This window comes from Aulonocara stuartgranti (genome assembly GCF_965226115.1).
Source record: "Aulonocara stuartgranti genome assembly, chromosome: 11".
NCBI lineage: Eukaryota > Metazoa > Chordata > Actinopteri > Cichliformes > Cichlidae > Aulonocara > Aulonocara stuartgranti.
In genome coordinates this window covers 7,307,239-7,451,417 of record NC_138947.1, presented here as the reverse complement: position 1 = coordinate 7,451,417, position 144,179 = coordinate 7,307,239, and the positions used below count along the sequence as shown (strand labels likewise).

The window sequence follows — 144,179 nt, the reverse complement described above, 5'->3', positions numbered from 1 at the left end:
AGCTGACATTCAAAGTAAATACCAGCTGTCAGCTCCGGGTCAAAGCATTATTTGAATTTCCCAGAAAGATTTTTTTTCTTAGGTTGTTTGTTGGGTAAATAAAGGATCCTAGAAACAAGGCCATAATTTAGCGTGTATTGGTTTTGGTGAATTAAATTTTCACAAATCAACAGAAATAAACCACCTTGAGTTTGCTTATACATATTCAAAAACAACACAAGCATAATGAGAGGGTGACTATTTATACTTACACATGCCGTTGGGGGCTCCGGGGTGGCGTGGGGGCATCATGGGAGGCATGCCACCGGGAGGAGGCCCAGCAGAAGGAGGGCCAGACATCATACGTCCAGGCATTGGCTGACCTGGTCCCATTGGTCCTGCAGCATGAAAAGTACAAATAAGAGAAATCAGACACATGGAGATCAGATGGACATAAGGAAGAAAACCTACATGAGGTGCTTCAAACCAGAAACAAACACTCAACCAACAACTAACATGATTTTGTAGAGAAAAAAAGCCATTTAATCCATTCTGTCCTTATTCTCTGAGAACACTTGATATGTTATTTTGCTGAAGTTTAATGTAATGAGCCAATTATGTCCACATTTTCCTGCAGTTCCCAAAAGCAAATAATCACCAAGGGTTAGTCCAAATGACCAAAATACCAGTCCAAATTAGTGGGACTTTAATAAAGTAATTCATGTAGCTGTTCTTTTAGGTAGATTAAGGCATCATTTATAAAAAATAAATTAAAAAAAATAGAAAAAGAAAAAAGATTAAAATTGTTAAGCAAGTTAGCAGTTACTACCAAGCTGGCTAACAAGTGGCCAAGATCTAAGACTACAAAACATAGCTGCTAGTATAACTTTGGGTATATATGAAAGACAACCCACTAAAGGCAGCAGAGAGTAGCTACTGAGCTATCAATATCTGATATGGCAAATGTGTAAAACAAACAAAGTCATAACCTGGTAAAGCTGCTGACATTCTTTCCATATGAAAATGCTAATATTTCACAATATCTAAAAGCACACATCTGCTCCCCCTGTTTCAAAGCTCCTTAATCTCTGTATCACTTTGAGCACCAGTGTAGTTTTCCTTTCCCTTCACCTGTCTGTCCTGGGTGGTGAGGGGCCATTGGGTGGTGACCCATTGGGGGGTAGCCAGGGTGCATTGCAGCGCCGGGTGGGGGCCCTCCATGGTGTGGTGGAGGTGCTCCGTGGTGGGGAGGAGGTCCTCCGTGGTGTGGTGTAGGTCCTCCTGGGTGCATGCCTGGTGGAGGGGGCCCAGAGTGTGGTCCAGCCCCAGGCCCCTGTCCCTGTCCTTGGGCCTGGGCAGCTGCAGCAGCAGCAGCCGCAGCTGCCGCTTGCTGCTCCATCTGCTGCCTCGCCTTCATTTCGGCGTATTTGAGTTGCTCCATGTGGAACGCCTGACGCTCAGTTAGCAGCTGCTGCCTCTGAAGCTCCAACTGCACAGAAATGCAGGAACCATGAGGAAAGATTATTTTAAGACAGTTATAATACCAAATACCACCAACAACTGGCAGGTATTGCAGTACATAAAGTTACATTTTCATTGCTTTATATCCTGATAAAGTCTGCTTTACGCCAAAAAGGTGCACACTGACAAAATGCAGGCCTGCATATTTTACAGGGCAGAAGCCTAACTTATGAATACCATGGCCATGAAATCGAAACACAGTTTTTACACATAGAGGTTTTCTTGTTACAGGCCACAAAGGTATATTTTACAACTACTTTTAAAAACGTTTTTTTTTTTTTAAATCTTTAAAAACTGTGCATGCATTTAAGAACTGAAGAGCTCGTGCTCATTTCCATTTTGTCCAACTAAACAGGTCGCTGTTTTGGCCATTCCTGATGTCAATCAGCGGCCTTTCCTGAACTTCTCTAGTCTGGCAGCAATAATTCTTCCTCCAGACTGAACTTGCAGCAGATGTACAGCTAGTGTGTGTGCAGCTATGCTGAGATGAATGAGCGAAGTCCTACAATAACTACATAGGCCACTGCACTCACCACACATTCCTTATACTGATGAGACTGGACCCACAGTATCATCAGGTGGGTATTTCAAAACATGGATATAAAAATAAAGAACTACAGCCAAAGTCAAAAAGAACGTTTATGAAGCTAAAAAGAAATAAACTAGCTTCATGACAAAAATCAGAAAAAGAAAGGGGGAGGTCTGTTCAGTTCCTTCTGCATAGCACATACAGCTCTAAATAAAGCCTTGTGTTTCTTTGTTTTAGAGTCTCAGTGTTTTACAGTTTATGTTAGGAACAGCAGCAGGAGTGGGTTGGTTTCATTCCAGCGTTCAGAAAGCCTCTTTAACCAGACTCCTTTTCATGCACTGTTTACAGCTGTGAAACTGGGCTACACTGCCAATGCCGCTACCGTGAAAACACAGTTTTACACTCTCACTAGCGTCTCCAGGGATTGTGCAGGGACAGAACACACACAAACAAGAGCTGAGAGTCATTCATTTGCTCTGTCGGGGCAGGTAACACTTTCACTTGCCTCACTGAACAACAGCTTTGCTTTGGAAAAAATGTTCTCCTCACAGAGAATTAATGCTGCGTCTCTTTTTCAATCTCTATGGAAGACTTGGGCCAAGTGGGGACAAACCTGTTGACTGGCCAATATCTGTTGATGAATTAAATCTTTATTAGTTACTTGTGCCAATATAGCAACAGAAGAAGCGAAACTTTGTAACGCAGTCTTTTCTGGACAACTCCAAAGGATGTGCTAATCCAAATAGTTATATTTCTTTTTCATTTTAAAGTGTTTTACAATTATTTTACATTTTTTTAAACAGTCTAATAAAGACTTCTAACAAGTAAGGATATTTGTGTATTTACCTATTAATTATATGGTAGTGGTGTAATGTGTGCACTCATGTTCCACCTTTAAACCTCCTAAAATATTGACATTTGTCCCAACTTAAAATGTCTGTTCTTAAATTTAGGAGTTTAAATCAAACATTCAACTTTATCTCAATATTTTGTTACACGTGTTGTTCTTTTTATAAAAAAATATTTCACAGGCTAAGATGGGGTATCTGTAAGTATGAACAAGTTAAATGTAAGACCTTTATAACACAATCTTAAGAGAATATGCTGTGAAAGTCGCATAAAAGTGAAATATACCCTTCCCAAGGAAACCTGTTGATGGCAAGTTAAAATGGTGTTTAAGGAAACGTACAAATATTTGGTTAATTTTAAAACACCATCCCAATATTTATCTTTTCAGACTGCTACAGTAAACCATTTGCACATATGCAAAACCTATTAGGTGAAACCTTAACGATGCAGTCATGCTGTATGAGCTAATTGAGTAGCATTATGTGCCGGAGATTTTCACGGTGGTGAGAATGAAAACGTTCTTGACTCTGTGGTGTAGTGGTTGAAACATTTGGCGCACACAAAAGATCCCCGGCTCAAGGCTGAGAGGAGACACAAACAAGGCTTTAAGCCTTGATTATTGTGTGTATCTGTGACGTCCATGTGGCTGCCTGTTTTTTGCCACTGCTCGGACTTGTCTGCAGAGAATTTACATTACAATGCATGAGCCTTGAGTAGCAGACTTCAAAATGAGTACTCTGCTGTTGGGTCACCAAAAACATCCAAAACAAGCAGTTCTGGATCTCCCCACAATGTACAGGGAGTGCAGAATTATTAGGCAAATGAGTATTTTGTCCACATCATACTCTTCATGCATGTTGTCTTACTCCAAGCTGTATAGGCTCGAAAGCCTACTACCAATTAAGCATATTAGGTGATGTGTATCTCTGTAATGAGAAGGGGTGTGGTCTAATGACATCAACACCCTATATTAGGTGTGCATAATTATTAGGCAACGTCCTTTCCTTTGGCAAAATGGGTCAAAAGAAGGACTTGACAGGCTCAGAAAAGTCAAAAATAGCGAGATATCTTGCAGAGGGATGCAGCAGTCACAAAATTGCAAAGCTTCTGAAGCGTGATCATCGAACAATCAAGCGTTTCATTCAAAATAGTCAACAGGGTCGCAAGAAGCGTGTGGAAAAACCAAGGCGCAAAATAACTGCCCATGAACTGAGAAAAGTCAAGCGTGCAGCTGCCAAGATGCCACTTGCCACCAGTTTGGCCATATTTCAGAGCTGCAACATCACTGGAGTGCCCAAAAGCACAAGGTGTGCAATACTCAGAGACATGGCCAAGGTAAGAAAGGCTGAAAGACGACCACCACTGAACAAGACACACAAGCTGAAACGTCAAGACTGGGCCAAGAAATATCTCAAGACTGGTTTTTCTAAGGTTTTATGGACTGATGAAATGAGAGTGAGTCTTGATGGGCCAGATGGATGGGCCCGTGGCTGGATTGGTAAAGGGCAGAGAGCTCCAGTCCGACTCAGACGCCAGCAAGGTGGAGGTGGAGTACTGGTTTGGGCTGGTATCATCAAAGATGAGCTTGTGGGGCCTTTTTGGGTTGAGGATGGAGTCAAGCTCAACTCCCAGTCCTACTGCCAGTTTCTGGAAGACACCTTCTTCAAGCAGTGGTACAGGAAGAAGTCTGCATCCTTCAAGAAAAACATGATTTTCATGCAGGACAATGCTCCATCACACGCGTCCAAGTACTCCACAGCGTGGCTGGCAAGAAAGGGTATAAAAGAAGAAAAACTAATGACATGGCCACCTTGTTCACCTGATCTGAACCCCATTCTGAACCTGTGGTCCATCATCAAATGTGAGATTTACAAGGAGGGAAAACAGTACACCTCTCTGAACAGTGTCTGGGAGGCTGTGGTTGCTGCTGCACGCAATGTTGATGGTGAACAGATCAAAACACTGACAGAATCCATGGATGGCAGGCTTTTGAGTGTCCTTGCAAAGAAAGGTGGCTATGTTGGTCGCTGATTTGTTTTTGTTTTGTTTTTGAATGTCAGAAATGTATATTTGTGAATGTGGAGATGTTATATTGGTTTCACTGGTAAAAATAAATAATTGAAATGTTTGTTTTTTGTTAAGTTGCCTAATAATTATGCACAGTAATAGTCACCTGCACACACAGATATCCCCCTAAAATAGCTAAAACTAAAAACAAACTAAAAACTACTTCCAAAAACATTCAGCTTTGATATTAATGAGTTTTTTGGGTTCATTGAGAACATGGTTGTTGTTCAATAATAAAATGATTCCTCAAAAATACAACTTGCCTAATAATTCTGCACTCCCTATAGTATAATAACCACACGAGGTTAATCCCAGATTAATGGGATGGCTGTGTCAGGAAGGGCATCTGGCATGAAATCTGTGCCAAACCAAGCATGCAGAGCCATCCGCTGTGGTGACCTCTTGGGAAATACGGAAGCAGCTAAAAGTAACCTGTGACTAAAAACATTCTCCTTTGACTTCAAGTCTTTTTAAAAAACGTATTAGTTGCATTAATAATTTTATAGACCTTTTAAAGATCTGTAGACACTTTGAGAGGTGGGTACTTTATAAATCTGTCTTTGCTTCAAACAGCTAATTTTCCACTTTAGAGACTAGGCGTAGTTTTAAAGTGCCGGATGAACTTCTGTTAACAGCTCACCTTCATTTTTGATAACCACAGTTATAAGCCTTTACTGAGCATTAGAGGATTTGAGTGCCTGCATTAACTGAAAGTGAAGAGTCCAGCTGCCCAACAGAATACAACATTGTATTGAAGTATTTCTGACTTACAGCCTCTTTCTCACGGTCCATGATGGTCTCAAGTTCCTCAAAGTGTCTCAACTTGATCTCCAGTTTCTTCATCTGGGTCTCGACCAGCAGAGCCACCAAGGACTTGATCTTCCGCTCCTCCACTGCTGCCAAATGCTAAAAGGAAGGCAATGGGCTGATGGTCAATATCTAATCAATGCTAAATAACCATTTCCAGCATTTTACTATTTTAACACAAAAAAAAAAAAAAGTACAGGATTCCATCAGAACAACAGGTACACAAAATTATAGCAGCAACACAGTGTCATTTGAGAAAAGCTGAAGTTGTTCCATGCAATTGCTGTTGCAGAGTCAGCAGTCCTGCAGTCTTACCTTGGCTTTTGTGGCAGCAGATGCCAAGGCAGCAGCAGCCGCAGTGGCAATGTTTCCTTCTCCGATATCATGTTCCAGCTTCTTGCCCTTGTCCTCTCCCTCCTCTGTAGGGGTTTTCTCCTCCTTCTCCTTCTCCTTCTCCTGGTCTGAAGATGATGTCTCCATAGACTCCTCTTTGTCTTTGTCTGATAAGGAAAAGAAAAAATAGAAAAGATCAAGCACTTTATGTAGACTTTTCAAAGAATGTGTGTGGAAAAACATTATCAGATTTTACAGACTAATTAAACAATAAAACATTAAATAAATTAGCAAATCATCAGGATAATCAACCAGAAGTAGACCCTTTAAATTGCAATTTAAAAACAAAGTTGCATGCCTGTGAAATGGAGCTTTAGTTTCACTTTGGCATAAACTGTTACCTGCTTGAGCGGTCTTAGCCTCCCCTCCCTCTTCATTCTCTTCTTCACGCTCCGATGCCTCCGCTCCCTCTTTTTTCACCTTTTCTGTTGCTTCTGTCTTGTCGCTCTTCTCGGCAGACTCGCTCGGCTTCTCAGCTTCATCCTTCAACTCACCCTGAAGGTTGAGGAAAATCAAAAATGGTAGGCGTGCCACCACAGAAGGAAAAAAAACCCCCAACAACAACAACTGTACTGCGAGTCTGAATTTAAGATTTGCTCTGAGATTTGAGAAATAAGTGTGGTTCAGAGTAGCTAGCTGCTTAAAAGTGTTGAATAAAGGACATTCATTCAAGGTTTTTCACCTACAAAATGCTGCGAGTACACTCAATAGTTGATCAAATCTCGCCCCTGTTAACTTTCTTCCCCCAATCACTAATGTAAGAGAATAATTAAGTCAACAGCCACTAGTGTCATTACATTCACTCGCTTTTTAAAGCACGAGACGAAGGCTAAAAGTAAATGAACTGGAAAGTTCTAAATTGTGCAAAAAATAAGTGAAGTGGCTATCAATGTAATAAGTGACAGGTCATCTGTCTGTACAGGAACACTCATGAACCTGTTACAGCATGCCAGACTATCTGAAGCTGTAACCTTGTAATAACATCAGAATAATGTAGTTAGTCTTTGTTTTGTTTCATTTTTTACTCTTGAGCAAAACATGATTAACTGATCTGGCTGGTAGTAAGACACTTCGCAATATTTTGCAATTAATACACTCTTAATAAAACCTGAGGTATAATTCAAACCATAGTTTTGATCAAAATAATCTACCTCACCATTGAATGGGATTATGTTGCATCTCCATTACCAATGCTTGTCACCCCAAGTCTGGTTATATTGTGTACTTTCAATGAAAAACCTAAACCATGAATGAATTCAGGTATGCACATGGCCCGAGTTGGATGTTTTAATCTGATTTATTAATCAGTTTGACCTTTTAATTAGTAGGGGATTTATTATAATATCCATTTATAAATAGATGTTTTCCTATGAGACAGTGAACATCTGAAGATGCATGAAAGGTGGTCTCACCTTGTCAACCTGCTGGGAGTCGGAGTCTGTTTCCATCTTTTCCGGCTCTGTGGTTTCTATAATTGACAGCAAGACTGAAAAATCAGCATCTGTCAGACAGATAAAACTAACAAAGAGGGTCAGAGCTTATTTTAAATACATTCTAAATTTACATAGATATTACCAACATTTGTGATATGACTGTAGCTGAATATATCATCCTGTCTGGAGTGAAATTAACTTATTGATTTACTGAGATAAACAACATCAAAAAGCATCGTTTGACATGCAGGTACTAAGGTTGAAAGCACTTTAAATGAATAGGCCCACAGGAAATGATAAGTGTTGTGTGTACACTCACACGTGACCGGGTGAATACATGCGTGTGGCTGAGTGTTAAACCATGTCACGGGTGCACTTGAGCGTATGTTAAGAGTTTGAATATTGATTTCGTGCCAGTTGAGTGCTTTAGGCTAAAGGAGGCATGGAACACATTTAAACTTATTGATTACAACTGTAGCTCAAGAGAGCATTAATCTTTAACAAGTGATAAGTATTGTGTGTGTGTGTGTTTGTTTGTGTGCAGGGGCGATGTGGGTAATTTTCAAGACAACACAGAGAGAGAGAACGCGATGAGAACATCCATGAGTGTGGTGACCCAGTTTTCTCCTTCACCTCCTCCCACTGCGCTGCCCCATCTGCAACCGCAGCTTTAATCCACTGGTTACCACAGCAGTGTACACAGAAACACCACAACATTTCACAATATGTCTTTACTCCTCAGTAGCCTGCTGGTAAAAGGACTGATGTGTAGCAAAAGTCAAATACGAGCCTAAATATGATGAGAAACATCGGTTAGCCTGGACATATGCACAGAGCAGCAATTTACATTAGAGTGGACATCCCTCATTGCTGAATAACATCGTGATGTTGGAGGTGGTCACAAAACTACCAAACCTCAGCAAAGACAGACGATTATTTTAGATGATACCTGCCTTCCCCCAATCAGGAAATGCTTGAGGTATTACACCTTCTAACATGTTTAGAAATACGTTAAAGACTTTCGAGGTTGGCTTGGAGGCATCAGCCTGTCTTTCTTTACTATCTGTACAAACAACACTCACCAGTCTTTTCTGGCTCCTCGGGGGCAGTTCCAGCGATGCCGCTGCTCTCCAAACCAAAGGCGGGATCCACCTTCCCAGTAGTTCTGGCTGCCTCCTGCACCTTCTTCACGTGAGCCTCCACCAACTCAGCTGGCACCTCTTCACGTACACGAGAGAACTCCTCTGCAAACAAAGAGTGGATGTTTTTTACTTTCAGACTCTCATTGATAGTAATATGACATTTCATTAGTTCATGGTGTGCTCAGACATGAAGCTAGTATTATATTCCCAAGCATGCCAGCTGGACTGTGCAGCTCGTGTTTATTCACTTTATAATGACAAAGTAGTCACATATGCACAGACCGTTTTTGGAGCTGCTTTCAGTATTGTGTGTTCACTTGGTGTTCTCTTTTTATTTAGTTTCAAAAAGCAGTAGTAACAGTGTTAATTACTCACAGAGCTAAACCATTTTTTTTTACCTGTACATAGCTACTTTCCCCCTGTTATTCTTCCCACTTAAAAAGAAAAATAAAAGCCACACATCAGTATCGGCTCATATTCTAACTTAGCTGACAACAATCAAATCATTTGATATTTATTAATTACAGTGGCCAGTGTTTGTCTGTTGTCTCAACTAAATCTCATGTTACGTTATCTGAGCAATTCAGTAGTTACATTTATCTTCTACTGGTCTTTTTGTTTTTAGTGTAACTGGCACAAGACCAGGAAAAATATTACTAACTTGTGTAACAGGTCACTTTTAGTTACACAAAAGTAACACGTGTAACCAAAAGGCAGACATCTCCTCTTTAACGTTCAAAAATCAGAACCATTCAAAACCCAACCCATGTATATTTGTGGCTGCATGATGTTGTTTAAGATAATGAAACTGAATATACAGATAAATCTCTAGTATCTCCTCTGAAGTCAAGAAACTGCTGCACTGATATTTGTTGTAAATGTTTCTGTTTCTAGCTATTTAGCAATTAAAATACAGAAGCTCATTAAAATATCATATAGATTTAAACCCTGCAGTTTATGGCTCTTTCCCACCAGTTCTCACCTAGTGCTGCCTTGGCTGCAGCAGATGCCACTCTGGGATCCACAACAGATGCCAGGAAGGCTACTGTGCTCATGACTGGGTTCCCAGACTGGCTGAAAGGTATGGGCTGATAGGAAAGAGGCCCAAGTGTGGCCTCCGTACTCTCCAGGTATGGATCTTCAATGGGCAACCGCAGGAAGTGCAGGATGCACTCATCTTGGGTGCGTGAACCAACATGCTCCGAAACCTTGTTCCAGTCATCTTTATACATCTCCAGGGCCTAGCCATAGGTGACAGGAGTGACGATACAAGTCTTATTATAAAAAGAAAGCCAGAGAACATTTAATAAAGCAATATTTATAATTCCATGAGGCATAAAGAGTTTATCGCCATCTTTTTTTGTTAAAGACAAAAAAACATAGAAAGAAAATGACAGAAAAAAAGTGTTGTTGTTTTTTTTATCAGGTCATAAGAACAGGCTGAGCTTATGATCAGCAGCCAAACATTGGAAGTTTTTCTTATTTAAAACAGGACACTCCTATCTTCTGTACTTGAAGACTCACCTCGAGCAGCAGCAGAGTCTCCTGCTCAGTCCAATCTCTGGTAGTGCTGCCTGCTTTACCCTGAGGAATCAAAGTCCACAATAGACATTTCTTTGTTTTTAAATTCTAACACACCAGCTCAGAGAGACTGTTAGAACTTTAAACATGAAAAACACATTAGGAAGTTAAACAAGTTCCAACCTTGATGCTTTTCCTGTTGTAGAGGTCAGAACGAAGGCTAAAGTTCTGCAGGTCAATGGGCTTGTCTTTGCTTTTGTCTGCAAAATTGGGCATTGGCTGTGGAGGAGGAATCTGGAAGGAATAAAATGGCCACACATTAGCAAACCATCTTTATGAAGATGTATTTTTTTGCAATAGGACCATCTGATGCAGCAGTTTTACAAATGAAGCTCATCAATGAAATGGTACAAGGGTATAATGGAGGGAACCCAGAGAAAACAACACAGCTGTGATTTTTATTATTATAATTTCAGTGATAATTGGTTTGCAACTATTTCAGTTTGTTTTTCTTTTGACATCTTAATCAAAGTTAAACATCTTTTGGTGTTGGTGTGTTGGTCAGAAAAACAAAACAAACAATCAAATCACAGATTCCATGCTTGCCTTTTAAAGTGAATTGCTAGCAAAAAGGACAAAATTCTTCAGGATTTGATCTATATTTGGTGTAAAAACAAAAAACAAAACAAAAACCCCCACAAAACTATTTTAGGTGTTTAGCGATAACGTTCAGGGATGTTATTAAAAGCCACTCTGGAGTGAGAGTCATTGCTCAAAAATTTCTTTATTTGGAACCAATCTATTTATCCTCAAAAAATATGGTCCTTGGCTGCACAAGTGGATTCAAACCTACTTCTTCCTTCCCTCTTTAAGTTGTCCTTACCGGTTGGGGTCTGTGGTTAAGAGGCATGAGGCCAGAGGGTGTGTCAGCCAGCACAGTAAAATGAGGAGTGGGTGGAGGGCCCATTGGCAATGGACGAGACTCTGCATCGACCTGGTAGTTCACCAAACCCCACTGCTCCAAGAATGCATGTACCCTGGAGGGGGAGGGGGAATAATTACATTAAAAAAATAATTAAAACAATGAAAAGCTACTTATCATCTTCTCTTTAAAGCATGTGTGGCACCTACAAAGGTACCAGTCAAATGCATGGCATTTCTTCAGGACTGTGTTTGGCTGAAGGCCTCCCAGTAGGTGTTAACTTGCATAATACAACAATTCAATTCATTTAGGGTAAGTTTTTAATATTCATAAATATTTTTTATTGAGTTAGCCACTGCCCATTAATCCAACCAAATTAATATGTAAAAACAAAAAAACCCCCAGAAAAGTTAACAACATGTGGATCTGTCGAACCTCATGATGGCGCAAACATCTCCAGTCAGGTTCCTGCGGCAGGAGGTGGAGGTGAGGTACTCCTGAGGATTCAGCCGATACGTGTCGATCATGAAGTTTCGATAGGCCAGGTATCTGTGTTGAGATGTCGCAGTATGTCCCGTTAGAATGATAGGAGACTTATTATATGAAAGCTGCATTTTTATATATGTGGGACTGGTGTGTGTGTGTGTGTGTGTGTGTGTGTGTGTGTGTGTGTGTGTGTGTGTGTGTGTGTGTGTGTAAACTCACATTTCTGGAGTTTTGGACTTGTTCTTTCCGTTGAAGAACTCTGGCAAGGCTCGTCTCTCGATCTCATGGATGCTAACAAGAAAGGAAAGGAAAAAATATTGATAGATATCAAAGTAGGAAGAAACAATGTTATTCCTAAAATAAAATTGTATTTTTAAATGGCAATGAGATTAAGAATGGCCTGCAGATGTCATCAAGTGCACCTCTAACTGCATGTAAACTGCAGCTGGTGGTTTTTTTTGTGTTTTTTTAAAATGCATCAGTAATCCATCTTCTTCCAAACAGCAACATCTCACTATCTCTCCAAAATAAAAAGCCTCCTATCATCTCCACTCCACATAAGCTTTTGAAAAGTTAGTTATAACTTATTAACCAAGTTATTTGTGTAATGTAGCTTAAGTTTCAGATTCACAACACTTACCTGTTGTAGTCAAACCAAGCAGCATAGCTGGGGATAACGATGTGATGCGTCTGTTCAGTCACATTGTCCTCATTGGCATCCAGTCGGTTTATTTCACTTTTGCCTTGTTCCTCATCATCCTGCAGAAGGATAAGCAGACAGGTCAAGTAACAGCAGTCTGAAAAAAGTCATCGTGCTGTGTAATTACAATTCATGAGACAGCCCTACTTTGGAATTAAAGTGGCTTTGCTCACAAACATTTATTTAAAAAAAAAACAAAAACAAAGCCTGTATAAAGAATGAAGAAAAACAGCAGGTGCACGCTAGTTTTTAGTTCTTTGAATAATAACTATAGGGATATTTTAATCGTACCATTTCCTCATATTTCAATTAGATTTAGTTTAACTGAATCAAAATACACTGTTTATATTACATATCACTCCCAGGAGTGACTGGGAGTGATATGTATATGTGATATTCCTAACTACACTGGAGAGATAAAGACAGGAATCAGTGGTCTTACCTTTCCACCAGACATCACAGATTCATCTTCCATGTCATCTGGAAAAAATAAAAATAAATGTCTCGAGTCAGGTTTGCTTTTAAACTGCGGAGCAGCTTATGCTCACATACAAAAGATGCTAATCTCACTCATATAACTCCTACACAAGGATACAAGTTCATTTATAAATACATACCCAAGTCGGCCACATGCCCTCCTTTGACCGGTGTATTCTCGCTGTCTTTCTTTGAATTTGCTGTGCATGGAATAAAAGAAAAAAAATGTACAAAGTGAAGTACAGAAGAGGGGAAAAATTAAAATATTTAAGAAAAATTATTCAAAGACTGTCTAATTCAGCCATGGGCATGAAGACAATAACGAGCTTTCTGGTTTGCAAAAGGGGAGACTACAATAGACTGAGTGCGTGTCTGTGTGCTGGAGGAAGACAAGGAGATTTCTTTGGGACAAAAGTGGGACATAACGAATGGGACTTGGTCTAAAAAGAGTATTATAGACAGAATTGTGTGTGTTGGTTTTAAAGGGAATCTTTAAGCAGAATACAGATCATGAAAAAGAAGCACCCAAAGGCTGTTTTTCTACTTTCTGACTTAAACTGTGAGCGTCAATGGGTATGTTTTTTTCCCTTGCTGCTGAGGGGATTTTCTTGTCATCATAACATAATGATTCAGTACACAGCAGCCACATAGAGAAAAATCACAAAAAAATGAATTTAAAATTGAATGAAATAAAATGTATCTCTGTTTAGAAAAGGACAAACCTTACAAAGAGAGAAACAGGACAAAGATCACAGTGCAGGTTTCTTACTGCTTATAAAGCTCTAGCTGAACATTGCAACACATAACAACAAGACTGAAGAGGGCACTTATGACAGGAATCATTTAAATATCCTAATTTCTGTCTCTGATCTTACTGGCAACTGCAGACAAATACCATTTAAAACTGTTTATATATATTATATATATAATATATATATTATGTTACAATTATAGATAAAATCTAAATACGACTCAATTGATGATCAATTAAATGTAAAGACAGTAAAGTCATTTTAGTTATGCGTACTTTGCTATACATGCTATAGAGCAAAACTTTACATTTGTAACTGAATATTAAATACCCTTTTTATCTGCTTATGTAAAATTTCTTTAATATGACTATTCTGTGATGTTTAACTACATTTAACAAATATCAAAGTATTGATGGCCAAGTTAGGATGCCTATTGTGGTAAAAAATTATTTGGTCTATGCAAGCAGTTTTTGTGTCCATGTAACCACCTAAATTTAAATTCAATTAGTTAGGCGTTTCATAATAACTGTCTGACGTTTTCTATGACAGCTAAGACAGAATAATTACATTCATTTTAGAAGGCTAAAACATTTAATGAACAAGTGTATTTAATTAATCTAATGATAATCCAAATTAATGCTTTAATACACAGGAAAAGTATCTCATGTACAGATGGTAGTTTGCAACACAAACACAAATAGAGCCAAGCTTAGCCCCTATACTCAGCACATACCATTCTTGGAGATGCTGCCCTCCTCCATGCTAGCACCAGCTGAGGAATCGTCCATGTCTTTTGTCATGTCCTCTTCAGTGTCCTCCTCTTCTCCTCTGTGGCCCCGTCGTTTCCAGTGAGGTCCCGGGTTCCTGAGAGAAAGAAATGATTTATTTGCTTTTCTCTAACTGTTAAAACGTGACAATAAAAAAAAATCAAACACCAGGATAAATAACTGATATCTTATTATACTGCACCACAGGGCTTCATTGTCGTCCTAATTCTACTCACATCAGTCTCACTGCTGTACAAAGTGACATGTTCATTCATTAAATATAGTCTACATTGATTCAATCACACATACACAGTCCTGCTACCATAAATGCTCCCTAGCACAATCACTGTGGATTAATATCCAAATACAACTAGTCCCCAAGCCTTGGAAAATTAATTTTTGCAGCATATTTTATTAAAATCTGCTTAAACAAAATGAATGATACATCTCCTGTTCCTGAGTCACATTTAGGCCTGTTGTCTTTTGAAAAAAATGTATTGGATCACCAAGTTTTATCCTTTAGAGACAAATCTGAAGTTTTAGGAGACCACTTGCACAAATCTGCGTTTACTCAGTACTCACTACATTTTATACTACCAATAAAAATAAAAACGAAGAGAAGCATCCTTACCCCTTCTTGCCTCCCTTCTTACGGGACTCGGCTGGAGTGCTGGGTGGAGAGGGTGAGCGCCTCCTCTTCTTTCCCGCAGAGTTGGCCTTGCGCTCCTTGCGATCGGGTGTACGGGAAGACTGATCAGACAAACCCCGAGCAGCGCAGGGAGCGAGGGATGGAGGATGAGAGAAAGAGCGGCAGAATGAGAGGATGGAACGGTTGCACACACAAGGAGGGGAAGCAGTGGGAGAACGACCGTAGGAGGGGTGGGGTGGGGATGCCGTGGAGGTGGAGGAGACGATCAGGGTTCCTGTTTGTCCTCTTCAAACAGACACTCTTTCACACTGACCCTCATTTCAGGATCAGAGGAATTTCTCTTCAGCAGCAGACAAACTTTTTTTGTCCAGTTGTCACTATTTGATTCTTTTTTTTCCCCCTTTTCAAATTTAATAAAAAGTAACAAAAAAAAGGCTCCAGATTAGATAAAATGATAAGCTTTTAATGTGTTTGCTGTGGCTCTATAGATGATGTTAACTTCGCACTCTATGACTGCATTCTGGAGATTTATCCAAGTCCTACAAAACAATTCATCCATTGTCAATAAATTTGGAGCTTTCATAAATATTTCTATCCTGCAGATGGTGCTTCATCCACCAAATTATAAGAACTAGTAGAAAAGCCTAAGCCTGACCAGTCAGCTTTTCATAAATCAATGTGATGTGAGTGCCCGCCTATTCAGCCCAAACTCACACTTAAGCGAAAGCTTCATCTACAGCTTCACACATGTAAACAAGGATGAATATGCCAGCCAGCATAGCAGTTCCTGATGATTAGGTCAGCTGGCAGGCTGTCCTGACTGCACTTACTACAATGGCCATTCCTGGCAGTCTTTTTTCTGTTTACTTCCAGGCATACTCTGGGGCTGAGGATTAATAAAAAGTTAATTCATATAAAAACTATTTTTTTGAAAGGCTTAGTGAAGCATGTGCTTACAAACTCATAGATGCAGTTCACTCAATGTTTTGTGTGAGTCCGTGTATGACAGAGGTCAAGAGTACAACGTAAGGGTAACCCAAAGAGCTACACTTAATGGGAAACTGGAGCACTTAAACATCTGTGTGGCCAGTTTGCTTAATGCTCACATGAGTGATCATGAGTGATCAGTGAAAAGGCCAAAACAATGTAAAAGAAAACTTAATGTCTCTGGCATCATAACTTTTGGAGTTCATTTACTCAACATGAACAGGAACCCTGAAACTCATTAGAAATAGACAAAGTGTGAGGAAAGGCTTGGAAAGGATGGGCAGCATGCAGACTGAAGCCAGTTGTGAACGAAGAAGAGTGAGGTGCACAATCCATACAGCAAAGCAACATGCAATGGGACAGACTAACAGCAAAAACATTCAAATTCACACCAGCATTCACACCTAGTCTCAGTCAAATAATTTCCATTTCCAGGCTTACATACAGTACAGATTTGAAGACCAATTTTAGATTAATACCTCTACAAAAGAGCCAATTTCAACACAAGTCACTTGTAACAACGATCAGGTTGGCACCCTTTAACAACAATGGTAGGAGCGGTGCTGTCACACTGTACTGATATAACGTGGCTGGAAAACCTGCTTTCTCTTGGATTTGAAGTTTGGATCACTGACACACACCCACACAGCAAAAACACATACCTCTTCCTCTTTGGGGAAAATCTTCTGGCGGAAGCTGACTGGCTTCTTGTTCTCATCCACTTCGTAGTCTTCCTCATTCATCCACTCATTGAAGGCATCTGTGTCTAAAACCCACTTGGCATGGACCTTATCAGAGTAAGGAAGGAGATAACAGAGTAGAATCAACTCATCAATTTACTCTGCTGACCTAATTTCCCATTATTTTTCAGTGGAAGACACTAAAGAACAAGTAGAAGAGACAGAAATACATAAATGCAAAAACAAGGAAATTGGTTAGCTGATGTGGAAAAGCCGCTTCACTTTACATTTTAAAATAAATAAATACAATAAAACTGCTTGGTATGCAGGTAGAAACACATGTCAGATGCATACAATAGTGACCATTTATATTCTCAGGACAATTTATAAACACATAGGTAACAAAAGCCAAAACTGGAAACTCTAAGGGACACAAAAAGTCTTCCAGTATCAAAAGAAAACCTATTGGTTACAGACATCTCACCTTCCAAGGTCTGTCAGTGCTGGGTGGGTCCTCTGGGTCACCGTCTAACTCACTGGCTGACACCCAGGTGTCGTAGCTAACAAAATAAAAACAGTTATCAGTAACTTCATGAAGTCATGAACAGAAATATCTCTCTCAGGATGATTCGAGTGATTATTTATTTTTCTTTTCTTTAATAAAATGCCAACATTTTCCTAAAATGCCCAAATATTAGAAGGAAATAATTTACATCCACCAGCTGAAGCACAGATCTTTTTGTGAGCTGCTTAATGCCTCACTCTGCTCACCTGTCTGGGTAGAGACCCCAGTGGACAAGCACCTGCTTGTCTTTTCTCATGACAGGACGCAGCCACTCCTCTGCAAAACATAAATACCAATATTCAGGAGTTTTCACAATTATTTACACTTTTATAAGCAAAAACAAAACTAAAAAAAAACAAAGTGGTAAGATTACCAAGCAGTATTTGATCACTTTACTATATTTTAAGTCACTTTTAAAATCTTTCATTATTTAACTGTAGTAATAAGTTGGTTTTAGGTCAGAAGGATAATGAAGTGAGAATGAAAGAAAGTAGATATGTGGTTCACATTACTTGACTAAGAATTAAGTCCGTAAATCACAGAGATAACTAACAAACCTTCTTCTTGCTGGGATAGTGATGGGTAAATGATATGGGTGGCCTTCGACTTGTCATCAGTAATGGAGCCCTGAAGAGAACAGAGAAAAACAAAATGAACAACTTAAAAGGCTGCTACACCAGAGCGTCCCACGAGAATTTTACTACTCTGGAAATCATTTCATTTCTGTGCTCACCTGGTGTCTTTTGATGATGTCTTTGAGCTTACTAGCCTGTTTCTGCTCGATGTCTGGCGACAGGTAAACAGTGGGTCGAGTCAAGCAGTTATTCTACACATGAAGAAGGTTTAAGTTAGAGTCACGCAAAAAGTTGCTTTATAACAAAGCAAAAGTACAAAAACAAAAGTACACTCACTTATCTCTCAATGCAGTGATTACAGTTGAAGTTTTAAGGGACACTTGACAACATAAAAACACACCTTTACCTCATTTCCATACAACTGCATACAGTCAAAATCTGATACCTGCACACTGGCTAAATGGAATCTGAGCTTATTCATTTAAAATGTTAAAAGACTTTGAGTTACTGAAACTTACAATAATTTTAACAATAAAAACCCTGTATGCATTTTGAAAGTGTGAATGCCAGTTAAACACAACTGCAATATCTGAACTTCATAACTAGAATACACGAAGCCTAATTGAATTTTATTAAAGACTGCACTTTGATTAACAAATGTACTTAGAATAAACATAAGGAGAAGCTCGAGCATTAGGACTTTGTCCTGTACCTGGACCAGGTTCTTTTCAACATTTAAGAACATTTCCACGTTCCTGTCCATCCGGGAGGGATTCTGTAGGTCAAATCTTCGCCTGAGAATGACACAAAGCCACATGAATATTCAAATAATAACTCTGCATTTATTATGACTTTATGTGCAACTTCTATGCCCTACGCCATCCATGGACTGCTGAGATATTCAACTTGGGGGACAAATAAAGTCATTCAAGGTAGTACAATCACTGGGAACTGACACAAATGGTTATTTTTTTAACTCCATAAACCAACATCCTAAAATACAAGACCATTAAGATTTTTGCTTATCTTCAAAATGCACAACTGAGATAGTTTAAATTATATTTCTAAGACCAATGACTTCAAAAGGAGGGTTTAAGTTAATGATCAATGTCAGACCCATCTGCTCATACTAAGTTACACAAGTTAACTTACCAGCCTTGCTCGCTCTTAAACTTGTAGACAGATCCCAAAATGTGACAGAGAGCACCTCCTGCCTTGAAATCCAGGAAACACTTGGCCTGAAGATATGAGAAGAACCATAAGAACAGAACACTTTACCATTTGGGATTCAACTGTGATGGCGATTTTTGTAGAATGCAATGTTTGTATGCTTACAGGTAGCTTTGTAAGAGCAGGATTGTTGACTCTTCGCCCAAATGCGTCTTCCTGGAAATGCAGCAGTTGGACCACGAGACCTGCCAGGGATTTACTGGAGGGGGAGTCATTCTGGACGTACTGGAAGTAGGCACAAAAAAAAGTTATCAGTAACATGATAGCAATGGCACAGATTCCCATCTCATCTAGCAGTCTTTTTTTTTTTTAGCAAGTCAAGGTGGTCAAAAGACAGAAAAATACAACCTACAAGAGTTTAGATTTTTTTTTTGTACATGAATTAATTCCAAAGAAATGCTCAAAAGTCTGAGAATGGGCTTCTTCATTTGATAATAAGATAACTCTTTATTGTCATTGCACAGTCATTCATAGTACAATAGTACAATGAAATTGGAAAACTGTCCCACAACGACATTGCATACAACACAACATGACATAACACATCACAGTATCAAAACTTAAGTAATAAAAGGAAATAATAAAAAGAAGTCTGTTACCATGATATGAGCAGCCACAAGAGTCGTTTACTAGAGCTCTATTTCTGTTTTGTTTTGCTATACTAGTATTAAGCAGTGGGGTATAGATAAGTTAGTCCTGTAAAGAGGCTCATGCACCTCTCAGATGGCTTAAGTTATGACGGAGAGCATCATTAGCATGGTTATCAGCAGCTGGGAACATCATCACAAAGATAAGAGCAAGCCTCGCTCCAGAACATCCAATCATGAATTCATGAACCAAATAATATACAAACTATTGAGTAATGTTAAAAATACATTTGATTATTTTGAAATTCAAATGTTTCTTGGATCATTATGTTAAGTTGGTGGGGGACAAAACAACAGGGTGATATTCACAGGTGGGCAGACTTCAGCAGATGAGGTACTACAGGGTAGAACAGGAGGTTTGGCTACAGGAAGCAGAGATAAGAGTTACTGAAATAATTAGGCAGATTAGTCGAATATCAAAATAATTGTTAGTTGCAGCTCTAGAGAGTCAACAGACTAATGATTTTTGTTTAAACTTGTTATATCTTTTGCCTTGCATGGCGACAGGTTTCTGCTTAGACTGCCGTCCCTGATATCCAGGTCCTGTTACCAGCAGGACAAGAGGGATACCGTATTTTCACGACCATAAGGCGCACTTAAAAGTCTTAGAAAAGTGCGGCGCGCCCTATAGCGCGGTGCGCCCTATGTGTTGTAAGGAGGACGTAGTAGAGAACACCATGAGAACGTTAAAGGGTGAAGTGTGGGCGTTGATCGTATATACCGGGACAATCGCACATACCTGTATAAAAGAACAGGTATGTGCATTATGCAGGACATCGTTGTTTTAACAACCCTGAAAATGGCAAAGAGACACGCTTACGAAGCACAGTTTAAACTGAAGGCCATCAGCTATGCGGAGGAACATGGAAATCGAGCAGCGGCGAGAGAATTTAAGATTAACGAATCGATGGTTCGCAAATGGAGGAAGCTGGAAAACAAGCTCCGGCAGGTCAAGAAAACGCAGCTGAGTTTCCGCGGACATAAGGCGAGGTGGCTCGAGTTGGAGGAAAGACTCGAGCGGTGGATCATCGAGCAAAGAGCGAGCGGGAGAAGCGTTTCGACGGTCACCATTCGGCTAAAAGCAGTTTCACTAGCTGAAGAGATGAACATTGAACATTTCCAAGGAGGTCCGTCTTGGTGCTTTCGTTTTATGAAACGGTGCCATTTTTCCATCCGGACCAGGACTACGGTAGCGCAGCAACTTCCAGCGGATTATAAGGAAAAGCTGGCCATCTTCCACTCCTACTGCAGCAAACACATCGGCGACAAAAACATCCAGCCCAGCCACATCACAAACATGGACGAGGTCCCGCTCACTTTTGACATCCCGGTGAGTCACACTGTGGAGAAGAAGGGGACCAGCACGGTAGCGATACGCACAACGGGGCACGAAAAGTCTTCTTTTACTGTTGTGCTTAGCTGCCATGCTAATGGACAGAAACTGCCGCCTATGGTGATTTTTAAGCGAAAGACTTTGCCTAAAGAGAAGTTTCCAGCAGAAATCATCATTAAGGCAAATGAAAAGGGCTGGATGGATGAGGAAATGATGAAAGACTGGCTGAGGGAGGTGTATGTAAGGAGACCAGGTGGTTTTTTCCACGCATCACCATCGCTGTTGATCTGTGACTCTATGCGTGCCCATCTCACAGCCGATGTGAAAAAACTTGTGAAGCAAATGAACTGTGAGCTTGCTGTCATTCCGGGAGGCCTGACAAAGGAACTCCAACCGCTGGACATCGGTGTGAACCGCCCGTTCAAAGTAAGGCTGCGAGCGGCCTGGGAGCGATGGATGACCGGTGGAGACCACAGTTTCACTAAGAGTGGAAGGCAGCGCTGGGCGAGTTACGCCACAATTTGCCAATGGATTGTAGATGCTTGGGCTAACATGTCTGCTGGCACTGTTGTTCGAGCTTTCGCAAAAGCCGGCATCGTTTCCGAGGAGCCGCACGGCACGGAAAGTGACTCTGACGGTGAAGACAGTGAACCTGGCATGTTTGATGGAGATTTAGCGCAGCTGTTCAATTCAGACACAGAGGATGAGGACTTCGATGGGTTTGATTGATGATAAAAATGTGAGTACCAAACTCAGTTTTGCTCTTGCTTTATTTTTAAATATGCACACTTGTATGCTTGTGTGTTGTTGATGATGACGATTATTGGTAATAAAAATGTGAGTACCAAACTCAGTTTTGCTCCTGCTTTATTTTTAAATATGCACACTTGTATGCTTGTGTGTTGTTGATGATGACGATTACCGGCAATAGAAATGTGAGTAAGGTACCGAATTCAGGTTTGCTCCCGCTTTATTTTTAAAATACGCATACGGTACTTGTATGCGCCCTATGGTCCAGTGCGCCTTATGTGTGTGTTAAATACAGTAAGGGCACACATAACTGAGACTGCGCCTTTTAGCACAGTGTGCCTTATGGTCGTGAAAATACGGTAGTTGGATGCTATTTATTTCCTGATCTTTTTGCTCTAGAGAATCAATCTTGACCAAAAAAATTTAAAAATCAAGTCATGACTTTATCCTTTAAGGTTTAGCCAGTGCAAAATCAATGTAATCCAACGACAATGTTAGTGAATCCCATTTATATACTGTTGCATCACCAAATAATGACATAAGGTTTTAGTTGCTTATTTTAGATTTAGTCTATGCTAAGTTCATGCAACACAACAACTAAACACTGGCCAGAAAGATCACAGTCAACAGCAACAAAGTACATTTAAAGCTGGAAGACCTTCCACTGCTATATGGCCGCAAATAACTCACATAAATATCTTTGCAAAAAAAAAACAAAAAAACAACAACAACAACAACAAAACGGATGTATTTATTATTCTTAAAGGCAACTTTATTGAACAGTGGATATACTTAAAAAAAAGCCAAGTTTATATATGAAATATTGTAATATAAATCTGCGAGTAAACGCTGTATTCACAAGCCCTTATCTATGCCATTTCATTTGAATAATGTTTCTGCTATAACTTGAGCAGGCACAACGTGTTAGTGGTTTTGAATGAGAGCCTGACGTGACAAGAGGAGCACTCTTTGTTTGGCTAACTCAGTAGGCAAGTGCAACCTGCACGGTGTGCTATGCTGCTGTGTTGACAAAACTCAACACATTGACAGCATGGAACAGGACTGGGCCTGCAAACAGCACGCAGTGAAGTAGATAATGACCTTCTAAGTAAAGTACTTTTTAAGATGGCATAAAAAGAAAGCTGGGGTTTATTAAGCTAATATTATAATTTCTGCAGGGTATGTCCCGTGACTTACATACAGGTTAGCATCACGGGCCTTTTGAAAAACTAATAAGAAAGTCTGGTTTATCGTTATTTCTTTTTAATGAGAAACGTATTAAATACAAGTTAAAAAATTATACGCGGCTATGTGTCGCTCGTTTGTAAACATTTCCCCCCTGAGCGTCATATTAGTAGCAACATTGAATGGGCAGTTAGCGAGCTAACAATAGCTATTTGATAAACAAGAACTGATAACTCTTAACTGTTCAAGACAATGGGCAGTATACTGACGGTGAACTCCCAAACAAAATTATATATGAGCACTCTTAAAACTTAACTCTACTTAGCTCTGGGTGGCTGCAGCTAACTAAAATATGAGCGCCCCTTTGTGCTAGCGGGACGCGGGCCTTCATAGAAATCAATAGAGGAGCGGGCAGCTAGCTTACCTTCTTGTAGTGCTTTCCGATCCAGAGTCGCACCGTCTCCAGCTGGGATATCGTGTCTGAACTTTCCCAAAATTTCGCAGACGGACCACCATCTTTCTTTCGTCCCACTGCGGTTAAACCACCGACGGGGCCAGTGGTCGGTCCACCCGAGCCCGTTCCGCCTGCCGTTGTCGCCGCCGTCGCCATTGTGTGTTTTGTTCGCTGCGTTGTCTTTCTCCTCCACGGCGTCCCTCAGCGTGCAAGTTTTCGAATGACATTGCGCAGCCGCAAACGTGTTGAGTAATTTGAAGTCTCGCGAGCCTGAATATCAGATGGTCCATGGGAAATGTAGGCACCTGAGAAGGTTCCTCCTTTTTTTTTTTTTTTTGAAGTTAGTTTATGTTAAAAGTAAGATGGCGTATTGGGGCCATGGTATGTAAAATTAAAAAAATTTAAAAACGGGACCGGGTTGATATAATAACTTAATAATAGCCATTACAAGTAATTTGAGTACAAAACTATCAATTTCCAAAATTCAAGTCAAAAATGTCAAAAAACTTAAATTAAAATATTACATTTTTAAAGAAAAATCTTGCACTCTTTATGGTTATAAATTCACAAAACTAAGAGGGGAAAAAAGTTTGTTTTTTTAATCTAAGATTAATGTCTAAAATGTATTCATTCATTTGATTATCATCATTATTATTATATTACTCTTGTCTGTTGTTCTCATGTGGTTTGATACTTTTTCCTGCAACATACAGATTTGAATCTTCGTATGAACTTTTATAATCCAGTGAATGTGTTTTTGCCAACAAGATCCAAGTAGCCACATTATAGTAACAAAACACAATTTAAATTTTTTTTGGTGTTGCTTACAGATTTTTTTTTTCTGCTTTAACTACTCAAACATAATATGAGACTTATATGAGAGTTCAGTCTTACTTTTTTGGAGGGGGGGGTTTATATGTACTAAATTAGCACTTTTACTTTTCAAAGCTATTGTATGGTGCAATATAAATTAACTATTGTCATGTAATTTGATAGACAAAGTTGACTATTTGTGAGCAGCAGTCAGGATGGCGCCATCTTGTGGTGACACTTTTTTTTTTGCCTACCAGCTTTGGCCAGATTTAACCTCAAGAGAGATTATTTTTTGTCAGGTAATACAAGACTCTTTTCAGCTTAGTTTGTGCCTGTGTCTGTACAGAGCCAGGAGGTGGAGCAAGTTTACATGACTACACCGTGATGTAAATAAAACCTCAATAACATGTAGATTTCAGTATCTATCTATGTCTGTTCAAGAATAAGAGAATAAAGCTGTCTTCACATAGGTTTACTTCTTGTAAATAAAGTACATTAACATATAATCTAAAAGTTAAGAAAGTGTTTCCAAAAAGTGGTGAAATGATTATTTTATTTGATTTTATTTTTTATTGATTTACTTTATTTGTTTTTGGTTGAACACTACACTCTACACTACATTCTACTTTTCTCTAATTCTCTAATCTCTAGTCTAATTAAATCCACTAGTTAAAAAAAGTAGCTTGTTAAAACCCTTCACAAGTTTAATCGAGCACAAGAGATAAAAAATGTGTCACGTGCCCAGTAAAAGGGGTGTACTGTTTAAATCCCAGCTGAGCTGATAACGGCACTTTATGATACCGGTACTGGGAATTTCAAACCCCAGCTGATAAATATCTGGTAGATTAGTGAGCAAAATCCTTTATATTCAACAGAAAAACCTGTACACGAATCACAGGGAGTGGAACAGGAGCTCTTTTTTTGCTCCAAGCACATTAGCACGGCCCTATAAATGAGAAGAAATTACAATAGTGTGGTATTTTCAGCATAACGTTTCAGATTTTGCTTATATTTGTTGAAAACTGAATAAACCAGAAGCGAGTCAGTTCATTACTAAGGTTGGGGTCGGATTTACTTTTGGATTTAACCCACTTGAGATTGACTTGAGTATATGAAACCCATTTAACTTTTTTGAGAAATGTTTTTCCTCTTGTTTTTATTATTCTTGCCAGTTTTTCTATTTTTCACTTTTTCTTTTTAAGTTTTAATACGCATGGTACCATAAACCTTAGAGCTAGCCTGCATTTACCAATGCTTTTTTACAAAAACATCAGAAGCTCCCAATGCCCTATTTTGTTTGGTAACTGAAATGAGCCTTATCTCTACAAGTAAAAGGACAAAGTCCTCGGTGGGTTATTGATAAACAAAGCTCATGTGCCCTGGTTGGATGTGAATATAAGTAACAATCCTTAACAGCAGCTCCTCATCTGATTATAAGGTATGTAGTTTTTATTTAAAGACGTAAAATATTCTCTAAGGGGGTTAAGAGGGCCACTGTTTGTTTTTACTTCACATAAATGTGTTTTATTTTTGTTTAAATTTAGTTTAGAGTTTAAAAAATATGCAAGTTGGGGTGAATTCAAGCACATTTCCCAAATGTATTTTATTTTCTCAGTGTGAACAGTAGCAACAATGAAACACATTCCATCACTGGTTTTGCTCCTTCTCCTGGGAATGTCCTCAGCACGCACCTATCGTAAGTATGATCTGGGTATATATGGACTCTTTTTTTAAGGAAAAGTAGTTATATGTAGGGCTGCTCGATTATGGCAAAAATGATAATCACGATTATTTTCACTGAAATTGAGATCTCGATTATTTGACGATTATTATTTAACAATAACAATGTATTGAATAATGACTTTAAAGATTGTCAAAAATAATATAAAATAGCAGAGGTGTGGACTCGAGTCACATGACTTGGACTCGAGTCAGACTCGAGTCATTAATTTTATAACTTTAGACTTGACTTGAAAAAATGTTCTAAGACTTGTGACTTGACTTGGACTTTTACACCAATGACTTGGGACTTGAATTGGACTTGAACCGGTTTACTTGAAAAGACTTGATATTTTACCCCAAATATAAAATTTAACATGCATATTATATAGAGATTGAAAATGTGACGTCATTCACGGGTAGAACCGCAAAGGATTCTGGGAACTCGTGGCAAGCGGTACTACCGCACGCAGGCTTTCAATTAAAATCAGTTATACAGCGATAAAAAGAAACACAAAAATGTCAAGAAGCTGTTGTATTATTAACTGCAATAGCCGGTCGCATGACAGCCACGGGAAGCCGACGGGTAAAGAGATCGGTTGTTATCGGATTACGTCGTTGAAGAGAAATTGTTCGAGCCATGTTTCCGAAGTAACAAAGACGCGACGGGTGGCCTGGATTGCAGCCATTCAAAGATCAAATATAACGTCCCAGAACACTCCAGCTCACAGGTTAGTCTGCTCCAAGCATTTACACAAAGGTCAGTGTTTTTTAGTAGTTAATACGTCATTTTTCTTAACATAATTGGTGATATAGGTTACAAGCAAGTCTGGCGCTGAACAGAAATTGTCGCGCTATGCTCCTGTGTTTATTGTGCATAAATAGTGAATTGTCCTGACACAATATTGCGTTTCGCTTCTGTTATTATGGTACATTGACAAAAACATATACTTTTATTCACAGGATAAAACAGGTTTTTTGTATCACTAATTGCCCAGTACGATTACAGCATACAGTATTATTGTCACTGCTACATTTCTGTGATGGGTACCAGAAATTATTTCCACTACTAATTAATTACTGTTGAGCTCAAAGGTCCTATTAATAAACTGTTAAGGAATGTCTATTTATGACGACAATTTGTGAGACTGGTAAACTTATGATACGTACGATGGTCTTTACTTTCTACACGGTGCATTTCAAGGTCCTGCACCCATCCGTCGGTAAACTGTACCTGGGCTTGTTGCAGTGACCTGAAGTTACTAAACTTCATGAGTGTATACACTCACTCCAAGAACCGTATGATTATCATACGGTGCATATAAATATGCTAAGATGAGATAGCTGACTTCATCTAACTAGCAAATGTTGTCCAGGCTACGTTGGTGATGCAGTTTTTTTTAATATGTATGATATTTTTGTCATGCGATTTTAAAGCTGGTCCTACAACCGCATCCAAGAATAACATGCAGCTTATCTCAGAACTGTCGGTGAAAATTATTCTTGGAGCTAGGTTTAATTGAGCTGCATTTTAAAGAGGTGCAATTTCACAATTTGTGTATATTTTCTAAGTTCACTATTTTGTCATGTGTTGAGAAAAACACAGATTTAAAAATTACATGGTCTAATATTTACATTTAGCATATAACTGCAACATTATTTTTTCGTTGTTTTTTTTTTTTTAAAGACTCGAAAGGACTTGAAATTCAAAGTTTCAGACTTGTGACTTGACTCGGACTTTTACACCAGTGATTTGAGACTCGACTCTGACTTGCCTGACATTACTTGAGACTTGACTTGAGACTTGAGGATAAAGACTTGAGACTTACTTGAGACTTGCAAAACAATGACTTGGTCCCACCTCTGTAAAATAGTGCAAATACTGATAACAGTGCAAATGTTTGCAATATAAAAAAATAAATGAAAAATGTAAACATCTATTTTGAGTGAACTTTGCAGTGTTGCTCTGTGGTGCAGCTACGACACTGTAGCAAAGTTTACACACTGTGTCTACTTGATCCACGTCTGACTCCGCGAACCCATAATGTTTCCACACCACTGAAGTTTTTTTTACCTCTCTTTTCAACCAACAGCAGTCACTCTCCTCTCCAAATAACTTCTGCTTAGCTTTCCGAGCTTCCCTCGGGTCCTCTTAATCAGCGGTCCCAAACCCCCGGGCCTCGGACCGGTACCGGTCCGTGAGTCGTTTGGTACCGGGCCGCGAGAGTTGAGGCTCAGGTGTGAAATGTATAGTTTTCAGGGTTTTTATCGGTTTTTAGCGTTATTTTGTTATCATTTTTTATCATTTACTCGGTTTTCCTGGGTCTTTTCACGTGTGTTATGAATAAATTTTCTTTTTTTTCGGTACCGGTACTAGTTTTATTTTGTTGTATTTATCCGCGACACCTTAAAGGGCCGGTCCATGAAAATATTGTCGGGCATAAACCGGTCCGTGGCGCAAAAAAGGTTGGAGACCGCTGCTCTGACACGTGTTCGAAATGCGGAGAGGTGCGCTCGATTTGTCACACGGAGCAGCGCGAGAGTAAAGCACGAGGGAGGGGCTAATAATCGGCTCAGTCATTTTTAATGATCGTTGAAAGCCCAGATCGTAATTTAGATTAAAATTCGATTAATTGAGCAGCCCTAGTTATATGTAAAAGATAGTGATGTGAAAATGACAATGATAAACTCATTGCCTCTTATAAGAGGCAATGAGTTTATCATCAGGTAGAGATAGAGAGTGAAGAAGTATAACAGAAACTTAACAGAGTATAATGTGTTAAGTTATTTGCAGTTACTGCAGTTTTTGTTTAGAGCTGGATGCATTATGTAAGTAATGCATCCAGCAACATCAGTGTCTTACATAACATGTAAGACAATAATACTTCCAAAAAACACATGAAGGAGTCAGTTTTTTAGTTTCTACAGTAAGAACTTTCTTTTGAACCATTCTTTTGGCTCACCAAGTTCAGCATCCTATGTAATCATTTTAAATCATGGGTAGACTTTGCTGACTAAGCAAACTAACCAGCAGTTGTGTTTGCTGATAATTGTGCATCTCTACCAAATATGCCTATCCAAATATGTTCATATACTACAGTCACTGTATTACTGTAAACAGAGTTATCAAGCTACGTGAGGAAGTAACTAAATGAGGTACATTTGGATGGGTGCTCATTTTCAGCTGCTTGCTTGAATGCATGTCCTTTCATGATATCTTTCATTTGCATTATGCTATTGCCAGAAAATGTGGCCCTGCGTGGCAAAGCAACCCAGTCAACCTGTATGAGTACGGTATTGTCGGCTGCCTACGCTGCAATTGATGGAAACCGTGATTCTGACCTTCGCCATGGATCATGCTCGCACACCGATCAACAGACTGACCCCTGGTGGAGAGTGGACTTGCTTGAGTCCTACATTGTCACTTCCCTCACCATCACCAACAGAGGAGACTGCTGTCATGAAGAGCTCAACGGGCTGGAGATCTACATAGGCAACTCTTTGAATAATGATGGCTTAAATAACCCAAAGTTAGTAAATATAGAGCAATAAGGAATTACCAACAACACTGTGATTCTTTGTCTTTTGTTCTGGTTATCCTGTTTTGGCATTTTACTCATTTTTACCTTTGCAGTGTTTGTTTATTGCTGTTTTCCTGAACGGCAACAGGAGAGGTTGCTGTAGGACTGACATTGTTAGATGCCCATATTCTTTTTATTGGCACTCCCTACAATAGATTCCTATATTAAATCATTCCATTATATATTGAAATAGAGAATATTAAGTTACAGTTTTTGTCAATTTTGTCAGCACAACACAAGAAGAATAAAGTGAAAGAAGTGCCAATGACTCTGTGAGTATTGTGCTATAGTTATGGAGTGCTTACAGTTTAAAAAAAAAGAAAAAAAAGAAATACCAGTATGAAAACTGAGAGTACAGCAGGCACCTGTCTTAAAGGCCTATTCACTCACTCCAATCTCCTCTCTGTGCCATGTCTGTGGCTCTGGAGCTACCAGCAAATTTAACTAATTAAAAATGATCACGCTGACTATCATATGTTCTGATATTTGCTGCCATGGTAAATTGTATTTTCTCACACATTTCTTGTTAGGGTTGGAAAAATTTCTGAAGTTGGTGCAGGCAAATCCTACACTGTGAATTTCGCTGGTCGTGTGGAGGGGCGTTATGTAACTTTGACTCTTCCTGGTTCAGAAAGGATCCTCGCACTCTGTGAAGTGGAAGTCTACGGATATCACGCTCCAACTGGTGAGAATTTGAACTACTACATGAGTAAATGTGCACGGTATGCAGCTATATTGCCAAACTCCGGTATCCAGAGTTTCAAGCTGATATTAAAGCAGTTTAACAATAGATATATGAAGTGCAATAAAGTTTAAACAATTTCAAATAGAAACGTGAAAAAAAAACACCCAGTACTTTATTTCCTAAAAAAAGCTGCAAAGCCAGCACGTCATTAGTGTTCATCACTGTAACCATGACGACAAAGAGTTTGCTTCATGAATTTTCTTTTATTTAAAAGAAATTAAAAGAAATGTTTTTTCTTTTATTTATGTAACTGCTGATATTTATTTAGACTGCTTGCTTCCTATTGATTTCTCTGAACTAACTTCAGTAACGCCTTTATCCACACTATCAATATATCTACTAGTCCACATTCCTACAAAGAACTCTTATCATTAATCAGTGCTTTGATTTTAAATATGATCAGTTAATCTGTATTAAGAGGCTAAAGGCTTTTAAGGTGGAAGTAATTAAATCATTAATTCAGAAGCTTTTACTTATTCCAGCTTTCTTGTCCAGCCTAAAAAGGAAAAAGAAAAGGTTCATAATTCAGCAAAGCATAGAAAGGACTAGCAAAGGTTACCAATGATCTCTTTATTGTCTCTGGGATTGGGTTCATCTCTGTACTTGTGTATTGCTAGACGTCACTGCAGCATTTGATAACTCTGAATAAAACATTTTACAAAAGTAACTTCATATTTCCTAGAATACAATATATGTACAATATGTAAATACAATGTGTTGAAATTTTAAACAGGAAGAAAAGGAGAAGTCTATTGATTACTAGGTAGGGGGAAGGGGGGAGGGATTAAATAAGTTTAGGCTTACTTCTTTTTGAACATGAAAGTTTTTTGTAGTTGTAGTTGGTTTGTTTTCCTTTTGTAATGCTTTGTTTGTCTCTTTTTATTTCTCTGTTGTTACACCTTTTTTTAAACATGTTCATAATAAAGATTCAATTCAATAGTTATCCTAAACTGTTCATATAAACAAGTAAACAGTTTTTCGCTCACAGAAAAGTTCAATTAGGGATTGTTATCAGAAGTCAGAGCATATATATTTTCACTGCTGTGCAGTTATATTTATGTTTGGAACCAGATGATACAAATTGGTTTCTTAAACTACAGGTATGTTTTCAAGACTGGATGAAAGGTCCTCCATTACAACCATTTGCAGCACTGAGCCTTGTTCTGCCAGTGGTTTCTTCCTGTTAAAAGGGTGTTTTTTTTTCCTTCCCACGTTCACCAAGGCTTGCTCAAAGGGGCTTGTATGACTGCTGTGATTCTCTCTCTGATACTGTAGGGGGTTTACTCTACAATATAAAGCACACTGAGATATTGTGATTACTATTATTATGAATTGTGGCTATGTAATTAAAGCTGATTTGAATTAAAATCATCCTGGGAAAAGTGTTAGGCAGGTTAGAGGGGAAGCTGTGTGTGCACTCCAGACCCAAACTGGACAAGTGGCGTGGCTCTAGCAATAAAGTGAAAGCTGCAATCTTCGATTCTAATGAAAACATAGATGAGCTTGAAAGGAAGGCTCTAGATTTACTGGTAAATATATGCCCAAACCCTCACCCATGGCCACGAGCTTTGGGTAGTGATCAGAACAATCAAACTGCAGATACGAAGAGCTTCCTCTGTGGGGTACCTGGGGTCAGCCTTAGTTATACAGTGTGGAGCTCATTTGAGAGGGGCTAAACGTAAAGTCGCTACTCCTCCACATGAAAAGGAGTCAGTTAAGGTGGTTTGGCATCTGACTTGGATGCCTCCTTGGTGGCTGGTAGGTGTAATCAGTGAAGGCAGATGGAATGACCTCCCTGAGCCTGGTTCTGTGCAGAGTCTCTTTGTATGAAGAGAGAGTTCTTCTTTCCCACCGTTGACAAGTGTTTTCTTATGTTGGATCACCTGATTGTTGGGGTTTTATCTCGGGTATTTTAGACTTTTTACCTTATAATAAAAATAATTTTAAAGTAAATGTTTCTCTATAGATAAAACTGAATTGAAAAATGTAATTGAATCTAATGCATTTCTTGACGCCGAAACATGATTATTGACAAGACATCAATGTTTAATTTTTTTTTCATGAATTTGTTCTTTTGCAGGAGAAAATCTTGCACTTCAAGGAAAAGCCTCACAGTCCTCACTCTATACAATTGGTATTGCCTATAATGCCATAGATGGAAATTATAACGGCATATGGGGTGGGGCATCATGCACTCATACCAAACCTGACTTCAGTCCCTGGTGGCGACTCGATCTGCGCAAAACCCATAAAGTTTTTTCTGTTAAGGTACTGAATGTAATAGATTCTCTCCCAGAACGACTAAATGGCGCCGAGATCCGCATCGGAGATTCTCTTGAAAACAATGGCAACTATAATCCCAGGTACAATGCACACTAAAAACTGCAACTTTAATAGAAATTAAATTAATTACAAACTGGAACTATAGGGACATTTGCATCTTCCAAAACTGATGAGAGCAAATTTATTGTACAGCAGTGTGTTGATAAAATACAAATCATAAATGTGAACCATATTCAGGTTAATGTGGGAGTCCAAATAAATGAGGTAAAGAATATTAGTCCTCTTAAAGGAAAATACCAAAATCCAAACAGAAAATGAGTATGAACAAAAATTTCTGTGATTCCACTCATAGAAAGCAAGAACCTTATCTGACTTAATTTGCCCAATATCACCTTCAGGGTTGTCAAATTTTGCAGCTCCACACTGCCAAGTGAAGAATCCAATGTGAAACGCCCTGGTAAACGTCTTGGGTTAACCAAATAATCTCTGCTTCTTCTGCCAGGTGTGCTGTGATCTCAAGCATCCCAGGAGGTTCCATTCAAGAGTTCCACTGTAACGCAAGTGACGGGATGGGGATGGATGGCCGCTATGTTAACATAGTCATCCCTGGAAGACATGAATACCTGACTCTGTGTGAGGTGGAAGTGTATGGCTCTGTCCTCGATTAGCTGTAAAGCTTGTGAAGAATAACTGTGCAAGGTTTCTCTTACAGTTTTAGATACACAGTAACTCGAAAATGTTTTCCCAAATTCATAGGGTACGGAAGCATAGACCTGCCACCCAAAAGAAAAATAGAGCTATATTACGTTATAACGTGAAAACTTTATTGTTCTAAAAATATACTTTTCACGTTTGAACAACATAATATCACGTTATTACAATATACATAATTATCACGTTCGTACAATATAATATTTATATTGTAAGAACGTAAAAGTTTTTTTGTTTGAAGTTTTCTCTTTATCATGGTTTTTACCTTACAATCTAAAGCACCGTAATATGGAACGCCAGGACTGCCATAATGAATTAATTAAATACACCATTAAATAATTAATTAAATGTGGCAATAATTAATTAAACGTGGCAATAATTAATTAGATAAATGTTTACAACACATTTAATTAGTTAATTATTGACACATTTGATTAATTATTGACACATTTAATTCATTATTGACATATTTAATTAATTAATAAGACATTTAAATAATTATTGACAGTTTTAATTAATTATTTAATGATTTATTTATTTAATTCGTTTTGGCACTTTTTGTCCCCTTCATGTCCGGCCTTGAAATCATTTTATCTGTCAGCCTCACCCATCAAACTAAGTGGGCGGGGTTAACGGTGCCACTGCAGCTTCTCTAACATTTGATTGGTTGCCGTGCAAAGTTAAGTCAAGACAGGTCGATCCTAGATAATCGATTGCTTGTGTGGACTTGGGGCAGCCAGGTATCCCAGAATGTATTTCAAATCACAGGCAGCAATGGTGGTGCTGGTGTAAAGTTTTAAAATACCCCGTTTTTTTGTCACGAACTACACTTTTAACAGTGTTTTAGCCGCGAATGTAGTGGCATAATCTTCACGTCTGGTCAGGTTGTCAACATAGAACATGTTTGCAAAAGTGCTCAGATGTTTTCAGAGATGTCACTAGCTCTGCTAACAGTCAGCATGCAGAGTGTACCGAGCTCACAGCCCCGGTGATCCAGCTTAACTGTTTTTCTTTTTGTTTTGTTTTTGTTTTGTTTTTTTGAGGGGGGGGGTTTACGTTAACCGGTTTGTTCACATATTCCACTCTCCGTGTTCCACATGTTGCATTCACAGATTCTCGTTTTCACCGAACATCGTCTCTTTCCGCCTGGTCATAGCTGAACTGGCCACCGGTGGGCCGATGTGATTTTTCGTTTTTATGGGCCGATCTTTTTTTGTTTTTGTTTTTCCATAACGGTATAAACACTGAAAAGTGGTGGATTGGCCAGATGCTGGGAGATGTGTAAAAATAACTCAGTTGTTTGGTGGTGGCTATTGCGGAGCTTCCACAGATTCAGTAACATTAGCAAGTGGTGGAGGCCAGCAGGGGAGACAGGAGGAGGAGAGCCCCGAGGCGGCTGCCGGTCCGAGTGTCAGGTGAACTGAACTTCAGGTAAGAAGTTATGACCTGCAGTCTATCTGGGTCAGATATAAACCAAGTTTAGTTTATTTTCGTTATGCTGACTTTTTACAGTCAGTTATAATAACTCATACTGTGTACTAGCTAGCATGACGGAGTTTTCATCAGCATTGTTGTAGCGAACTTTAAGGTTAGTTAGTAGAGTTGCCAACCCTCCCGTAAAAAGACGGAATCCTCCCGCATTCAGAGAAAATATTATGCGTTTCGTATTGAGCTGAAAAGGAACACAGTTTGTCCCGTACTTCAGCTAGAATGAAAAAAAGACACAAAGCTGGAGTTATTCTGTCTTTGCTGCACAGCTGCCTCTTCTTCTCTCATTCTCTCCTCCTCCCTCTCCTGTTGCTACTTCAATCATGAAACTGATCAATGATCAGCTGATCGGCTTTTCTCTCTTGTTTGTTTATCGCCCACTTTGCGCCAAGAGGAAACCGCCGGATGTCGGACTAAACAACAGCAGCACGTTGTTGTTGTTAGAATTTATTTAATATTAATTTCTAGTATCAGCTGATGTTTGCTGGAGCCACAGCCGTAAAAGCTGCTGGTCATGATGTCGGTTTGGTTATCTGGTGAGAGGGAAACATGAAGATGAGACCAGGAGATGTCCTTACTGAATCATCAGAGCTGAACAGGTGATGGAGAAACAGGTTTACCTTTTAGGTGACATGAATGAGTTGAAGGGAAGTTATGAACTGTTTCTGAGAGACAAGTAACACCAGGATCCTTTTCTAAGTAGCTGACAGCTGGTAACTGTGCAGGGGCGGGTCTAGCAAAGTTTTGCCAGGGGGGCCAGGTAGGGCATTAACAGGGAAAGGGGGCACAAAGAAATACTTTCTTATTCTCATTTAAAATGTCTGGCTGTTATTAAATAATTATCTGAAGCTTACAACCAAAGTTTTTATCTGACATAAAATGTATAGAAATCATACATATACCAACAAGACAGTGTACATCACTGTCACAACAGCGTCTGTTTTCATTCAAAGGCTTAATGGCTTTAATACCTGGTGGGCCGGTCTCCAGTCAAAATGCCCGGGCTGTTTTTTTTGTCCCAGTCCATTCCTGGGCACGACATGCAGTGAATTAATCTGAGAAGGTGCATTAAAAAATAAATGGCCGGGCCAGCGATGTACATTGCATATCAGCTCGCATAGACACATTAGTTGTGCCTCTTCTTAATGACGGTATCTTAGCTAACAACCCCAACTACCAGATTCAACTTGTAATTGGCTAAAAATAACTTAGCCTACTGGTGAGAGGGACGTTGTTAGCTTTCCACATTCCGACACTTCAAAAGCTTCAGGATCTGTCCGCTCAGCACAGCATCAGCACCACGGAAATACACGAGACAGAATTCACAATGCATTTTTGAGACTTTCAGGTGTATGGACCAATGTGTTATTTTCTGATCAAACCAGAAATCTTTAATGAGCAGCTAGATTTGTCTTAATGCCAGTTAATGCGACATCGAAGCAGCTGGAATCCACAGCTGTGCGTGTTCATGGAGCTGCATTTTCACATGCTGGACATCACTACCTGACAAGCTTAACTGTCTTCAGAACATTGCAGAGGCCTTATTGACAGTATTTGGCTCTACATGTCTGTGTGAGCAGATTTTCTCTCACATGAAGAGTGTCCTCAGGTAGCCGTCTGAATGCTGGACACTCGGAGACCTGTTGGTCTCTGTATTAACAAATATGCCATATTGGCCCAGTTTTTTTTACTTATCATTGTTGTGAGGAGACCATAAATAGCATTTGTATTTTCTGTTGTACAGTTCATTTGCTGTTATGGATAAAGAGTGTCTTTTTTTTGTTTCAAAATAGCTGATAACTATTCGCTGATAGCTGCCAACATCTGCGAACAAATATAATTCTATAAAGTGGTTCTATATAGTGTGTAACTGTTAATATAGAGCGTTATTAAATTTATTGCTAATGCACTCATATGGCACACTGGCTTCTGAGGAAAATTTAAATGGCACTCATCATCAGAAAGGTTGCCTACCCCTGCCTTAGTCTATGTTTGACGTTTTATATCTAATCTTTGCTCTCAAACATTTAAACAGCAGCGAGTCTGCAGCTGAGGGAATACAAACTCAAATTGTCAGCATAGGTTTGATTGTTTCTTGCGTGTATTAATTTGGTGATTTATTAAATGTATAACTGTTATTCTAATCTGCTGCTGATGAAAATGCAGATAACACAGATCACAACACCTGTTCAACCAATCACATTCATTCCACTTTGATCTGAGACAAACTGAGCGTTCATCTCTGTTACAGTGTTGTGTTAGACTGCTATATTTTTGTGTTCTTTATGCTGTAGATTTTCATGTCTCTGGAATAGTTGGCAGTAATAAGGATGATTTTCTGTAAAATCATATTGATATGACCCGTGAATTACTCGTAGATGACCATTAGAGTGGTCAGCTGGGAAACTCTGTGTTAACTTAGAGAGCTGAAGATATCGTGGATATGCTGACCTCGCTCCGTGGTGTACAGGGCCGTTTACCCTCATGATTAATATTCACAATAAAAATATTAGTCGAACATCATAAAGTCTGTATGTGTGTCATAGTGTCGAACAACCTTTGTACAGTTAAAGTCAGCAGTTACTACATGACGGAAACACCAACGTTATTTCTTTTATGCATTTATACACAGGCCACGCCTATTACTGAACAAAAACCCAAAGATCAGCTGTTAATCGAATTTATTTGCTCTCTCCTCCTTAAACATATTTTTAATGTTAGTTATAATTCAGAATTGGCGACTGAAACATGTATGACACATAAGAACATCAGGAAATAAAAACCCGATAAATATAACCTCAGTAAATGAAGTCAGTGTACACTGGGGGTTATTACAGCTGTGTACCGGGGCCTGCGCTTTGTCGGTGGTAATAACAGCTCGATTGCTTGCGAAGCGAGCGGGTCTATCCCACGCTTTGCCGTGAGACTGGGCTGGGCAGACATCTCCGAAATCATCGAAGCACTTTTGCAAAGAGGCTCTACCTTGACAAACTGACCAGATATCTGAAGATTAAACCACTACATTCTTGGCTAAAAAATATTAAAATGGTATTTGGTGGCACACAAACAGGGTTTTTAAAATTTCAGTTCTGTTAGTTTCCACATGCTGGTTGTTGGCGTGCAGTAACACCTTCTAAAAACAACGGCCACCAGGCCAAAGCAATTGTTTTGACTCGATCAGCGTTAACCCCGCCCACTGGGTTTGATGGGTGAGGTTGACAGATAAAATTATTTCATGGTGAGACCTGAAGGAGTCAACTGTGCCAAAATGATTAATTAAATTTGTCAAAAATATTTATTTAATTATTTCCTATTTTAATTAATTATTGCCACATTTAATTAATTATTTAATGGTGTATTTAATTAATTCATTATGGCAGTCCTGGCGTTCCATACTGTAAAGCAGCTGCTGCTGTCAATTGCTTTTCTATAAATAAATGAAATTTAAACATTTTACTGAATGTAGTAACCTAATTGTGATTACTGACAAACATCGAGGTGTAATTATTTTTATACATTTGTTGTTTTGCAGTTTGTGCTCTATGAATTTGGCATCGCTTATAATGCCATAGATGGGAATCATAACGACATCTGTGAGAGGCATTCTGCAGTCACACAAGAAACAAGCAACTCACATTGAGTAACTCAACAGAATAAGTTACAAACTACATTTTGGGGGATGTATTCTGTAATCTGTAGTGGAATACGTTTTAAAAGTAACCTTCCCAACACTTCCAGTTCAAGAATTCCAGAGTAATAGGAGACATGAAATGGATGGTCGCTATGTTAACAGTCGTCCCTGGAAGACATGAATACCTGACTTTGTGTGAGGTGAAAGGGACTAGAAAGAGAGAGCATATTTCTCCTGTTTTGGCTTCCCTTCATTGGCTTCCTGTTAAATCCAGAATTGAATTCAAAATCCTGCTCCTCACATACAAGGTCTTAAATAATCAGGCCCCATCGTATCTTGACGTTATAGTACCATATCACCCCATTAGAGCACTTCGCTCTTGCACTGCAGGCTTTACTTGTTGTTCCTAGAGTATTTAAAAGTAGAATGGGAGGCAGAGCCTTCATTTTTAAGGCCCCTCTTCTGTGGAACCAACTTCCTGTTTGGATTCGGGAGACAGACACTATCTCTACTTTTAAGACTAGGCTTAAAAGATTCCTTTTATATTCCTTTTATATATTTTGTAATATATCTATATCATAGCTAACACACTTCTGGATGGATGCAAACTGCATTTCGTTGCCTTGTACTCGTGACATGTGCAATGACAATAAAGTTGAATTCTATTCTATTTTTGCTAAAGCATATAGTTGGGGCTGGACCAGGTGACACTGAATCCTCCCTTAGTTATGCTGCAATAGGTGTAGACTGCTGGGGGATTCCCATGATGCATTGAGTATTTCTTTTTTAGTCACCTTTCTCACTAAACATGTGTTTATAGACCTCTCTGCTGAATCACACTTGTTATTATTCTCTGTCTCTCTTCCACAGCATGTCTTTATCCTGTCTTCCTTCTCTCACCCCAACTGCTCGCAGCAGATGGCCCCGCCCCTCCCTGAGCCTGGTTCTGCTGGAGGTTTCTTCCTGTTAAAAGGGAGTTTTTCCTTCCCACTGTTGCCAAAGTGCTTGCCCATAGGGGGTCATATGATTGTTGGGTTTTTTCGCTGTATGTGTTATTGTAGGGTCTACCTTACGATATAAAGTGCCTTCAGACGACTGTTGTTGTGATTTTGCGCTATATAAATAAAATTGAATTGAATTGAAAGTGTATGGCTCTGTCCTGGATTAGATGTAAAGCTTATGTCACTAACAAAAACAAATGAACAAACAAACTGGTTCTGCTGGCTACATCGAGTGATGACCTCCAGCTCGCTCTGGAAAGGTTCACAGCTGAGTGTGAAGTGGTGGGAATGAGAATCAGTACCTCCAAATCTGAGGCCATGGTCCTCAGCCGGAAAAGGGTGAATTGCCCACTCCGGGTCAGGGACGAGTTTTTGCCCCAAGTGGAGGAGTTCAAGGTTCAAGGTTCTTTATTTGTCACATGCATAGTTATACAAGTATAACACACAGTGAAATGTAGCCTGACACGCTCCTCGACATGTGCAAAAATTGGGGGGGGGAGGGTGTAGAGGAAGAACATTATTTATTTATTTATATATATATATATATATATATATATATATATATATATATATATATATATATATATATATATATATATATATATATATATTGGGTGAATGTGCAGTAGTAGCAGCAAGCAGGTGAATTCTGTACATTAATATGAATAGACATCTGACTATTTTACAGGATAGACAATATAAACATATTTAAAATTAAAGGAATTGAAATGTACATTGTGCCTTGGTTTAGAGTGTCTGGAAGAGAGTCCTGTCTCAGTCAATTATAGATGATGTGAGAGGGCGGGTGTGTGTGTTTAGGGCACGGATGGCTTGGGGATAGAAGCTCCTCTTGAGTCTCTCTGTCCTTGCCCGGAAGATGCGGCACCTTCTACCAGATTGCAGAAGTTGGAACAGTTTGTTGCCTGGATGGGACGGGTCCTTCAGTATCTGCGCTGCTCTAGTCCGGCATCTCCTGGTGTAGGTGTCCTGAAGCGGGGGGAGAGCAATCCTGCAGCAGCGTTCTGCTGTACGGATCACTCTCTGGAGAGCTTTATGGTCCTTCACACAGCTGTTCCTGAACCACGATGTCATGTTCTGTGTGAGGATGCTCTCCACAGCGCCTGTATAGAAAATCCTGAGGATCTTTGGAGAGACCCTGAACTTCCTCAGTTGTCGTAGGTGATACAGGCACTACCTAGCCTTTTTGGTCTGGACCTGAATGTGGGCAGCCCATGTCAGGTCTGAGGAGATGTGGACACCAAGATACTTGAAGGACTGCACCCTCTCCACTGGAGCTCCATTGATGATAATGGGCTTGTAGTCTCTGTGCTGACCCCTTCTGAAGTCCACCACCAGCTCCTTGGTCTTGCTGACGTTCAGCTGGAGGTGGTTGTCCTGGCACCACGATGCCAGATTCTTCACTTCATCCATGTAGGCCGCCTCATCGTTGTTGGAGATGGCACCCAACACCACTGTGTCGTCAGCAAACTTCGCAATGGTGTTGGAGCCATGGGTGGCCACACAGTCTGAAGTGTAGAGGGAGTAGAGCAGTGGCGAGAGGACACATCCCTGAGGTGCTCCTGTGTTGATGGTGATGCTGTTGGAGAAGCACCTGCCCACCCTCACCACCTGAGTTCTGCCAGTGAGGAAGTCCAGCACCCATGCACACAGACGGCTGTTAAGTCCCAGATCCCTCAGCTTTGTGAACAGTCTGCAGGGCACTATTGTGTTAAAAGCTGAACTGTAATCAACAAACAGCATTCGCACATAGTTACCCTGTTTCTTGTCCACATGGCTGAGAGTGGTGTGTAGGACGTGGGCAATGGCATCCTCTGTGGATCTGTTGGATCTGTAGGCGAACTGCAGCGGATCTGTGGTGTCTGGGATGGAGGAGGAGATGATGTTCTTCAGCAGCCTCTCAAACACCTTCATTACTACCGAGGTCAGTGCAACTGGCCGGTAATCGTTCAGGGATGAGGGTTTGCTGTTCTTGGGCACAGGGATGATGGTGGATCTTTTGAAGCATGTGGGGACCACAGACTTCGCCAGGGACTCGTTGAAGATGTAAGTGAACACACCTGCTAGCTGGTCAGCACAGCAGCGCAGCAGACGGCCGGTGATGCCGTCTGGCCCCGCCAGTTTACGTATCTCGGGGTCTTGTTCACGAGTGACGGGAGATGAGAGTGGGAGATTGATAGACGGATAGCGGACACTGTACCAGTCCATTGTAGTGAAGAGAGAGCTGAGTGTAAAAGCAAAGCACTCAATTTACCGATCGATCTACGTCCCTACCCTCACCTATGGTCATGAGCTGTGGGTAGTGACCAAAAGAATGAGATCACAGATACAAGCAGTGGAAATGGGCTTCCTCCGAAGGGTGGCTGGCCTCTCCCTTAGAGATAGGGCAAGGCTCAGAGTAGAGCTGCTGCTCCTTCACATCTAAAGGAGCCAGCTGAGGTGGTTCGGGCATCTGACAAGGATGCCTCCTGGGCACCTCCTAGGTGAGGTGTTCTGGGCATGTCCCACCGGGACGAGGACCCGAGGCAGACCCAGGAACAGCTGGAGAGATTATATCTCTCGGGTGGCCTGGGAGTGCCTTGGTGTCTCCCCGGATAAGCTGGAGGAGGTGGCTGGGGAGAAGGAAGTCTGGGCTTCTCTGCTTGGGCGGCTGGCGCCGGAAAAGCAGAAGAAGGTGGATGGATGGAAACAAAAACGCATGTTAACATCTCAAAAACAATAACAAACAATAACAATCATCAGAATAGATGGTAAGGTTTTAGTGTGATTGTTTATATAAAAAACAACCAGTGTAACTATGAACTGATTGTTATATAGCTCCTTTCTACTCTTCCAGAGTACTCAAAGCACTTTATACAACATACTGCATTCACACCATTCACAGAAACACTTTCTTCTAGGATTTAAGTGCATTCTATCTAACATTCATTCACACGCATTCATACTCTGATGGATGCATCGGAAAGCAACTTGGGATTAGTATCTTGCCCAAGGATATTTGGCATGCACACTGGGGGAACCACGAACCTTCCGCTCAGTAGATGACCAGCTCTTTCTCATGAGCTACAGCTACCCCTATGCAAGCTGTGAAAGTTTGTCTTGGGCTTTTAAAGATATAAAAAAGGTATCCCTAATTTTATAAGTACCCGCAAAACACTCATCAGTTAGTTGGACAGATTTCTGTTCTTGTATGAACATAGTTGGTTGGCAGTTGAATGTAAATGGGACTTTCTGAAAGCCAAAGTTAGACTATGAACAGGAAAATACTGTGCATTATTATAGTAGAGCAAAATGACTCAGCTATTATTATGGAATCTGCAGATGAGCTATATTGTCTAGTCAAAATATATGATGCGTGACAGTGAAGATGGTGCCATCCTGTGGTGACAATGTGCTGCTGTGTTTGGTGTTTAGATCCTCTGTCTTTTTACACTTATGGGATTTATAGACAAAAAATTGGATTAAAAAGGCAATTTGAAAATGGGTCTGACAATAAGATTATAAACAATGATACAGCTAGTGCAATTTGTTGACTTTATCAACATTGATTTAAATAATATACATTACACTGTTTATTTTTTTAGGTTTCACTAAAAATAAACAAACATCTAGGACACTAAAGAATTTAATGACTTTGGGTCAATTATTGGGAAGCCCAGAACCTGAAAGATCACAAATTTTGCAATGTCTCTGATCACAGTATTTTACTACGGAGTCTAGAATAAGCCACTTGTCATTCATGTAATTTATATAGAGAAAAAATGCAATATATAGACAAAAAAAAAAAAAGAAGAGTTAAATTTAACACATTGGATTAGCTGCTAATTATATGATATTCTGGACTGCATCTTGTACTTTTTTATCTTTGTTGCATTGAATTGTTAAAAGTGCCTTCTATATTGGCCTACATATCACACTGCGAGAAAAAGCTTTATTGAAGAAATGGGGGTCATTGTTTCCTGTTGCAGTAATTTTTTTTTTTTTTGTAATTTAGCATATAATAAACAATTTAAGTCTATCCATAAACTCCATTTTCGTAACCACTTATCAGTTTTAGGGTCTTGGGGAAGCTGGAGGCTATCTAAGCTGTCACAGAACAAGAGTGCAGGTCCACATTGAATCAAAGGAAAACCCTTCACACTCACTCAAGACAATTTATAATTACCAATTAACCTACTTTTTCTCGTTTATTTCAAATTGCTATGTTTATGTCATAATAATCAAACTGAATAGCTAATGAGTAACTGCCTTCAGCTATTGTGTTACCACAAAGTCTGGCAGATATAAGCAAACTGGTGTGCAAGGAATATGAATATGGAGAAAAAATATTTCAGGTGGCAAGCTGCTCATGATGCAAGAACTACTTTGTTTGGTTTGTTATTCAATATGCAGTATTTTATCTGAGCCTCTACAATGGCAGTGGCATTTGATAACTGAAATTGTTTCTGCTCACAGCAGGATCTAAAGAGCCCCATTAAAGTACCCAAACCAAAAGCTGTGTCTAAATGTTACTGCTAACTAATTTTACTGCTATATCTTGGTATTTACTTGGACATTGGCTCCCACTGTATGAATATATTTGTGTACTGAGTAAATGTAATTCAAAACCTTTAAAAGTAAAAAGCCAATTTGAACATCTGTGAGTGAGAAGTGCGAACCCCCCCCCCCCCCAATCCTAACCCTAACCCTACATTGTGCTTCTCTGTTTGATGTCTGAACTTTTGTTGATCGGTGGGAAAATAGATGCAGCTAGGCAATATGCACTAGCTGGTGAAAAGCATGTGCTTTTTGCAGTGATTATCTCCAGCATTGCTTGTGATTGGCACTTCTGTTGTTGCTAAACATCCTCTCAGCATGCACTAAACTACCTTGACACAAGATAAGTCAATCAGAGCTTGTAAGATAATAAAATAACCTTTTGGCTATCTGACCTTCCTTATTTTAATCTTTTATAGCAGAAATAAAATATACAACCTGCCTTTATGCATTTAAAAAATGAAAGCAAAAGACTTTATTGTATGTTGAACTGTTTTACCTCACGTGGAAGCACTTGTCCTGTTGGCAGAGAAAGACACCAGCACTAGAGAAAGATAAGATATATTTTCCTCTACCTTCTTTTTACCAGTAAGGAAGTTTGTTTTGGACTCTACACTGTAATATACTAACAAACTTAAAAGACCAAACAAACAAAAAACAACCTACAGACAAACAGAGTAGATGTGATTAACATTAGTGAACATAAAAGAGACATTTCCAACTACCAAAAAAAAAAAAGAAATATGATATTACTAATATAACAACATAAATATTTTGTTATCTAATAGCATATTTAGATAACGTGGATGTTGGTGAATTTATTTGTTTTGATCCAATTTTTGATCAATCGACCAAAGTCACATTGAAATCCATTAGTGGCATGAGCTCTTTCAAATACTTTGTTCAGTTCAAGATATGTAGTCACTACCTATATACAGTAGAAAAATATGTACTGGACATGAGATTTGTTTATGCCCTCAGCAGCCTATTAATGTCACGGTTTGGTGGACATTGAGAGGTGTGGACCCAGGCATGGACAATTATGCAGGAGAAAGTGTTTCAAACTGAGATTGAGCCTTTATTGTTGCTGAAACAATTAACACAAAACCACTAACAAAAATCTAAACTGGGGACAGCTAAACATGAAAATAGAAACATAAAACTAAACAACCTGAAATATGAAAACGTAGCTGGAGAGACACTGGGGAAGATGAACAGGATGACCAGGCATGATACACAGAACGATACACAAATGCTCCGACGAAAAACAGAGATAACCACACACTAACTATACACACAAGATAATGAGGAAATGGCACACAGGAGGGAGATACAGCTGAACCTAATTAGATAAGACAACAGGGAAGCAAAACAGAATACATCACCTGAGACACGGACCTTCAAAGTAAAACAGGAAATACAACTGGCTCAAGGACATGGACTTGAAACTACACAGGGGACATGGAGTACGGGGACCAAAACCTAAGAACTAGAAATACAAAACAGAAACCATTACAATAGCAGTCAAACCCCAGATAAAAACAAAGATCAATAATAATACATAAACCAAAACACTGGGTCACCGACCCAGGACCTCGACAATTAATTCAGACAGTGGTATTATTTCTCTAGTTTTTATTCAGGCTACACCAAACCACCTTTGTATTTAGACCATACTCTGGACTCATGAGGACAAATACATTTATTGTACTCCAATAATTTCCAAAATCTTTTGTCTACACAGCTCCAGGTCAATGGGGGCTGAAGATAGTACATGTCTGTCCTTATTTAGGGTGTTTAGGACTAATTTGTGTAGCAAGCAGATTTTTACATGGCCCAACACATCATATTAAAATAAAATACAACAGGGTATTTTGTTGTATTGCACTTTTTTTTTCCATACTGCATTTTTTGTTTCTTTTCTTATGTTTTGGTTGTACTCAGTTATCTTTATGGCTGCTTCTCTTCACGTTTTATAGCTGATGTGACCATAAAATAATAAAAGTACATTTCCCAGCAATCCCTGATCTCACCCACGCTTGATACATGAAATGAGTCTTATCTAAATACAAGGGAAAAGATAAAGAATTCTGAGGTATGTCAACAAATAAACAGCATGTGTTGTGACAGGATGCACACATAAACAACGACTTCTCATCTCCTTCTTTTACGAGTTTACGAGAAATGACTTTTTTATTGAATGGTGTAATAAGTTCCAAACACACGGTTTAGGGGGTTATTTGTTGCTTTTGTATGCATAGTGGCAGCATGTATGCTATATAAAAATATGTATTATATAAATGAGCAAAAATGTATTTTATAACTGGAGTCAAATATTTCAAAATAAAATATCTAAAAATGTAATAACATTGGCATCCAGCAGCAAGTCTGAACTGAAATGCTTTGTTATTGTTTTTTAAGCATTACAAGTGTACTGAGTTATTTTTGTAACCTCGGCAGTCACATCTTGCAGCCATACCACAAATTAGATTCTTGTTTCACACAGAGAGACTATCCATAGATATCATATACCATGTATAGACCTGCACACCTTGTGTATGGAGACACCAGTTTTCTCTAAATTATTGTAGGGACTTTACCTTACAATATTACGTGCCTTGAGGTGATTGTTACTGTGATTTGGTACTATATAAATAAAACTGAATTTCATTGAATTAAACTAAAATTAACTAAATTGACTTGAATACATGTGACCTTGTATTTTGGGTGTAAGGAAATCTATAGTTTTTACTCTCTATTAGTCTATTAGTCTTATTTATTTACACCCATAGAACAAATGTGTTAAATACAACACATCTTAACACATGTGCTGCATCAGCTCAGGGACAACGCATTTTGTGTGCATTTTTTACAAAATGTGTGTAATTTTTGTCTTTCTTGTTGACATTGTGTCAAAATTCACACATAATGAGTTAAATGTGTCCAACGCTTTTTTCTGTAATGTTTTAACACAACCTTTTTAAGAGTTTACTGGTAAATACAGTAGCTTGTTAGAATTCCAAGACAAGATTTTACTCTGGCATATCCTGTCACTGTTGTGGCACGTGTCCCAGTCAAAGAGTCTGACTGTGTAAATCACATGTGAGCTGATAACAGCACTTTATGACCAAACTGTAACACACAAAGTTTGTAGATTTGGACAGAGTCCGTGTTTATTCAGTGGAATTCATTTAGAGTAAAAACCTTGCAAACTAGGGCATGTTATTACAGTTAATGAAAACCCTCATATTCCACAGAGGAATGGGGAGAATGGAGTTGAACAGGAAAAGTGAGTGGGGAGCGGAAAACTCGAGATAAACTCAACTTATATTTTTCAATGACGTGTTATGTTTTTCCTTTTGCTTTGGTGTTTGAATCAATAAATCTTAATGACGGCCATATTTAAGAATTGAGTTTTACAAAAACATCAGAGGCTGCCAGTACCTAACCTTATCTATCTGTGTAAGAGGTTGAGTAATAAACGTCACGTGTCATGGTAGGATATGAATATAAGTAATGCTCCTTAACAGTGGCTCCTCATCTCATTCTGATTACTTTGCAAGGTATGTGGTTTTCATTGAATATTGTATAATACAGAGTTAAAGATGTTAGTCAATGTTTTTGTGTCAGCACTTGATTAAAGAGTTATTTTGTTTAGATTTCCTTTAGGTTTCTGACTTATGGAACAAATTTATTTTAAGTTTGGGATGGGAATTCAACATTTCCTCAATGTAATTATGTTACTAATTCTCTTGTCAGCGTGAACAATGAAAAACAGTTCAGGTCTGCTTTTGCTGCTTTTCCTGGGGATGTGCTCAGCACGCACCTATCGTAAGTATGATCTGGATACATAAAACTATTTGTGTTGTAAAACCTTTTAATGGAAAATTAGTTAAGCATAAAAGATGGCATATTGACAAGGGCCAACACACTTATCATCAGTTAAAGGTAAAGTAATTAAAGCAGTATAACGGAAACGTAAATAATAATAATAATAATAAATTGGATTTTATATAGCGCTTTTCAAGGCACCCAAAGCGCTTTACAATGCCATTATTCATTCACTCTCGCATTTACACACACTGGTGGAGGCAAGCTACAGTTGTAGCTACAGCTGCCCTGTGGCAGACTGACAGAAGCGAGGCTGCCATATCGCGCCATCGGCCCCTCTGTGTTACCAATATTTCAATAGCTAAAATAATTATATATTACAGTTATATTGGTCTATAATTCCCAGATGAAAAGCTTGCTAACATTAATCTCAAAAGTGGCAAAATGTCATTGTATTCTAAAATTGTTCAAGCTGTTCAAGAAAGAAAGTCCTTTATTTGGCATGTGAAATAAGAAATCTGGGTTTATAATGCAAATTTAATTATATAAAAGCATTTCTCATTATGAATCTTAAATCATATTTCTACTGTCTTATCTGCAGCAAACGTGGCTTTACGTGGAAAAGCTACCCAGTCAAATGAACTGAATCTTGAGCTCGCAGATGCCAGCAATGCCATTGATGGAAATCGTGAGTCTCACTATTGGGCTGGATCATGCATCCACACTGATCAGCAGACCAACCCCTGGTGGAGAGTGGACCTGCTGGATTCCTACATTGTCACCTCTGTGATCATAACCAACAGAGGAGACTGCTGTCCAGAAAGGCTTAATGGTGCAGAGATTCATATCGGCAACTCGTTACAAGATAATGGTGCTGGAAATCCAGTGTAAGTAAATGTATTACTCAAAACTCTAAATTAAAATGCTGCCAGACACATAAACAATTCATTGACCTTATTTGAAGACATAAACTTAACTAAAAGCACTGTTGCCTCACATTAAGAAGTCTGTTGAGCAGGTGCCCTTCAACATGATTGTTAACTGGTGGTTCTAAATGTGACATAGAAATAAATGGTTGTTGTGGTGCTGTTAGCTTGTCATTAAAGTGATACTTTAGGCTTCACCTAAATCCATGACTATAACTGGATAAGTACTTAGGAAAACTGATCAGTGAATGGATGTTAATTTGTTTGTAAGTACAAATATTTAAAATAAATTAAAAATGAATTCACTTCTTATCTTTGTTTTAGGGTTGCAGTAATTTCTCACATCCCAGCAGGCAGGTCTTTAACAATTACTTTTACCAGACTTGTGGAGGGACGTTATGTAACTGTGGTATTACCAGGGGCAAACAGGATCCTCCAACTTTGTGAAGTGGAAGTCTATGGTTATCGAGCCCCAACTGGTGAGTATCATACTGACACTTCAATTTCTATGTGCAATTACAGGTCAGAATTTGAATCATAATTGCTGAGACCATTACATCCATTTAATATAGAGGAATCTATTTTTGCTCAGTGAATTTGTACAATAAGACTCGCTGAAAAACAGTTTCACAATAGAGATTTGTTAGAGATTTCAAATTTGTTATAGATACTATCTGTTACTAATATACAAGCAATACAACCTCCACTGCTCATCACTACAACTGGTTAAAGTTTTGCATTGGTGAGCCACTGAAACAACAAACATCAGGCACACCTTGTTAAAATGTAACAATGTGAAAATAGTTAGGATTCAAAACATATTCAGACTGGAGTTCCTTTATTCTGCAAAAGCAATAATCACGCATCATTACTGATCTTTGCAACTGTGTCATTGTACAGGAGAGAACCTAGCAATCCAAGGAAAAGCCACACAGTCTTCACTATATTTACCAGGCATGGCCTATAATGCCATAGATGGCAATCGTGCCAACCTATGGAACCAAGCTTCATGCACTTGTACAAACAAGGAGTTAAATCCCTGGTGGCGACTGGACCTGGGCAAAACCCATAAAGTGTTTTCTGTTAATGTAACCAACCGCGGAGATGGTTTCCCTGAACGACTCAATGGAGCTGAAATTCGAATCGGAGATTCTCTTGACAACAATGGCAACAACAATCCCAGGTAGTTTACAGTTAATAAATAAATTCTGATGTTTCTGACTCAAGCATGTCTGCTTCAGTATTTGTTCGGTAAAGCACATTTATACTAAGTTTCAAACTCTGCAAATATTACTTTGCGTTAACTTACATCGATAAAGTATTTGGTAATGTAGTATCTTCAATTATCAGTGTTTTTTATTTTTATTTTTTATTATTCAACAACAAAACATTTTCTCTTCTGAAAGGTGTACTGTGATCTCAAGCATCCCTCTGGGCTTCACTGAAACCTTTAAGTGTAATGGGATGGACGGTCGCTATGTCAACATTATCATCCCAGGAAGAAGCGAGCATCTGTCCCTATGTGAGGTGGAGGTGTATGGCTCCAGGCTGGATTAGATGTGAGGATGTTGAAACTGTTTAGCTGAGGCTGACTTGTGCAGATTGATGTTTAAAATTTTAAATTTAGCAGACTTTCATTATTCTAAAGACTAGTAATATAGTTTGGGCAACATTTATTCTGCATGAATACATTTTTGACCACTGTGAAGCAGAAGAATTTTAAAACAAGCTGAAAAACATTATTTAACAAAATTATTTGGAGTCATTTATTTTGCGACCCCTGATAATGGAGTCGATAAAAGCAATGATGCTGGACAGTACTTTTTTTATACAATCACAACAATAAGCAAATCAAAATAACAACCAAGTGAGACTGAAGTTCAGTTATTTTCTTGCTTTAAAACTGGGGTCAACAGAAGACAAGCTGTGTTAAAACTGCAATAGATTCTTAACCACTTAAGCCCCACGCCCCCGGTACCGTATATTGTATATTTTATTTAACTTATAATGGCTGTAATATTTTAAATACAAGGTTTGTAAAACTTCTCTAAACTTTTTCATTTTTAGTACTCTATTTTTTTGTTGCTTTTGATTGTTTGTTGCTTTGCTTTTTACAGCTGTTGCTGAGTTGTTGATTTTGACTAAACTGAAACTGTACATTACTAATCCTGAACTTTTTTTTAAACAACTGAATATAAATATTAGCTTATGAAAATGAATTAAATATAATCTCTCATTCCGTGGCTGTTTTTATTTTTATTGTATATTATTGAGTATTAAAGCTTTTAGAGATTGTGCTGTGGTACCACTCTCTTCTTCAGCTTTTGGCTGCTCCCTCAGCCTCCCCTCTCTTTGTCTCTAAATGGCTCGACCCGAGCTGTACACGTATTTAATTTTGAACATATAGGAACGCATTTCTAAATTTGATAATAATGAATTACAGTAGTCCAGCCTAGAAGTAATAAATGCATGAACTAGTTTTTCAACATCCCTCTGAGACAGGTTATTTAATTTTAGAGATATTGCTCAAATGGAAGAAAGCAGTCAAGGTAAGCTGTTTGGAGGGGCAGTGGTTGGACCAAAACACAGGACTCGGAGACAGTGAATTTAACTTAAAGGTGGCAGCTTTTATTTGCTGGCAAATACAAACTGAGAAACAAACAATACACAGTGCAATAGCACTAAAAATAAAACAGAAACTCCAACTAGGATGAATGACCTAAACTGGGAAGACATGACATGACATGACATGACATGGCATGGCATGGCATGGCATGGCATGGCCAAAACATGATGAGAGATAAACAAACAGCTAATGCAGAGGACATAGCAACAAACAGGGGAAGACACGGGGCTTAAATACACAGAGGGAAAACGAGGGAATGAGACACAGGAGGAGAGCACAGCTGGGAGTAGTCAAACATGACAAGACCAAGGGGAAGCAAAACTGAAAACATTAACACAAGACACAGACTGTCAAAGTAAAACGGGAAACATACAACAGCAACGCGGACTCAACAAGGGGAAACGGAACAAACCTGGAACGCAGAAAGAGAAACCAAGAGACTAAGAACTCTAAATAACACAAAAGCAAAGACGGGGTTCTTTTCGGTTTACCGCATGGACAGGACAATGGAGTCGGGGAAGAAAAGAGGTGGTGGAGTGTGTTTGATGGTGAACAACAGATGGTGCGACAGCACAAACATCTCCCCACTCACACGCTCTTGCTCGCCCAATCTGGAGCTTTTGATCGTTAAGTGTCGCCCTTTCTATCTCCCTCGGGAATTCACTGCGGTCATTGCCTGCACTGTTTACATTCCGCCTCACGCGGACTCGGACACTGCCTTATGTGAGCTACATGAGGCTCTCACACATCAACAAACACTTAACCAAGATGCCGCACTCATTGTTATGGGAGATTTTAACAGAGTGAATCTCAAACGGACATTTCACAACCTTCACCAGCACATCAACTGCCCCACCTGGGGCACGAGGACATTAGACCACTGCTACACCCCGTTCAAGAACTGTTACAAGGCTCAGCCCCTGCCGGCATTTGGAAAATCAGACCATTCCGCCATCTTCCTCATGCCTGCTTACAAACAAAGGCTAAAGCAGCAACCACCAATCAGGAGGGAGGTCGCTCGCTGGACGGACAAATCGGTGGCCACGCTGCAGGACGCACTGGATGACGCAGACTGGGACATGTTTCGGCGCAGCTCTGATGACATCAACATGTTTACGGAAGCGGTTGTGGGATTTATCGGGAAACTAGCGGACGACACAGCAGAAAGAACTATCATCCGAACGTTTCCCAACCAGAAGCCGTGGGTGGATAAAAACATCCGCGACGCTCTGAGATCACGCACCGCTGCCTACAATGAAGGGCTTGTCTCCGGTAATATGGACCTATACAAGGCTGCGTCCTACAACGTGCGCAGCGCGGTCCGAAAGGCAAAGCGGAGCTACGGGGAAAAACTAGAGTCACAGCTACGACAGTGCGACTCTAGGAGCCTGTGGAAAGGACTGCGGACTATAACGGACTATAAACGACCAGCTTCTTCAATGATGAATGCAGATGCTTCACTGGCTGATGAGCTGAACACGTTTTATGCTCGCTTCGACGCCACAGCAATTAAAACAACAAACGGCTGCGCGCGCTCGGAGTGCACCAGTGAAGAAAATGCATTCGTCATCACAGAGCATGCCGTGAGGAACACCTTCAGGAGGGTGAACACCAGGAAGGCAGCAGGACCAGATGCAATCCCTGGCCGGGTCCTTAGAGCCTGCGCTGATCAACTAGCACCGGTGTTCACGGAGATCTTCAACCTCTCCCTGGACCAAGCTGTGGTTCCCACGTGCTTCAAACAGTCCATTATTGTCCCTGTTCCAAAGAAACAACAGCCCGCTTGCCACAATGACTACCGTCCAGTAGCACTGACTTCAATTGTGATGAAGTGTTTTGAAAGACTGATGAGAGATCACATCACCTCTTCACTTCCTGCCACCATCGACTCACTTCAGTTTGCTTACCGGACTAATCGTTCCACAGACGATGCCATATCTCACCTGCTCCACACATCCCTGAGTCACCTGGACACTGGCAGAGGGAATTATGTTAGGATGCTGTTCGTGGACTACAGTTCAGCATTCAACACAATAATTCCCTCTAAGCTTTTCACCAAGTTGACGGATCTAGGACTCAGCTCATCACTGTGTCAGTGGATCCTCAACTTCCTCACAGACAGACCCCAATCAGTGAGGGTGGGAAAACAAGTCTCCCCCTCCATCTCACTCAGCACTGGAGTGCCTCAGGGCTGTGTTTTAAGCCCCCTGCTGTACTCACTGTACACTTATGACTGTGTAGCCACATCCGACACCACCTCCATTGTCAAGTTTGCTGACGACACTGCTGTTGTGGGCCTGATCTCCGACAACATCGAGACGGCCTACCTGGAGGAGATTAGGAACCTGGAGACCTGGTGCCAGGAGAATAACCTCCTCCTAAACATCAGCAAGACTAAGGAGCTGATCGTGGACTTCACTACAAAGCAGGCGAGGAATTACAAACCCCTCATCATCAGTGGCACGCCAGTGGAGAGAGTGGACAGTTTCCGATACCTGGGTGTCCACATCACTCAGGACCTGTCATGGTCCTGCCACATCAACACCCTGGTTAAGAAAGCCCGTCAGCGTCTCTTCTTCCTCAGAAGACTTAGAGACTTCCATGTGCCACTGAAGGTGCTCAAGAACTTCTACTCCTGCACCATCGAGAGCGTCCTGACGTCAAACATCTGCACCTGGTTTGGGAACAGCACCAAGCAGGACAGACGAGATCTGCAAAGGGTGGTGCGCTCGGCAGAACGCATCATTCAATCAGAGCTCCCTGACCTGCTGTCCATCTACACCAAGCGGTGCAAGTCCAAAGCTAGAAAGATTATGATGGACCTCTCCCATCCCAACAATGGACTCTTCTCACTGTTGAGGTCTGGGAAGCGCTTCCGCTCCCTTAAGGCCAAAACAGAGAGAATGAGGAGGAGCTTCTTCCCCCAGGCTATTCGGGGCCTGAACCAGGTGTAGGACTGGACTCTCCCAAACACGTCACCACACGCACCACCACACATTTCCTATAATCCTATAATTCCTATAATTTATAATCCTTATCTTTATAATCTCTTCTGCTATTTGCACATTCTTTACTGTAAATTCCTAAGTTAATTTGTAAATTTTGTAGTAAACTGTAAATTGTAAATATTGTAAAACTTTTCTTCTGTCATTTAATGGTCGGGCATTGTACAGCTACAAGCATTTCACCCCCATGTCATACTGTGTATGGTTGTGTGTGTGTGACAAATAAAATTTGAATTTGAATTTGATACACGGCTCGCCACGACTCGACTCGACCACCTAACGTGCATGGTCATTGTTATAGTATTTTGATATAACTAGTATGCAACACGCTACAGTAAAGATGTTGAAGCGATGATATACCTGCTGCTTGGTCTTTGGCTTTTTGTCAGACTCAGGGATCATGGTGAGGTTTTTTTGAGCTATTTCACTTGTTGCTGGGTTACAAAAATGGTGGTTTGGATTTCTCTAAAGGAGACGCTGTCGTAACTCATGGAGTGATGCCACTGACCAGACAATTGGTGGCATGTTGTCTCACAATGTCCCATTTTAGTACCTGCTTGGATCGCTTTGAACCCTGGCAGTGCAAGTGCTATTTTAATACCTGGTGCCAGGTACTGTGCCCTAAAGGAAAATCCTGAAAACCATGGCGAACCGAGGCAACCTTATTCTAAGCTATGCACTATTTGGTGAAAAGCATGTGATGTTTGCAGTGGTTATCTTCATCTTTGCTTGTGATTGGCAGTTCTGTTTCATTTCCGCATGGACTAAACTACCTTGACGCATAAAAAGCCAATCAGAGGTAACATAATATCTATTATTATATATCTATTGTTATAATCTTCCAATTCAAATTTTTTATAGTAGAAAAGAATACAAGCACGGTGGCACGGTGGTTAGTACCGTTGCCGCACAGCAAGAAGGTCCTGAGTTCAATTCCAACATCAGGCCGGGGTCTTTCTGTGTGGAGTTTGCATGTTCTCCCCGTGTTTGTGTGGGTTCCCTCCGGGTACTCCGGCTTCCTCCCACTGTCCAAAGACATGCAGCTTGTGGGGATAGGTTAATTGGATAATCCAAATTGTCACTAGGTGTGAATTGAATGAATGTGAGTGCGAATGGTTGTCTGTCCCTGTGTGTTGGCCCTGTGACAGACTGGCGACCTGTCCAGGGTGTACCCCGCCTCTCGCCCTATGACAGCTGGGATAGGCTCCAGCGCCCCCCGCGACCCTGAAAAGGATAAGCGGAAGCAAATGGATGGATGGAGAATACAACCAGCCTATATGCATTAGAAAGTGAACCAAATGATTTTATTGTAGGTTGACCTGTTTTTACCTCACATGGACGCACTTGTCCTGTTGGCAGAGAAAGAGACCGGCACTATAGAAAGATAAGATATATTTCATTCTAACTCCTTTTTTCCAATAAAGAAGTTTGTTTTGGACTCTGCTCAGTAATAGACTAACAAACTCAAAAACAAAAACAACTTGCAGGCAAACAGAATAGAACATAAAAGATATATTTCCAACTACCAAAAAATAAAAAATGCAAAATTACTACATGACAACCACATGAATTACTTGTCAAACGAATGCAGGTACTCACGTTTTATTTAGCACATTTACATTGTGCATATTGCCAGTGGCGTGTCCAGCGGGGTGGTCTGGGGGGGGGGGGGGGCACAGGCCAGTGTACATCACTGTCACAACAGCATTTGTTTTCATTCAAAGTCTTTATGGCTTTAATACCTGGTGGGCCGGTCTCTAGTCAAAATGCCCGATTTTCTCTCCCAGTCCAGCCCTGCAGGTTAATACTGGCAGTGTCACCATGCCAGCTGACTGTATTTCATCATCAGCCAGTGTTGTTCTTTATCAATATTACCAAAGTTTATCATAAGCCAGCATAGAAAGTATTTACTTGCTTTCAGGTTTTATTCAAATGTTAGTCTTTTCATTTGTTTCCCCACTTTTTCCTGTTTCAAAATCAAACTCCAGTTTGTGAGAAGATTATCTTCTTTTTTTAATAGGCAGATAAAGTTTTACATTGGCATTGGCTAATTTGTCAATTGTTTGTTACAAATGTTCGTATTTTAATATTAAAAAATGTTTTTGCCCAAAACATATGTGCACTATATGTCAGTAAAAATACTATGCAAATATTGCTGTCCTTGAATGCTGAGTAAACACTGACAAAGCACTGATTGTATCTCTTGTACTTTATCAACGCAGTATCTAAAAACTTTGCACCGTAGTGGTTAAAATCTCATTCTAATAAGAGTTAAAAGCGCATTCAGTTATTAGATTTATAGGGTTATTGAATTATGGTTAACGGTTGGTAGAATTTTTTTTAAACATTATCTGCCAATTACATCTGCCACCCCTCTCCAAATCTGTGCCCCTACCTGGCCCTCCCAACAAAAATTTTCTAGACACGCCACTGCATATTGCTGAATGAATTTGCTTTTGATCAAAATCTTCAATAAAATTAAAAAAATAAATAAAAGTGGAAAATGACAGACCCTGTGAAATAATCCTGCACATAAGCGTGTTTTTCCCTCAGAAGTTTATTAATTCAGAGAGCAATCATATCGTTATTGTTGTTATTATTGTAGTTTTATTTTCTCTTAATTTTGTTTCATTGCTTGCCATTTTTTAGCTATGTTATAAATTTTGAAAGGTCACTTAGGTGAGATACTCAAAGAGGCTACCTGATATAGGTAAAATGAAATGTGGTCCATTTCTGTTATATAATATTTGATAGTATTTTATGTTAGTTTTTAGTTTAGCATTAGATTTCTCCAGTCGTTGTCATGAGGATGTTTCTAAATTACAGTTTTAATCAGGCTGCACCAAACCACCTCTGCAATGTGGACCACACTCTGGACTCATAATGGGGACTAATAAATTTAGTGTACTGCTAAAGTTTCCAAAATGTCTTGTTCAAATCTATTTTATTTATATAGTGCCAAATCACAACAACGGTTGCCTCAGGGCACTTAATATTGAAAGAGGCTCAGGGAGGGGAAGCCATCTGCCACGACCAGTTCAGGTGAGGGGAAGGAGACATAACAGAGCTAGTGCATGAGGTTTTGGGTTCTGGATCCATTCTCTTGGAGAGGGACACTCCTGTGACAGTGGGTCACAAACCCAGCGACATGACACATCGTTTCACAACCATGCCACATGCACCAGTTGAAGTGGTTGACATGTGAGCTGATAACAGCACCTTAATGATACCAGTGATGGGAACACACCAAACTGCAAGAGATAAAGGGCCATCGGAGTCTAACAATCACATACCTATCACATACCTATCTAAAGTCTGTTCATCAATAAATCCAAATCCATCCATATAAAAAAGCACAGAAATAACTTTGTTAACAGCTTTTCTGTTCTATTGAATCATTTGTTTCAGAACGAAAGCATTTAGTTTGTTTAACCACATCTCAAAGATGCACTATTTGATTGAGATCTAGTAACTATAGAGGTCAGGAAAATCAATGTCATGTTCAGGATCCTGTTTAAGATGATTTGAGCTTTGTGACATGGCATATTATCCTGCTGGAAGGAGCCATCAACAAATGGGTCCGCTGTGGTCATAAAGGGATGGCGTTGTCACCAGCAATAATAAAGTAGGCTGGAGTGTTTAAATTATGTTCAGTGGGCACTATCAGGGTCAAAGTGGGCCAAGAGAATTCTGACCCTATCATTCGTATCTCACACCAGGAACTGACACTCATCAGAGCAGACAATGTATTTCCAGTCTTTTATTATCCAACTTTCATGAGTTGGTGCAAACTGCTGTAGTCCATCTGTTTTAAGGTTCAATATGTTCTGCATTCAGAGATGCTGTTCTGAATACCTTCATTGTAATGAGAGTATTTTTGAGTTACCACTGCCTTTTTATCAGCCTAAAGCAGTCTGGCCATTTTCGTGTAATCTCTGGCATCAGTAAACCATTTTAATGCCTTGGATCCAACTTCTGCTCACTGGATATTTTCTTCCAGTACATTAGCAATTTCTGAAATAAGACCTGACCAACTGGCACCAATAACCACACTGCATTAAAATCAGCTGCATTAATAGATCTGTGAAAGAGTTTCTTAATGACATTTACACATTTAATTGTCATTAGAAAGCTAAAAGTACGTGAAGTTCAAAATGCACCATTGGAATATAAGCCTAATTGTTCCTGAAAGCCTCCAAAAATTTGGGGTTTTTTTTAATGACAAATTGATCTATGATGAACGATTCCATTAATCGGATTTTTTTTTACTTATAAGATAAGATAAGATAACCTTTATTAGTCCCACACGTGGGAAATTTGTTTTGTCACAGCAGGAAGTGGACAGTGCAAAAGTTATGAAGCAAAAATTAGAATACAATAAGAATAAATACAGTACACAACTGTACAGAATAGAATAAAATAAAATACTATATACAGTAGAATAAAATAGAATAAAATATACAATAAGATAAAAATAGAATACAAATGCTATATACAACTGAGTAAAAATACAACGATGCCAGAAAAGTATTGCACTTAGTGTTATTGCACATGTGTGGATGTGTGTGTTTGTTCAGTTAAAGTCTTTATTGTGGAGTCTGACAGCAGTAGGGAGGAAAGACCTGCGAAATCTCTCCATCCCACACCGTGGGTGCCGCAGTCTCCCACTGAAGGAGCTGCTCAGTGCTGTCACAGTCTGCTGCATGGGGTGGGAAATGTTGTCCAACAGGGATGACAGCTTAGCCGCCATTCTCCTGTCACTCACCACCTCCACTGGGTCCAGTGGGCATCCTAGAACAGAGCTGGCCCTTTGGATCAGCCTGTTCAGTCTCTTCCTGTCCCCGGCAGAGATGCTGCCGCCCCAGCAGACCACACCATAAAAGATAGCAGAAGCCACCACAGAGTCATAGAAGGTCTTCAGGAGTGGGCCCTCCACTCCAAACGACCTGAGTCTCCGCAGCAGGTACAGCCTGCTCTGCCCTTTCCTGTAGAGGGTGTCTGAGTTATGAGTCCAGTCCAGTTTGTTGTTCAGATGAACACCAAGGTACCTGTAGCTGTCCACAGCCTCAATGTCCATACCTTGGATGTTCAGTGGTTGCAGTGGAGAATGCTTGTGCCTGCGGAAGTCTACCACCAGCTCCTTGGTTTTAGTGGCGTTGATCTGGAGGTAGTTCAGCTGGCACCAGTCCACAAAGTCTTGAGTCAGTCCTCTGTACTCCTTATCGTCCCCATCAGTGATGAGGCCAACTATTGCAGAGTCATCAGAAAACTTCTGCAGGAAGCACTGGGTGGAATTGTGGGAGAAGTCTGCAGTGTAGATGGTGAAGAGGAACGGAGCCAGAACCGTTCCCTGTGGGGCCCCCGTACTGCAGACGACCCTGTCCGACACACAGCCCTGAGTCCTCACATACTGTGGTCGGTCGGTGAGGTAGTCCAAAATCCAGGTAGTGAGGTCATGGTCCACTCCAGAGTTCTCCAGCTTGTCCTTCAGAACCGAGGGAAGAATAGTGTTGAAGGCACTGGAGAAATCAAAGAACATGATTCTCACAGTGCTTCCAGCAGTCTCCAGGTGAGCGAGGGAACGATGTAGGAGGTGAATGACGGCATCATCCGCTCCAATGCCAGGCTGGTAGGCAAACTGAAGTGGGTCCAGTGATGAGCTTGTTAGGTGCCGAAGCTGAGCCAGGACCAACCGCTCCAGGGTCTTCATCAGGTGGGATGTCAGAGCCACCGGCCTGTAGCTGTTGAGGTCCTTGGTGCGTGAAGTCTTTGGCACTGGTACAACACAGGAGGTTTTCCAGAGCTGTGGGACTCTTCCCAGCCTCAGGCTCAGGCTGAAGAGGTGTTCCATCACCCCACACAGTTGGTCCGCGCAGGACCTGACGACCCTCGAGCTGATGCCATCTGGACCCGCTGCCTTCTTGCCATTAATCCTCCTCAGTTCCCTCCTAACCTGGGTGGTTGAGAGAGACAGGCTGGAGCCTTGTGTTAAATGTGTGTTGGAAGCTGTTGTTGGGGGTGGGGAGGAGTGAGCAGGGTGAATAGAGGAGGTGTGAAGTGTCTGAGGTGTCAGAGGTGGAACAGCAGCAGTGGGGGTGGGTGAGTCTGCAGCCGATGTTGGAGACTGCCTCATGGCTGAATGAAATCTGTTGAAGAAATGATTCAGTTCATTTGCCCACTTCACATCCCTCCCAGGCAGAGAGTTCTGCTGTTTGTGGCCTGAGATGGTTCTGAGGCCTCTCCAGACTTCACCAACGTTGTTTTGCTGAAGCTGGTTCTCCATCTTTTGCCTGTAGCTGTCCTTCCCATTCCTTATCAGTCCACTCAACTCTCTCTGCACCCTTTTCAACTCCTCTTTGTCTTTGGATTTGAAGGCCCTCCTCTTCTGCTTGAGGACAGCTTTAATTTCTGGGGTAATCCAAGGTTTGTTGTTGGAGAAACACCGTACAGTCCTGGTAGGTACGGTGTTATCCACACAGAAATTAATATAGTCAGTAATGCATGTAGTAAGGCTGTCGATGTCCTCTCCGTGGTCGTCACAGATCACCTCCCACACAGTCGACTCAAAACAATCCTTAAGAGCCTCCTCGCTCTCCTCCGACCATCTCTGTACTGTGCGGGTACTGTACTGTTATAGAGCTTTTGATCAATTTGATGTAAAATTATCAGTCCACTTATCTTTCAGATACAAGGACATTTCAAAATGGCCCCAAACTTTGAAGCAAAATTATATTTTGTAAACATCTGATTACATCTTGAGTAATAAGTAGGAGGATATTGCCAAATAACCAGAAAAAACATCAGTGCTGTGGAGAACTGCTTTACTAATTCTTGAAAATGTAATTCACAAGTGAGGAAGTGAAACAAATGTGCATGGGCACAAACCAGTAGGAAGTAACTGGATAGTTTTGAGGAGAATATGAATGTGGTTTCTGATGATTGGTTAGTTGTTGTTCAGCAGAGGCGGAGCTGCATATACATATAAAACACACACAGAAACAACATCAGTAGTTGTGCTTCTCTTTCACTGAATCATCAATTTCCAGGAAGAAGCATCTGCTCAGTCTGGATACTCAAGTAACACATTTCATTTCTTTTCTTGAAACTGATTATCTTTATTATGTTTCTCTATTTTCAGTTTAAATATAGAATTTGTTTTCTTTTTTTTGCTCAAAGCTCTTTTTTTGTATCTTTAAACTTAGTAGTAGTTTCAGTGTATAATTTATGATTTTTTTTTTCAATTCAGGCTCACAACAAAACAACTGTAATGTAAAAATATATACATAAACTAATTCATAACTTAAGATTTGAAGAGTAGTAATCCTGTTCAAGGAAAGATCCTATTGAAGCTTGAAAGCCACTTTTTTAATTTATAGAGAATTCCAATGTTTTCATGGTGAGATCAGTGCTTGCTGCTTTAAGTGAATGGGTGATGTACAGGCATATAGTTTGTAGTGGTTTTGGTCACATTAACATTTTTCCCAGTGTCTTTAAAGTGTTTACCACACTGCATTTCACTTCTGACCAACAAAACACCAGTGCACATTTGTGTTTTTTTCTTTCACAAAGTTTCTTTTCCTACAATAACTTTGATCCTAACTATTTCACCTTAAAGGTGGGGCTTAAATACTTTGACACGGGAACCAGTAATAAATTAAATTTGCAATAAAATATTGTTTACTAATAAAATTCCCATCTTTCTTAAATTCAACAGAATGATGAAACTGAATGCTTTCCTTCTGCTACTCCTCCTAGGAATAAGCTCGGTTTCCACTTATCGTAAGTGTGTGAGATATCATAAAAATAAAAACACCCCCTGATTTAGTAAAAAAAAAATAAAAATGCTTTTTTGGGTTATACAACTGGAGAAGTTCTGTTAAATAGCTAGGTGCCATATTATTTAAAATTTTACAAGTGAGTAAAAGAATTTTAAAATCAATACAGATAGAAGCTAGAGTGAAAGGAAAGGTGAAGCAGGTGAACGTAGGCAGAAGAGGGTTAATAAATATGTTAGAGAAAGTCTGAATTGAGCTGCCAGGACAGAGGAACTGAGGAGAACTACAGAGAGGATTCATGGATCCAGTGATGGAGGACATGCAGAGAATTGCATGAGAGGAGGATGTTAGGAATAAGATGAGATCGAAGCAGATAATCCACTTCAACGTCTACTCTGGTGTACCTCGTTATCATTTGGCCGACTGTAACTCGTCCAAAACACAGCTCTTAACTGGAACGTATAAGCGAGATCACATATCTCCCATACTTGCATCATTACATTGGCTACCATATAGTTTTTGAACTATATTTAAGATTTAAACACTTGTTGTTAAGACGCTGCATGGAGTAGCTCTTACATATCTCTCTGATCTTCTAACCTGGTATACTCCCACAAGATCTTTAAGGTCTGCAGGCCAAATGCTACTAGTTGTCCCAAGATCCAGATTAAAACACAGAGGAGACCGGACATTTCCGGTGACTGCTCCTAAATTGTCGAACACGTTGCCTTTCATATCAGGACCTCCCCAACACTGGATACTTTAAAAACCCATCTGAAGACCCATTTTTAGTCTCTGGCTTTAAATCAGTATGAGTCTGTTACTACTGTTTTTATTGTCTTATATTTCTGTGATTCTATTCCCTTCCAACTTTATCCTATTTTATGTCTTCTGCTTTGACTATTGTACAGTACTTTGGTCAATAGATGTTGTTTTAAAAGTGCTATATAAATAAACTTGGACTTGAACAAAAGGAAATTGCTAGTTAACTAGTGTAGGGCAACCCTGCAGCTGTAACACTAGATGCCTCTAGATTTTGTAATATAAATTTGGATTTTTGGAGCTGTGGGTTGCAGGGAAAATTGAAAGATTGTTTTTCTGCTTTCCTGGACTGAACTTTTCTTATTGCAGAATAAATTACAGTCTCCTAGAAGAAGTGACTTTATGAAGCATAATCAAAGCAACAACTTGCATTCACAACCTCTTTTATTTAGTGGCTTATGGAAAGCTATTTTTTAATGTGCAATACTCTCCATTTCAAAAACTCTCTTTGTTTGGATATTACTGTATATTTTATATTCATTGTACATCTCTGATTTGCAGAAAATGTGGCCCTGCGTGGTAAAGCAACTCAATCAACCCGTTTAACTGATAACCCCGTGTCAGCTGCCCACAACGCGATTGATGGAAATCGTAATTCTGAATTTTCGGTTGGGTCTTGCACACACACTAACGAACAGACGAACCCCTGGTGGAGAGTGGACCTGCTTCAGTCCTACATAATCACATCTGTCACCATCTTCAACAGAGGAGACTGCTGTCAGCACAGACTCAGTGGGCTGGAGATCCACATAGGCAACTCTTTGAACAATGAAGGTTTAGAAAACCCAAAGTGTGTAAATAGAAAGGAGAAACAAATCATCAGCTATACAATGATTCTTTTTTCTTTAATTTTTGCATTTTTATGTTTGTAAGCATAAAAAAGTATTGTGGTGTTTACTTCTGCCTTTCTAAAGTAATCACTGGTAGCAGGATTGGTTGCTGCAGGGCTGACTTTGTTAGCTGTCCATACTCGGACCATTGGCATGCTACATAATACTACAACAAACAATTTAATTATAGTACCTGCAATGATTTAACTACTGTAAAAATGCATCCCAACTAAATTTATATAGTACTACAATATCTTGCTGCATTATTATCACGCTGACCATAAAATGTTCTGAAATCTGCTGCTGTGGTAAACTCTGTGTTTCTTTCTCACACTTTCTGTAAGGGTTGGTACAATTTCTGAAGGTCGTACAGGTGAATCCAAATTGACTTTCACCAATCGGGTGGAGGGACGTTATGTAACATTGACCCTGCCTGGTTCAGGTAGGATCCTCACACTCTGCGAAGTGGAAGTCTATGGATACCCTGCTCCAACTGGTGAGAATTTGTGCCATTACATATAATGCTATGGAAAAGTATTTGCCCCCTTCCTGATTTCTTAGAGGTGTTTTGTGTATTGGTCACACTTAAATGTTTCAGATCAGCAAACAAATTTTAATACTGGACAAAGATTACCAAGAACAGCAATCAAGCATTTTGGGATAACTGGATATGACGAACTTTCGCCTACTCTAGGGTTTTCGAGCATGAGGGGCATGTTGAAGGTCATTTTGCAAAGCATCTTAAAGTGATTTAAGTTTAGACTAGGCCACTCAAAAACCTTCCATTGTTTTCTATTAAAAAGTGGACTTGTGGTGGTGGTGGTGTGTTTCAAATCATTGTTCTGTAGCATAACCCAATTGTGCTTGAGCTTCATGGCATTGATGTCCAGGCATTCTTCTTCAGGATTTTCTGGAAGAAAGCAGAATTTATGGCTCCATCAATTACAGCAAGTCTTGGGGATCATCAAGATATTTTTTTGGCAAACGTTAGATGAACTTTTGTATTTTGTTTAGTCAGGTGTGGTTTTCACCTCTAAAGTCTCCCATGGATGCCATTTTTGCCCAGTCTCTTTCTTGTTGTTGAACACTGACCTTAGCTGAAGTAAGTGAGGCCTGCAGTTCTGTAGCTGTTTTGTTTAGATCTTTTGTGACCTCCTGGATGAATCTGCGATGAGCTCCTAGAGTAATTTGATGGTTCACTGTTCCAGGTTTTCTCTGTTTGTGGATGATGAACCAGGGTTTGAAGGAGTCTCGTTGCCTTACAAATTATTTTGTAACCCAATTAGGGTTACAACCCTTTATGTAACCCCAGTTTGGTTTGGTTAGGGTTATCACTTTAATAAATTAAATAACTTTTTAAAAATTGCATTTTGTATTGTCTCGGATTATCTTTTGATCTGGAATATTTAAGTAATCTAAGAAATCTGGAAGAGGCCAAATACTTTTTCATGACACTGTGAATAAATGTGGACTGCATGTAGCCTTACCTACAAGCTGTGGTATAAACCACAAAGTTTCAGGCTGATAAGCGGTGCTGCTGCAATAAAGGTTTAATCAATATATATTAATGCAAGCTACAAAATTGGGGAAAAAATCTTTAATTGTTGCACATGTACTGCAGCGCTTCAAGTGACTTAACAAACATGACAAACATCATACTTTTTAAAATTTGTCCTTTTTGCAGATGAGAATCTTGCACTCCAAGGAAAAGCCACACAGTCGTCAAGATATTCATTTGGCATTGCATATAATGCCATAGATGGAAATCGTAACAGCAAATGGGAAGAGGCCTCCTGCACTCTCACAAAAAAATCAATGAGTCCGTGGTGGCGGCTTGATTTGCTCAAAACACATAAAGTGTTTTCTGTTAGTATCGTAAATCAAGATTCTCAACCAGAACGACTCGATGGAGCTGAAATCCGCATTGGAGAATCTCTTGAAAACGATGGCAACAATAATCCCAGGTACTTCACATTTCCCAACTCAACAGAGTTGGGAGTTCGCCTTGTAATCGGAAGGTTGCCGGTTCGAGCCCCGGCTTGGACAGTCTCGGTCGTTGTGTCCTTGGGCAAGACACTTCACCCGTTGCCTACTGGTGGTGGTCAGAGGGCCCGGTGGCGCCAGTGTCCGGCAGCCTCGCCTCTGTCAGTGCGCCCCAGGGTGGCTGTGGCTACATTGTAGCTTGCCATCACCAGTGTGTGAATGTGTGCGTGAATGGGTGGATGACAGGTTGTGTAAAGCGCTTTGGGGTCCTTAGGGACTAGAAAAGCGCTATATAAATACAGGCCATTTACCATTTACCATTCATCATGGCATGTCTTAACAGCTTATACTCTTCTTCTTTCGACTGCTCCCTTTATTGGTCACAGCAGTCAGTGTTGGGAAGGTTACTTTTAAAATGTATTCCACTACAGATTACAGAATACATACCCCAAAATGTAATTTGTGATGTATTCCGTAACTTATCCTGCAAGTTACTCAGTGTGAGTATTGTATTCTGAATATTTTGGATTACTTAATATATTGTCATGCTTTTTACAACTATATGAATATCCTATTGCTCTGTGATTTATTGCTAATACTGAAGGCTGTTCGCCACCAAGCTAACATTGTTAGCTGGCGTTAGCTGAAGTTAGACTGAGGTTAGACTTATTATTTGCAGCTAGCAGGTTGTTAATGCTATCCATCAAGTCTAACAGCCTGCAGTCTATGAACTAACTAACCTGTTGAGAGCAGCTTGGTTCCTGGCAAACAGAGTTTGCATCGCCCATCCCTTTCTTCTTTAAAGCTGAAGTAGTGTCAGAATTTCCACATAAGAAATTCATTTCTGCTCGTTCATAATTAGTGATAATTGGTGATGCAGACAGGACAAACTGAATGAAATGGTGACACCTCCCCACCCTTACTTTTTACTTTTTATCAGGTTATAATTGGAAGCATACTAATATGCTGAGGCAAGTGGGTAATCAGGTCGAAAGTCATAACTAGTCATGATTATAATTGTCATGGTGAGTTTATTTTTGTATAGATGTTAGCATTTAGCCTCACATAATCAACAGTGAGGCTACGGCATAATTCAGGTTTTCATAGAGATTAAAGTGAGAAATCAAAGACTGGGGGAAAAAAAACTCACACAATACAGATTTACAAGAAAAACTGATATTTTGTCAGGTTGTAGTCATGAATTTACAAGAAAAAATAATAAAAACATCATCTAGTTTTCATTTTAACAGCATATAGGCATGGTGATGGTCAATGTTTCAATTAATGAAATTATAATAGTGTATGCAGAAGTAATTGAAATAATTCAAGTCAGAGTCAAATGGAAGAGTTGGATCTGAGTGTGCATTAACTATGGCAAACACTCTGAGTGTACATTCATTGTGTGTGTGTTTATCTGACATGCCTGAGATTTGACTCAGTGACTTGATGTGAACTTTTAGGGCCCATTATGAATGTTATATTTGAAACTGAGGCTGAGAGTTGAGTTGTTAAATTCCATGAACAAAACAAGTGTTCTGATCAGAATTAACTAGATCATGTTCTGTTTCTTCTGCCAGGTGTGCCGTGATCACAGGTATTGCAGGAGGTGCTGTTGCTGTTTTCAAGTGCAATGGGACAGAGGGCCGTTACATTAATATTGTCATTCCTAAGAGAAATGAGTTCCTAAGTCTGTGTGAGGTTGAAGTGTATGGCTCGAGACTAGATTAATGCTAAAGCAGCTAAATTTCTCTCTTAAACAAACAAAACAAATCACAGCTTTAATATAATCATGAAAAACAATTGCATCTAATTAAAAAAGCCACAATTTGAACCGCTTTGTTATCCACGATACAGTATAAGTGTTCAGTGATTGTAACATTTTACCAAAGAGTCCTGCAAACACATCAGCTTTAATAGTACTACTTAGCACATATACACAGATAACACTGTATATTAAAAAATGTTCCCATTACTCTTTAGTTAAAACAGCACTTTGTGACAACAATGAAAAACAAACATCAGCCTGCTTATGATGCATTTATTGTCACATGTCGCAATAATAATGTCACAATGTATGTATTTGTTAAGAATGTCTTTACTGACCTTGTGAACTGTGGAAACTTCACTGAAATGAATCATGGTTTTTTCTGTCAGAGAAAAGGAGAACTGATGAAAGGACGTCTCAGTTCTGACTGAACTGTAGAATTTACAGTCATCTGAAAAAAAAAAGTATAAGAAAAATGACTTTCCAATTTTTCTTGACAACTAAACATTTGATCCCGTCTTTTAATAAATTTGGTATGAATAAACAATATCACAAGTGAATTTATTTTGTTAATAATTTTTTTTCTATTCTGCAAAAAATATAGATACATTTAATATTCGTCTCTGTAAAGACTAAGTACATATTTAGTCTTAGGAACTAGTACGCCTCCGTTTAAGAGAATAACTTTGTTAACTACATCACTGCTGTAGGATAGCTGTCATTTGAATTGTTTCTGTAGTTGTTTTGATTTTTGGTGAAATTACTGAATGCACAATAGATGTAACTATGTCACTGTCAAATTGATATGATGTGATTATATGATGTTCATAATGTGTATCACCTGGCTGAGATCAGACACACACACACACATATATATAAATATAATAGTATCACTAAATCACAAGCTGTTTATCTGTTTTCAGACACCAAGATACAGAAGTCACTGAGTATTTGTAATATGTAATTTGTTAATATTGTATATTAACACCCAGGCAAGTAAAAAAGTACCACTGAGCAGTTTTACTTGATTTGTTCATATTTGGTAACACTACACACGTTAAGGCAGCATCGATGGTAGATGGGTTTAGGATTTCAGAAAAAGTTCCTTTCTACAGCTTGTATCTTGTTCTTTTGGTCACTATGCAAAGTTGATAGTCCCAGGTGAGGTTAGAATTAAACTAGCCACAAAACACTTTCACCTTCTTGCTCAGCTTTCTCTTCATCACGAGAGACACCACAGCTCCGATCTGTCTGTACATCAAGTAACTTGCTTTGAAACCCAGGAAAGGTGAACTCCACACTGTCAAAAAAGAAATGTGTGTCATTTTAGGGAGCATACAACAAATACTTTCTGTTAGGATGCATAATCTGTCTGTTCAGGAGATAAGAGTTGATTCAAGTAATTACTCAGTTTTTTCATTTCATTCAGTTATTTTAATCTGGTTTATAGATTTTTCTTCAGCATGTTAAAAACGGACCTCTTCAAGCCCATTTGAATAAAAAATAAGGTGATATATGAGAAAAGATTATATTAATCAATATTGTTCACTTACAACATTCATTTTTTAATCAATTTAAGGTTAAACACACAAACAAAAAAGAACTGAAAAGAAAATGTGCTTATCTTCCAAAAACAATTCAAAGTAATCCTACACTTTTGAGCAATAGTGCATGATTAAATCTTGAGTAATAACTGCAAACAGGATATTGCAAAATAACCAGGAAAACATCTGTGTTCTGGCACGCTGGCTGGAAATATAATTCACAAGTATGGAAGTGAAACTGATGTGCATGGGGCACAAACCAGTGGGAAGTAATTAGACAGTGTTGAGAAGGAATATGATATATTTTCTGCTGAGGTAAAGGCAGAAATGCATACAAAAAACAAAAGATAAAAGAAATATCATCAGTAGCAGCTTTTCTGATTCACTGACAGTCCCAGGGGAAACAGTATCTGCTTTGTTCGGATCTTCAGGTAAGACTTTTTATTTCTTGAAAAAATAAAATCTTGATACAAACTTTTCTTGACATAAACCTCCGTGTGCAGATTTCTCTTTTCTCACCGTCTGAATATAGAATGTAGACTGTTACATTGTCAATTTACAGCTGTGAACTTTTCTTTTTCTATTTTGAATTTCTGGTTAAACTTTTTTTGTTGTCAATTGCTTTTAGAGGCCAATCTACTTAAAAAAGAATCGAAGCTTAAATCGACAGTTTATTCACGTCAGCATATTTTTTGGCAGCTTTCAACCATCCAATGGGGATTGGAGCATGCAAAGATATTTAGTAGTAGCAGTGCTCACAGAAAAATGCTATTTAGGTTGTTTTATTCAAAGATTTTCACGTGTGTTTTTGCACAAAAGCTTCTCTTAACTGGTGTTGAAAACATAAAATACCTAACAGTTTATTTTCTGTTTCTTTTGAAACCAGAATGATGAAACGGAGTGTTTTCATTTTGCTGCTCCTCCTGAGGACGACTTTGGCTTCTACTTATCGTAAGTGTGATGTTAGAGTCAGTGTGAGATGTGTGTCAGTTATGATTTTGTGTAATGACATCCATCCATCCATCCATCTGTGGAATGCAGTTTGTGGGGTTAAGTTAATTGGTGATTCTAAATTGCCCATAATTGTTGTCTGTCTCTGTTTCTTAGCCATGTGACAGGCTGGCAACCTGTCAATGGTGTACCCCGCCTCTCACCCTATGGTAGCTGGGATAGTCTGCACCCCCCCCCCCCCCCCACCCCCCCACCCCGCCCCGATACACCCACAAAGCCAAGTCCTCTTCATAAAAAGTGTAAATCCAGCAAGCAAACAAACCAAGAACTTCATAGTGCACAACATAGTAGTCTTAGAACTAAAATGCCCCCCAAAGCCCAGAAATGCTTTTTGTATAAACTGTATTTTATTCTTTCTAAGCCCACCTACTGCCCCTTCCCCAACAATCCTATTATCTTTTTGGTATTTAAAATGCCAAAAAGTGTGGACATTAATTTCTAGTCATCTCAGATACACAGCTTCACCCGCCTGACATTCAGCCAACCAACCAGAAGAACGACCTTAAAATGAGGGTGGCTGTAAATGAAGAGGAGCTCAGACAGGTTGTTTCAGAGAGTAGATAAATGGAGGGGCTGCGACGAGGCCTGGCCAACATGTTCTCATCATGTATCAGATACTGTTAACTGTCACCAGTCTCCAATGTCAACATACAACACCATCAGGGAGACTGTGGAGCACATTCTGATTGCAGCGTTGTCTTACTCACTTAATTTACACTTGCTTGTTTCAATGATGCTTTTTACTTTGCTGAAACTTAACTACTAAAAAACTATTTTCTGCCAGATTGAGTGCAAGAGCCAATTAGCCTGAGGTAACAATTACAAAAAACTGTGATAGCAGTGGAACGTTTTGTTTTTGTTGTTGTTTTCATTTGATCTTTTTTATACATTGTAACGGTCTAATTCACAGAAAATCTGGCTACACGTGGTAAAGCAACTCAGTCAACCTGTTACCCGCATGCTAGGGCATCTGCACTTAATGCAATCGATGGAAACCGCAATTCTGACTTTATGGCGGGGTCGTGCACACACACTAATGAACAGACAAATCCCTGGTGGAAAGTGGACCTGCTTCAGTCCTACGTCATCACTTCCATCACCGTCACTAACAGAGGAGACTGCTGTCATGAAAGGCTCAACGGGCTGGAGATCCACATTGGCAACTCTTTGGTCAATGACGGTTTAGATAACCCAATGTAAATATAAACAAATACGTAATTATCAGCAATATTTTGATTCTTTTGTTTTTCTTTTACTCTTTCCTCGGCATTTTTCTCATCTTATCTCTGCAATATTTGGTTATTTGGGGTTTTTCTTTTAAAGATATAAGAAGATAGTCTGCTTATTTATAGCCAACAACACAAAATGACAAGCAAACAAAAACCAGCAATCTTTATATTTATAGGGTTTTTTTGTATATGAATATGTATATATATGGAAAATGTCTGTTACAGATAGTTAAAGGCACAAATAATACTATAAAAATACATCCCAACTTGATTTACGGGGTAAAAAAATCCAATATACTTTTGAGCAGACCTGGATTTGTTGTATTACCATGCTGAAAATTAAATGTTCTGACCTCTGCTGCTGTAAACTATTTAACTCTCACATTTTCTGTTAGGGTTGGTAGAATTTCTCGAATTCGTTTGGGCAAATCCTTCGATCTGACTTTTACCAATCGTGTGGAGGGACGGTATGTAACTTTGACTGTGACCGGTTCACGAAGGATCCTCACACTCTGCGAAGTGGAAGTCTATGGATACCCTAGTCCAACTGGTGAGAATATGAGCTATTATATCATTTAATGTGGACAGTAATTAATATATCAGCAAGCTGTGGTATAAACTCAAAATCTTAGGTTGATAAGAGTTAATATCACTTTTTTTTTCACTTGAAACTGAAAAAAAAAATCAACTTTTTGCATTATCACAATTTGCTACACGCAACAAACATCACAGTTACTCTTTTGTTCTTTTTTCAGAGGAGAATCTTGCACTCCAAGGAAAAGCCACACAATCCTCACTGTATGCATTTGGCAACGCATTTAATGCCATAGATGGAAATCGTAACAGCAAATGGGACGATGCCTCCTGCACTCTCACACAGAAATCAATGAGCCCTTGGTGGCGACTTGATCTGCTCAAAACACGTAAAGTGTTTTCTATTAATATAGTAAATCAAGATTCTCTTCCAGAACGACTCAATGGAGCCGAGATCCGCATTGGCGATTCCCTTCGCAACAACGGGAACAACAACTCCAGGTAGCCCGTTTTAGCTATGCCCGTGCTGCATTTCAACACATCTTACAGCTACTGCAGTCTTATTGCTGACAAAAGTAATTCATGCACTTATTTTCTTAACCCCTAGATGCATAAGTGGGTCAAAAATGACCCGCATTCATTTCCTAATAAATTGCATGGGAATGTTTGATTCTTATAAACTATGACTGTCAGGAATATACATTTTTTGGACCACAAACAGTGCCACTCTATATGAAGATTACTTTGCACAGCACTAACAGACAGCATTAATTCAGCATTCAGACAGCGATTCACCTCCCTGTGATGTGTCACTGACAAGCAGCTTGTGCCATGTGTACATGGCATACATTGGGGTAGAGATGTGATGTGATTTGTTAGTCTTCAAAGGACATCCGTGGAGTTCAGTGAGCCAGAACACCACGGACAAATAATTTGTCCTGACTGGGATTAACAAATTAAATTTCTGTTTCCTCTGATAGGTGTGCTGTGATCACAAGCATCGCTGGAGATGTTGTTGCTAAGTTCACATGCAATGGAACGGAAGGCCGCTATGTTAATATTGTCATTCCCGACAGAGAAGAGTTCCTGAGTCTGTGTGAGGTCGAAGTGTACGGCTCTAGGCTGGATTAAGAAAAGAGAAAAACAAACACAAAGCTTGCACACTGCAGACGTTTAATTGGGTATTTATTGCATCTTGCATAGATCAAAACAGTAGATTAATAAATAGAACATTGATTAGTCACTTATGGATCATACATTATAAAAGTATTTGGAAACTTAGAAGAAAAAATGTATGCTAGATTAGAACTGTTACAGTAAAATAATTACTTTGATTCTATGTAAAACATGTTTGTTGTTTGTGTCTACTGACTGTTGATTCAAGTAAAACAATGTGATATTCTAGTACGTGACATTAGTGTGTAATTACAGTACTTTTGATTTTTCGACTTCTCAATTCTCACTGCTGTTGCTTTTTGTTGGATTTTTTGTTTGTTTCATCATAAGCATTTCATATGCTGTAACAATCTCTGCTCCAAGAAAAGTCTGAATTTAATCACTGCAAAAATTACATTATTTTAAAATTCTTGTTGTACTGTCTAATTTTATCAGCTTTAGTCTTGAGCATGACCCCTTTTTTTATGCTGAAATTTCAATGCGGATCATCAAGAATGAGATTACCATACTGGGCTCAGGTTAACAACCACCACATCCGGTGCTGTTGGCCAACAGAGTTGCAGTGGAAACTTGGTAGTGTTGACCAAAGACAAAAGACAAAAGTAAGAAGAACGATGGAAGATGGTTTTGCAGAAAGTGAGTGAGAAGGAAAGGTAGGAGTGTGGGTGTGACAATAGAGACTTTATACAGGAAGATGGAAAGAGCTGGCTGATATGATGGATAGATGACATAACTGTAGAGGTATGGAGATGGACAGTGGACTTTTTAAACAACTTTAACACAATCTGGAAACGTGAGAGGACGCCTGAGGAACAGGAAAGACGTGTGCTGGTGCTGATTGTCAAGAGCACAGCGCTGTACATCACCCTCTTCGCTAGGGATAAGTTTCATGAGCCATGCCATGAAGATATGGGAAAGAGCTGTTGAAGCTCAGTTAAGACGAGAGGTGATGATCAGCAAGCAGTAGTATAGTTTTCTTCCAAGAAAGAGCACTATAGATGGGCTGTTTGTTTTGAGAGAGCTGATGGAGAAGTTTTTGTGGACGTAGGGTAAGAATATGATGATGTACTGCACGAGGAAGAGGAAGGATAGCGGGGCAATGGGCAATGGATGTTCAACCTGCCAGGCAGGAGGAAAAGAGGAAGACGTCAGAGGTGGTTCATAAATTTAGTGAAGTAGAAAACCTGTCACATGTGGCAGGGGAGTGTGGTGGAGAAGAAAATGACTGAAACAATAACATCATACAGTTGCTGCAGATTTGTTGGCTTATGTGTTTCAGTTGGGAAAATGGAGAAGTCACAGTATATGTCATGTTGAAACACCCGGGCAAGTGAAAATGTGCAGCTAGGCATTTTTACTTTTCACTAGAAGTTTGTGGCTTTTCTGGTACTTCTGCATATTTGTGCTTAAGCTGCATTATCAGCTGCTTAACATATTTAACTACTTTTATCTGATTTAAGTTCAGTCTGAACTTTGATCATTGATGGCTCTCTTCTATAATTTCTAATTCCCACTCTAGAACCACATCCACACATTTTCATTAAAAACACTGTTGCTGTTGCCAAAGCCTAGCACATGTACAACTCCAAATATACTGGGCCCAATACTGGAATCAATGATGTCAGTACACATGAGAGGGGCAACAAAGTCTACCAGTAACTGGCACATGAAGTCCATAAATCCTGTAGATTTTCCTCATTGAAATTGCAAAACATGCTCTGGATCCTGTCATGGAAAATATGTGTGTTTAGATTTTTTTTTGTAAAATAACCTCAGGCACAGACCCCTCTATTGAGTGAACATTTTTGAGCATTATTTCATTGTTTCAATGGAAAATGTTTTCATTATGTAGAAAAACAGAAACAGTTATTGGTGCCCTGGAACCTTTATCAATTTTCTGAAAGCTCGAGGCGATCCCGAACTTTTGAACAACAGTGTGTGACGCAAGTACAAGAACAAGGATGTTGCAAAATAATCAGTAAAAAAAAAAAATAAAAAAAATCTGCATTACTGTGTTAGAAAGTTAGGTCATGACTGGAAGTGGAACACAGATGCCTGGGAACAAACCACTGGGTCGTGAATAGACAGAGTTGAAGAGGAATATGAGATCAATTTTAATGTTTGGTTTGGTGTGATTCAGCTGAGAGATGAGATGCATTGATAAAAACAAACAGAAATAGCAGCTTTTGTTTCAGGAAAAAGGCAACTGCTTTGTCCGGATCCTCAGGTAACACTTTTCTTTCTTTTATTTATGAAAAGCACAGTTAGAAATGACCATCTGTTACAGACAAAAAGAGGAACTCAATTGTAAGATCACTTTCCAGTATAAATCCCCATCTGTATAGCAACTTATTTTTTTTCTTTGAAAAGAAAACATTGAATGGCAACCTGATTTAACAAATAAATGGTGTCTGCTAGAGACTTTACTGCTAGTATTTCTTCAGAGTCTACAAATTGTGCATATTGCTTCCCACCATTTAAGGAAGAAACCTGGAAAAATATTGTTTTAAAGCCTTTGACTCTCACTGACCAGATTCCACAGGGAAAAAAGAGATAGACTTAGCTTATTTCTGAAGAAAGAGTCCTAATGGAATATACTTACAGTAATAACTAATAACTAGGAACTAGAAAGGACTAAATATTGTTTGTTCTCAACAGATATCATCTTTCTTAACCAGAATAATGAAAACAAGTGTTTTCCTTCTGCTGCTCCTCTTAAGAACGAGTTCGACTTCCACTTATCGTAAGTGTGACATGAGAGTAATGTCTTAAATGTTAAAAATGGCGTATCAGCATCATACAAAATGTCCTTTAGCAACAGTCCTTGCCTCAGTAGCTATGAAAATGCCTGCTGCCAAGAGATAATACTCCTGATTTAAAAATCCACAAATGCTTAAGTGGGGGGTTATCACATAATTCAAAGATTTACATAATGCTAATTAACATGAGGCCTTAATGACAAACAAAAAATCACCTATGAGATTGGAAAGTTGTGCAGATGATCTACTAATGTGTGAAAAATGCTGGTGCAGACAGTTTATTTCTATAATATAGCAAAGTACAAAGTACAGGTATTTTCTGTATGTTTTTAATCGCCAGTAAAAAAGACAGGCAATGGGAAAGGAATTTATGCATTCTGATACAGGAGTGAAAAATGAAATCAGAAATCTATGGAAACTATGAGAAATCAGACTACATGCAGATTTAATCCACAGAAGGGTTACGCTATTGCAAACGACTCAACTGAAAACTTTGCAAATCAACAAACTAACTGCATGCGTAGAGAAAAACAGAATATTATTTACTGACACATTCAGAGTGGTCTGCTTGTAGGAGTCTTGTAAAATAATTATACTGACATGCTTGTTCAAAATACATTATAATATCAAATAATGTATCTTTATAATTTGACTGTCTGGACTGCTTAAAGTATTGGTGTTATTTTCTCCAAGACGACTAGTTTTGGACTTTCACAACTCTGGCAGCAAGTGCCTATAAGTAATTCATATACAGTATATTTTGGTTTTTAGAATTGTGTTCTGCAAAGTTTGTGGTTTATGTTGTCCTGCTGTAAAAGCTAGACTGACCTTTCTGAAGGTCATACTACAAAACAAACCTGTCTTGCATAAGCTAACTCAGAAAGGAAATAATTATAATACTTTATTAATTCCAGTAGAAATTAGGTCACATAAATAAATACCTCATAACTCATGTGCAACAACTTAGATGCTTGGGCAGTTTTGCTGTCTGTTTGAATGTCTTTCCTATTATTTTATCTTATTTCTGTGACTCCCTAATTCACAGAAAATGTGGCCTTGCGTGGTACAGCAGCCCAGTCGATCTCTGAGGACCACGTCCTCTCAGCTGCCCACAATGCAATTGATGGAAACCGTAACTCTGACTTCAGGGCGGGATCGTGCACACTCACTAGTGCACAGAACCGTCCCTGGTGGAGAGTGGACCTGCTTCAGTCCTACATCATCACTTCTGTCACCATCACCAACAGAGGAGACTGCTGTCATGAAAGGCTCAACGGGCTAAAGATCCACATAGGCAACTCTTTGAACAACGAAGGTTTAGGAAACCCAAAGTTAGTACAAATAAAGAAAAAAATACAATCAATTTATACAGAGAGATTTTTTATCTTTTATTTAGCCTTTTTCTGTTTCTCTTGGTGTTAGCGATCTTGGCTTACCGCTGTCTTTCAAACTGGATCAGTGATAGCAGTAGAGGTTGTTCCTTTGTTTGTCAGTTTTGAGAAAAGGGTTTATATCTCTGGACATGTGGTTATAGTTAAATCAAATATTGATAGTCTGAAAGCGGACAGTTAACAGTTTTGAAGGCTCAACATCTGTTACTTCATTTGCCATCATTTTTGCTCTATAACTTCCGGCTGCTTGCTACAGATATACCACTACTTAAAAATACATCTGAGCAGTATAAAGTCTGATTTGCTCTAAAGTTTGGCCCACAATTTGTTGGATTGACACAATTTTTGTGTCAGTCAAACCAATTTTGGAATTGATTTAAAACAGCTAATTGATATGTCAATGAAGTTAAAACTTCCAGATTTAATTTAAGGGAATAAGTGTATATGAATTATAACGATTTTTAAACACACATTTTCAAAGTCTCATAAGTTAAAGCTTGGCAGGCAGTTTTATGGCCAGGTTAGGCCTGTTCCCCGAGACTCCCTGAGGCTTTTTGTAGTAATTTTAAATATAAGACCGAAAACCATATTATCTGAAAATATACTGGAGGCAATCTGATGGTATAGGCAGTGTATGACTGAGAGTGTTTGAAGATGTTACTGCCATTTGAAGCAGCTGGATGAATCTTGAGGCATACAGGGTACAGAACTGCAGAACTCGTCAGATTCAGCTAAATACTGTAAAACTTACTGGACACTGTCCAAATGGACAGTGAAAAACTGAAGGCAGATAGACCCAGAAACAAGCAGCAACTGAAGGTAGCTGCAGTAAAGGCCTAGCAGAACATCTCAAGCAACTAAACAGCACTTGTTGATGTCCATGGGTTGTAGACGTCAAGCAGTTGTTCATTGTAAGGGGTTAAAAACAATCCTTACTTTTAAAATTATGTTAGTTTGTCCAATTAATTTTTAGCCTGTGATAATATATGTATTAAGACAGATGTAATTCCTAAACAACGATGTAATTTTAATCTTAAATCCCTTGAACCAAAGCTGAAAGCTGCATATCATTTGATTTAAAAACCTACAAAATGTCCAACAACTTATGGAACCAACTGTATTACTGACAATCACATGTTCTAATATGTTACCCTGGTAAGCTACACACAAGGACACTAAAGCTATATATCCTATATTTCTCTCTCACACACTTTTTGTTAGGGTTGGTGAAATTTCTGAAGTTGGTGCTGGCATATCCTTCAGTGTGACTTTCACTGATCGAGCAGAGGGGCGCTATGTTATATTGACTCTGCCTGGTTCAAGAAAGATTCTCACACTCTGTGAAGTGGAAGTCTATGGATACCGTTCTCCAACTGGTAAGAATATGAGCTATTACATAAAGATGGACAGTATGCAGCCTTACAGCCAAATTCGTAGGAATCCCAGTGATGCTAGTCTTATTAGTTTAAGAAAGAAAAAATTGTCTTAGGTAATATTGTTGGCATAGATAACATACATTTTCACTGCTATGCAGATGACACCCAATTTTATTTATCTAGAACCCAGAAAACAAAATGAATTTGTTAAGTTATATCCAATAGACATACTGCGCTGAATGATCTGTAATATTGTTCTCGGCCGGAAGTTTATAAACATGTTGCCTAACCAGGTGCTTACTGTGGACTGTATTACTTTTGTCTCCAGTAACACTGATGTATATTTAAGTCATTTTGGACCAGGATATGTTCATAAATGTGCATATTAAACAAATATGTAAGACTACGTTCTGTCATCTGCACAGTATTGGTAAAATTAGAAACATTTAGTCTCAGAAAGATGTTGAAAACCAGTCCATACTTTTTAGTATTCCAATTACTTATTATCAAATTGTTCTAAAAGATCCCTGAAGAGTCTTCAGTTGATCCAAAACACTAGTACTCAAAAAGGGACTCAAAAGAGAGATGATATTTTTCTATATTAACTTCTCATCATTGGTTTCCTGTTAAATTCAAGATTGAATTAACAATCTTCTCATGAACGAAGTCTGGAATGATCAGACCCCATCACATCTTAGAGCACTTTCATCTCCAAGTGTGGGCTTATTTCAGTTTTGGAGTATTTGTAAGTTGGGTTACATTCTCCGAGAGGTTTATTTTGGGTTTTCTTGTACTTTTCAGTTTTCCCAGTTTAGTTTTCCACAGCCAGTTTTTCTTTTCTATTTTTGTTATCTGCTTCAGTACCTGTTCTTATCATCTTCCTTAATAAACCGTTATAGTTATAGTTATAAATTGTTATAGTTTTGTCTCTCTGTGTTCTGCGTTTGGGTCCTCACGAAATCACATCTTCCTTGACATTACAAAGGTAAAATAGAAAGAGCCCTGGGGTATGAAACCCAGGTATCAAGCTGGTCTACACTCAGGCTGCTGGGGATTTGGGCTAGGAGATATGAGGAAAATAAAACATCACCATATGCTTAAATAACCTCAAAAACAAATCTTATTTTCAAAAATGTGATCACCTCAAATTACAGAAACAAAAGTCTAGATAGTGACTATAAAACGACTGACCAAGAACAGCCACAGGTATCACAGCTGGTTCATGTTTTCTTGGGTGTGGGGAGACGTTGACATGCGGAGTTTAAAACAGCCTTTTTGTAGTGGATGACTTTTCAGCTGGTGGAATAAATTCATGGTACTACAGCCTTTTGCGGCAAAAGTTTTTACAGCATGTTTTGCAAATTACTGCATTTTGCTCGACCTCCTTGTGAAACCCAAACGACAGGGAGTCTCATTCCCTCGCTTGTCTGAAACTCCCACTGTTGGCATATTTTTCCCTATCAGGTAGTATGAAAACATGCATGCTCAGCGTGTGACTTTGATATTATCTCTAACACAGTTAGTGCTTTGTCCTCTTTATTAATCATAGTCTCTATATGCTGTTCTTTTTTGTGTTTTGGTGCTCACCACACCAAAAAGAGCAAATCACTGCACCTGCACTGCAGTCTAGTTCTGCTGGAGGTCCTGTTAAAAAGAAGTTCTTCCTTTCACCATTACCAAGTGCTATTATAGGGGATCACCTGATCATTGGGAATTGATCTCAAATACTTAACCTTGGAACAGAAAAGAAATAATACATTGAAAAAGTCAATCAAATGGCATGCATTTCTTCAAGACTAACTGTAACTGTTAACAGCAAACACATGCAGATGTTGACAGTTATTTTTATCAATTTATTCCTTTTGCAGGAGACAATCTTGCACTTGAAGGAAAAGCCACACAGTCATCGTTGTATGGATTTGGATTTGCATACAATGCCATCGATGGAAATCGTAACAGCAAGTGGGAAGAGGGCTCCTGCACTCACACAAACAACAACATCAGCCCCTGGTGGCGTCTTAATTTGCGCAAAACCCATAAAGTGTTTTCTGTTAAAATTGTCAACATTGACTCCAACCCCGAACGGCTCAACGGAGCTGAGATTCGCATTGGAGATTCCCTTGACAACAATGGCAACAACAACCCCAGGTAGTTTAAAGACTGTTGACTTTTGAAGTCTGTTAAAATCTGTAAAAACACCTGGCAAGTTGCTCCCAGTACCGATGCCAGTTTCACAGACTTTGTGGAAACAACAGAAAAGCCGGTCAGTCTCACAAATGGCAGAAATTCCTTTTATAATATAATTTTAATTGCCATGATGAGAATGGTGGTGTAGACTTGTTTTACTATTTTAGCTCTACCCAAATGTAGAAACTACCCAAAACAAAACACAAAAACATGCATGTGTAGTCCTCCAACAAACCTGAACTGAAAAGTGTATATAGCTCTCAAAATCCCTGTGTTTTTTAATTTAAGACATTTTTTAAAATACAAAACTTGCTAACCTTTTTGTTTCATCTGCCAGGTGTGCAGTGATCACAAACATCGCGGGAGGTGCTGTTGCTAATTTCACATGCAATGGAATGGACGGCCGCTATGTGAACATTGTCATCCCGGCCCGAGAAGAGTTCCTTAGTCTGTGTGAAGTTGAAGTGTATGGATCTAAACTTGATTAGGTTCATAACATTCAACTTTTACACATGATCATATGAACCAAAACTCATCTGTCACTTACTAATCACTCATCATCTATCTATCTATCTATCTATCTATCTATCTATCTATAACTGAATTCCCACACAGCTCATTTTAAGTTTTTCTGTGACTGCATGATGAGACTTTAGGATAGAGGACTGAAAATACTTTGTAAGATAAATACAGACAATATAAAAGCAAAATCAGATAAACATGTATACAACCTGCACATTGTGATAGATGTCTGGAAATGTTTTCAGCTCCTAATTTTTTTTCCTACCATAAGCAATTGATGGATTGTCATTGTACCTGCTGAAGAAAGAAAAAGCTGTATGTAATGATTATTGAAATACAATAAAACCATTTAAAACCTTTCTTTTCATTTTATTATTTATTTGTCATTTAGACAATTTTCTACATTTTAAAAATAATAACTGTTTTTATTTTTTTTTATTATGTGCTGTATTTAAAAGGTGTGGGGAGAAATTTAACATAATTTCATTTAGACGTTTAATACTAGAATGTCAAAGTGCTTCCATGTTTCTATGCTAGCTGACCAGTATGAGTTATACAACATTTTAATGTTTAATAAAAAAAAAAGGGACTGGTGGTTTTATGCTATATTTATTTTTATTATTATTATTATATTTTAGAATTTTTATTTTTAAAGTTATAGTTATTGAGAGCATCGTTACAGTCCATTCATGTGGTGACACTAAACTGTGTAATACTTACCCAAGCAGAGAGTGAGGTAACGACAGGCAAATATTTTGATAGGCCTTCATGTTGACTCAACTGTTAAGTACAAAGTTCAGTAATCAACAAAATGCTGACTTTTTGAATTATATGGAAAACCAAAAAAACATAACCTGTAGATAAAGGTGTAACTACAACATCACAATGACAACTGGAAATATTGTTACAGTGTACAACACAACTAATATCGGTCTTTTGATGATGTGTTTAAATTGTGGAAGACAAAAGAGATGTAAAAAGATAAAAGACTTAACGCAGTAATTTCCAGTCAAATAGCACTGTGAGACCTGAATGTGCATTAATGCTCTGTAACATGTTTGCAAGACTATCATTTGATATGACTGGAGGGTGTTGATGACTAATGTGACTTAAAATCCCCCTCCAGAGATTTGACTGCAAGTCGACTCCTTGATCTCAATGAAGTTGTTTGTTCCACAGATGACCATTTACTAGTCATTGGTTCTGACCAAGAATAAATCATTTTCTGTTACTTCTGCCAGGATGCTTGTTTTCCTTTTTTTTCCAGCAGGTGATCTAGCAGATTTTTAGTGTCTTTCCTCACGGTCCCTCTTCTTTTTTTCCAACTTCTCTTGTCTACATCTTTCACTTTCCTATCCCTCGGTCATGTCTCTTCCAATTGTAATAACTTAAAAGTAAAAAATAAATTAGTAATAAAGTTCAATAAAGTGGAGCAGTATGGCAAAACCGTAATGATCCACTCGGGAAAACAAAGTCAAATAGTAATATTAAACACGAAAATCAAATCAAATCAAATCAAATCAAATCACTTTTTATTGTCACATCACATGTGCAGGCACACTGGCACAGCACATGCGAGTGAAATTCTTGTGTGCGAGCCCCACAAGCAAGAGATGTGCAAACACAACAACACAAACGAGCAAAATACAAGAATGGCCAACCTGAAACTAATAAATATATGTACAATATATAATAGTGTATGCATTTCTGGATGTGTATACTAAATATTTTCCTACGTGTGTGTGTGTGTGTGTGTGTGTATACACAAAGTGCATTATATAAACATTGTCAAAAACATTTCAAGCTGTCCAAAGGTGATAAGTGGTGGGAGTAAACTCTGTAATGTAATGTGATTGGATAGTGTCCATGCTGAATATGGTATTTAAAGTAAATAGTAATGATAAGCTTTGCCTTGCCTGAGAGTTGACTCTTTTTTGATTACGTGAACAAATTCAGGGTAAGAATTAACATTTTTATTTCAGTCATCTTACATTTTTCAACAATTCACTGTATTAAGGAACTTTTTGACAGATTTGCACTTGACTGTGCATGTATTCAGTTTTTGTACTCCAGTACCTGCACATTTGGAAAAACCTAAATTACCTAACCTAAATCTTTTTTTATCTTCTTTGTATCAACCAGAATTATGAGCTTCAGTAGAGCATCTCTTTTGCTCCTCTTTGTGCAGATGTCCTCAGTCTTCACTTACCGTAAGTACGATGTACAAATACCAGCACATTAGGATCAATTATAAAAGATCACTAGATGCAGTAGTATTATTTTTAACTGTAAAACAAATGTGAATGTACATAAAAATGGCATGCTGATCCAATCATAGTAGAATTAAAAAAATAAAAGTGGACATCCTAACTGTATAAAAAAAAGATCACCAAAGTTAATGACATGTATTGATTGTGCAAATTTCATGGCGTTCCATCCAATACGTGTTAAGTCAAATCTGTAAAAAAACAACAACAAAATATTAACCTCTTGAAGATGATGCCCAAAAGCTAAGCAATAACCAAAATGAACTGATCGAGAAAGTCATGTGTGTTGTTACTACTTGGAACCCTAAAGGCTCAACTTTCATGTCAAGCTAATGATCGTAGATTGAACACACAGGTTTTTGGATGATATCAATTCCTCCAAAGGAAAAACAAAGCTGATGAAAATATGTTTATATCTTTTACAGAAAATGTGGCTTTACGTGGAAAAGCCACGCAGTCAAGTCTAATCGACCCGGGTGGATTTGCAGCAGCGGGTAATGCTATCGATGGAAACCGTAAATCTCGCTTTAATTATGGATCATGCAGTCACACTGCAACAGAGGCAAACCCCTGGTGGAGAGTAGACTTGCTGAAGTCCTATATAATCACCTCCATGATCATCACCAATCGAGAAGACTGTTGCGAAGAAAGGATCAATGGAGCAGAGATTCATATTGGCAACAAGTTACAAGACAATGGCGCTGCAAACCCACGGTGAGTCACTGATAATTTCCAGTGTACTCAGTATTTATCTGAAACTTTTCTGTATAATAGAAAGACTTGAGACTACAGGCTTCTTCCTCTCTTTTAGGGTTGCTATAATTTCTTCAATTCCTGCAGGGAGCTCACACACCATAACTTTCAGTAATCGTGTGGAGGGACGTTATGTCACTGTGCTTTTACCAGGTTCAAACAGAATTCTTACACTCTGTGAAGTGGAGGTTTATGGGTATCATGCCCCAACTGGTAAGAAATTAAACAACACCCTTTTCTTTCTCACCATACTTTTTTGTATGTCTCTACCAGCTTTGCACATCTAGAGACTGAAATTCTTGCCCATTCTTCTTCAGCAGTTTTCAGATCTTTCCACAGATTCTTGATTGGATTTAGATCTGGACTTTGACTGGGCCATTCTAACACATGGATGTTTTGTTTTAAACCACTCCATTGTTGCCCTGGCTTTATGTTTTGGGTCGTTGTCCTGCTGGAAGGTGAACCTCCGCCCCAGTCTCAAGTCTTTTGCAGACTCCAAGAGGTTTTCTTCCAAGATTGCCCTGTATTTGGCTCCATCCATCTTCTCATCAACTCTGACCAGCTTCCCTGTCCCTGCTGAAGAGAAGCACCCCCAGAACTTTGTGCAGTGCACGACTAATAGTTGTCCTATGGACAGATTCCCCCACCTGAGCTGTAGATCTCTGCAGCTCGTCTACAGTCACCATGGGCCTCTTGGCTGCATTTCTGATCAGCGCTCTCCTTGTTCGGCCTGTGAGTTTAGGTGGATGGCCTTGTCTTGGTAGGTTTACAGTTGTGCTATACTCCTTCCATTTCTGAATGATCGCTTGAACAGTGCTCCGTGGGATGTTCAAGGCTTGGGAAATCTTTTTGTAGCCTAAGCCTGCTTTAAATTTCTCAATAACTTTATCCCCGACCTGTCTGGTGTGTTCTTTGGACTTCATGGTGTTGTTGCTCCCAATATTCTCTTAGACAACCTCTGAGGCCGTCACAGAGCAGCTGTATTTGTACTGACATTAGATTACACACAGGTGCACTCTGTTTAGTCATTAGCACTCATCAGGCAATGTCTATGGGCAGCTGACTGCACTCAGACCAAAGGGGGCTGAATAATTACGCACACGCCACTTGCAGTTATTTGTAAAAAATGTTTGAAATCATGTATGATTTTCGTTCCACTTCTCACGTGTACACCACTTTGTGTTGGTCTTTCACGTGGAATTCCAATAAAATTGATTCATGTTTGTAGCTGTAATGTGACAAAATGTGGGAAAGTTCAAGGGGGCCGAGTACTTTTGCAAGCCACTATAGTCACTGCTGAACTGTACTCTGGAAAACTGAGGAAGCGAGCAGCTCTCTTCCAGGAAGATGCCAAAAAGTGTAACCATTAAACTGTTGAGAAAAAATTTAAAAAACAAGTACGGCACAGTTTTTAAAATTTCAGTTGGCTCCACAAACCCCCCCCCCCAAAAAAAAACAAAAGTTGTGAGAGCTTGTTTAAAGGTCTCTGCGTTGATCATCTCATCCATTCAAGTAAACTGTCTTGATGTGTCTGTGATGAGAACATAAATCCCTCAACCTTATTTTGCAGGAGAGAACCTTGCACTCCAAGGAAAAGCCACACAGTCATCAGTGCAGCCCTTAGGGCTTGCATATAACGCCATAGATGGAAATCGTAACAGCAACCCAGAAAAAGGATCCTGCACTCAGACAAGCTATGACAACATCCCCTGGTGGCGACTTGACCTGCGCAAAACACACAAAGTGTTTTCTGTTAAGATAGTCAACTCTGATTCTGACCCAGAACGACTCAACAGGGCTGAGATTCGCATTGGAGACTCTCTTGACAACAATGGAAACAGCAATCCCAGGTACTTTACAGAATAAAAACTGAAAGCATTATAATTTAGCATAATTTAAAGCATTATCAAATTGGACCTCAGTTGGGATTTTTGTCTTTTACAGTCTTGATGGCAGCAGCAGTACATTAATCAATACACTCTGTGACTCCAACCATTAAGCAAAAACATTAATAGATTAAACTTGCCAGCTTTCTCCTTCATGGTCAGCTCCTTGTGCAGCTCTAAGTGAAATCTGAAGAACCCAGCGTTATTCAAAACCATTACATCAGAGACATGGTGAAAGTATCCAGGTTAATCAAGTGATTTCTGCTTCCTTTGCCAGGTGTGCTGTGATCACAAGTATCCCTGCAGGCGGCATTCAAGAGTTCCAATGCAACGGGATGGATGGCCGCTACGTTAACGTTGTCATCCCAAGAAGAGAGGAATATCTGAGTCTGTGCGAAGTGGAGGTTTATGGTTCTGTCCTGGATTAGGTGGAAAAATTATTTCACTTACGGAATTTTAACAAATCAAAAGAAATCCATCACTCTATGACAACTGGGGTAGGCCATCATAGGCAGGGGACACAGTGCCAATTTATCAGAATAGAATCAGAAGGCTAATAAAGAGAGACCTGTATTCCAATCTGAGCATCACACACTGACTTTGTGTAAACAACAGCTAAAGAACAGTTAGCTAAAGGCAGTTACTCACGAGACATTCAGCCTCACCATTACAACCAAACAGGTGTTGTGATCAGGTCAGTGGGCGAGTTTCTCCCAATGCTGTCAGGACATATTTGATGCGACTCTTGAATGTCTACAAAGGCAGTGCAGAGCGCAAAGAAAGCATGACGAATACAGCCAACAAAAAAATAAATGGAAAATACACCAGATTCAAATAAATCAATAAACAATCTTTTTAAAAATTCAAATAAATGCTTGATTTGTGCTTTTCACATCTACATTTAAGACAAAGCAATGGTGCTCACTCCAAATATTTTATTTTTTAAATACAGAAAATATAGACAAATAGAAAAAACATCAGAAACACAACGAGGCCAGAGAGTGGAATAAAGTGATTTTGTCAAAGTGTCTGGGAAAGTGTGACAATGGCACAGTTGCTTAAAACCGGGCACTTGCAAGCTCGCTTGTACACCATTAAAATCTTCAGACATTAATTCGCCACATTTATTCACATCACAGAAACGACTTTTTCCCAACCGTGAAGATAACAGTTTTCAACAAAAAAAAAATCTTATCTTAGTCCTGATTCCAAAGTCAGGTAAATTATTCACCCCAAGACACATCTTTAATCTGTCAAGAAAACAAACAAAATCAGCTTTTTTTATATAAACTAAAACAATCATTGATACATTTTTATAAATGACTGGAGGAAATATCTTATGAAGAAAAGTGGCAATAGAAAAAACACCTGAGTGGTGACGGTTGAGTTACTCCTGTTGGTGAAGGTGGTTCACTCCTCTCACAGGAATAGTTTTACATTTTTAAAAGAGCCACACTCACCACATGTCTGTATACCAAATATTAAGCTATAGCCAACAAGTTTGTGTCTCACCTTAGCACAAGGACTGGGAGGAAAAACAAGCAAACAAACGAAACTTGAACATGGAATTGTGATTGTGTTGGAAAACATTTTCATCACACCACCTAAGAGCAGCACAGTGCGATAAACAGCTGTTTCTGCAGGTCGTGCACCACGGCGAGTTGTGGTGCTGCAGGGTGTAAAACACAAGTGTACGAAAGTGTATTGTGCCGGTTTTTATTGTCATTTTAATATTAATTACACATCAGTAAAGAAGCTCAGAGATTCATAGATTATACAGAGGGATACAAGTCTGAAAAGATTAAAAAACTCCTTTACCAGGAGTCATGGCACTTATGAATCTTAACAGGCATAAAACTGACTCCAAGGGTTTATTGAATCTGATTATTATTAAGACAAATAAACCAACCAAATCTCTGAAATAGGGAAAACTGCAGCATTACAGGCAAATCCATGTTTACCCAAATTAAAATATTTCAACTTTGATGAGAAATTTGCTTTGCAATGTAAAAATCCCACGAGAATGGTCTCTGAGGTTCGTTCCTGACACCACAGACAATCAGAAATGCAGGACAAGCTTCACTGTTTGTAGGCGGCTGAAGCTGAACGGTTAAACTCTGTACAGATGTATTTTGAGGGAATGAGCAAAATCTTAGTTCTTTATTGTAAATTGTGAAAATATTAATGTAACTTGAGCCATCAGCTGCTGATCAAGACTTTTAGACGTGAAGATTCAGGTTTATTTAAACAAGTAATTCATGGCCTAGGTGGTTTTTAGAAAGCTGACCTTGAGTTCGAAGTCACTGGGATTCAAACTCGTCTGAGATTTTTAGCAGACAGACCTACAATATGAATTGAGTGTCATGTTCCCAAGATTCACCAGAGCTTGACTTTGAGACCAAGGTCACCAAACTTCTTCCCTAAAAGGGATTCAGAGTTTTCGTTTCAGATTTTTAATAAATGCACCTATGCCATCAATTTGAAAATCAATTGGACTTCCATCTGGAGTCATCCTGTTACAAGATTTTCATAAAACCTGACCTCTGACCTTGACGACGAGGTCGCCCGCAGTTGTTAGTAGACGCACTTATGGTATCAATTTCAAAATCCTACGTCACCTCGTTTTCAAGTTATCACACTATGACCTGTTATGTTTTTTTCCTATAACTCTCTAAAGGAGCCAGTTAAGCTCTTTTCCCCATTTTCCAGTCCTTTTGCCAGAATAAGCCAAGCTGATCCGCTTCTGGCTATAGCTACATATTTATTAAACAGACATGACAGGGGCATGGTTATTCTCAAGTAATGGCATAAATCAAATGAGGCATGTTTTTAATGTGGTCCGACAAAGGAACCGGCGACTGCTACCATTACCATAAAATTTACTGCTACGAATAACTGATTGGCTGTCACATAAAAATGAATTTTTCATATGCTACAGTACCCTGAATATGCAGCTTTGATAATAAAACTTCCTTTGGCAACAAACAATAATTCAAGAAGCACAAAGAACATTTTAAAGGCCATCAGCAGTTTACAAAACAACGTAGTCAGTATTTACAAAAAAATCAAAGAAATCGATGTTTTCGTTACCTTCTCGGACATAAAAATTATACAATAAACTAACTATTACTGAAGCAACAACAAAAGCTCTGCTCCCAATTAAGCTAAAATGTTTTTTGAGTGAATTCAGTTCACATAGACATCAATGTTATGTACATTTTAAAACACAAGAACATTATTTTCTTCCTAGACTCCCAAAAGCCTCAAAACACTGTTTGCTTGAAAATAAAATGTTTCAACACTTTTAAAGTTGCATAAAAACGGTGACACCAATAAATTATAAAAATAGTGTACTACTGAAAAATCGTTTCATACATCAACACTGTGCATAACAATAGAAGAAGTCAGCTTTTGCCAGGTTTGCAGAGGGTATTGCTTCACAGTATGTGGACATCACTGATTGGTCTTGCCAGACAAAAGTTTACTTCTGAAGTGAAAGTCAAAATCGGGTCTACACAGTAAGAAAAACACTATACAAATGTAAGTAGAGCATCCCTTAAAATAAGGAATATATGTAACAAGACCAATGCCAGGAAGCTAAATGGAGAGCTACAACCACCACCGCCTGGCTTTCATATAATGAACATCACTAGTGACAACAACGCAGCAATAGCTAGTCTGGAAAGAGACTTCGAGTTAAAAATACTGAGAGCTGTGATGCCACCAAGAGGTTTTAGACTCATGGCATACTTGTTTGTTATGTCCAACCTGTTTTTGAGCCACCGTTTGGTGAATCAGAGTAACAAAAGAAATGTGGAACCGGGGTTTTCGGGAAGTAAAAAGCAGCAACGGCAGTGAGTGACCAAAAAATGCACGACAAAGAAGTGACGCAAAGAACAGTTTGGTGTTGAGCCAGTGTGTCCAGCGATGTTATCTGAGATCTTTGGTGGCTTTGGGGACTTTGAGAACTTTGTAAATGTCATTGGAAAAGACTGTGGTAAAGTGGGGTCGAGAGTTCCTGGAAATATGGGTGCAGAGGGGGGTTTTACCAACATTTTGGGGGTCCTCAATATCCCAGATCTCTGGCATGCTGCACCCAGGTCTGATGGAGAGGAAGAATGAGAAAGATAAACAAGAATTAAATAAGATAAAAGGCAATGTTAAAGGTTTCAGGGATACCATTTTACTGACCCACATCCACCCATCTACATTAAAGGGACGGCTGTGGAGCGTGTGAGCAGCTTCAAGTTCCTGGGAGTCCACATCTCCGAGGATCTCATCTGGACGACCAACTGCTCCAAGCTGGACAAGAAGGCTCACCAGCGCCTCTTCTTCCTGAGGACTCGGAGGAAGAACCACCTGTCCTCAGACATCCTGGTGAACCTCTATCACTGCACCATCGAGAGCATCCTGACCACCTGTATAACAGTCTGGTACGGGAACTGCTCTGCTTTGGGCCGGAAGGCGTTGCAGAGGGTCGTGAAAACTGCCCAGCGCATCACCGGAGCACCATAAATGACATCTACAGGAAGCGGTGTCTGAAAAGGGCTGGGAAAATCATCAAAGACTCCAGTCACTCAGCACATGGACTCTTCACCCTACTGCCCTCTGGGAGGTGCTACAGCCTCCGGACTAAGACCACCAGGTACCGGAACAGCTTCTTCCCCACAGCTGTCAGACTCCTGAACTCACATTAAACTCACGGACTGAACATACACACACCCACAACCACCTACACACACACACACACAATGGACAAAAACAAACAAATGGACAACTGTACCCTCATACACACAATAATAACATGGACTGAACCAACACTCACAACCACTAGCACTTTATACAGCCTCTGTAGAAATTATCCACATATTTCACTTATCTTAACTGCACTACTGTATAATTCTGTATAAACAATCATTCTGTACAATACAATAATTATAGTTCTACAACTGTTTATAACTTGCATAGTTCATATTTCTGTATAGTTTCCATATTTATATCCTGTTCATAGCCTATACATACTTATAGTTATTGCATATTCATAACATACCTTCATACCGTGTACATTGTAACATACCTATAACAGACCCATTTCTGTAATATATCTATATTATTGCTAATATATATTTGAAATATATCTATATCATGGCTAAAGCACTTCTGGATGGATGCAAACTGCATTTCGTTGCCTTGTACTTGTGACATGTGCAATGACAAAGTTGAATTCGATTCCATTTTGTTTGTCTTTTTAATTAATCCCTTTTTGAAAATATTCTTCAAATTTTTATTGTGTTGTGTTAACAGTGGTCAAAACAGATTTAACAGCAAACTTAATGGTTGCACTGTTTGCCTAAAAGGAGTAAAAGTTGTCCAGCAGGGTAGTGGTCCCCAAACTCTTTTGCGCCACGGACCGGTTTAATGTCAGACAATATTTTTACGGACTGGCCTTTAAGGTATCGCGGATAAATACAACAAAATAAAATGATACAACCAACACAAAAACTGTGGCATTTTGTAAATATAATAATAAACACAAATTGACTGTTTAATCGTGCAACTTCATTAGCAGCGTGGACTGCTGCAGTAGGGGGGTCGACTTAAGCTTGTCTACTGTGCACACGACAGTGAAAGGAGCAGCGGTGCTGTTGCAGTACCTGGTTCGCCTGGTGCACCACGAATCCTCAAGGATGAAAAACTCTACTCCCAGCTTCATGAGGTTCCTCTTAACGGTTTCTCCAGACATGCGGCTGTACATGGAGTAGACCAGCTTGGTTCTCTCTCTGTGAGAATCAACAATGTTATAAAGTGTGATAAAGCAGTGGGATGAGAACAAAAAGGTAATAAAGGACCTGTATTTTTAATGTGGGGAAAAATTGACCCAACATTTTTGCTTCCAGAATTAAGTTAATGAAGTGAAAAGTAGCACAATCATCATTTGAAGAATGGTCATTTTAAATCTTTTATAGCTAATTTAATGCTAGATTGGAGATTGAAGAAGAGCTGTAGATTCCTCTGACCTCAGCCCAGCATCTTCGTAGTGAGGGTGGTTGACAATAGGCCGACCAGTGGAAAGCTTTACGCTGGCCATGGTGGGCATCGCTCCAGCAAACACAGCATCTGCAATCAAAGCAAAAACCAAATAAAAAGAAAACAAACCAAAAGCAGAGCATCAAACAGGAAAGTTTTCATTCATTAGATTATATACAGTACTTCATAATTTATAACAATAGAATATACCGTAATTGTCGGGCTATAAGCCGCTACTTTTTGCACAAGCTTTGAACCCTGCGGCTTTTAGTCAGGTGCGGCTTTTCTATGGATTGTCCGTGATTTTTGTCATATCGTAAGACGATTTGTTTTGTTTGTTCCGCTGTTGTACGGCACTACGTTGCCTGGCGGAAGGATCGGGGTTCAAGAGTGGTATGTTAGTCACATGTCCGTCCGCCAGGCAACGTAGTGCCGTACGAAGTAGCGCGAAAAACAAACTTCAAAGTAGCGCTACGCGTTCAGCGGGAGGCGTGGATGATGAGCAGCGATAAACTTGCGAAAAGCAAGTTATGCCCAACTCCACCGGTGGAATCTGACAGCGTGGAAAAGTGCGAAAACATCCACGATCACCAACGGATTTTGAAGGGCTGGACTGCTGCATGATGGAGAGGAGGACTCCGACACTGACAATGAGGATTTCTTTGGTTTTGAAAGTGACAACGAAGGAGAGAAGCGGAGAGTGGATGACGAAGCCATCCTGAGCCTGTTCGTTTCCGACACTGGAGGAGAGGACTTTGGTGGTTTTAGTGCGCAGGAAGAAGAGAAAGATGGTGGTGAATGACTGACTTTTCTTCTTGTTAAAGCCGTGTCACTGCACCTGAGCCTAAAAGGTAGTCCGAATCTATTTTTCTGGTGTGCTGTAGGTTACTGTTATGTACTACATGTGCAAATATGTACCCATAACTTGTTTTTCAAAATATTAATAAAAGGGGTGTGTCTCCAAACAGCCATCTCTTTCCTGACAATTCCCTTTGTGCATATTCTCTTACATATGATAAGTCAACATTGAAACACCTGCGGCTTTTAGTCAGGTGCGGCTAATGTATGTACAAAACAGGATTTTCCCCTGATTTTAGCTTGTGCGGCTAATATTCAGGTGCGCTTTGTAGTCCGGGAAATACGGTACTTTAAAATTTTATGCTGCAATCAGGGCGAGCTGCTTATTAATCTTAATACTTGTTTAATACTATTGTTTGCTCGGTAGCGATGAAATCAGGCAAGGTCACTCACTAGGACGGGTGTTTTCCTGGATCCAGTCCAGCAGCTCCTCCTGGGGCAGGTTGCTGAACTCTCCAATGATCGCCCACTGGGCCTGCAGATTGGTCATTCCCTGTATGGCCATGATGGCCAATACAGCAAAAACCACAGTGTGCTGCTTAAACTTCTCCCCAATCCAGCCAAAGAGCTGAAGGGACAGAACATACTCATTATATTTAAGTAAAGAGGAGACTTTGTAAGTAAAACATTATTGAAAGCAGTTTTTTTGTTTTGCTTTTGTGCATCACTGAGAGACAGACCTGTCTGGAGCAGATCAATGACGCCATGATGCACATGTGTGGCGTCAGGAAGAGCTTCAGGCGCATAATGAGGATGGCCAGGACAGCAAAAGCCACCAGCTGCAGACTGTGGTACACCATCTACAGAGAAACAGGTTCACACACAGATCGAATCAAAACGGACACACAGAAAATTAAACAAATCCACAATCATCTACCAGAAACTCTTCTGTAGCCGAGTGTTTCACAAAATCTGTTTGACTCATAAAACACAACTTGACTGACATTGCTATATAAATTCATATTTCATAGTATTTTTCATTGCTGCCTTAATGACTACTTATCACAAAGTGCTTTTCACACTGATTAAAGGGCAGAGTGTATATTTGAACATAGACCTGATATTTTCTTTACTGTCAGGTTCTGCTAAAATATTTGATCAAGTTGTCAAATGATTGAAATTTAAATATATTGTAAGTAATTTAAGAAGCAAAAATTGAGCCATTGTGGCTCAAGAGGGACAGCTGGTTGTCTAGCAACCGCAGTTGTGCTGCTGGACAAGATGCTGAACCCCAGACTGCCCAAACTCATTGAATCGCACCACATGAAAGAGTGCAAGTGGCTTTCAGTAAGAAGCACTTTGACTCCTTAGAGTGGAAAAATTCTATATGTAGATACCAGTTCAAAAAGCTCAATGTTTCATCTGTGGATACAAGCCTACAGTGTGTCCACCTTTGAGGTGTAACAAATATATAGATGGTCTGTTTTTAAATGTATTGCTCAGACAAAAAAATAAATAAATGAATCACTGTAATAAAACACAGAGTCCGTTACGTTTAGAGATATCAATCAGTTCACTTAGGAAGCAGAATCTATTGTGAACCCATTTTACATCCTGAGGCGCAAATCAAAGTAAAAACAGGAGCACTGGAGAGACAACAGCAAAGCCGCCACAGAAAGAGAACGGCTTTTCAGGTGGTAACTACAGGCCATTACTCTCTCTCAGTATCTGTTACTATCCTTCTTACAGTTGGGAGCATAAAAGAGAACCTGCAGCCCAATCAGGTTGCAAAGGTAGTGTGCTATGTCTGCCAACATAAGTCTCCAGAGTGTGGAGGAGATGGCCGTTACACGAGGAGAGCTAGTCAGGGCTTTGGAAGGGCATCAACCAAACAGTGGGACCGTATCAACTTTTTTGTGCTCTACATTATGACCTATATTAGGTTACGTGTGTGCATGTTTCTGACCAACGTTTGAAAAACAGACTTTATGAGGGTGGGGTGAGGTCGTGGGGTCTTTTTGTGAGATCTATGTTGATAAACCAGCATTTGCCTGATAAGACCAGAACTGGCAGGTATGCCAATGGCACAAATGACATTGGCATACCTGTCAAGGATGGCAAATGTTACGATGCCTGCAAAATCATCTTTGAACACAAAAATGTAACTATTAAAAAAAGTATTAACAAAACCACTATGTTTTATTTGAATTTAAATTCAGTATTTAGTCTATAATGGTGTGTCTTAATGCTCGCCTTCCTGTTGCTCTCTGTTTTAAATGACAATTAGCCAACTGAGAACTCTGGATTCAACGCCACAGATGGAAAAGTCACAGATGACAGCTGTGCTGTTTACGGACATAAAGTGCAGACGCATTTCAGTAATGTTAGTGTCGCTCATTTGATGTAGGATTGGATTAAGCAATCAAATTTATTTGATCTAAATTTGTGATGCACATACTGCAAACTAAAAAAACAAACAGTGGAAGTTGTCATTAACTACAATCAGAAACAGCACTGCGATCTGCTCCTTAGCTGTGATCTCTTCAGTACATTTTAACCTGTATTTTCCTGCGCAGTGAGAAAGTGTTCCTCTCTGAGCATTTATAGACCATCAGAGCCATTATATAGGCAAGCTTTAGAAACTGAACATCTGAACATTTTACTGCCCAGAGAGAGATATTACAGAAAATGACATGAAGCAGCTGGGAGAAAGCAGACAAAAGGCAGTAGAGTGGGATTTCATAGCAGAAGGGAAAAATGCCTTTGATTTCCTGGTAATGAGAAAAGGGATCAAAATCACTCTGGGGCATAGAAACTGAGCAGACTTCACTGCACGGGAGAATATAATCATATAAAACAGGTTTAGGAAAAGGGAACACGTGGAGGTGTGGTCAAGATAATTTTTATATCTGCATATATTTAACAAAAAAAATAAATGAAGTAAGTATTTTTCTCACCTCTCCTTTTGCAGCTATTTCAGACCTGCAACACAAAACAGAAATATGTGAAGCCAGCTGCCCACTCAAAACAAAAATCAAGCCATTATTTTACTTTTAAAGGTAAGACACTGCATTATTTTAGAGCATTTTATTTTCCCAGTTAAACACAGTTTCTGTTTGATCAACAGAATGCATCAAGTCCTTGAAATCACCCTAGAGAGGAAGCCTCACCCTGCAGCTTCGTCAGCGTCCTCAGTCTTGGCCAACGTCTTCCCCCCGTGCCTCAGGCACCGGACTATATCCTGGATGGTCTGAAAAAGACAAATACTTCGAAGGATATTTCTTCTCATGTTTAAATGCTCTGCATATCATGCTTTGTCAAACTGATTCATGTGTTCTTAGCTTAGCGTGGGCAGGGTATAATGAGATTAAATCATATAAATAGGACTTCCTCAAATATTTTTCCTCTGATGTTTCCCATCTACAAATGTTAGCGTGACCAGAATCGGGGGGAAATCTTTTCATCCTTCCCTTCCTTAAAGGCTTAAATATAAAAATGTATATCAGTTCCTGACAAGTCCAAATAAAACAACTGTAGTTTACTGAAACGGAAACAATAACACCTGAATTTAAAAAAGCTTCTTAGTCTACACAAGAATGGAAGGAAATCTACGTGAACTAACAAGAGCAGACAGCAGCTTTGTCTTTCAGCTGCTGTGAAGCAGAAGCTCACGGCTCAATAAGTGATTTGATCTTTATGTCTGACTGCCTGCTGTTCTGAAAGGTGAGATCGTAGCTTTCATGCTGCAGACACTTTCTGACAGTCATGCTGCATAATTTCTTCTTCACAGAAGAGTTTGAGATTTTTAAAAAAACAAAAGATTTCTTATACACATGACTGTTTGGGCTTTCTTGCTTTTTCTGCCAACATTTCCTCACCTCAAGCTTAAAAATATAAAGTATCTAAGCTCATGAGCCAGTATGTGTGATCTTCTCTGGAGTTTTTTCAGTGAAGGAACCTTTTCTCTCATATGAACCATGGTGTGGTGACGATGTTCACTTGTACCTTTAGTGTCAGTCTGACACCATGATATTTATATAGCCATAAACTGCATATTAATGCTGCTTTCATAAGATTTCTGCAAAATCATCCAGCCTTCCAGACATTCAACAGCTGAATGTGAGAATGTGGACTTATGAAGTCAAATGCTAGCTGTTTGAGCAATTTCGATGGTTCAATATAATCAAGAAATTTACTGTAAACTGTAGCATAGGCGATACAAGAACAAAAAGAGCGGTGACTAAGACAGATCTTGCTAATTTTCATCCATTTTCCCACAGACCAAGAGAAACCCATAACTGTTCTGAGCAAGGCTTCCCAATACACCTCACCTGATACCGTCTGCTGCTTTCAAAACAAATGTTTATCCTTTTCATAGGGATGGTTTTATGCCTACAAGAGGACTTACCCTGCCAGCAATGAGAGCAACCACCAGCACATTGATGGGCAGCAGCAACGTTTTAAGGTAACGCACAGGAGTCTGAGGCAGAGAAGAAGACAATTCAATTCAGTTTTATTTTTATAGAGCCAAATCACAACAACAGCCGCCTCAAGACCCTTTATATTGTTAGGTATATCCTACAATAATACTTTCAGAGACAGAGGACAACTATCACATCTGAGCATTGTAGTATATCTAAGCTGAAATAATTTCAAGGAGGTGGCCGGCAAGTGAGAGACTAATGCACAGCAAATTACTACTAAAATACAAACATGGTTATAAAAATAAATAACAGTTTGGGAAATTCTTAATTGAGCACTGCAATAATTAACTGCAAATGCTTAAAGGCCAAAATATTATGAATCATGATATGTTGCAATTCTATATATAATAAACAGATAACAATAAAACTGCAAAGTGCTAATTAAATAAAATGAATCTTAAAGCATTAAGAAAGTATATGACTGCACTGATTACAGCTGCTTCACTGCATTTTGCTTGAGCCAGCCTGTTCCAAAAGCATGCACCGTTTCCTCTGCAGTGCTGAGAAACCACACACAAAACCAGGCGACTGTCTAGCCCATAACTCAGCCCAAAATGAGCTGCCAGGTTTTGCTGTCAGATTTTGTTTCTTGTCAAATTCAGAGCACAGTTCTGGTTTCTTCCACACTCAGCCCTGCTGTAAGACAATCCAGCAGCTCTGATACAAAGGAGCAGGCCTTTAACAGCATTTCTGACATCTTCACAGCACTGACATTTTAAAAAGTGAGACCTGGCAAGATTTTCCTCAAAAAACTGCCTGAGACTAGGATTTTATCAGGGAAGGCTTCAGCTCAGAATCACAGTGATCACTCGTCATCCTTTAGTGGCAGGGAGACAAATTTTTAGCTCTGACAAAGGAACAGAATTTACCTCCAACTCCATGAAGTCAAATTCAGCAGCACATGTATACATCAGAGTGTGAAAGTCCTTGTAGCTCGTGAACTTAGACTTGATTAATCCACTGATGTGAGCCTAGAAAACATACATTTTTGAATAAAACTTTAATCCACCCTGTGAAAAAATTATTCTTAAATTTTGCATATTTAATTCCGTTCTTAATAATTCAATTTGACATTTTCTGATAGTGAATATCAAACATGGCTCAAGTGCTCCATATGGCTAGTCCATTTACATTTATATTAACTGAGCTACTATATCAGCCCACTTATGAGGTCATTTTTGGTTCATCTACTTAATATCTACACAATGACCTAAAAATGTTCATTTCCATTATTAATGTTGAGTCAAGAAAAAGGGTTTGATTTTACAGACGGGGAGTTAGAGTTACTTACATCATCAGAGGCACCCAAGACTGTGGATAGCAGGAATTTAAGCAGAACTGTTGAGCCGACCCAAGCCAGGCCCTGCATGACCTGTACAGAAAAAAAAAACCCACATCGACATTGGTGGATTGACATGTTCAAATACATACATAAGATTCAGACAGGCGATGTATGGTGGTGAAGAACAAAGCAGTCAAACCATGAGGCTGACTGGACAACTACATAAACAAAAGCATGCTTACTCTTTGAGATGTTAGCTTCAAATATTTTAGCACAGCAGGGATACCCGACTGTCTGAGAACACTCTATTCTGTTAGATCAACATTATGTGATCTCTCTCTCTCTCTACACACTTGTTTTTGGGATATTCATGCAACCATTTTCTCGTTTTATTTTTTCTTCTCAAAAGTGTGTGAATGTTGTAAGAATGACACAATTACTGTAAAGTGGAAACATGTAGTTGTGCAGTAAAGCATAGATAATAAAACTCTTTAGTACCCAGATGACAATGCCTTGTCTGAAGACTTGAGCAAATCGCTCCCTCATTGCAATGATTACCTAAAAAATAAAACAACAAATCTTAAGTGAAAAGCAAGTGGAATAACTCCACTCCAAAGGAAAAAAATTCAATGCAGTTACTGTTACACATGTGTTACAACTGTGTACTCTTACAAATATGCTGAAATTTAAATCCACCTGCATCACTGATCGGAGTAAACAGGACTGACTTGAATCAATCAATGATTAAACATTCGTAATACAGGAGCCTCCAACTCACCCAGATTGACACTAGTGAAGAGGCGTAGAAGGATGTAAGGAGCATGGAGTTACCAAACATCAGGACAAAGCAGACGCCGAGTGTGATCTGCATAAAGAGGACAAAGAGAAAGCATCATTCCTCACATGAACGTGGTATTCAAACCACTGAGGGCCGTTTAGTGCAGCCCCGTCCTATTTGGTGCAGCATGATGTGCATGACCCGTGTGTGCAATTAAACAATGCTGAACATCCGAGCTTGGCAGGTAGTGCTGAAGTTTAGCCAGTATTTCTAATGCTGCCATAAAAACACTTAGTCCCATGTTTACTGCCAACAGCAAAAAACGTTTCTGTAGCAGGAAGATCGTCAGGGATACAGCGTATTAATAGTCTGCATGCCACTGTTGATGTTGGCGTTTGTATGTTGTTTTTTTTTAAAAACCAACACTTTTATTATGTAAACATGCATTAATGTATTAAAACATAAATATACTGCCACAACTAAAATACAATCCTATTCAATGACCTGTTTATAATGTTGACAGTGATGACAAACCAGCGGCTTCAGCAGCTGCTGTAATTATTATGAAAAAATGTTGTAGATACTTATTAGAAAAATTATACCGATTATGAAGCCGCTGCAATGCTTTACAGATTGTAAAAAGACTTTGGCATTTTATATATAAAAAGGTTTATTTTTCTGCTTCTGTGGCTTCTGTGATGAGTCTAAACTCAGAGTATTGGAAACGTAAACGGTACTGCCAGATGAACCTCGGTGGTGACAGTCAAAATGTTACCAGTTATTCAGGCACTGAACAGATATTTTTACTGAAACATCATTATTATTATCGTCATATTGATGAATGTTTGCTCTAGAAAATGTCAAAGTGCTTTTCGACTGATCAAAATTGCTTTGATTGCTTAGTATCGTACATAGATTCAGGTTCTCATAATGCTAATCAACACTGAAAATTTAGAGCTTTTCCTTTTCTCTCTCTTACAGTACTCAGTCTCTGCCTTTGTGTTAGCTCAATGAAGAATGAGAGCGGTTCATTTCTCACGTACTGAGCTGACTTCTTGCTTAAGAGCAAGACCCCAGATTGCAAAGCCATCCTGTGTATAAGGTTTTCCGCTCAGTGGCTTTTTGAGGGGGAAAAAAAGTCAATTAAGCATCTGGGAAGATTTTTACTTTGCAAAGTCACTAAAATGGCAACAAAAACGTGGGATGAAGCATGATGGATGCTGTAGGAGAGAGAAATGTCTTACATATTTCCACATAAAAAAACAGCTTAAAAACCTAGAAACCAAATGATATCCGAATAATCAAATGCTGAAGTGCTGCCATTCAGACAGGAAGTATTTCTGGTATTTTTATAACAGTAGCTCACATATTTTGAGGCTTTGTATGCAATTAGAAACATCCTATTGGCATATGAGTGAACACATGTGTACGCTCTGTAACTAATGACAGTTTTCAGGCTCATTAACACAAGCTGGAGGTCACAGAGGACATCGACTCCTGGTTGTGTCTATTCTTTTCTTGAACACACACACACAGTCATCACTCCCAAACTCTCTAAATTATGCAGAGCCATATGCCTTCCTCTGACACAAATCTCCAGCATCTTACCACAAAGGCCCTTCTCCTTATCAGTGGCGCACACAGGCCCTGGCTAACAGCTTGGCATGCTGAGAGGATTAAGGGTAAAGAATGTGGAAAAGAGGGACAAGCGTCCAAAATACTACACCCACAAAGAAAAATATCTTTACACGTTTCCAAACAAATACAGATATCCTTTTGTCCTTGGTGGTGTGAAATAACTTGCCCACACAACCCTCGTCTTTTAGGCACTCATGTATGCACAGTGGTATCCTTAAAGCTTTTTCAAGGACAAAGTCTCTGCTGACTTTGTCCAACCAGCTCATGTGAATTTCTCCTGGCCGAGGAGCTGAGGGAGATAAGGAGAACTGAGCGAGAGCAGGTTACAGCTCAGAGGACAGGAGCAATGAAAACTTTCACTTATGCCCAACACCTGATTCAGAGAAAGTCTACCTTGTACATCTTGGTAAATTCCTTTAAACGAATACATTTCAACTTTATGCAAATACACTAGTGTCGAATACGTAAAGTTTTGCCATTAGAAACAAAATAACTGCAAAAGGAAAAGTTATCTACTATACCATATGAGTGACGAGGATGGACTGCATCTTAGCAGCAGCGAGGTAGCCCAGAATGTACGAAGCAAACAGAGAAGCCACCTGGAAAACAAAGCGTAGTTTACCTTAACAATTCACTCCACAAAGCTCATTAATGCATCACATACAAAAAAGTCCAAAACAACAATAACATTCCCATGATTATCTTTACATTAAAAGTTGCTAATGTCAAAACTGGATTTGAGCCTTTAGGGGAAATTTACATTCCTTCCTTCCAACAGTAATTTGTAGTATTGTATATTAATCAAGAAAGAACAGGGAAAATGGGGTGCAATAAAACAAACAAACAAACTGTAAAATCTGCACTTTACATGTAACAACTCATTTTTTAAAGCTTTTATGGCATTGCATTACATAATGTATCTTGTGAAGCACTCTAACATAATATTTTTGTTGTGCATTTCCAGAACTTAAACCCAAAGCCTGAATACATCACGGCATTTGAAAGATTACAGTTAAAATAAAGTGACTCTCTAAATACACATAGCAGTTGTTATAAATGTAACCCGAATACCACTTGGATCCTTTACTGCATTCCTCTTCCCTTTATTTCCTGTTGTCTTGTCAGTGTATTTATCACATAAAAACCCTACTTTATATTTAGCATCCATCCATCCAGCTTTCATGCGGTCTGCTCCTATTTGGACATGCTCAAACACCTCACCTAGGAGGCATTTTAGTCATTTACTTGAACCGTCTGAAGTGGCTCCTTTCAACGTGGAAGAGTAGCAACTCTACTCTGAGCTCTAGGTAAATGACACTCTTCAGCTCCAGCTTGTTTCGGCAATCTCATTCTTTCATTCAGTCCCCACAGCTAGAGGCCACAGGATGGTAGGAACGTAGGTCAACTGGAAAATCGACATCTTCGCTTTCCGTCTCGGCTCATTCGTCATCATGACAGACTGGAACAGGATCCACATTTCTGCACACACTGCACCACTCAATCTGGCAATCTCCTGCTTCAGTCTTCCCTCATTTATAAATAAGACCGCAAGATACTAGAACTTTGATTTAGACCAGCAACTCATTCCCCACCTGGAGTGGGCAAGCTACTCTTTTCTAGCTGAGAACGCCTTAGATTAGGAGGTGCTCATTCACATCCCCACTGCAAACCACTCCAGCACAAACTAAAGGGTGCTGCTGAATAAAGAACTACATCATCTGCTCAAAGCAGAGGTAAGACCACCAGCACCCACTGGGAACAAGTCTGAGTTACTGCTGATAATGTAAAACAAAACTAACTACAGTTATAGTGAGCGCTTTAACAAAAAACAAACAAGCGAACAAAAAGAAACAAAAAAAAAAACCCCTGATACTTCAAAGGACCCAGCCCACAGGACACCATGATGGGACGCTGTCCAGTACCTGTTCTTGTGATGGGAATTCACACTCAAATGTAATCAGTTGGAAGGTTTTCTAAATTGGCCAATACAATTACTGATCATAATCAAATTCTGTTTGACCATTGTAATTGCTCAAGGGGGTTACTGTAGGCCTTGTAGAAAATTAACTGTGTGACTGCAAATTTTAAAACAAAACAAACCCCCCCCCCAAAAAATAGTAAAACCCAACAACTGACATCAAACTCCCTCTGTACTGATGAGTAAGCAGTGCTTGTGGGTGTATTTGGCCTTGAATTGCATTATGCATGCAGTGGCTGAGGTGAATGGGTTCAATTAGCAGCTTATAAATGTGAAACAAAGAAATAATATCTGTGAAACAACACGTCCCGCGTTAAAGTCCCTGCACAAAAGCAGCAGAGCCCTGAGGGGGCAGCAGCAGCAGCAGCGTGGGCTAAACTGTTACTAAGCACATATGCTTGCTGCAGTGACCTGTTTGTTCTGAAGTTATTCGACTCTTCTGTCTGCCAGCCCACACACCTTAATTTACTACTTCTTTATACTAACCTAAATGTGTCAATCAGTTAGAAAAATTTCAATTTAAGAATGTTTTTTGAATTTTATATGATTTGAATCTCCTGAGTTTATCCCTTTTCTTTCAGTCTTTCTGATTTTTTTTATTTCTTTGCTATGTTGCCCAGCGTCTGATTTTTTGCACCTGCGCTGCCAGTCCTCTGTTCTCTCCAAGTCTCTATTTTCTCTTTAATCTCTGTGCTCCCTTTCCCTTCCCCTCCACATTCTCTCACAATGTTTATCTTGCCCTGTTTACCTGGGTGAGCAGCACAAACTGGGCAAACTGCCAAGGCAGCATAAAGCACAAATTGGAGATGCCCAGAGCGACCATAGCTGTCCGGCTCGGGTTCCGTGTCCTGGGGAGGGAAGAGACACAGATGGAGGGAAAAGGTGGTGAGAGCAAGGGTGTGGCAGAGATAAGATGAGATGTATCAAAATGCTTGAGAAAACACAGATGTACAAACATTCACTCTCACATTAATGGTAATACAGAAACCTGATTATGGACAAAGTTACGCTAAAAAGAAAATAAAACAGAAGTACTTCTCAATTTACTGTTAACTGTGACACTAAGAGAAGTCACAGTATCAAAACAGTTTTCACACAACTTGAGCTGCCAACCACCAGCTGGGTGTTAAAATGAAAAGAAAAAACAGATGCTTCCCCATCTTTCTTTATATTTTTGAAACCGTTCAAGTGCTTGGATATAATTAGGCATGCAGAGTATATACCCAACTAATGCACCATATAATATCTGAGCCGTGTAGGTGTAGGTATTATGAACTGATTACATGAACATGTGTTCAGACATCTACTTGGTGATCGTTTTATCTGGATATTATGCTTAGCTGCTTATTGTCATATAATCTGATCAGACAATCACGTGACGGCAGTGATGATTTGGGAAGTGGAGGTATTTCAGTGATGTTTGAGTATTGCTGAGACTGTTGATTTTCTGGAATTTGCATAACATCAGTCTTTACAGTTCACCCAGAATAATGAAAAACACAAACAAAAAACCCCCCCATCCAGCAGCAGCTTAGCAGGCAGAGATTCATAGCTGATAAGAGGTCAGAGTAGACAGAATGGCTAACTGTGCTGAGCAGAAAAGCGGCTCAGAATTAGCCAACTATCCTTTAGGTAGTTGTGCTTCGATTGCACAAAACCATGCCTGGGTCAACAGAAATCTGAGGCTGTAGCGAACACAAGATCAATCGAACTGGAAATTTTAAGGCTAAAAATAAAAAACTGCAGCTAGTCTAATGATTCTCCACTCTGCCAAAGCTTGAGACAGTATCCAAAGGTCCAGGCTTTTGGTGGTGTGATAGCATTGGGAATGTTTTCTGGAACACTCTGAGCTTTAATTCCAATCACCATTTGAACGCCACAGAGCCGGAGTATTGTTACAGACCATGTACATCCATTCATAGCTACAACTTATCATCTTCAAACAGAGCAGTGAACTGTGTCAAAAATAGGGCTGTTCGATATAACGATATATATCGGATGACGATATAAAAACATCTATCGTTTCATTTCACGCTATCGTTTGTTTCGTGGTGTTGCAAAATAAACTGTTTACGGCAATATTTTTTCACTGTTTTGATGGTCACTGTAGTGGCTATATTCATTTCTTGAAGTTCTCTCTTTCTCTTATATTTAATATAACCACACTACAGACGGACAAGCACGTTTTTATGCGTTGTCGTTAGCAACAACGACGGTAAAACTATCGCGTGTCCGCTTGTTTATTTTCCACATAAACCTTTCACAATAAAGCTCAAGATCCTGTTGAGACTTTTCAAAATAAACTGAATCACGTGAAAGAGTATGCAGAGTGTTTACGGATGAGAAAAGAGCCGTCAGGTGCTAAAAATAAACCTTAGACTCAAACGTTAGAACAAGCTTTTCCCCGCAGCACGCCGTTTCATGCATCGGTTAAAACACTCGACTCCAGGTACACGACGCCCAGCTGGAAGCACTTCACGCAAGTCGAGCTGCCCGAGATTCACAGAATTTACAGAAAATGTAAAATTTTTGTGATTTATATCGTTATTGGGACGATAGATGTCTTATATCGGGATATGAGATTTTGGTCATATCGCACAGCCCTAGTCAAAAAAGTCTCCAAGTATGGATTCCATAAACATGATACTGAGATCAGATTTTGTTGACCTCCCCAGTCACCAACTCTGAAACCAGTAAAGCCCTTTTGGGATGTGGTCATTCAGCAAACAGATTTTGTGATTCAATTATGTCAACATGGAGCAGAATCACAAAAGATGTTTCCACCATCATTTGGAGTTCATTAAGCAAAACAAGGTCCCACACCAGTATTAACATGACAGTTATTCATGATGTGCTTGGGTGTGTTATGATGCCTTTGAACATTCTGAAACACTTTACCAAATTACAACAATATGAATTTAGCAGAGCAGTGGAGACGCTGAGTGAGTTTACCGTAGGATGTATGTGAGAAGAAGCATCTGCAGGACCAGGAAAGGGTAGGCAAAACTCTCCCTCAGAGGCGGAGTCCACATCACTCGAGTGCTCTGATAAAATACACGTGGACAAGAAAAGAATCAAATTTGCTCAAACTCAAATTCACATAGCTCTGATTTTCTTTGAGAGGAAAAAAAAACAAAACAGAGATACATTTTACTCCTCTGCAGCTTATAAATAAATCTCAGTTAATCCTATATTGACACAGACTGTATAGTAACACACAGCTTGTGTAGAGATTACAGACACTTAATGTAAGACATCTGGTACCGGTCTATTGGCAGGATTTCTTAAATGCAAAAACACTGTGTGAGGAGGTTTGCATGTTCTTAATCTATGCTGTAGCAGGAGAACACATTTATTGATGAATTCTAGGTCACCTCACCAGAATAAAATAAAGCAGGTGAAAGTTTAAGCCGGTGACTGCATTTAGCTGTAGTTAATCAACTTTAGGCTGATGTGTGACTGTTTCTTTGTGACTGTACTTCATGCTTTTCAGTCCTCAAATAAAGTGATTGCCTACAATCAAGTTTAGATAAATGGATCGCATCTAACTTTCTGAATGTCTACTTTTGACATTGATATGGCTCTATATACTCGCTATAGCATTAATCATGAATTGCATTGTGGCTCATAGCGCAGTAGGTGTGCAGCTCCATAACATGAGATACCATACCGAAAAAAACAAAACAACCCCCCCCCCCCAAACTTCAAAGTAAAAATATTACAAATGAAAGACTCACAATTAAACAGAAAAAACTGAAATAAAATTAAAAGAAATAAAAATAACACCATGTAAAATGCTGAATATAGAATAAGGAGCTCTTGTATTCCAACAAATGATTTATTAATTTGATTCCTTACTCCATTTTAGTGTGAAAACAGGAACAGTAGACTAATAAGGTACAAACTGCACAGTTGCAGCTTTTATCTGTGCACGGATCCAGCGAGCAGTCTGCTTAGGTCCTGCTGTTGAGCTTGATTGAGACTTCTGCAGGAAATCTACATCGTAACCAGAAACTCCTTTTATCCCTATGCTGCAACCTTCCACACCACTCAAGTTGTTGTGGTGTGCGTCCACACGACGTGTAGTTACATTTATCGAGAGGTGAACGTCAGGTCATGCAGAAGGTTACAGCGTAAAGTTAAAATTAGTTTCAGATAATAGAGCAAGTGACGATTTAGATTTCCTGCATAAGCATAATTCACAGGTTAGTGAGCCTGTCTCTAAAGGCTAATAAACACCCACACCTCTATTTTAATGCAGTCAACACTGACCTCGGAGCGACTACCCAGCCAGACTGCCATTTTACTACTTCCTCCGAAAAAGTGGAAATTACAGATGCTGCTGTCACAAGCCGCCATAGCACTCGGGGAAAGGACAGAAATGTGTTCGAGTGTGCGCTTGACTGAAATTTGTTCTGGAGGAAACTTGAGAGAAGAAGATAGGCGGAGGGATTCAGCTTTGAGTGCGAGCCAAAAACAACTCTAAGCTCCTTTGAGGGCTGAAACGAGTCCCTATTAACCATCCTTCTCTTTTTCTGAGGGTTTTTTTTTTTCATTTTGAGTTTTACAGATTTCAGAAGCTTACACTTCCCAAAGCTCCAACATTTGAATATCCTGATAAAGATATTAAAGGAACTGCACTTACCTCACCGTGATTGAAGAAAAAACACAATGTGGTAATAACGCCACCCAGTCGACTGCCACTAATGAGGAAAAATGAAAATGAGGTGGGATTAAAAGAAGAGCAGAAAGCAGCAGACGGATTCAGAGAAGTTATCTTCTTTCCGATAGTTCAAATCTATAAATCTGACCAAGACAGCAGACAAATGGTCTACGCCTGACAGCTTATTGGGATGGACCATTTAAAAATCATCCTCTCCTCACTAGTGTCCATGTGAGCGAGTCAGGAGAGGGTGCTGGGCTGGAGAGGTTACCTGAGGTAGGAGCCGTACATGAAGAAGATGCTCATCATCATGCCGTTCAGCAGGAACACACAGGCCACATAGAAATACGCTGGGTCACCCATTCCTGGAGCGCGCAACAGAGACAGGCAGAAATGCAGTTTTTATCCAGGTTAAATGCTACCAATAGAGTTCTCTGACATATAATTCAGCTTTGATAACATGATAACTGATTATTTTTCCATTGACCAGCTAATTTCCTACATTTCACAAAGACTTATTAGAAAGTAGTAACTTGAGGACATCGTTTGGACATTGGAAATTGCTGATATAATGTTTTACAAATGTAAATGATCAAGAGCTGTACGTCAATATTCAACTACTGGTATATTTGCACGTCGCATAGGATTTGAAACAAACCCATCATCTCTGTCTGCAGTTACTTTCACTTCAGTTCACCTTACTGTTGCTAATTACCTATTTTGTCATGTAGAATAGCACTTCATGCTCCTTTAGCAAGGTTTTCCTTGTGTTAAAAAGTGCAACTGGAAAATGTATGAATAATACTGCTAAGCTCTGCCATCCTACTATTCTCTCTCTGAGCAGGAGCACCACCCACATGGAGGCTGAGCAGCATGTGAGAAACATTTGCTTTAACATTTTTTCTATTAGTAATGACTTTGTACATTTATCCATCCATCCTCTTCCATGTCACCGGGGGACTGCAGCCTATGCCAATTAAAGCAAATCCATTATGCACTTTTTTTGCTTGTAGGACTGCCTTCTATCCTTCTCCATCGAACAGGTGATAATTATGCTTTAGTTAACATCACTGATGCAAACATAGAAACTTTGTTGCAAGATTTAACAACTTATTACAGTGAAATATTGATGGGAGACATACCTCCTGTGAGTTTGTGGACTGTGTGAAACATTATTGATTTCAAGTTTCTCTGACTGACTAGCACAGCCAATATGTTTGAACTTATGATTTTAACTTCACCTTTGATTTTGTCAGACCACTTTGCAGTCATCTCACACACCCTAACACCCCTTGAAAATGACTGCAATCACGAAAAGAATGTAAATCTCTGATTACAGGAGTAATCTGAAAACACACCCCCACACACCCCTACGTGTTTAATGATCTGAAAGTCACATTTGCAGGCATTTTGTGTGCAAACTGGGTCACTGCAGATTGAATAAGTTAGGTCATGCAAAAATAACCCATGAAACAGGTAGGATTTCTGTGCTCCGCTTCTGCAATGAAGACACCACAGACTAATCACTTCCTGCAGACTCTGTGTTGCAAAAATTTTCAGTTCTGCTACTTAAAAAATTATAGTAAAAAAAATCCATATGTAATCGTATGTGTGAGATAAATATATGCTACTCAGGTCTTTTATATGTCCTCTCTGTGTCTGCATGGGTTCCTCCCGTAGTAAAGGATCATGAATATTAGGTTAAATGATAATTCTAACTTGACTGTAGGTATGAATCAGAGTATGAATGGTTGTCTGTCGGTCTCTAATTTAGCCCTGTGATAGACCCGGGACCTGTCCAGAGTTTATGCCACCTCATTCCCAGTGTTGGCTGGAATAGCCTCCAACACCTCCATGACCCCGAACTGGATAAGCAGTTAAGCAAACCGATGGGTGACAAAAATAACAGTTTTTATACAGCATCTGAATGTCATATCTGAATGACACCAAAGTTGAAGCATAACAACAGGAAGTACATTAAACAACATGTCACGATCAGCCCTATCAAAAATAAATAAATAAATAAAAATGTGGGGTTAAAAAAAACCCCAAACAAAAACCATCAAACTGGAATAATACATTATTACTGCACATCCCACTGCAGGTTCCACAAGTCATTCTCTAAATTCTGATGGTGAGATTAAAGTTTGAAACTTTAGTGACAGCAAATAGGTTTTGTTCACTTCACTGCTCAGTTAAATGACATCTCGCTGCTATATTCTTGGCACGATCTCCTCTCAATGATTCCAGCATAATAAGAAGGTACACAGAACAGACCTACACGGCAACAATGACTAAGAGATTGAAGATGCATTGACATCGCTAAGAGCTGCATCGCATCATCTCCGTGATGTGACGGTAAATCACTGGACAAACAGAAAACGGATCTAGCTCCAAAACCGCTTGTTCCGTTCTACTGTGTAATTTTAAACCACACAAAAATAACATACTGGCTGACAGTTACAGGAAATGCAATGCAGCTTGCATCAGGTTTATGTAAACACTGTGAAAACAGCCTGTGTACATCAGCCGTGGGGTGCCACATTCACTAATGAGACCGACAGAAACATGGAGACTGCAGCTTCACAAAGGAACGCTGACAGCAGCTTTTGCTTGTTTTCGCTTAGCAGACTTAATTTCCAGGAAATGTTACTGTGAGCCAACTTTAAAAAAAAAAAAAAAAAAAAAAAAAGATGTGGAAAAGGTTAAAAACATTTTTCCCCCTCAAGGCTAGAAGAAAAAAAATCAATGAGTATATTTCTCTTCTTTCGCATTAAATGTTATTCAGTAACTGTTAGTTTTGCAGAGGATGCCTGGATGCCTTAAGCTTAACTACTACTTCTTCTTTTCTTTTTTTTAAACCACGGGCCTAAAAATTATCTCTTAGCCGACTGCCGGACTGTTAAATGAGGTCAAGAATTACTTACCAAACTTCTCAAATCTGCGATATTTATACTTCTCTGCATCTTAAGTGACAGCTAAACCGTTTATTCAAGCAAAGGGGCTACAACTGTCACCAAGTAGGATGAAATACGGGAACGGATTAGATTTGACCCGTGTGTGTGTGTGTGTGTCTAAATGCACACAACTGAGCACGTTTCTAGTTAAGACTTACATGCCATGGCAACAGTGTTTACCTTCACAGCTGTCCACAGGAGTGAGTCCCTCTCCTCTGTTGATGGACCAGCACATTTTTGTGGGAATCCCAAAGTAACCCATTACACCTGTGTACATCCGGTACCAGCTGGCCAGGACCACCTGGGGAGAACAGACAGGATGTAAAAATCCTGTTTAAACATCAAATTTTAAATTACTTGTTTTATCCCTTTTATTTCTGAGGAGTAGACACTAGCATGATTTGGATTCTGGTCTATGAGTTTGCAAAAAGGGATCATAAATAAATAAAGACTAATGTGATACATATATACATATATTATTTTATTTTTTTTAAGTCATCTATCCATCAATCCATTCGCTTCCGCTTCTCCTTTTCAGGGTCGCGGGGGGGCACTGGAGCCTATTCCAGCTGTCATAGGGCGAGAGGCGGGGTACACCCTGGACAGGTCGCCAGTCTGTAGCAGGGCCAACACACAGGGACAGACAACCATTCGCGCTCACATTCACTCACACATTCACACTTAATGGCAATTTGGATTATCCAATTAACCTATCCCCACAAGCTGCATGTCTTTGGACAGTGGGAGGAAGCCGGAGTACCCGGAGGGAACCCACACAAACATGGGGAGAACACGCAAACTCCACACAGAAAGACCCCGGCCTGATGTTGGAATTGAACTCAGGACCTTCTTGCTGTGCGGCAACAGTGCTAACCACCGTGCCACCGTGCTGCCTTTAAAGTCATCTAACTGTAATAAAAAATAAATAAAATAAAATAAAAAATAAATTAAAAAAAACACACACACAAAAGAATCAATGTTAAGCTGTGCAATCTATAACAACCTAATTCAACTTTCAATTTGGCTTCTCAGAAAATTACAAAAAGACAATGGAGATAAAACGCTGCTGTTTCACAGTCTGTTCTGCAACAATTCTCTACGTTGGCTTTCCAGCACATCTCTTTCCTTTATTTTGTTCCATCAGAGTAGCCTGATTACTCACTCACTCATCTTCAGTGAGCATATTTCTTAACCATCATGTAAAGAAAGAATTAAACAAATCTGGTTTCTCCATCCAGCAAGATTCATTGTTAGGAAAGCGCATTAATCTGGCATATATACCACTTCTAACTGCACTTATTGCTATTTGCTACATGACAAAGGACTGCAGACTGCAGGGAGAAAAAAGTAGAGGGGATGCATGAAAGGAGAAAATGCATGGAGCAAAATTCAACATAAGCAATCATCTAAAAGACTAAAAAAGTTTAATCACCAAACATCTATTTGCTAAATTCATAAACTGTTGTTATGTAATTCTCCAATTACTTGCATTACCCGATTTGGCTCATTAAATGCATCCAGATTCTTGTACTGCCAACACTTCAAACAATATAATACTAATGAAGTGGGTTTTTTTTTTTTTTTTTTATCTCAAAGCTTAAAAACATCTTCACGATAAAATTACCTCACCCTTCAAACCTTTTATTCCTTCTGTAAAAGAGTTTTGTTTGTACTAAGGGATTCACTGTATACATCCCACGAGAATGAAGATTTGATCTTCTTCTGAAAATATTTCAAAGTTATGAATAATTTTAGTCTGAGAGCAACAAATGAAATATGTGCACGGTAATTTGCCAAAAATCAATATTACCTCTGGATAGAGGTTGAATCTCTTCAGTGTGTTAATAACCAGCGGATGCTCTGTCAGCCGATCGTTCATGACCATGTGAAGGCCGTCCAGGAAAGAAGGAGCCTCAATAATTGTCTTGTAGTAGGAATAGTACAGACCCTGGTGGTATCAAAAAGAACATTACATACAGAAGATTACAGAAAGAAAAAGGCAGCAGACGGATACTAAATATAACTCCAGCACTACAACTCCGACAGAAGAAACTGGAATGAGTTACACGGGCTCAGCAGATGGCCATGGCTCGCAGCCCATTTGGTAGCACGCAGCAGGGGGAAGGCAAGACAAGTATTCTGTTTTCATCTGACAAAGTTTTCACCTTGAGCGTCAGTTAAACATCAGCAGCTTTTACACAGAGTGATGGTGATCTAAAAAGCAGCAGTGCTTATAGACACAAATGTTAATTTTGCTTGTGTGCAGCTCTTCATCGAGTGTTCGACGTGGAAAGTGACAGATGAGTAACAACTGTAAAGTCCAACATGGTAAGTATTACTGATTTGATTTTCTCTGAATGGACAGTCATAGTGAAACTAGCTTAACTACAGTCATCAGTCAACAGTAAGTCTTCTTCTAAATATTTATTCTCTCCCCCTTTCACTTCAGCTGACGTCTGTGCAATGGTTATTGTTGACCAACTCTGGCTGGTGTGCTCAAGGGTCAAAGTTCACTTTAACCAACTTTTCATTGGAAATCAGTTTGCATGTCAAATAGAAGCACTGTTTTTGGGAAATTATTACAACATCATCATCTTAACTATGCAGGAATGTTTTGTGATGAGCTTGCCTCGCATTTCTTTATTAACCAGGCTGATCTCATTTTGATGGCCTTTTTAAAAAAAATGCAAACTGCTGTCATATTTTGTTTTACAGAAGGCTAACGTGACAGTGCTTATATGCTCACTGGGGCAGCAGCAAATATTTATTGCCAATAACAATCTACTCATTAAGTTTTAATGACTTCAGCAATGATGAGGTCTATAAAATGTGATGAAAATGTTAAAAAAAAAAGTGCATGTTGTGAAAGCCAAAGAGTTGTCTCTGCCTGATTCGTGTGACTAACTTCAACACATTTAAATTTTAAGCACAACTACTAACCCCCCCCCAAAAAAAACCATTCCCTTACAAATGATGCATACACTTCTTATGTTGGAAATCCTATTTTAATGCAATACCATCAAGGCAACATCTAATCTGTCTCAATGTCATTTGGTAGCATGACAAAATAAAATATATCATGACATAGTTAGAAAGAATTAGAGGCATAACGTCTCTGAGAAAGTTGTTGGCCCACATCCTACCACAACAGCTCAAACGTGAAGGTTTTTTTAATGAAGATGGTGGAGACCACTTTCTAACACGTGGGTGTAAAATCCACCACATATGTTCATATGGGCTGGTATCTGTTATTAACACAAATCTATAATTCACATCCTCTCATAGCTGAACACAAATCATGGAGCCCTCATGCCTGATGGATGCACTGTCCTCTTGGAAGAGGAGACCACAAAATCATCATCCTGTTTCAGTTACTTCCTTTAGGGTTCACCCTATCCTTATCATCCTCCAACCAACCCTCTACATTCCCTCCTTTGATACATCCATGAATTATCTCTGTGCCATTCTTCCTTTCCTCCTTCCTGGCAGCTCCATATTTAACATCCTTTCTCCAGTATATCCACCATCCCTCCTCAGCACATGTCGAAATCTCAACCAAAACAAAGTTAACAAAGTTAAATATATAAAAATAATCACTCACAATGGCTCTTTATTGATTTTCAGTGACCATGTAATCAAATCAGACAAGTCAGCTAAAAAAAAGAAAAAGAAAAAAGAAAAAGAGAAAGCCACCACAATATCTATCTAAGTACAGCAGAACCACCAAGCCCTCTTAGTGTAGGTCTGATGAGGTCTGTTTTTGTTTGGACATCATTTACGTGTATCTTCAGCTACAAGGACAATAAACTGCTCTGCAACAGGTGTAGTGCATGGCTGAAATATAGCCAAATACATTAATATCATGGGATTGAATTTGGGGTTATTGAAAGACCCAAAATAGTTTTCCAATCTGCTCAAACAGCCCCCCCCCCAGGGAATCCATGCTAAATATGAATATGATTTAGACCTTGATCATCTTGTTTTGTAGCAAAGGATTTCACACTTTTTACTGTCTTATGTCAAAATAAAGGTAGACGATGGTAAACAACGGCCATACAAAAACTGTGCCCTTCAAGATTCATGATGACAATATTTATCAAAGATTTGTGCATCCTGCTGTTGCCTTACAAAAAAGAAAAACAAATTACCATTTCTGTTCGAAAAGCCATTTCCTTCTCCAGGTTAGACAGGTGTGAAAAGTGCCTGTCATTCTCAAAGAGCTGTGTGAGATGATACCTAATTGCAGGGGGAGAAATATGTGTGAAGTAAGAGCAAGTAAACGCAACAGTAGTTAGTGAACGATAACTTGGTAAAGCCGATAAAAGCGCAGCTTACCAGTGCAGATATCCAGTCAGAGCAGCTGTGAACAGAAAGAATTAACTTTAACTACTGCAGAAAAAAAAGCTACTTCATCACTGAGAAAGGAGGCTAGATTTGCAAAGCCACAACCCGCTGGAGAGAGGAGAGATGACTTTGAGTGATACGGGGGTTATAACTATTGTGCATTTAGAGGAGAACACCAAGCTTGAAGTTTGCCAGAAAACCTGTTAACACGTGTGGAGCTGATGTGGCATATAGGCGGAAGAAATACGGGACACTTTCATTTGATTTTAACGGACAGCAACAGCAGGTAACTACCGCTAGAGAGGTACCGTTAGGGTGAGCTAACGTTAGCCAAGTGATCGGCAGCGGAGATAACTTAATTTAGCGGAGCTGCTAATGCTGCTAGTGTTAGCACTCGTTAGCTTGTGGTTCTGCAAGAAGCTAACGAGCTAGTGGTTCTGAACTTACCGAGGAGAAGAGTGATTCCCAGCTTGGCGGCTGCAGACGGAGTTAGCCCCAGCTTGTGTCTGATGCCCGAAAGCCCGTTTGAATGCGTGCTGTTGAAAACCTTGCCCTCCCTGCCTGGCCGCCTAACGTTACTTTTGCCAGGTGGCGAAACAAGCGGGCTCCTGTCGCGGTCAGTCTGGGTCGCCGGACTCTTCCCGGTTTGCTTTTTGGTTTTAGCCACCATGATTTCCAAAAAGAGACGAGTTAAACCGAGCGGACAGCCGCTGAAGAACCCAAGGGGTGTGAGCTGCGCAGCCCCAACAGACGCTCGTATCTGGTCCTCGAATCTGCCCCTTTACTACCTGAGTGATGCTTTGACTGGTTCCTGCCTGAAATCTTGTGAAACTGTGCCCCCTGGTGGCTGTTGGGCACCACTGCAATGAGTTTGGGATCGTAACCATGGCAACACCAACCGCGAGCGTATTTTTCTTTTTGTAGTGTCAGATGCGAAATAAATAAAATAAAAATAAATAAATAGTAATACATCTAAAATGTGCAACTGCCCGATGCGACAGACAGCAGGAGCTAATCCAGGGGCCTCTCTTGTTGAAAGGTCAATTAAAAAAACAAAAAAACCCTAAAAAGACTGCAAATCTGAAATGACCCCAAATAGACACAAAAAAGGCATAACCGACAAATCTCAATGTAAAACAATCACACGCTGTAAAAAGATTACAAAGATGTCAAACATGAAACAGCCATAAACAGAAAAAAACGAGTTATATCTCTGCATACCTCTGCAAAGTATCATTTATGATATGTAACATATAAGGAATTCTTATTTTTATTATATTTTTTTGAGCAAGAAAGATTGCTTTTACTTTTTAAAAAAATTTTTTTTATTGCTTTCCAAAAAGCTCCAGCAGCATATAACGGGCCTCCATCACCTTATCAGGCACTTTCAGACTGTCCAAATTGCTTCCTCTGGTTTAGATCCAGTGCTCTTTAGAAGTATGCCAAGTTTCTTTCAGAAAGGGATGTGTTCTCTACAAGTGCCACTTTAGCTGCCTTGGCAGCGATGTTTCCACTGCAGACAAATAAAGCTGAAGCAGCAGAAAGAAGATTTCTATTAACGTGAGATACTGAGCTGTAAGCTGACATGATTCACTACCAGAGCAGTAGAGGAGCAGAGCAGCGTCTAAATGAAATCCTGTCAGATATGCAGCCAAAGGTACAGCATCACACACACATAAAAATGATTGATAAATTCAACTCCTCTGATTGATTTTATGATATCGCCAGCTGTTTTCTTCTGAGTGTATGACAGCATTCTGGTATTAGTTAATTAGGACTCTCTGTTTCTTCTGAACAAATGAAGGAGATAGGCTTTGTAGACTGATAACCGGCACTATAATGGTTACAAGCAAAATGAAAATCCGCTGAGTTACAAGACCTGTTATACTGATACTCATTCCATCAAAAACAGGAGATGATGAAAAATTGTGTGAACTTTTGTTGTTTCATTTATCAGTGCTGATGATGACACAACAATAAAAGATACAGACTAGCAACTGGGTTACAAGGGATTAAAGTTCCACTCTTCCACATAGAGATGGGAATTGAAACCCAGTTCTTGTAGAGAGTCGGTTCCCACTTGTCCAGTTCCTTGGAATTGTTGGTCTGTGCCAGTTGATTCCACTTATCGGTTCTTGCACTCCTACACACAGCTGATTTTGGTTGGTATGTTGGAGGAGGAAAACAGTGACACAGGATATGGACATTACTTTTATTTTTATTGCACAAAGGATGAGAGCATGATAGTAAAGTGGAGCGTGCATCCCGGACAGATACAGCTGCATTATGCTGCTACCTGCACAGTCGGCATGCTAACACTAAACCAGCCAAGAACTCTGAGTGACGTTAAAGCTGAATGAATGCTGACCCCAGCCCAGTATCCAGACCCTGAACTTCAACAGGTAATAAACTGATGAGTAGTCAGGCTGCAGCCTTTGTTTCTACCTATTTGTGTTTCTTAATTAGAATCACCATGGCGATCAGTTTGCTTGTTTGTGCTGTTGACTTTTTGTTGTACTAATAGTAAGATCATATGTTTCCTCATTAGCATAGCGATTTGTGTTGGTGTATAGGACTATAGCCTATATGTTTATATTGTTAAATGGCAATTATGAGATAAAACAGGTCATTTTACAGAGTAACATGAAAGCAATGTAACGAGTCGTATAATGAATTAGTTTTTCATCACACCTGCGAGCATCTCTTAGTCATCTACTGATCTACTGAAGCGAACATAAAAACCATGGAACACGAAGGCAGTAACACTACATGAATAAAAATGTATACGATTCAAAGTTACAGCTCAGTTTCCAAGACAAACAAGAGAGATAATTAGCTTAGCTATGCAGTGGCTGTGATGCCAGGCTGAAATTTATTTTTAAAAGTTTCCATATCACATGATACTTTTGATTCATCAGTCAATTAAGTTCATTTTGAAATGTTTTTCATGTGTTTGTAAGCAATGAAGCACAAGGAGTTAACAAATGGACAATGTAGGTTCAAACCTGGACTCCTCCAGACTAATGAAAAGTGAATGAAAAAAAAAATATGGCGAGATACACAAATAAACACAACATTCAAAAGAATTTGAAACTATTGCAGGAAATGAACTAAAAACTGTACATAAAACCTTAAAAATATGCGAAATACATTCGCAACCTGTATCAATATGAGGGTTGGTTCCAATCAATTTATTTACATTCATTTATTTTATCTTAGAAACAAAATCAATACTGGTAATGAATGTGAGCTTTCAATGTAATCATGAACATGATTGAGTCAGAGACTGAAAAACAACAAAGTTCAAGCAACTGAGTATGTCTGTTTTGAGTTAAACCCGTGCATGGGTAATGAAAAAAGTCATCACTAACTCATAGTTTAAAATATAAAAAAATAAGAAGAATTAGCATATAAAGGAAACTGGACAGAAAGTATTATTGACCACAAAAAGGTCATGTCAGAAAATTGCTAGCACCATCAGGAATAACCAGCAGATGTCACTAAATGACAACAATACATGTGTACCATTAACCCACATTTCATCTTCACATCGTTATCATCATCATCACAACCAGCATTTTCATCAGAGCATTAATAAAAAAAAAAGAAAGAAAGATAAAAGTAAGGCAGGTAATTACTCCAAGAAGAAAAACAGACACTTTGATGCTGATGTGTTTGAGTTGAGATGTATTTCACTGATGAAGGCAGAGACAATAACATCAGCAAAGATGATTTCATCTCATCTGTTTTTCTTCGGGAAGGACTGACAAGGAGAAAGAAGGAGAAATGGGAGTGACATCATTACATTTCTCTCAATCGATTCCCGCTCAGGGTGGGTTATGGTGTGGTGGGCTTGTATGTGGGTGCAGGGAGATATAATCACAAGAGATGATGAACACATAAGGCAGTGTGTTTGTTTCCAGTGTCTGGGCACAGCTCTTTGAGATGTGATGAGTTTCAGAGGCATACTACATTTTTTAATAATGGGAAAACAGGAAGTTTAAACCCATGTAAGTCCTCAAGTTGTGTATTCTTCATCAGCAAGGTGTGAGATGGATTTCAAATTCTGCAGCAATTTTAGAAAGGCAGGATCTGTTTAGTAGGTTGTTCAAGTGCAAACTAACGATTACAGGTAGGCTGAGGTGGCTGGCATATTGGCAGGTGCGCAGGCAGGATTACCAGTTGGTTGAAATGCAGAGAGGGAGGCAGGCAGAAAACAGGATCGAACACGAGTCACACAACTGGAGTGTAAGAACAACAGAGCAGAACTAGAATAAAATGACACTATGAGAATGAAAAAGCCAAGATTTCAGGTATAAATACTTGAGGCTGGTGTTGGAACTGGAATTCGGTGAGATGGGTGCAAGTTACAGGTATATTACATGTGAGCTTGAGTAAGTGGACTCATTTCACCACTTTAAATCCTCCCATACGGGACTGTTTGTTCACTTTCCTTACAACAGTTGGTTCTCACAAACTGTAATTCTCCCGACTGATTTAATGTCACAACTTTGTTCAAACAGGCTTTCTCACTGCCTACACACATTTGACATGGTGCTTATTGTTACACCACCCTCTGCAGTTATTTTTGGAGTGCCATCCATATGTGCCTTCCCTGTTTTGCTTGTCCAAAGCCTCGCCTGAAAACCACCGGCACATTTGGACATCGCATTGGAATGAAAATCCTTCCCTGCATGCCACATCTCTCATCATCAACCCCAATTTCCAACCCACCAGAAGCCCTGTGCCCCTACTCGCTACCATAGCTGTATTTTCTTAAACTCCCTTCTGATTAGAGGCGGACAGGCCAAGACAAAATACAATAACTGATGCTGAGCGGTAGCCAGGGCTGTCAGAAATGCAGAGGTTTTGCTGTACGGGACGACGGTGAAGGAGAAACTATTGAAAACTTAGCTCCGCTTGTGATTACACTGAGGGAATTTGTTTTTACACCATATACAGCATGACAGAGGCACCGGAGGGGTGAGAGTGTGAGTGGGTATACTGTCAGGACTTTTTGGCTGAGTAAGTGTTGTGGCGTGAGGTTTGACCTCCTGCTAATTAAAGACAGCTAACCTACACAAAAGACAGTTTTTTACTAAGACAGTTAGTAATTAAATGTAGTCATTTCTAATTACATTTTGCAGGCTATGGGCTAATTTAGGGTTTCCAGTTGAATTTAGCTAAAGAAAAGTTAGATTCATTTGTAGATTCCTGAGCATTCACTATACCGGTGACCCAATATTTACAGTTTTTTTTACAAGACTGAAAACACAAGAGAATGTGTAGAACAAAGACAAGCCACCCCCCTCCCACCCAAACATTTACATGACTACTATGTCCACTTCTTGTCCACTGTGTCTCATCCTAAAATTCTTTCTCTTGCAGTCAAATCATTTCAACATGTGCAAACAGTCCTTGTATTTTTAATGAGGTTTTGCAGACATGTGACTTGTAACCACATGGCAGTAGCTTGTTGGCTATTTTTGGCCATGTGCCTTTTGAAACATGCCACTGTAAGGAAAAACTTTTACTTTGAAGGTGAATCTTCTCCATCACCAGCTTGTGTCATACTTTCTCTCTCAAGTTATAGTATTAGTAGTTATCAAGTGTCTAAGTGTGACAAAACTACAGGCAATTGTAGCAATCTGCTAGCTACCAAAGCAATCACATTGCAGGTTTTTGATGGAGCATCTCTTTTTGCAACCAATTTCGTTCATTGATACCTGGTAACCCTTTAACTGGCATTGTAGTGGTATCATATCCAATGTCATGGCCAAATTCTGTGTGAAAATGATGTAAAATAAGAAACGTCACTAATAAAACGATTTCACAGCAACCACGAGCTCTTATTAATCCTGACAAAGAGCATCTTGCTAGCTTTTGAATTTAAACAAACAATATGTTACAATTTTAAAAGTTTTCTTTTTAATTTGGTGATACAAACCAAAGAAAAAACAATAAGGCCTACCTCAAGAATTTTATCCATTTTCCACACTGAAAATAGAGGCAGTGGAGCCCCTTTACTGCCCAAAGTAGGTCACTGAGATAAATTAACCTTTATATATAAAGCATGTATAAAACATTTAATTAAAACTGAGGCTCTTATACCCTTTTATTTTGACAAAGACTTAAAAAAAAAAACTGCCTGAGGCTTTAGAAAAAATGACTAATGAATGAAAAGACATTGAATGGTTTCAACTTCCTAGCTGTTTTGCTGGTATATGGATGACAATAGCAGTGATCTGTGCTGTACTTTGAGTTGAAACCTGTTCAGGGGACATGTGGGTCATTTAGATGACTCAATGAAAACACGGTCTGCTGATAAAAAGTCAGAAATGAGCATCTTCTTTAACAACAACAGCTGGACAGAGTGTTTTTATCTCACTTTAAGCCTGAAAGCTTGTGTGATTAGAGTACTAAATACACAAGTAACTTGAATGGATGAATCAAATCACATTTCTTGAAAAAAAAATAAAATTTACTCTTTTACTTGCAAAAAAAGCGAAAGTGATCAAATAAGACAGATTATATTACTGCATAAAATTGTTGAGGGTGATAGAAAATAAGATGACAATAAAGGAGAGAGAGGAAAGGCTAAAGCAAGGCTAATGACAAGACTATTTTGTGTTAACAATGTTGACTGTATTGATTGAACAGGTGTTATACTTGTCTTCATAAGTGTAATTTAAGCAAATCACATGCGTGCATGAACCGGGGAGGGACTGAAGAGAAGGGCGGAATTAATTTACGGGCCAAATGGCCCCCCGTGCTGTTGTGACATGTTTATAACAGAGCAGAAACACATGGTGTCAATGATCACTCGCTGTGTGAGTATCAGTTATCTGGACATTAAGGCCCATTAGTATTCTCTGGAAACCAATTCAATTAGTGCTCTCCAGGGGCCACAGGGCCACAACACCACATCAGTCAGACAGTGTGTGTGTGTGTGTGTGTGTGTGTGTGCGTGCGTGCGTGCGTGTGTGTGATAATTTAAATTAAACAAAAACAAAACTTAACAGTGAGAATATTCTGCTAAATTCTTACTTTAACATCCATTGACTGGTTTGGATAAATATATAAGTATAAGAAGTGTCTCCAAATGAAGTATAATATAACATTTGGAGACACTGTTTGTATTCACACTTACTATGGAGTAATCCTAAGAGAAGAATTCACAATAGGAGTATTTGCTTGAAAACCAGTTCTAATTAATGAGATAAATAAGGATAACTGGCAGTAAATCTGATGGTAATCAGTCAAAAATGCCTTTTATTATCATTTATTTTAATAGCTAATTTGTTGGATTACAGACTTGAATCATAGTATAACATTTTGTATTCGGGATCATTTGAGTTACCACTTCACAATTATAACCCTGCTCATTGACACTTGACAGGTTTGAATCGGTTCCTCTCAATAATGCTAAAACCCAGCCCAGCAGGGCAAAGATGCTGAAGGACAAAACATCAAGGTAAGCGCATTAGCTGTTAATACTGTATTTTGTTTAAAAGTCAAGTCAGTTAACAAAAAATTTGAATTTATGGGCTATGGGCCTCTTGACATTCATTTAGGGTTTATTACAACAAGTATTACGACATTTTATTACTCACAATTTCTTGAAGCAAGTTTGTAGGAACAGGTCTATTTGTGCTGGGTATTTACATTTACTGTTAATGTTTAAATTACAAAAACATTTTCTAGTGTCAAGTAACCACAGGAAAGGCATTTGGACTGAAGCACACTACAAATTCGAGAAAGGTAAAATATGAATGAAGAAGGCACCTGTCTAATTCTGTAGCTGATGGCAACCATGTGATAATATCTTAATTTTATTCTCATGTTCTAATGTTTTCCCTTTAACCCCAGCAGGTGCAGATATAGAACTTTTTCTCTACCCCTCAGGTTGTTGTCATGGCAACACCTGTTTTAGAAGGACACAACGATGGCCTTGGCCTCATCTTAATCCTAGTAACACAGCTGCCTGGATTACCAGGGCACCTTGACCTCGAGCGTTTGAATCCCTCGCTTCCCAGGACAAAGCTGTCAGCCAGTTCACCTGCTGCTCCCTGATGGAGAGATAAACTGACGGTGAGATGTCAGACTTAACATCAGGGCTGGTGCTTCTATTCTCCTTCTATGCTGTCTTGACTGAAAAACTGAATAAAGTGTATGGAGGCTTTAGTTACATTTATATATTCACATTATATGTCTTTTCTGTTAAATATTTGCAAATTCACATTTTCCATATCGAAGATAAGGAGGAGACGGGGATTTTACATCAAGTTAAGCTGTAAAATTATGAATTATTAATGTGAATTACTCCATTTAAAAAACTCTGAGCAGGTTGGAGGCAGAATGTAAATACCACATGTCCCCCATTAGTGTTGTTGAGACTTGAAACTGAAAATTAAGTCACCAAAGCAAGATAGCAGCAAAGACTGGAACCGTTTGCATCCATTTCATGCCTTATGGACATACTTTATACACTGAAAGTATTCATGGTTACCAGCTCCATGTTTTAAAACAAGGGGCTCAGCTGACCAAAAAAATATAGCATGTGACTTCTGGCTCACAGAAAAGGAACTTGTCAGTCATATTCTGAGCCAACCCTTTCTAATTATAAAGCCATAATTTAAAAAGTAAATAGTATGTAATGAACAAGACCTGACACTTTAAGCTGAGAACTCTTAGGATTTACTGAGATTGAAAATCAAGGGAGCAGACAGTTTTTTTCTCCCCATTAACTTCTATGTAACCAGACATTTTTAAGGCCAGCAGCGTGGCCCCCTCCTGGCCATTAGAGAGAATACAGGTCTAAGATGCTTCAAGTCTGAATTCACTTTTCAGACTGAGAAATGACCACCATCTTTTCTGCACAGTCTGTATTTTCAGAGGATTTTGAGAAGATTGTTTTCTTGTTTGCTTCTTTGTTACTTACTTAACATAAGACCTATGACTTATCCAAGCATCAAAAAATGACACCTAACTCTAGGGACGAACCAGTGTTGTGTCTACACACAAGAGACAACTTAAAAAAGAACCAATTTTTCAGTCTTATATTCAGGCACTTATTCAGCAAAGGCCTGGCAACAGACCTGAGAGATGCTTCTAGCCCTTCCATTTAGCTACTGTGGAAGTGCGGCTGACAAGAAGCCATTCTTAAGGAAGGGAAATTACTTGAAAAGGCAGAGGTATACCAAATTGTTCTGCATCAGCCAAAATTATTGGACTGAAAATCAGTGGCAACAAGTCTTAAGAAGTGATGAATCCAAATTGTCCTCGATATGTAATGAAGAAGTGCAATGGTGAGTGTGTATGTGACACCTACAAATGTATGGTCACAATTGTAATCTGGTTTAAGAACTAATTGATGCAAAATGCCTTATTTTATTTTATTGGAGTTATGGAGATGTATACAACAGGTTAGTAGTCTGAGTTAACTGTAATGCACATATAAGGACATTAAACCATTCTTTGTCTTAGTTTGAAGAATGCGAATGTTGTAAGAAAGTCTATTTTCACAGACTGAGAGAAAACTGAACTTTTCCACCTGTTGTAATGGGAGCTGCTATTCCACCTGTAGTGCAATTAGATGGCAGGCCTTAGTGCATGTGCTTCATTATGTAGCTCTGGGGAACACCTCTTTTATTCTAAAGTTACTGGAAATTTTACAATTGAGTAACATAACCTTACTTACTATGTTTCTATATGCAAATAGTCTAGTCTATACTGATTTCTGGGCAGAATATATTTGTGTAATGTTTGCATATTTGATGTATTGGTGAACATGTTAAGGCATTAAGAGAGTTTACAATGTTAATAATAAGCAGGTTAATAGCAGCATTGATGCTACTGCACAAAAATATTTTTGAAGCAGGACAGCAGTTAGTCACAGATTTATTGTAAATAAGGAGACTGATTTTGTAGACTTATACATGAAAAAAAGCTAAGTGGGTTTAAAATGAGAACTGGATAAGATGTGATGCTTTTTATCACAAGAGAAACAAAACTTTTGGGGGAAAGAGGAATGTATGTGTAAATGAACAGTAAAGAATGATGTGAAATTCTGATGAGGAAGAGACTCCGTTGAAGGCCTGTAACATCTACAGCTATCTGTAAAACAAACGGGAGGCTTTTCATGGTTCGTGTCTCCATTTCAGCCAGTTGTGTTGGAGATTTTGTCAAAACTGAAACAGGAATTATAAATACAGAAAAATACTATCAGATTTTGACCCACCATGTGGTAATACTTCCATTTCCACAACTCAAAAAAGCATCAGATTGATAACAATTTCATTTGTCAGCATGCCACAACACAACTCTATGTCATGGACTGGCCTCCCCAGAACCTGGAACTTTATAGAACAATACTGAAGCCGTGTAGGGGCCATCTTAACAGAAAATGAAGAAAAATACAGCTAACATCCAGAGAAAAGCCTTGAAATCTGAGTTCAGGTTGTGATGAAGATTAAATATACGGACTTTCAAGCAGGTTAGAATTGTACAAATTCTGCTTCCGTCTTATCTTATGTGGTTTGATATGTGTTTCAGGTTTTGCATGTTGCTGCACCTCTTAGCAAAATATACTGTGCAAAGGTTTTTAAAAATTTACTGTATGCTTTGCATTTTTCCTGCTAACTATTTACACAATCAATACAATGAATATGAATGTGAACAATACTTGTGTGTTGTTCATGCAAACATACCAAAGCAGACATAAATCAGCAAATAAATTTCAGAAATTATGTTAAAATCTCTACAGAATAACAAATCAAATTTCCAAATCTGGAAACAGCAATCAATACAAAGCAAAGTTAAACAGGCTGAGAGAGAGAGACCAAGCAAGAGGCCAAGCAGCGGGTTGAGAGAGAGGACGTGATTGGCTTAAGTCAGTGCAGAAAGATTGTTTCCTTTGGCCCTGTGCTGTGATTTCCTGCTCTGTGATCATCTCTTCCATATGATTAGGCCAATGTGCAGAGCATGCAGTCATATGACGGGCTTTGCTGCACACTGGCTGTGCAGACAAATGAAGCAAAGCAGCGACACAGTCAGCAGGCCAACACACAGAGGATTATCTGTAGCAATGAGGAATACACATGGGTGAATTGCTTTAGCTACCAAGTTGGAACTGTTAATATTGGCTCAGAAATATGCGTTTGCACCTTGTTTGATGGTCAGAGTTATGAATAGCGCCTCTACATGATATTTTGAAAGTTTGATCAGTCGTGTATCAAACCAGGTCCTTTAAATTTGTATTTTAAATAAAGTCTGTACATGGGTGCCTAAAACCAATCCTCACAAACATGGATGTTGAAATTCACATACACAAATATATGCACACACACATATGAAAGTAGACCTAAGGAGCCCTGAGTAGGGTCGATGTAATATAATTAGCCCAAATCAGTGACCTCTTTTCAGACCCTACACAATGCCAGAGGGGCCCTGCTCTCCCTCCATGTCAGCCTCCCAACACACAGACACAAATTCATCTTGCCACAATCAACACAAGCCTCCAGAGTCACCCAGCTGGGACCTTCGGGATAATGGACCAGTTAGCCGTGAGGGACAGTGTGCCAAACACATAAGGGGGAAAAAAGAAAGCCACACCAAAATGTAACACTGAGAAAACGTCATGTCGAGGGATCAAGAAGAAATAAAGTCTATTTATATTACTGTAAAACTAGCCACATATCACAGCCACAAACACTTTCAAATAAAGCAGCATTATCATATATATGTATGTATATGTAAACATATATGTAGTATAAGGTATATTGTACGTAGTATATTTTATTGGCTACATTTTTTAATGTAAAATCTTTAAATGGAGCAAAAAAATCATGTGGAATATTGTTCTGTTATGTTTACATTTCAAAACAATAATAATAAAAACTGAAGAAAGCCACAATAAAAATAGGATATAAAAGTAAAATCAAACTCTGCCTAATAAGAGATGCAGTAGCACAATGTGTTTTGCAGCAGCTGGACAAGTACTGTAAGATACATAACTTGGTTTTCAGAGTATTCATGTGATTACAGAAGATAAAACACAAATGCAACAGAGGGTGAAAAAAATGAAACATCCAAATTCCTGAAGCTCTTTCACCAGATGTGGTTAGTGTCTATGTTTATTTCTCTTTCTCTGTCCTCCCTCCTTGTTCAGTCCTCCGTCCTTCCCATTACCGCAGCGATTTTTGACTAAGCCTCTTACTGCTACACATGTACCTGATCAAGTATTGAGGAAGCAATCTGGAAAGCCAATTGCTTTAATTGAGGTGAAGAGTTGCTGACCATTAGGAAAGAGGGGGGAGTAGACCCAGCACACAATGTGCAAACGCATGTGTGTGAGTCCACTGCTGCGACTTACACACTCGTAAAATTTCTTCTGTCACTTGTCAACACTCTGACAGTTTAATCTTTCCTGCCTGTGCGAGTATTAAAAGATTATGAGTGTTCTGCATGGCTTCATGCGCACTGCATAAGGGCTGGTTCTCCATGGGCCCCTTAGTGAGATCTCAGAGGGGGTGAGATGGAGGCCGATGGGGACAGAGGCACAGAGAAGATGCAGAGGTGATGGTTTCTAAAGACACTAAAAGCCAAAGCAATGATTTTTTTCTATTAGCTTGTTAGCAGGGATTTACTAGTGAGACCTTAAGGGAATACTATTTTAATAATCACTGGCCTGTATTGACCTTTTGTTAAGCTGCAATCAGCCTTTCAGTTTACTTGCTACTAACTTTTGAAGTAGCTGGTTCTTCATCAGTTCTTTGATGGTCTGACGAAGGACCAATAATCTGTATAAAAAATCAGTGTTGAAAAAATATTTATATTGTACAGGAATGGAAGTTGTGTATAGTTAGGTCTACATACAAAAATCACTTGGTTTGGTTCAGGGGGGAAATACCACACACACTAATGTAGGAAATGCCACTTCTACCATGTTAAAGTCCAATGTTTTGCTGAACCATCCACCACAGTCTCCTCCTACTGTAGACGTGATGGCAGTAATAACATTGTAACTACAAAGGCTGCAAAAGAGCCTCTTAATATAAATACCTGAACTACACATTGTCCTTCCCAATAGCAACCCAAGACAAAAAAGAGCAAATCTTGGTAACTCATGATTGTTTATGTAATAACTTCACAGATAAACATTATCTGTATCTTTGAACCAACTTTACTTAAAAAAGCCACCCAAATTGCTAAATCACCTCACTGCGGCCATAAGAAACTGGTCAGATATTTTCAAAAGTAAGTAAGCCAAAGCAAACTTGGCGCATATTTTCAGTTAGTGTGAGATCTGCAGGACATAAATAAAAAGATCTTTACTGGGTTGTATAGACAAACACTCCCACAGTGCCTCCCTACCAATCTGCAGTCTATATTCTTGTACAGCAAGTTAGATCAGGTAAATATAGTGCATGTGTCTTACAGGCAGAGCCAATGTAACTGTAAGTTTTCATTAACACAAGGTCCAGGTAGAGAGACGAGGTGTAATAGGCTCTTTCAGCACCTCAGCTGGCTGGCGTGCTGCGGTGATCTTTCAGCGGCGGGGCTCCCTGCTAACACCTCTCTGCTCACTGCGGTTCTTCAATTAGCAGTTTATTATTGCGGGGGCCCTCGATTTCAGCCTCCCAGGCGCTGATAGCTACATGCCAATACTGCTACTGACAGTGTGTGGCTTATAGGTATGAGAGAAATTGGGTGCCAAAGTGCAGAGTGACACCTATCAACGCTGATCTTTGGAGTTTTTAAAAAAATCTATGATGTGAGGTGATCAAAATGTCCTGTTCTACAATGCAAAAGCATAGATGGGTTGTAACAAACTCAGTATGGTTGGCGAAAATGACTGCCTGATCATTAAGTCATATTGAACATGACTTTTAAAGAATAATAAAATATTTAAATTTTTCTTTTTGTTTACATTTTTTTAAACTTTGTATTTAATTTTATGCAAGAGTAAGACGACCAATAGTAGTCTAATATATCTTATGAAGGGTACTTTAAGAAGCTTAGCTTAGCATATATATAAAAAATAAAAATCGGGTGAACCACATTACCTAGTACTTTCTCCAGTTAATATATAGAACTCATCAAACATCTAGTGTTGAAAAGTTGAAAATTTAAATTGTTCCAATTATGGAAACATAACACTGCTGATGCCTGACTGCCCTTGTTGGACTTTTTAGTAGGGAGAGTCTAACATTTTACTAAATATTAGATCTAAAACAATAAATTTAAGTAAACATTCTCAATAGAGAATGACTAACGAGTAAGAAAAATGTGCCCAAGATCAAACTCGTTGTTGGATGTTGTGTGGCTGTCTGTTAGCAACCATTTGGTACCCAAATTAGTTTTCATTTAAGTTTGACTGTCTTAAAAAAGTGCATTTGCATTCTGAGTTTTTCATGACTTCAGGTTTGCTAAGATGATGCTCTTGGCTTTAGCTGCAAACAAAAACATGTCTTTGGACTCATGGCATTTGACACGATCCATCAAAATTTATGACATGAAATCCTTCTTTGAGATGAATTAGATGCAGTATTGGGGTAACAGGTTGCAAGGTAAGTTGTTATGGTACTCACATTTTTGTTGTAAGGCGTAAACAAAGACATTAGTTTTACAATTTAATTGGATATTTATGTATTTTTAAAAATAAGCAATCCTTTTTTCTGTTGAAATGTTAACCTTATCTCACTGTTCCTTTTGTTGCCACCAAACAAAACAAAATGAAAAATCATTAGCACATCCATTCCAGTGATTAGCTACAGCCATTGTTGTTTGGCTGTATTTGGATTGTTTGGAATTCGTGAAAGGATATTGCAAGGTCAAGGACAGCTGCAAACTTAGCACCTGTTGGTGGCTCACTAAGGAGGAAAAATGAAGTCAGTGATATAGCTCTGAAAAAGAGCTTTGTGTTCAGCTGATGTCACTCTGAAGGAAATTAACAAGCTTGCTGCTGGTTAGGTGAAGGATGCTATCAAAATCAACCCGTTCTGAAATGAGCTCAACTCAGTTCATTCAGAGGTAAATGTAAAAAGACTCTCTGGAGAATATAACCAACATTTGCAAAGGGATGTTAATGTCAAAGTACGAAATTTCCTTTCACAGTAGGTATCAGTGTACATAAAGTAATGGATTACTTTTTCATGGCAGCAATGAAAAAACTTTTACACGTTAACAAGTTAGTTCTACCCCACAAAGTGACTTGTCCTGGTGGAACATTGGAGGAAGACACCCTTCAATGAGCTGAAACATTAACTTTTTTTTCATCCTGCTTAAAACAGATTATTATGGATTTCAAAATCTTATTTGGTTTTCATATGTAACTATTTTTGGTGATATCAAATTTAATAGCAGGAAATTAATTAGGCATATAATGCTTTTCTTTCTCTCTCTTTCACCACATTTTTCCACAAGTAACCTGTATAGCAGCGTAATAAAACTGAAAATTCTGTTTTTGGTATGCCACCCCAATATTTTTAGTGGGCCTATGTGGCCACAACTATGGAAAAATTCTGGAGCCGCCCCGGTCTGCACAGAGGACAAACTTACTGTCCTCTGTGTATGATCCCAACTATCTTTTTAATAGATTTTTTATAGACTTCATGATACATTTATAAAAATATGCTAATTGGAACCTGTTGCCAGGTATTGTTTTTCCATAGGTTGGCTGTTCTGGACAAATATCTATGAATTTTCACAAATGATCCAATGACTGTATTCACACAATTCATACAAGTGGAAAGATTCGATTATTTACAGCATCATTATCTGTACATGGAAAAATTTACCATGTGTCATTATAATCACCGAGTCATCACCTGTATGAATAAAAAGACAAATATATTCTTTAACTCTTTGAAGCATTTGTTTTTCTCCAAAACATACGGTTAAGTTTAGGGTACGAGTTACCTTCTATCATTAATGATGACTCAGACATCAGGATAACCTTTAAGAAATAAGAAAAGTAATGGCTTTAGTCTGATCTCTAAATAGTTTTCACGGTCACAGTTGGATAGACATCCAGCTGAAGTCCTGTTCACTGCAGGCGTCTCGCATCTCTCTGCTGCTCTGAGTGTTTTGCTGGGTGGGAGTGGGTTAACACACACTACTGGCAAATTGTGAGCTTCTCTCTCTTGTTTTCTGCATGCTCAGAGACTATGCGTGCACAAACACGCACACACAGAGCTGCAGCTCCCTCGCTCTCTTCTCCTGCCAATGCGCTGCTGGTTAGATATTGTTAGCATTCCATTTGCCATTTACATTTTCTCTGCTTGACATAATTGAGGAATGGATGCTCTTATGAAAATTAAACTCGCAGTCCTCCTGGGTTACTGTAACCCTGTTAAAATGTAATGAGATTCTTTATGCGTCGTCTTGTGATTTTTTTATTAAATAGAATATCAGTATGACTAATTCCCTGGGCCCAAATGTGGACTGGGACACCGCATTATTGATAGGCCAGTGCATAAGTGGTCTCTCTTGGCCTGCCTCTAATGGCCTAATAATGCATTATACCAGTATCAGTGGGCCTGCGGCTTGCAGTGCTTATTGTCGTTATTGAAAACACCTGGGCGGACCATTCATCAAGGTTAAATCACCAGGGCCCATCCGTTCATTAGGCTGTCAGTAAACATCTTTATTTAGTTTCAGCTGCCGATACTGACAGAAAAAGAGGCTCAAGGAGCCCTGACGAGCAGCTGCGGCCCCACAGCATCCAGGAAGACACAAGAACATGAAGCCGGTTGTGTCAAGGCTTCCAGCCCGCGGTTTGTCCACAAGCACCGGACCGAAGCTCCCCTGTCAATTGTTGGGATGATAGAGTGGAACGGATCAGGGTGGCCGTTCCTGGAATAGAGGCAATTTTACGATAGCTGTGCATTCACTGTGCATATTTATCTTCTCTGATGATTGTTTTGAGTGTAAGCAGAGGGAGAGGCTGAGAAACTGTCGGCCAATCTCAGAGAATCTGGAGGCTTTTTTTCCCCTCGTGACAGATAGATGAAGGGCCTAATGAAGAGAGATTCCCCTGTTGGAGGAGCCAGTGGAGAAATGATTAACCTCATTGACTCCCAGCTGTAGTTAAAGAGCAACTTGACAAATCATCACTGCACTGGCTGTATTAATATACTAATATGGATATTAAATAGCATCAATTCAAAACGCAGACACCTGACAAAGGACATTAAAATACTCTAAGCCTGAAAAGTTTGTTTCATGTATACTCTTTTAAATTTTTATAATTGATTGATCAGTATTGCTTTATTTTACTTATTTAAAAAAAATAAAAAAATAAATAAATATATATATATATTTAAATATATATATAAAAATATGTTTTCCCTCTGGATTCTAATCACATCCATTTAAAGTTTGTGCACTGAAAAAATTTAATTGTTTTAAATCTTTTGAGATCAACTTCTTCTACCTTTGGTAACATTAACAATCATACAACCATGAAGGAAAAAACAAATAACAAAACCCAAACTTTTGGCCTCCCACTGAGCAATAAAACATCATTAGGCTGTACTGAGACATTTGTTTAGCCCTGGTTCCAACATGTATAAATAATTTATCGTCTTTTCATTATTAATCTCTTTACAGCCACCGCACCCTTGTAGCAGAATTGGACAATTTAATGAATAAATTAGGACGGTTTGAGAGAATTAGTGACGTCTACTGCTGTGAGCTGTAACACAAATGGGACCTAAAATGGTTGACCATGACATTAACCATTAATTCAGAGAAAATTGCAGCAAATTAAGCAGATGGGATAAGGTTTAAGGCCTTAATTTTAATAAATAATTTAGGAAAAAACAGAGCATATAGACTCTGCTTTATTGGTTTGGATTCTAATCTGGAAAATGGGCTAAAAATCAAACCCTGCCATCACTGGCTTTTAGTTGCTTTGAAACAAATGATGTGGGGGGGGCTTTTGAAGATTACAAAAGCACGGTGGTAAAGAATTTGCTGACTTGTGGCCCAGTGAAACAAATGATGTGTTGCTTCATCAGTTTATCACTGACACTGACTGTCTGGAAAATGCACATATTTACCAGAATCATCAGCGGGGCTCTTAATAAATGTCATTTCTTTTCCCTTTCTTTAAATAATCACTCTTCTCTTTAGCAGATGACAGTAAACTGTCCTGCCCTACAAGAAACTCAGGCTTTTAAGATATTTACCGAACATATTACTGCTATACAATAAATATCTGTCAGGAAAATTTTAAATATTTTCAATATGTATTGCCATTCTGCCAAGATTGAATCTGTTCCGTAATTAGCTGTGCAGTTTCCCACTTCAGGGCTTTTAGTTTCCTGTCTCACTGAAAGCTGAGTCTAAAAAATGTAATATGTAAATATGTGATTGCCACCACAAGCTCAGTCTAAATAAAAATACACATATTTCTTACCCCAGTTTATGCAATTCTCTGCACAAAGCATCCACCTATGTAGTTTCCAGCTCTTCTTTATCATGCATGGACACAGTAACAGATGTACAGAGTTTGACCCTGTAGTGTGTAGTTTAAACAGAGTATTGTCGCAGCATTTTCGAAGACTTCATGAAAATGTATATTCTTCCTGAAGATTCCCTCTTTTTCTGAAAATATACCCTTTAATTAAAGAAATCAGCTCATCACTTTTATATATACACATATACATTTTAGAATATTCATAACCCATTTTGACACAGGTGGTGCAATTTTGCTGTGTAGGTTTGCATTGCATTAAAAGTACAAATTATTATTTTAATAAATTGTGAAGCTTTGGAAATTTCCTGCTAGGTGTCCAGAACTAAAGCATGATTTTGCATCTGGAATTTGCACATGTTGTGACACGTGCATCAGTCTGATTTGAATGAAGTCGTCATTTAGCTGTAATGTGTTGTGTAATCTCTACTTGATGCAAACTCAGGGGTGATGTGGCTTACACACTGCACAGAGGTCAAGAAGTGAGTGTGTATGCAGATGGTGTAGGCGTCGGCCCCGGCTTCAGACGGTGAGGCTCTACACACACATACAGAGACATACACACTGCTCCAGCACACTTGGAAGAAACTGCTTGTATGAAATGGTCAGTTGCTGGTGTTGATAAATTGATGGGGCAGGCAGCTCAGGACACACAGCTGGAATTCACGGGACACCAAACCTAACAGAGATCCATATATCTCTCAGAGGCGGAGGCGCGTTAAAGAGCTCCACGTATCTGTCACTGAGCTCGCCGGGCCCTGAGACCTCAGACCAAACACAAACAAACTGCAACAGCTGGATCCTGCGCACTTTGATGCAACAATGTTGTGTACATAAGAGACTCTCACACACTGCTCAGACTCATAACCTGGATTCAAGTTATCGTGCATAACAACTGCTTATTTGAAGGAGATCACACAGCTGGCTATGGGAGAATGATTTTTATTGTGGCTATTGAATTTAACAAGCTCAGTAACATTCAGGAGGAGAACTAGCTGTCAGTTATTGTCAGTGAGAGTTTATTTTTTACTTAAACCTGCTGTAATTTATTTTTAATCCCTGAAAGTGTTTCTTTTAAATTGGAAATACATCTAACATAACTTGGGTTTGTAACAATGGCCAACTGTTACTTACTGTTGTTGGTTTACATTTTTTTTTTTGTTCAGAAGGATTTTGGCTTGATAACAGTGCAATGGAAAATGAATAGAGGTTGCCCATAAATTTGGCAACATCAGGTTCAACAAAAAGAGCTAATCTGAAACGTCCTTTGAAGTTGATACATACAGAATGTGTGAGCATCATACTTAAAGCCATGTTTCTTGAATATTCGCATTCTGCTTAGCCTGATTGTGTTTTTACCTAAGGCCAATGACGGTCTCTTTAGTAATTAAATGCTCTATTATACTCACCGGTGAACTGCTATGCGTGTTAGTGGTGAGCGTGTTGCACGTGTATGTAGCATTTATTTTATTTTATTATGTTTATTTGTTTTTAAAATTGACCTCATGAGAGCGGTGAAATAATTGGGTCCATTGCAATAACGTACATGTGATTAAATATTACTAAAAATACCAATTACAGCAGAAACAAAGGGGAGAAAACCAGATACAAAAAGTCTGAATTCCCAAACTTTATTACATATTACATACATATGATATTATATTTGGTCATTCATAAGTGATCAGACAGTGTAGCACACAAAGAAAACAAGAGGCAAAAAAAGTAAGCTAAAGGTCATGTGTTAGAAAACTAGTGAGGAAACACGAGAACAAAGCTGCACAAAAGAACACTAGGAATGCCAGACAACAGCTTAACTGCTGCAAGCACTGAGAAGACGGAGAAGCTGAACACAAATGATGCTAATCAGGGCGAGGCAGGTAATCACAAAAGACGGGAAATGAACTAAAGACTGGAAGCAAAACAGAAATAAATTTCACAATGAAGCTGGACTTCACAGGAACTGAAGCTCAAAACCCGGACACAGAGCTCACCATTGAGTATTTATTTAGATTTTTTTGGGATGATACAGGATTTGTTCTGTCAGAGAACACCTGAAAAAAATAAATATTTAAATTGTTAAAGTCTATGTCTTATAAGCTCATGAAACCAATTTATAAAATCTATTTCATTACTGAATTTCTATACATTTAATCTGGTAATGAAAATGGATGTTTGAGGAGATTGGAATGAATTTGATATACATTTTTTAACAAACAGCAAACAAATTAAAAAAAAAACAACAGTTGTGCACTCCTTCCTCGTTGTTCTCCGAGCGGTGCTGGAAGGTGCTGCGTGTGCTTGTGATTCCCTAATGGACCTCTGGGGGGCGATAACAGCTTGAAAAGCGCTCAGCCCTTCAAGAAAAACAACCGCAGAGGGGGAAAATATAAGCTTTCAAAAAACTGAAAAAAGTCAGAGATGGAAAAGTATTTTCACCTTCATCTGATTTTAAAAACATAATTTTGTCATAGTCATTTACTTTTACTATTTTTATTTTATTTTTTACTATTTATCCACATTAAAGCAACAGATGCTGTTTAGAAATATATATGGGACAAAGTGACCATAAGTCAATGTGTAAGACCTACAAGAAAGAAATATATATAAAAAAGAAAAGAAATAAAGCTGCACTTTCTTTAGTATTCAGGTTCCACTGATCCTTTTATCTCTTTTTTCCTGAAATTATAAGAATGGCATATCTCTGTCGTGTCTTTACAACAGCAAAATTAATAAATGCTTTCTGCCTTTTCTCCTCTTTCAGAACAGTGCCAACACATTTTTCCAAGGATCTGCAGGCAGACAGGAACAATTAAAAGCTGTTAAGTGACTTTGTTTGGCAGCGGCAGCGACAGCACACAGCTCTCCTGGCAGAGCAGAGTGAGGGGAGAGCGAAGCCTTCTCGACAGCGTTCGTCATCCCAGTCGGCCCTCGAGAACTTCTGAATGAGTAAAATGATTTGATTACGTTGAGGCTAATGACGAAGGGCATACTTAAATCCATCTCCACGGTTTTCTTTGCTTCTGTCCCTGATTCAGTGCCCTGTCAGCAGCTTGTTAGACAGGTTTTTCACTACACTACAGCTGCTCGCTGGCCTCTTCTGACAAATACTGGGAAAGAACTGGGAAAGAGGGAGTGAATGAGAGGCATGAAGGTAACGTAAGAAAGGGGAAAAGAGGATTAAAAATGATACAGAAGCTAAACGAATGTTTAACCCGTGTTTGATCCACTGAAATTGGCACTCAAGCAAATACTTCACTGACACCACGGCTCTGATCTGGACTTTTAAGTTACCGAAAAACTGAATTCATAAAAATAAGAAAAATAGAACAATTTGATTCTCATCTGCGTGAGAAATATAATTTTTAAACAAAAACATTCCCCCCCAAAACGTACAAATATTAAAAAAGGTAAAAGACAAAGAAAATCCCCAAAGACAATATAATTTACAATGTACACACAACAAAAATAAAAGGTAAAAAAAAAATTAACAATGATTTCTAACATTAATTTGGGGAGAGTGTCTGGTTTTAAGCTTAAGCAGTGCCATAGTTTGTACTAAATTTGTACTAAATTTAATAACACAGACTTTGATTGTCAGGCTATCAGAAGGGACAAGTAATACCACACACACACACACACACACACACACACACACACAAACACAGAAACACACACACACCCACTGCCAGTTTAGAATTAAACAAGTCTTTTGGTCTGTGGAAGGAGGAAATATCATTAAAATGGTGGTAAAACACAACACTTGTGTCTTCATCTAAGCTGCAGCAGCAATGGTAAAAATTTGAGAGGTGCATGATCGGCAGAAACAGCGTCAAGCAACAGCAGATGTGACCTTAGCAGGTATAATGGGGCCCCATTGTTTACGTAAAGGCTGCAATAACTGCTCAGAAACAGACCAAGGCTTTGCTCCAACCCATATCACAATCCAATCTAGACTTTGCTGAATGTCCCTGGGCGATCGTGGCTCAAGAGTTGGGAGTTCGCCTTGTAATCAGAAGGTTGCCGGTTCGAGCCCCGGCTTGGACAGTCTCGGTCGTTGTGTCCTTGGGCAAGACACTTCACCTGTTGCCTACTGGTGGTGGTCAGAGGGCCCGGTGGCGCCAGTGTCCGGCAGCCTCGCCTCTGTCAGTGCGCCCCAGGGTGGCTGTGGCTACATTGTAGCTTGCCATCACCAGTGTGTGAATGGGTGGATGACAGGTTGTGTAAAGCGCTTTGGGGTCCTTAGGGACTAGAAAAGCGCTATACAAATACAGGCCATTTACCATTTAAAAAGTCAAATCCACAGCCACCCCACACTGCAGCCCACACAACCCACTGGTGCCAGACATCACTGCCAAAAGGTCCCGCATGTCTCCACGCCCCAGCAGGTCAGCAACGTTCAGTAACTCAAGATCGACCTAGACAATATTTGGGAAGGTGTCTTTAACTTTGTGAATAATTGAAAAAAAAGTAGTGTTGTTAACGTGTCTCCATAACACAAAGTCATTTTGGAAATACCCTTAATCATTAAAAGATGCTAAAGATTAAAAGACGTCATCTATCTTTCAGCATGTCCATACACAAACTATGATGCTACTGTCAGCAGCTGGCTAAGCTGGCTTAACACAAAGACTGAAAACAAGAAGGGACAGCTCACCAGTATCGAGCCCAAGGTAAGAAAATTCACCTAGCAGCACCTCAAACACTCAACGATTAATATTTCATAGCTTTTTTATTAAGCGATACAAGAACAAAGTATAACAAAATGTATCAAAATGACCATTCCCTGGCTGATGGACTCTTAGTTCCCCAGAATCACTGACTTATTATTGAAAAACTGGTCCCAATTTGAATATCAATAAGATCAGTCAATAATGATTTGGTATGTGCTACTAAACCCACGCATGTATGTGTTTAACACAGACAAATACATGAAAGAGACGTTAACATATGGATGTTAATTAGCGTCCCTGGTGAACGTTATCAATTGAGACCATATGGAGGCATGGGATCCTTTCTGCTGTAATTGACAAAAGTTTAATAACAGGACCAAACCTCTACAATCAGCAGTGTGTAGAGCTGCACATTGATTGACATGTCGAAGCAGTTGAACAAAGCTGGTGACTGCCAGACAGTGACCCTTGCTTCCTGCCCGTCAGCACAACAAAGATACGCATTTACAGACAGCTGCCGCTCATGACACAACGTTAGGCTGACCTGAAACAAATTACTGTAAAGAAAAGGAAATCACTTTAGGGACAAGAGTGGATATGAGGAAAATTATAGCCTGCTGTTCTGATATTAGCTGTTCTATTGTTGCAGGTAAAGCTGGGCCTGCTGGGAGCTTTTGTATTTACTACTTAGTGCAATGTTTGGTACAATTTGTGTGTGTTTTGTTGCATGTCTGTTTCCCCAGAGTCATTAGAGCCAATCATTATCCGGTTACTGTCCTGTCTACTATTGTTTATGTAACTGGACCAGACGGATCTATTGAGCTCTTATTAAATATCAGGTATTGGTCAGTCAGTAAATTGACAAGATGAAAAAGAAAAAGGAAAACAACCTGCAAAAGGCTAAAAAAATGTACTTTTTTCTAAGACCAAGTTAATATAACCCCAAAATAACTGATATATTTCTTTTATTTCTTTTATTATAATATGTCCAGTTTTCATTTTTGTTAACACAATAATCTGCCATGAAATCCATTATTATGGCACCTGTAGAAGTCTGAGTAGCATTATATTTATGTAGGCTTTGGTTATATGGATATAAGGAGTGTATTTGACGGCTATTGTCTGATGACAGTTTTGTTTGTCTTCCTTTTTTCCAGATTTCACACACAACACATATTGATGCATATCGGCTCATTTTAATTTTTAGGAAATCATTTCCAACACAACTTAGTTACACACAAGGTGTCTTTTGGCACAGCAGCCAAGAAAATGGTGTTCAAGGGGTAAAGGTACCTATAAATAATGGTTAACTTTAAAAATAAACAAACCTTGACAATGAAAGATAAAACCAATAAAGGTGACTAAAACCAGTGCAGTGGTTAGCACTGTTGGCTCACAGGAAGAGAGTCCTGGGCACAAATCCACCAGCTGACAGGGGCCCTCCAGTCTGGGGTTTGCATGTTCTCTGTGCCCCAAATTCCTTGCACAGTCAAAAGGCATGGAGCCTAATGGGCACCCAAGACCAACGCTTCTCTACCTTGGTCTTGGGTGTGAATGAGCGTCTGTTTCTTTCTGGTGACCTGCCCAGGGTGCAGCCTGCTCTTTGCCTCATGCCAGCTGGAATAGGCTAAAGCCTCCGTTAAACCCTGAATTCAGTACAATGAAACGGATGGATAAATGGCATCTCAATATGGCGAATATAAATTTAAAAAAGCATCAAAATTGGGCAAAAGTAACAAAAACAGACAGGCGATTCTTTAAAATGGTCTCATTGGTCTATCCAACTAGCGAGACAGACTTCTTATAAGGTGGGTCACCAAAATAAGATTATACAACACAAACATAACTGAGAGTTTTTTTCAAATTTAGAATTATTGATGTGAAGAGCTGCATTTTTATCTCAGGTCAGGACCTTTTTCTGAAAATTTCCAAGTAGTTTGTAGTGCTTAAAACTGCAAAACACAAAAGCTGAATTGTATAAAAAAATGAAAGAAAAAAACAGATCCTGGCTCACAAAACTGCCCATTAAACTGCCGCACCTTGCTAGTGTGTTTCATTAGCTAACTATTCAAAGGCTATTTTTCATGCAGACACGAGGAAAACTGTAGTTTTGTGGACGTGAAAATGTCAGTTCTCAAAAATCCGAATCAATCAACCTCCGTATCTCCCTGCTAATGTGCCTGCTTCCCTGCATCACAACCTGTTAGTCTCTCAGTGCTATCGTCACTTCCTCGACTGCCACCGCCCCATGACCTGCCATGGTGAAAAAGACAAAGAGGGAGTGCATGGACTGAGATGGAGAAGAGGAGGAAGAGGATGAGGGAAAAAAAGAAACGTTTCACCGCTTTCAGAGAGACTCCACTGGTGAGGACCCTCCTCTCCTAATCACATTACCCGAGAAAACTTTTACTTATGGCTAATGGAATTCGCTTAAAATTGAACCGCTGGGCTGAAAGTAGATTTGCATTGATCCAGATATGTATAGAGCCAAAGTCAGTCTATCTATTCTTTGAAGGAATTAAAGGCCGCTAAGCCTATAGAGCCAGACTGTATAATCCTATGTTAAAAGATCAATACTGGCTGGAACCCACATGAGCTTTTTTCATCGTGTGTGTTTTTGTGTGTCTGCCTGAATATACAACCATGTGTTTTTTATCCACAGTGTATATTTTAACTGTAAATCATTCAGCTTGTGGTCTGTTTGCTCCTTTGCTTTGTGCGCTTCATCATGAACGAAGGCTTTTTTTGGACAGATTAAAGGGGCGTTGTGATGGGGTTTGCAGTCTGACTGTTAACACCATACAAATAAACCTGACTGCCCACCGTTTATTTAGTCTGACGCCCTCATCTAGTATGCCCCTGCCACGTTTAACCAGCAGAAAGAGCAAACTGTCTCGGCGGCTGGGGTACAGAAAAGCCCTGGCTGGACTCTAAATATACTGTTGCATCATCCACCCCTGCTGCTTATTTCTGAGCAAACAAGACCCTGATCTGGAGCCTTCTGTGCTCAAGTCTTAGACTCCACGGTAGCTAAAATTTACACTTGGGTATACAACACATTTGTAAAATCACTATTTGGTGTGTCTTTTGGTAAAGAAGACAAGCAAAACAAATGCCTAAAGATGCTTTTTTTTCCACTTACGTTGAAAAATGTAGGTATTGTAACAACCCTTATTATGGCATAGCGTAAGAGCATGGTTGCCATTTTATTGATCTTTGTATTATCATCATAAAATCAATTTTCTTGACACACAGGTGCATGTTTAATAACCTTTAAAGGCTAACAAAAGGCTAGCTAGTGCACTGCTAAAATGTTGTGGAAGTGTATGTCAACACAAATGTACAGTAACTATTTTTTCACTGTGCAACCAAAGAAGGCTCATCCCAAATGGAAAGTCGCCCGACAGGTTCAGGAGGAAAGCATTCCTGTTGTATCTGTGAAAAACATCACTTTAAATGCCAGGGTTAACATTTAGAGCAGATATGTTTAAAGGAAACATTTCTGACCACTGAGTGCATTGCTTCTTTGTTCATTGCATTCCAACAATTTCCAAACATGTCAGTCAGACTAACCTTAATATAGTGAATTCGGGCAACAGAATGACGAAGTATGTTAGACAAACAACTTTGTGACATAGTGATATGATGATGTTTCCATTTTCCTTCCAAGGAGTCAGACATTCTTGTTATTCTCAATAGCTCTGCAAGCTTTCAAAAATGAAGATCTTTCAAAGTTTTTATTTTTTTATTTTTTGGACATTGGCTACTTTTCACAAATTTTCAGTCCAGTCTTAGTATGTGACCATTTTTAGAGGATTTTTTTGTTAAGTCACTTAACTTGACCTATGAATCGTCAAGCATAAAGAATGCCTCTTGTTCTGGGTCGCACATAACAGAAAGAACCAACTTTAAATTGCAACTTTCAGCACTTTGTAAGTAACAGCTTGTCACAAAAACATGTAATTTGTTTCCATTCTTTTTAGCTGAATCTACCAAAAAGGTCAAAGATAACACAATTTAACAGGCATAAAATAGAATTTCTTTGCCACCAAGGCATGGTGATCACAAAGAGGTATTAGCTAAAAATCTGAGGAACCTGAACAAATGGAGAGAAAGTTTCAGGCATTAAAAAAAACCAAAAAAACCCCCACCTAAAATAGATCAACAGATCTGGAAAGGCTTATATGATTTACTCATGAAAGTGGCCACTTTCTCATTACTTTCATATATTGTTTTAGGAAGTATCCAAAACATACAAGTTTCATTTATATATTTTTTCAAGGGATCTTATATCTGTTTGTATGCTTTTCATACAAGTTTCACACAAGACAGATACAAACTTTATAAGATTTATATATATATATATATATATATATATCTTTTCCATATGGGGTAATTCAGTTCATTTGTTTGCCAAAGCCTCATCTGAAATGGTCTCAGTGAAAGGGTAGTAGCCAGGAACGAAGACGTACAATAGTAAGTGTGCAGCTATCTGTAAAACATTGTTGAGGCGTATTCATGGTGTGGAGCTGGTGTGGAGCACCACAACCAGTGGTGTTGGGGATCTTGTCAAAATTAAAGGAATTATCAGATTTTGATCCACCATGCAAACCAGAAAGTGTCTAAGCTTGGAGAACTACTCCTTAAGATTACTTAAATCACAAGAAAACTGATAACTGTACATTTTTCCATTTTCTTAGAAAATATAAGGGGTCACTCAAGACCTTTGTGCTGCAATGTAATTTATTTAAAATAAAGGCGAGGAGCATGTTTCCATGTTCAGATTGGCTTTTATCTCTGAAAAAATCACAGTAATATTGTGTAAATTATTCACACTATTATCATTATTGTAAAATTTCAGTTTTACGGTTTCTACCTCTGCGTGTGCTTAACATGACATCAAACAGGGAGATTAGCTAAGTGGTCAAACCTAATGAAATCACAAGGTTTTAACTGGGTGACATTGATTAACTGGGGAAAATAATTCCTCCTGGCAGTCCATCAATCTCATCCATATTCACTCCCCCCTCCAACATCTCGACAGTTTCCCCCTGCAAACCCCGAGAATGTGCTAAATGACCTCAAACACTGACAGCATCGCTGCACACACAGTTGATAGTGACCTCATTGATGAGCCAGCTGCTGCCAATACTGTAGCACACACTCACACACAGATGCTCATCAGTCAGAGGGTCACTGTGACCCCCATCATCATCACGCTGGCAGGAATGGGCAACAGTAGCAGCGCGGCAATGGCATTGGCCATCCATGGTGAATCTGATGACTAAGAAATCCAAATATGGGATTAGCCCTCCTGACTATCCTGCTCCTAAGTGCCACTCCACACAAATGGGGCCCTAAGAAGATAATAACTGTACAATTGCTTTTATAGGGAGGGAGTTATTCAATTACAAGCCCCTGGAGTGAAATGTTGCTATAACTGTACCTTGGCCGGACATGGTTTGGAGAGCAGCTATTTTAATAATATGTAATAAGAAGTTTCTAAAAGAATGAATGAAAAAAAAAAATTTTCATTTATTTTTTAACAAAGGTACTTCATGTTAATAACTACAGTTAAAGTTGTGCATACAGATTCAAAGTTTTAAACGGTGCTCCTTCTTTAATAGAAACAGTGCAAATGTTTAAGGTTGTGTTACTTAACAGTTAGTTAACTATTTGAATGGAAATGAAAGTGGCACATTTAGAGGCACACAGTGCAGACTACACTATGATATTTGTGTGTTCTGCGCTGCTGGATGTGGTTATTTTTGTCTACTTGAGGTATGAACAGATCACCTAGACATGGGCATTTCCTGTTTATTAATTCTGTTTTGTTTTTTGGGGGGGCACAGGGTAGACCAAAAACAAAGCAGAGGAGATGTACAGCCAATCAGAATGTACTACATTCAGTTTAGAAAACCTGTCTTAATACAGATATACAGTGGGGCAAAACAG

The 144,179-nt window shown here is 39.1% G+C and overlaps 7 protein-coding genes and 1 long non-coding RNA gene across 15 annotated transcripts in view; 6 read left to right on the top strand and 2 right to left on the bottom strand.

The window, feature by feature from the left end:
* smarcc1a (SWI/SNF related BAF chromatin remodeling complex subunit C1a) overlaps positions 1-23,635 on the bottom strand; it is a 28,775-nt gene extending 5,140 nt beyond the window's left edge. Inside the window, exons 1-27 of one of the 2 annotated variants that reach the window (XM_082552754.1) lie at positions 23,371-23,635; positions 19,137-19,256; positions 18,954-19,039; positions 18,514-18,595; positions 17,960-18,052; positions 17,784-17,853; positions 17,433-17,502; positions 17,146-17,221; positions 16,644-16,769; positions 14,977-15,071; positions 14,312-14,442; positions 12,967-13,026; positions 12,792-12,829; positions 12,290-12,408; positions 11,869-11,940; positions 11,599-11,712; positions 11,125-11,278; positions 10,425-10,535; positions 10,245-10,304; positions 9,703-9,961; positions 8,661-8,822; positions 7,558-7,613; positions 6,487-6,640; positions 6,068-6,252; positions 5,717-5,851; positions 1,111-1,468; positions 252-377 (exon numbers count right to left, since the gene is read on the bottom strand). In XM_082552754.1, coding sequence (XP_082408880.1) covers positions 252-377; positions 1,111-1,468; positions 5,717-5,851; positions 6,068-6,252; positions 6,487-6,640; positions 7,558-7,613; positions 8,661-8,822; positions 9,703-9,961; positions 10,245-10,304; positions 10,425-10,535; positions 11,125-11,278; positions 11,599-11,712; positions 11,869-11,940; positions 12,290-12,408; positions 12,792-12,829; positions 12,967-13,026; positions 14,312-14,442; positions 14,977-15,071; positions 16,644-16,769; positions 17,146-17,221; positions 17,433-17,502; positions 17,784-17,853; positions 17,960-18,052; positions 18,514-18,595; positions 18,954-19,039; positions 19,137-19,256; positions 23,371-23,556 — 3,298 coding nt within the window. In that variant the 5' untranslated portion in view covers positions 23,557-23,635. Of the gene's footprint in view, positions 1-251; positions 378-1,110; positions 1,469-5,716; positions 5,852-6,067; positions 6,253-6,486; positions 6,641-7,557; positions 7,614-8,660; positions 8,823-9,702; positions 9,962-10,244; positions 10,305-10,424; positions 10,536-11,124; positions 11,279-11,598; positions 11,713-11,868; positions 11,941-12,289; positions 12,409-12,791; positions 12,830-12,966; positions 13,027-14,311; positions 14,443-14,976; positions 15,096-16,643; positions 16,770-17,145; positions 17,222-17,432; positions 17,503-17,783; positions 17,854-17,959; positions 18,053-18,513; positions 18,596-18,953; positions 19,040-19,136; positions 19,257-23,370 lie in introns of both variants that reach the window. The other variant, XM_082552753.1, reaches the window with a different exon arrangement.
* LOC309717877 (fucolectin-like) lies at positions 22,725-33,435 on the top strand. 5 transcript variants are annotated; one of them, XM_082552760.1, is made up of 6 exons: positions 25,617-25,651; positions 25,829-25,909; positions 29,177-29,462; positions 30,044-30,198; positions 32,339-32,621; positions 33,044-33,435. In XM_082552760.1, the coding sequence occupies exons 2-6, from the start codon at positions 25,846-25,848 to the stop codon at positions 33,207-33,209; spliced, it is 954 nt and encodes a 317-aa protein (XP_082408886.1). In that variant the 5' UTR covers positions 25,617-25,651; positions 25,829-25,845; the 3' UTR covers positions 33,210-33,435. The 5 variants fall into 5 exon arrangements, with proteins under 5 accessions (XP_082408888.1, XP_082408885.1, XP_082408887.1 ...); XM_082552762.1 differs by lacking the exons at positions 25,617-25,651; positions 25,829-25,909 and adding an exon at positions 22,725-22,869; XM_082552759.1 differs by having other exon boundaries at positions 23,837-25,909.
* Positions 33,436-47,059: 13,624 nt separating this feature from the next.
* LOC309717879 (uncharacterized protein) lies at positions 47,060-50,545 on the top strand. Its single transcript, XM_082552768.1, has 5 exons — positions 47,060-47,757; positions 48,359-48,644; positions 49,008-49,162; positions 49,584-49,866; positions 50,090-50,545. The coding sequence occupies exons 1-5, from the start codon at positions 47,694-47,696 to the stop codon at positions 50,238-50,240; spliced, it is 939 nt and encodes a 312-aa protein (XP_082408894.1). The 5' UTR covers positions 47,060-47,693; the 3' UTR covers positions 50,241-50,545.
* A 10,770-nt stretch (positions 50,546-61,315) lies between these two features.
* On the top strand, positions 61,316-68,038 carry LOC309717880 (fucolectin-1-like). Its single transcript, XM_082552769.1, has 6 exons — positions 61,316-61,391; positions 62,029-62,093; positions 63,413-63,701; positions 64,086-64,237; positions 65,426-65,705; positions 67,302-68,038. The coding sequence occupies exons 2-6, from the start codon at positions 62,030-62,032 to the stop codon at positions 67,450-67,452; spliced, it is 936 nt and encodes a 311-aa protein (XP_082408895.1). The 5' UTR covers positions 61,316-61,391; position 62,029; the 3' UTR covers positions 67,453-68,038.
* A 1,178-nt stretch (positions 68,039-69,216) lies between these two features.
* LOC309717881 (uncharacterized protein) lies at positions 69,217-73,392 on the top strand. Its single transcript, XM_082552770.1, has 6 exons — positions 69,217-69,464; positions 69,920-69,984; positions 70,955-71,240; positions 71,669-71,823; positions 72,029-72,308; positions 72,788-73,392. The coding sequence occupies exons 2-6, from the start codon at positions 69,921-69,923 to the stop codon at positions 72,936-72,938; spliced, it is 936 nt and encodes a 311-aa protein (XP_082408896.1). The 5' UTR covers positions 69,217-69,464; position 69,920; the 3' UTR covers positions 72,939-73,392.
* An 80-nt stretch (positions 73,393-73,472) lies between these two features.
* Positions 73,473-86,874, top strand: LOC309717986 (uncharacterized protein). The gene is made up of 12 exons (XM_082552926.1): positions 73,473-75,210; positions 75,642-75,726; positions 76,788-77,073; positions 78,355-78,509; positions 80,378-80,657; positions 81,034-81,175; positions 83,165-83,175; positions 83,361-83,428; positions 83,911-84,199; positions 84,297-84,451; positions 85,809-86,088; positions 86,402-86,874. The coding sequence occupies exons 2-12, from the start codon at positions 75,666-75,668 to the stop codon at positions 86,550-86,552; spliced, it is 1,878 nt and encodes a 625-aa protein (XP_082409052.1). The 5' UTR covers positions 73,473-75,210; positions 75,642-75,665; the 3' UTR covers positions 86,553-86,874.
* A 170-nt stretch (positions 86,875-87,044) lies between these two features.
* dpy19l1l (dpy-19-like 1, like (H. sapiens)) lies at positions 87,045-115,909 on the bottom strand. Of its 2 annotated transcripts, XM_082551555.1 has the most exons (22): positions 115,521-115,909; positions 115,065-115,089; positions 114,878-114,965; positions 112,540-112,677; positions 110,910-111,030; positions 108,044-108,137; positions 107,755-107,812; positions 106,062-106,153; positions 103,858-103,957; positions 101,653-101,730; positions 99,494-99,580; positions 99,214-99,273; positions 98,725-98,805; positions 98,303-98,404; positions 97,358-97,429; positions 96,120-96,199; positions 95,907-95,931; positions 93,690-93,809; positions 93,403-93,577; positions 92,142-92,241; positions 91,779-91,904; positions 87,045-90,226 (listed from the first exon to the last, which is right to left on the bottom strand). In XM_082551555.1, exons 1-22 carry the CDS (start codon positions 115,741-115,743, stop codon positions 90,055-90,057), a joined length of 2,217 nt encoding a protein of 738 aa, XP_082407681.1. In that variant the 5' UTR covers positions 115,744-115,909; the 3' UTR covers positions 87,045-90,054. The 2 variants fall into 2 exon arrangements, with proteins under 2 accessions (XP_082407681.1, XP_082407682.1); XM_082551556.1 differs by lacking the exons at positions 114,878-114,965; positions 115,065-115,089 and having other exon boundaries at positions 115,521-115,609.
* Positions 115,098-123,151, top strand: LOC309717191. Of its 2 annotated transcripts, XR_014279646.1 has the most exons (4): positions 115,098-115,359; positions 122,473-122,547; positions 122,778-122,834; positions 122,943-123,151. It is a non-coding gene; the product is annotated as an uncharacterized lncRNA (long non-coding RNA). The 2 variants fall into 2 exon arrangements; XR_014279647.1 differs by lacking the exon at positions 115,098-115,359 and having other exon boundaries at positions 122,072-122,547.
* The last annotated feature ends 21,028 nt before the right edge of the window (positions 123,152-144,179 follow it).

Coding starts and splice junctions, on each gene's coding strand:
- LOC309717879 (XM_082552768.1), top strand. CDS start 47,694: ATGAAAAACAGTTCAGGTCTGCTTTTGCTGCTTTTCCTGGGGATGTGC. Junction 47,758..48,358: donor GTGCTCAGCACGCACCTATC/GTAAGTATGATC, acceptor TCTTATCTGCAG/CAAACGTGGCTTTACGTGGA. Junction 49,163..49,583: donor TGGTTATCGAGCCCCAACTG/GTGAGTATCATA, acceptor GTCATTGTACAG/GAGAGAACCTAGCAATCCAA.
- LOC309717881 (XM_082552770.1), top strand. CDS start 69,921: ATGATGAAACGGAGTGTTTTCATTTTGCTGCTCCTCCTGAGGACGACT. Junction 69,985..70,954: donor GACTTTGGCTTCTACTTATC/GTAAGTGTGATG, acceptor TCTAATTCACAG/AAAATCTGGCTACACGTGGT. Junction 72,309..72,787: donor AACGGGAACAACAACTCCAG/GTAGCCCGTTTT, acceptor TTCCTCTGATAG/GTGTGCTGTGATCACAAGCA.
- LOC309717986 (XM_082552926.1), top strand. CDS start 75,666: ATGAAAACAAGTGTTTTCCTTCTGCTGCTCCTCTTAAGAACGAGTTCG. Junction 83,429..83,910: donor GTCCTCAGTCTTCACTTACC/GTAAGTACGATG, acceptor TATCTTTTACAG/AAAATGTGGCTTTACGTGGA. Junction 84,200..84,296: donor AATGGCGCTGCAAACCCACG/GTGAGTCACTGA, acceptor CCTCTCTTTTAG/GGTTGCTATAATTTCTTCAA.
- LOC309717880 (XM_082552769.1), top strand. CDS start 62,030: ATGATGAAACTGAATGCTTTCCTTCTGCTACTCCTCCTAGGAATAAGC. Junction 62,094..63,412: donor AAGCTCGGTTTCCACTTATC/GTAAGTGTGTGA, acceptor TCTGATTTGCAG/AAAATGTGGCCCTGCGTGGT. Junction 64,238..65,425: donor TGGATACCCTGCTCCAACTG/GTGAGAATTTGT, acceptor TCCTTTTTGCAG/ATGAGAATCTTGCACTCCAA.
- LOC309717877 (XM_082552759.1), top strand. CDS start 25,846: ATGAAACACATTCCATCACTGGTTTTGCTCCTTCTCCTGGGAATGTCC. Junction 25,910..29,176: donor GTCCTCAGCACGCACCTATC/GTAAGTATGATC, acceptor TGCTATTGCCAG/AAAATGTGGCCCTGCGTGGC. Junction 29,463..30,043: donor GATGGCTTAAATAACCCAAA/GTTAGTAAATAT, acceptor ATTTCTTGTTAG/GGTTGGAAAAATTTCTGAAG.
- dpy19l1l (XM_082551555.1), bottom strand. CDS start 115,743: ATGGTGGCTAAAACCAAAAAGCAAACCGGGAAGAGTCCGGCGACCCAG. Junction 115,090..115,520: donor GGGAATCACTCTTCTCCTCG/GTAAGTTCAGAA, acceptor TTCTGTTCACAG/CTGCTCTGACTGGATATCTG. Junction 91,905..92,141: donor TACGAAGATGCTGGGCTGAG/GTCAGAGGAATC, acceptor TGATTCTCACAG/AGAGAGAACCAAGCTGGTCT.